At 45.7% G+C, this 108,571-nt stretch overlaps 5 protein-coding genes across 5 annotated transcripts in view; 1 reads left to right on the forward strand and 4 right to left on the reverse strand.

The window, feature by feature from the left end:
- Positions 1 to 6,200: 6,200 nt before the first annotated feature.
- Positions 6,201 to 49,742, reverse strand: LOC307242136 (high affinity choline transporter 1-like; the record flags this gene model as incomplete). The annotated part of the gene is made up of 10 exons (XM_080016471.1): positions 6,201 to 6,375; positions 17,133 to 17,179; positions 36,325 to 36,849; positions 37,691 to 37,930; positions 42,769 to 42,912; positions 44,136 to 44,284; positions 46,751 to 46,906; positions 47,034 to 47,085; positions 47,473 to 47,540; positions 49,562 to 49,742. The coding sequence occupies 10 exons, from the start codon at positions 49,740 to 49,742 to the stop codon at positions 6,201 to 6,203; spliced, it is 1,737 nt and encodes a 578-aa protein (XP_079872597.1).
- Positions 49,743 to 65,067: 15,325 nt separating this feature from the next.
- Positions 65,068 to 78,028, reverse strand: LOC307242137 (high-affinity choline transporter 1-like; the record flags this gene model as incomplete). Its single annotated transcript, XM_080016472.1, has 9 exons — positions 65,068 to 65,619; positions 66,331 to 66,548; positions 67,146 to 67,299; positions 71,046 to 71,189; positions 72,444 to 72,592; positions 75,003 to 75,158; positions 75,297 to 75,348; positions 75,736 to 75,803; positions 77,848 to 78,028. 9 exons carry the CDS (start codon positions 78,026 to 78,028, stop codon positions 65,068 to 65,070), a joined length of 1,674 nt encoding a protein of 557 aa, XP_079872598.1.
- Positions 78,029 to 92,750: 14,722 nt separating this feature from the next.
- Positions 92,751 to 97,705, reverse strand: LOC307242139 (high affinity choline transporter 1-like; the record flags this gene model as incomplete). The annotated part of the gene is made up of 4 exons (XM_080016473.1): positions 92,751 to 93,302; positions 93,999 to 94,216; positions 96,176 to 96,227; positions 97,565 to 97,705. The coding sequence occupies 4 exons, from the start codon at positions 97,703 to 97,705 to the stop codon at positions 92,751 to 92,753; spliced, it is 963 nt and encodes a 320-aa protein (XP_079872599.1).
- A 1,652-nt stretch (positions 97,706 to 99,357) lies between these two features.
- Positions 99,358 to 102,024, reverse strand: LOC307242140 (high-affinity choline transporter 1-like; the record flags this gene model as incomplete). The annotated part of the gene is made up of 4 exons (XM_080016474.1): positions 99,358 to 99,368; positions 99,547 to 99,568; positions 99,756 to 99,823; positions 101,844 to 102,024. The coding sequence occupies 4 exons, from the start codon at positions 102,022 to 102,024 to the stop codon at positions 99,358 to 99,360; spliced, it is 282 nt and encodes a 93-aa protein (XP_079872600.1).
- Positions 102,025 to 106,971: 4,947 nt separating this feature from the next.
- The window catches only part of lhcgr (luteinizing hormone/choriogonadotropin receptor), a gene marked incomplete at both ends in the record, with an annotated part of 12,367 nt that continues 10,767 nt past the window's right edge, over positions 106,972 to 108,571 (forward strand). The window contains one exon of the mRNA XM_080016475.1: positions 106,972 to 107,132. Coding sequence (XP_079872601.1) covers positions 106,972 to 107,132 — 161 coding nt within the window. The remainder of the gene's footprint in view (positions 107,133 to 108,571) is intronic.

Below are 108,571 nucleotides of genomic sequence, written 5' to 3' on the forward strand. Positions count from 1 at the left end.
GCATGCCAGCTCCCCTGAGGCTGCGGTTTGGAATTAGAACAAACCGCCCGGTACTAATTTCTGCTCTGTTCACGTTTCTAGGCACGTCGAAGACAGATGAATGTCTTGTGTGCGTGTGTGTCTTTGTGTGGATGCGTTCTGTCTGTTGTGTAATATATAATTCACACCTACATGCACACGTGTGCAGCTGTGTGTAATAACGCGGTTTGATTTGCCGCTTCTTTTTTTTTTTTTTTTTTTTTTTTTTTTTTTTTTTTTCAAAATGCTGATCATTTGATCTTCAGTCGTCTCGAGGCATTAACATGACAAAGTAGGGTCTGCGAGTTTGAAAGCCGTTCACACAGACCACCCCCACCCCCGCCCCCCGCCCCCAACCCCACCCCCTCTCAGGGAATGACCAGAGGTTGACCTGCTTACTGAGGCTTGGCCTGTAATTTATGATTAACACTTTGGTCTCTCTTATGCGATATAATCCAGCCTCATGGTCTGGTTTTAACACCCCGGGAGAACGCAGGGGTGGAGGGGGGGGGGATTATAAACTGTTAATTTTAAGAGGATGGATTAGCAGTGGAAAACGTATATGCCGCCCCCCCCCCGCCCCATCACCACCACCCCAACACGTCCTCCATTTCAAAATATTTTGTTTTAAATTATTGTTAAAGTAAGATGGTTTTTTTTATTGTATAAAATCCTAAAAATCTGCACATTCCAATCATTATTATTGACATTATAATAATAATAATAATAATATGCAACATTTGCAGTGGTTCAGCTGCCTCGAACAATTATAAACCTGCAGCCCAACTCTGCCCAGTTACGCCCCTGTCTCCACGTCACCCTGGTCCAAATCCCCCTGAAGGTGATGTTAGCGCTGTGCCCAGAACAACATTTGCTCTCCCCAAACAGCCGTGTAATCTGTTATGTGGCTGTGCACTGGTGATGGTTGTAGCAGTTAGGCGGGCCGGGCCGGGCCGGGCCGGGCCAGATCTCCTGTCCCCTTCTCCCACAAACCCAGCGACCAGAGCAGGAACATCTCTCCCAAATCTATCCCCAAGCTACTATTAAACCCTGTCACCTTCGCTTCGCCCCTTCAACAACAACTCTACACAACAACGCTAAAGCCATGCCATGCGGGCAATGGATTCATCCGAGTTGAGACACACCTTTTACTGCTGGGCAAGCCCTTAGGACAGAATTTTAATCGAATACGTTCCACAAAGGAGTTGGACTCCGTCCTGAAAGCGAGGGAGTGGGTGAAGAAATACCTTGTGTTCTGGCCCCCCGAACAGAGTCCTACCCCTCTACTGCTCCTCCTCCTGCTTCCCAATTTTCTCCGTCAGACACACACACACACACATACACACACACACACACACCCACACACACACACACACACACACACACACACACAGACACACTGAGCACAGAGATACCATTGACCAGGATTTGTGGGCACAGTTTGTGTGCTTTAATGGGCAAGAGGAGGTACCCGATCTCACCACCGGCTGGCCCACGGGCTGTGGACTCAAGAAGAAATTACTGTCAGAAGCCATCAGTGCTTTAATAGTCCCTGGCCCAGGCACGGCTTTCCCCTGGCCCTCTGAGGGGCACTGGTTTCTGGGTAAACACTGTGAGGATGGACTGCAACACCCCCGCGCCCCGGCTGCCAGCGCCACAGGACAAGGCCGGTCGTTACACTCTAGCCCTGCACATTAATTGCTTGAGGAGGTGTGACTTTATAAGGAGGGGGTGAAAAAGAAAAACATGTGGTGTTAAGTGTTTTATGAAACTGGGGGCGCTCTGACAAGGAGGCCTTTCACAGCGTCTAGCCCCCCTTACCTCCAATTACTTTGTTTGCTGAGGGTGACTTTATGCAAACATGACTGGACCCTTTAGCTAACCAAGTAGTATGTGATCAATGACTTTGCAAAACACAGAAAAACGAGGAAAAATATGTATATCTGGCTTTTATAAAGAGTATCAGTTGGTGGACAAAAAACACAAGCACGTGAAAAAATGTTTAAAGGAAAGGCACAGGATTTTTTTTACAAACATCCCTTTTTTATTCATAGTTTTATACGGCTTAGTTTAGTAGTTTAATTCCAGCAGCAATCCAACATTTTCTCCTTTCAATGGAAGTACTTGCAGTATGGTGGCCCTGAGAGCTCAACGCACTGCAACTTAAGAAAACACTTGCCAATAGATAAAACACAAATGCAAAAGCCACAACATAACTGCAACATAAGAAAACCCATGCAAATATACATAAATATATTTAAAAAACATCTTCAACAATATGATGACACATGCACAGCATTTAAAAAAACGCATTGCAAATCCAGCTGGTCGAAGGAACTGCACAGCAAAACACTCTGCAAATACGAAAAACACAACCGCATTCACGGAAAACACAACTAAATTAACAGAAAATGCAACCGCATTAACAGAAAACACAAACGCATTAACAGAAAACACAATCGAATTAACAGAAACGAATTAACAGAAAACAGAGCCGCATTAACAGAAAACACAAACGCATTAACAGAAAACACAACCGCATTAACAGCAAACACAACCACATCAACAGAAAACACAACCGCATTAACAGAAAACACAAAAGCATTAACAGAAAACAACCGAATTAACAGAAAACACAAACGCATTAACAGAAAACACGACCACATCAACAGAAAACACAGCCGCATTAACAGAAAACACAAACGCATTAACAGAAAACAACCGAATTAACAGAAACACAAACACATTAACAGAAAACACACACGTATTCATGCTGTGTTTTCTGTTAATGCGTTTTTTTCTCGTTAATGCAGTTGTGTCTTTCGTATTTACAGAGCATTTTACTATGCAGTTTGTTCGACACTTCTGGATTTGCATTAAGTTTTCTAAATGCTGAGCATGTGGTGTCATATTGGTGAAGATGTTTTCTTAATTTGCTTTTGCATTTGTGTTTGATCTATTTGCATGTGTTTCCTTAAGTTGCGGTGCATTGAGCTCTCAGGGCCACTGTACTGGAGGGACAAATCTGCACTTAATAAATCCTGAACCTTTCCTTAAACTTTGAAGTTATTGAATAAAGGCATTTACATTTTAGCAGACGCTTTTATCCAAAGCGACTTACAATTGTTCAAACTCCGACGGAAGCAGCCATCAGGAGCAATGAGGGGTTAATTGTCTTGCTCAAGGACACTACAGCCTACTAGCAGGAGGAGCTTGGGATCGAACCAGCGACCTTTAGATCACTAGACCACCAGCTCTACCTCCTGAGCCACCATCCCCTGCATCACGAAACACCGGAATCACGAATCACAATCATGAATGCAGATGCAATGCTGAGTTATGTTTGGTCGGTTGCCAATTCGCAGTATGAGTCAGCTACAAATGAGCTCTGACAATTAGTACCTTGATATGGTAGTTTTCAAAGAAACATGAGCCAACCAACAGAATTCCAACGAGGCCAAGTAGTTGCCTTCCAAAATGATGACAGAAACGCAAGTCAAATATGGACATACTGTACCAGCAAAGTGACTCAGTATTCGAAAGTCAAAGCATTTAACAGGAAAGTGGTTTGTGGTTTATTTAAATCAACCCATTGTGTGTCAATGGTGAGAAGAAGAAGAAGAATCTTTAATTACCACACAACACACCACACTACAACACATGCACACACACTCACACGCACATGCTTTGGATGGTGGCCGGTGAAATGAGGCCTCTGCATTTGACCCATCCTGGCTTGTCCTTCCTCCGGGGGTGGCAGCCAGGAGCAGTGGGCAGCATACGTGGACGCGCCCGGGGACCTGGTGACGAGTGTCCATCGCTGGTCAGACGATGATGTGTGCATGAACTCTGAATAATAACCTTAAATTCCGCAAGCCCCAGCTCTGTTGGACATTGCATTCCTTGGCTGTATGGTGAAAGAAGGCAGACTCTCCTGAAGCTGTAATGTGGGTCCTGGCTGCAGCCACCTGGCGGACCGTGCATCACAAGGCAGTTCCATATACGATGGTAGCCGACCAAGGTAATGGGGAGTTTACAACTCAGGGCTGTTAGGGCCCTAATTAATGGGCCCCAATTTTGAGCCTCAACCTCAAAACTCTCCACAGTCTCAACAGAAACGATATGTTGCGAGTTTCACAAAGCTGTGGTTTATGGCAGGGCTGCCATTAAAAAACGGTTTGTATCCAAGACCAAGACACCTGGACAGTTTCATGTTTGGAGAAAGCCAAAGAATGCCAAGGACTATGAGGCCATTTTGCACCCCATGGTGCAAACTCTGTTCCCTCACGATATTCCTATATTCCAGGATGATGATATTCCCCTACACACCACTAAATAAAGAGTGCTTACATCAATACCAGCACGCAGTCAACCTCCCACTATGGCCTTCGTAATAACCTGATCTGAACATCATTTGCAATCTTCACGGGAAGTTCTGAACCAAAGAATGAGAAGATTTACAACTCCTTCATGCTGCTGCACACTTGCCTGATATTAGACTGAATTGTCAACCCATTACACTCCACTAACCCATTTCCGTGGGGGAGGGGGATTCGATTCCCCGACCCACCAATCATTAGAGACCAACGTATCCGCCGGAATCTGACGTCATTTTAATCTCTGATGGGTAGCCAAAAAAACTGTTTTGCCGGTGTTTTAAGAGAAGAGCGGAAAAGAGTGAAAGAAAGTAAAGCAGAGTGCTTTTTGGAACAGCCTCGACAGCAGCGTCTATCTTGTCCGTCGCCGTTGTTGTTATTACCCCCCGCGGTGCTCATTGGACCAATCGCTTTGAAACTGCAGATTCATGTCACGATGCCAGACCAGAAGAATCAGTCGACTTGATGGAGCGGGCGGATTCAAAGCTCTGGACCCAGGCGAGCTGCACTCTTAACGCGCCAGCGAAAATAACAAACAGAAACAAAAGTCAGCACGGGCCGGGCCTCCAGACTGGAGACACTGGGCAGAGTGGTGCGGGCGCCCATGCTTGTCCAAGACTCAGCACTGGAACAGAGAACAGAACAGTTTATTTACAGGGCATGTGGACAATCAGTGACGGAGGGACGTGATTGGCTGAATAGTGGAGAAATAACCGAATAAACACATTCGCACCGCGGGGCCTGAGACCCGGCACCAAAATGCCGTTTTAGGTCACTGGCAGCGAAGCATTTTGTTCGATGCCGTCCAGTGTGGAGATTTTCTGCGTGTTCGTGTGGACAACGTAAAACGGAGCTTCTTGGAAACGCTGACGCCACGACCTCAACTCGCAATTTGAGCACGCGTCAGGAACCTACGAGCGACGGCTGACGACCAGCTTGCTTTTACAAGTAAACCTCCACCGACAACAGCCACGGGGCCAGCCCATCGCCGCTGTGTTGTGTGTTGTTGTGTGTGTTGTTCGCCGCGTCTCCATTAAAAGTTTTGTACTCTTTCCATCCAGACAGTATTGTGCCTGAATATTATGATTGCGCCGCTCAAGAAGAAGCTCAATACACATGGTCCCAATGTTCTTCTGTGGTGTTTGACATGGAGTTTTATGACATATCATCGCCATCTACTGGCAGGCCGTGCTTCTCATGTGAGTGTTTGTCCACACAAGAAAGCGAAAACAATGTCAGAGTTCTTCTGAAGCGCTATTGGTGTGGACAGCATGCGGCCATGACAACTGGGCATTGCACCCGACCGTCGCTAAATTTGGAAGAGAAAATGCTCAGGCCAATATATATACGATCCAGGAAAAATTGAAGGAGATGTCTTTTATATTCTTGAAGGGAAATTGTATAGGGATTCTTTTCCTTTTCATTTACGACCCTTGGTTGAATGTTTTTCCTGCCAATTTCAGGATCTGGTCTTGTTGAACTTGCAATAGACAGAAATGCACACACACACACAGCACATCCATTCATATTTAATATTATATTTTTTCATATTAGATGATGAAACTGGCTATGAAATTGGAATATGACTTCATGTTAAAGAGAGTTCAGAAAATGATTTCATCTTTTACTGGTGATCTTCTGTTATGTTCAGACAATGTGGTGAATGACGAACGCAGCACGAAACTCAAATCAAATCGACTGCGTGTTTTCAGGAACTCAAGACGACTGCGGCCCCGTCCATCCAGGCCTGCCCCTTCCCACCGGGTCACAGCAATATTTGCTTTCGTTGTTGAATATTTGTGGGGATTAAAGCCCGCGGGCCTGGGAGCGAAGGGGGTAGTCGGAGGCTGCACTGGGCAGGATGAGGGCCGACGTAGGGATGTTGTCGTTGCTGCGGTAGCGGGCAAGGGGGCTGTCGGTCAGTGCTGCTGGTCGGTCACAGCACAGCGGCAGCATGTCCAATTTGAGCTTCGGCACAATACTAAGAACGGAGAGAGACAGTGGAAGTGGCTACTGGGGGGTGGGCGGTGGGGAGGGTTGCCGTTGCGGCCCGAGTCTAAACCCAGGGGATTAATGGGGTGACTTCTTCTCTGGAATGTTCCGCTGACAGCCAAGACCCGCCCACCCACAGCTGCCTGCCACAGACAGACAGGTGCATGGTGGAGGCCGGGAGGTAAAGGGGGGGGGGCATCACAGAAGGTGAAAGGATGCAGAGGAAGAGGAGACAAGCCTCTGTAGGCGGCCACGGGCTGGTGAGTGCATCGGTAAACAAGTCGGCTCGAAGCCTCTCGCGAGCCTCTCAAAGCAAACATCTCCGTCGACCTCCGGAGGGTGTTTTTTGTCCATCGCGAGGGCCACGGCAAAACAAAACGGATGAATGGGAAGATGAATTGCAGGGGAATCAACTCCAAACAAATCAAATGGTGATGACAAGTGCACGTGTTTCATATTGAGGAGTAAATCTTTCACATCACGGCCTCGAGATAACAGAGTGAAGAAATCAGCTTCGGGTTTTTCGATACACATTATTTTCAATCTGCTGTCCAGCGAAATGAGATGAAACGGCGTTCGACCCCGATGTCGAGCCCCCGCCCCCCACATCTGGAACAATGCTTATGCATCTGAATCCAGGTCCAGTCATTTCAACAGTGCGGTGCACAAAAGTAGACATGGCAGCATTGAGTGACACACACACACACACACACACATGCACAGGCACACGCACACGCACACGGACACACACAACACACACACACACACACATGCACAGGCACACGCACACGCACACGCACACGCAGGCACACACACACACACACACACACACACACACATGCACAGGCACACGCACACGCACGCACACACACACACACACACACACACATTCACTGGGGTGAATTCATTTATCTTGCCATAATTTATGTTTGGGAATGTACAAAAGCCTGCCTATGCGTGCGGTGTAACCTTAAGTATTATTTTGCAGAAAAGGGAGACAAGGGATTAATTTTCCTCCGCCACTATCTGCCGTGTTACATTAAAGTTGGTATCGGTAAACACGCCGCGGCCTAAGCACCATCCTCGGGTTGTGTCTGGTAGCAACAAAGGACAATAAAGTGAACTTCTGAAGCAACCCCAGCGCCGCGGAGGAAGAATCCCTCACACGGTGTCCCTTTGAAGCCGGGGAGATTCCTCTGCTCAGAGCGAGGGAGATTGTGAGCCTCCAAAGATGTTTGATTGATAGAGGGCTCTGTGTAATCTGACTCTTTGTTTTGCTTCTCCCCTCTTGTGACCTGCCCTGTCATGTCTCCCCAGGTTTTTCGCGAACCAGGTTAGTCCTTATCAAAACATCAGGTGAACAACGGAGCGCGGGGGGTTCAGGGCCGGGGGGGTGGGTGAGGCAGGGGGGGGGTCTTTTCTCTGGGCTCTGGGACGTGATTCTCCAAAAGGCTGGAGGTGATGGTGCCAAGATCACACCAGATTCCAGGTGTGAGCGCCAGGGGAGTCAGGGCCTCGGTGCGAACCTCCTGATAGCTGACACGGGCTGCGGCCAATTCAATATTTGCTCGCTGTGTAATTAATGGCGGCAAATAAACTCTCTGTCAGACATACTTTGTGGGTTTTTGGTTTGTGTCCCGTGAAAGGACGAGTAAGACGGGGGAACGACTGGCGAGTGAAAAGACATTCTGGTGTTGCACAAGGCCTCGCAAAACTGCACAAGGCCTCGCAGCCTTTGCAATTACACAGGATGCGTCGTGAGCCGGCCTTGAGGAAGACGTTGTTGACAAAGCAGGTGTGTCTGCGCCCGCCCCACCATCCAGCCTGTTTTGGGAAGATCATAAAGGCATATGTGCGGACCACCGGGGAGGGCTTGGTACTTTCCCTGGAACTCTCTGTCTCTCTCTCTCTCTCTCGCGCATCCTCTCTCTCTCTTCACTTCAACTTTCTCCCTCGCCCTCCGTCTCGTTCTATCAGTGTGTGTCTGGTTCCAGTCCTCCGGTTACTGATGCCATGAGAACCAACGTGAGGCAACAACTTCAACGGAACTACTGGGACAGAAGTGGGCTTGCAACTGGTGCTCCGACGTTCAGAAGAACTATCTGTGAACATAGGAAAATGCATTTTGCTATTAAATCACAGCATGGATACTGAGATATACTGTTGGCACATATTTATATACCACTTCCCCACGTGGCCATTTAGAATCGTCACTCTTTCAGTGTTGTGACACATTGATTGCACAGTGACAATATTGCAGCTTACCCATGCACAGGAATTTACATGTAGGCTGTGGTGGAAAAAAAACAAGGAAGAGATTTTACTCTGTCATCGACAGCGATAACTTCATAACAACACATGCCGTGTGTTCTAGATCCAAAGAAAATGATGATTTATATTGAATAACAATGAGAGCGTGTAAGCACACAGAACGTGGTACCTGCGTCAAGCTACCCCCACACACACACTCACGCACACGCACACACACACACTCACGCACACGCACACACACACACACACACACACACACACACACACACACACACACACACCACTCTACACTGTTCCCTCCTCCCTCCACCTGGTTCTCATGGTTTTCTAATCTTTTTTTTTTTTTGCCTCAGTTTCTTTTCTTTTTCTCAGTTCTGAATAAGGTGATTTAATAAATTATTAGATCTGTCCAATCTACTAATCATGAAAGTCTTATGGTCACATTGTTCCAACCTTGCAGTCAGCCGCTGTAATCCGCGCTGAAAAGCCCCTGAAAGAGGCTCTTGTTGGCGCCCACCCTCCCCTCAGCCAGGCTGGAAAATGTTAGATGTTGGGTTATGTGAATGTCCACTGTCAGAGGGGCCACTTAAATGGCATTAGTTTTGAATGTCTGTATCACAGTCTTCAGAGCCGGCTGAGAGTCTCCATTCTGCAGAGCCCGGCACCGCTCCAGGTGTGGCAGACCTGAAAATGGGCCTGGGACTTGTTAGAATATCACTGTTTGGAAGGACGACTCTAAAGGGAACAAAGTCTCTGGCACAATTGCTGATTATTTGCCCAAAAACCTTGACTCGTTTTCAACCGTAACCGGGTAAGCGCTCTCGCGACCGCCGTTGGACTTGAGAGACGCAGCGGGGAGCGGCGGGGTGATGAAACCTTCCTTCGCGGGAGGACAGGCAATGCAGCAGACTGCAAAGCGTGTTATGACAAATTAGACAAGGCAATTGTGTCAATATCACGGCTTGATGATTACACACAAAGCACTTCTTTGAGAGCAGAGATGGGTTTTTTTTGTTTTGGTTTTTTTCCTCGTTCTCTGCCCCTCGACTGAGCATTCAGTCACATCCTTTGAGTGCAGTTACTGGGTAGCCGCTGACACCCCCGACCCATAACCAACCCATAACCCTGTAACCCCTCCAACACCACCGCCATCCCTATCAAAGGCTTAGTATGATATGCAGACAGACAGAGGGAAAATGTGATCTTGAAAAAAAAGAAAAGCAGAAGAGGAGTAGAATAGAAAGTGGGAATATTATGCCAGAAGCCGGTGGAGTGTGAGGGAACAGCGTTGAACAGCCAAGAGAGTGTCAGGAATTCCCACATCGTGAATGAAACAAAAAGGCTGTCTTTTCCGCCAAGAAAATCCTCCGCCAAAGAACAGAAATTCGGCCGAGTTCGCCTGCCATCTCGACAGCTTCTCACTGACATTCTTCTTACATTTCCGACAGGAAAAAAAAAAAAAAAAAGATGAGCAGCGAGGCAGAAAGCAAACAAACCTATGTACAAGCATTCGTCTCTATTTTCGTAGGCGATGCTGATTTTAAAAGGCCGTCCCCGAGGCGAGCGGAGGAGGGCAAGACGCGTCGGAATCACTGGGGGGCGGGGGGGGGGGGGGGGGGGGGGGCTGCTGTTGACGGAGGCGGCGTCCAAAATGTCAAAGTAGACGTGAAGCAGAGCGGTCGCAGGTGTGGCTCCAGGCGGCTGACGCCAAGCCCAGCGCACCACGTAGCGTCTGCATGCCGTAGGACCCCCGCTGGCGCCAACCCACCAGGACCATCACCTGCCGTGAAGAAAAGTAGGTTCTCTGTTACGAGGGGTCAGTGCTCCAGACATTTTGCATGTTAAGGAGTTAAGAACCGGTTCTGTGCTTTATTCTGTGACATGGAGGGTTGTGCCTAGGCTGGGGGGGCATTTAGGTCATTTTCTTATAAATATATCACTTTTTATCAGATATCACTTGTTCCATTTGCAGTTATATGTTATGGAAGGTGTCAGGTATGTCGTGGGCCTAGTTAAGACAGGTTTCACCGGTACAGCAGTTTGGAGCAAGTCGGACAATTTTGCCCCGTCCTCCAAGACTGGTGGACGACCGGCCTGTTCTGCCGACCGCTAATCTTTATTTTCTTGGAACAATGGCGGCAAGTGCAAAGCCTTGACATTTTTTCTTCTCATCCTTCACAGTGGTTTTATTTTCCCAACAGCCAAGCAAACACAGCCCCCCCCCAACCGTCCCAGACACCCACGCCCCCCCCAGCTCCATTCCCTCTGAGGATAAGCTGTGGTTGGGCCTGACATCCCAGGTAATTTACTAAGTCAACACAGAGTGAAGAGGGCCCGTGTGCTGCAGAGAAAGCGTCTCTGTGCTGGAGGCCTCCATCCCTGGGGAGGAGCAGCTCACCACAGAACAGCTCCAGGGCTGCCATTGGCCAGAGAGAGGGACGGGGGGTTGGGGGAAGAGGCGGGGGCGGGGTAATTATCCCTGACCTTACCTCTAGTGCAGGATTGCGGTTTAAATTAGCATTTCACCTTTCCCAAAGATTGCAAATTATATTTTACGTGTTCTTGTTGTGTGCCAACCGCATATATAAGCTTTTATTCTTAAGTGGCTAATGTGAACCGCTGCTAATGCCCAGAACGAGGAAGAGAAATAAAAAAGCGACAACAGCAGATACACTTACGTGCAATATCTTGTCGGTGTAATATCACCGTATGCACTACGCAGCGATGGTTTCCCAAAACTCAATATTTCAGTCTGAACGTCATTTAACACGCCGTAGCTACTCTGTTGGATGAGAGAAACTTAAACCAGCATGTGAAGCAGCATGTGAAGCTTCCTTTCTCAAAGGCTGTATTGACTGCATTACAATATGCACCTCTTACATCAACTCCAGTGAGTTAAATACCCTGTCAACAGTTTTGGCGCGTGGTTAATAGAAATTCTAATTATATATACCTGTGTTGTCGAGTAATGGGACGACATTGGTGTCTGGTGTTTCCTGGCAGCTTTTTCAGGAGAGGATTCCAGGCGATGGATCATTAGTAGACAGGACGTCGACGCTGTGGAAAGCTGGCTATTGCATTTTCTCTCGACTACATGAAGCAAGTATATCATCCTTCCAGGAAGTGTACTCAAGCTAGCGCATACACACACATACACACTCACACTCACACTCAATCACACTCACTCACTCACTCACTCACACACACACACACACACACACACACACACACACACACACACACACACACATTTAAAAGCAATATGCGATTTAAGAGCGCTTTGCCCTCTCAGCAGGCTGCTCCTTGTGAAGGGGTCGTGGTAATCATTCTGTTTGCTTTCCCATTAGCTCTCTCTTCAGATGTGAGGGCGACCAGGGTCCGTTCGCTCCCTGAGGAGAGATTTTCACTACTCTCCGCACATATTACAAAGAATTAACCTCACGCATAAACACGTGTTGGAATATGGGGATTTTAAAATAGGATAAAAAAAGAACATGGGTATTGGAGAATAATTCAGAAGTTGTAAGTCTTTGATGGAGAAGGTAAAGATTGACTGGTGATTATGATTATAAGTCAATCATTATGCCAAAATTAAAAGATCAATCCTCAGTATGGGCTGATAGTTTTGCACCTGGAAGAGGGAACATTTGTGCATCGCTTGTAGCAGAAATGCTTTATATGTTCTAACTAACATTTCAGTGCTCCCTCTGGTCACTACATGCATGACAGAACACATCTGAATTACATCCCGTCAGCCTTGATGTCCTGTCCATGGAACAGAATGGGGATAAGGCACACCCTTGCCAGAGCCCAAATTTGACTCCATGGCGAGGATACGAACACAGCTCTCACTCCAGTTGTGTAAGGACCAAATGACGCGCAACGGTGGCCCCGGTACCCAAGTACTCCCATGGTATCTGCACCGATACCCATTGGGGCTTCTTTCAAGTCCGTGAAGTACATTTAGACTGGTTTGGAAAATTTCCATGACCCCTCAAGGATCAATGAGAGTGTCAACAGTTGGTCCGACCACCGAACCCGTCTGCCAATCCCCTGGTACTGTTTCTGGCATCCACGTGACATTGAAAAGGTGTGACAGCCATGATAGCACCACAACAACCACAGCCTTTAGCATTTCTGGGCGGATCTCGTCCACCCCTGGCACGTTGCAAAGTGCACAGTATCCCCAGAACACTCTGGCACTTTCTCTTCCACAGAGACCTCGGGTTTAGGAGTTCCTCAAAGTATTCCTTCCACCTCCCGATAATATCCCCAGTCAAGGTCAGAACTTCCCCACCCTTACTAAAAACAGGCATCGCACTGGACGCTTTTGATTGGCCTGCAAAGCAAAAGGCGAGAGAATCATTCAATTCACATAAACAATTCAGTTTATTTATTTGAGTATTCCAGGAATATTGTTTTGGGTGATACTCTGAACTGCTATTGTAATCTCAGTTAATCAGGTCGCAGATACGTTTAACACGTTGAAAACATGTGGTCAGCAGACCTTCTTGTAAGTTTTCAATTTTTCATATACTTTGTGTGTTGCAATAGTCAAGAGGATACGCTGGCCCTGAGAGCTCAACACACTGCAACGGAGAGAACACCTGCAAACAGACAAAACACAAGCAAATTATGAAAAACACAACTGCATTAACAGAAAACACAACCGCATCAACAAAAAAGACAACCACATCAACAGAAAACAAAATCGCATTAACAGAAAACACAACCACATCAACAGAAAACACAACCGCATCAACAGAAAACACAACCGCATCAACAAAAAGAACAACCGCATTAACAGAAAACACAACAGCATCATCAGAAAACATAACTGCATTAACAGAAAAGACAACCGCATCAACTAAAAGAACAACCTCATTAACAGAAAACACAACCGCATTAACAGAAACACAACTGCATTAACAGAAAACACAACCGCATCAACAGAAAACACAACCGCATCAACAGAAAACACAACCGTATCAACAGAAAACACAACCGCATCAACAGAAAACACAACCGCAACCGCAAAACCACATTACGGAAGTGAACCACACTGGATGCATTGATTTATCTGCAATAAAATATATTAAATTGAATTATTTTGTTTCTGTCATTATATATAAGAATTTATACAAGCAACAACCTGGAGCCGCAACTATCACAGACCAGTCTTGCAACCCACAAGGTTTGAATCGTTCACAAACTTCACCACAGTATCACAGAGCCGGTAGGAGCTGTTTTCTCTTGAACATCGTACTCAAATGGCTGAAATAAAAACTGTGGATTGATAAAAAAAAGTTGTTTTTTTCTATTTATTCATTGCATGGAGGAAGCAGATGGAGGATGATTAGAGACACAAAATAATTTAGTTTAAAGTATTTTATTGCAAACAAATGAGTGCATCATTTCCGTAATTGTGTGGCTCACTTCCGAAATGTGGTTTTGCAGTTGTGTTTTCTGGTAATGCTGTTGTGTTTTATGTTAATTCTGTTGTGTTTTTTTGTTAATGCTTTTGCGTTTTCTGTCAATGCAGTTTTGTTTTTTGTAACTTGCTCGTGTTTTGTCTATTTGCTTGCGTTTCCTTAAGTTGCAGTGCGTTGAGCTCCCAGGGCCACCGTAAGAGGAGGATCAACAATTTTTATAAACATCAGAGAAATTTGAAAACACTCTTTGCAATTATTTTGTTGTATACATGATTTGTCCATCAATACATAATGTGTATGAATTAAATTTTGTTCAATAAAGGGGGGGGGAAAGTGGACGGCTGCCTTCCAGCACACGGCTCATTTCGACCCTGTGCCTTTTATATCACAGTATTTGTATTTCGTTTTTTTCCTGGTCAGGAAAGCCGAAGTTTCACATTGTATTGATAACTTGTGTTCCATTTATTGTTAATCAGCAAGTAATATTACGCTATTACGTGTTATTTATTGTTACTTACTTACAGGTGAATGCAATTCCAGGGTTGAATATTTCTTCTGAGCTCACTCCATGCCTTCTAAACTATCATCCTGCTGCTGGCTGTTCTGTCTGGAGTTAACAACCACAGCTCCTCTCAGGAGTTGCCAAGGACATTGGAATGAAGACAGTTCACTTCCACCGGCACGTCTCAACGTTTCAATATCTCCACTGTCAGAAACATCACCAGAAAATGGGAGATTTAGAACAGCTGAGGGGAAGCCAAGGTCTGGAAGACCAAGAAAGATTCCAGATAAACTGGCCCAAAACCTGGTGAGAAATGCTCAGAAGCAGTCACACATCGCTGCAAAACAGCTGCAGAAAACAGCAGCGGAGACAGGTCCAATTGTTCACTGGACAACACACTTTAGCCAACAAAGACAAGGCAAAGCCGTCAGAAGGAAACCTGACCAGAATCAATTGCTTGCATTATAAGATCATTCAGTGGTAAGTCGCACTTTAAAGTCAGAGGAGGGAATGAGCCGAATCAGTGGGCATGCAGCAGGCAATATCCACAAAAAACTGTATTCTACAGTAGAGTGCCCCTAAAACCTCCATTCATTAGATCCTGTTCAAGATCATAACGATCGCTTCATCAGATTAGCGCTCTCTATAAAAGCACACAGATTCTGAGTGTTAGTCTCAGGAAAAATATGGATTTCAATATGGCTCCTTTTAGCCTGGAAAGGAGCAGAGTAATTTACTTTGGTGTAAGTGCTGCGAGCGTCTGTAGTCATCAATCACTGAACAGCAGGGATAGTACAGTGGCAGGACTTGGCCATCGTGGCCACTTGGCCTTCCAAGCTGTCGCCTACTGAATTGTTTACATAATCTAATATTTGATGGCACAAGAAAGCATTCATGCCCCCTTTTGCGAGGTTTTTATTGGCTTTTAATATGAGATGTATTTATGTGTGCCTCTCCCAGTCCTCCAATCTTGATATTTGTGTTTGCATGTTGTTACTGCGTTCTCATTTTAATTTTAATTTAATTTCCATTTAACCCCCGAATGACTGTCTCCTAAAACCTCCCCAGTAGAACTGAGTGAGCCGCCGGATGGCACAAGCCCTTATTCCTCTATGGCAAGCCCCTATTCCACGTTTGTTACTGTAGGCATGGATATGCTGGCCCCTGCGCACCCAAACTGTGAAGGGGAAAAAAGTCTGTGTTTGCACGTGTAGGCGAGTCGGTGCGGTTGAGTGATGTCAGCCAGTGTTTCCAAACCTTTTTAACTCCATGGTTTAATAATCCAACGGCACACCACTATCCCTTTAACCTTTAAAGCACGTCAGAAACATGTATAATGGTGCTTATCATTATGGCCTGCTAATAACGATGCGAACCATTCCATCATAGCAAACGTGTGTTTAAGTGACTCAGAAGTCGGGAGACACTCTGGCAAGAGGGGGCAAGCGAGTGCACTGACAAACCGAAAATAATTACCAGATTATGGACTCATTTAAAGTACAAGGCAAAAAAAAAGTCAAGGTAGCTGCCACAATTCATATTACAGATATATTGACAGATTTACCATTTGTATTCCATCAAAATAATTTTGATGTGACACTTGTGAGAATTCCATTCAAAACTTAGAGCTGAACCGACTCTTCAGACTTCAGCCTTGATCTTGCAAAAGAAGAGAATCATTTCCATTCATCCTTTTTTTAAGTGAAATTTGACAGATTTTTTTTACTCACCCCTGGTGCACCACGGCACAGCGGTTGCAAAACACAGGTGTGAGGATGAGGCACCACAGGGCACAAGGTGTATGTCAGGGTGGTGATTTGCATTAGAACGAGTGATACATCACAAACCATGCCCCCAAATCTCAAGACAGATTTGTAGATTGTATTTTTTATTTATGTTTTTCCAATTTGTATTTATATTTATATTTTATTGTTTATATTTGTGAAGTACGACACAGAATTCTTTACATATTCTTCTGCCATTATATTCTAGCCACATACATTGCATACGGGGGGTTGGGGTTAGGGTTAGGTTGTTTGGGGAGGAGCCAGCCACCTCCGCCCAGCACACATTGCTGGGTGGAGGATGCGCTCGCTGCTATACTGGAGGTTCCCCTCCCCGCAGTTGTCGCCTCCGCACATTTTAGGGTTGGGGTTAGGGGTAGGTTCGGGCTAGGGAAGTGGGAGGAGGTGGGATCCCCATGTAGCAAGGCCCTCGCCGGTTGGGTTGTCTCGGGAGGAGCCTACCTATGGCTGGGTGGAGAATGCACTCGCTGCTGCTGTGCTGGGTTAGGCTTTAGGTTAGGTTCCTGGATTGGTTCCTGGATTAGAGATCTTATTTGATCACATCTTCTCTTTCACTATCCACAGTGTTATCTTCACCTTCATGAGAAGACACGTTGGTTGCGCTTTTCACCGCAGCAAGATGTTGCCACCGAGGGTTGAGCAGCCACGGTGGACGTGAGCACGCGAGACGCCGTTCTCTGCTCCGGCACGGTGACGGCATGGACTGTGGCTCATGTTGCGCAGCCTTTTATTTTACCGAAGTTTAGCGATGTGCCTGCTCTTCACCAGCGCCCTTCTCTTCTCCTGCAGAATGGGGGGGTGGGAGAGGCTCTTGCGCAATGACCCACAGCACAGAGTTTACATAGCTCAGATAGCCGGGGAGATACCGAGGCCACTCACTGCACGGCTCCCTGTCGGACAAAGAGCTGATAGAGAATAATCAGCAATAGTGGTTTCAACTGGTGGAGGCGACGGTGGTGGTGGTGGTGGGGTGGGGGGGGGTCCCTCCTTTGAATTGGACCTCACAAGATCTCTAGGATGCTGTCTCAATACGGGAAAAGATTCTATCAGAACAGGGCCTGCTCTTGGCCCTGTTTCTAAAATGAATGTTCCAGTTACAATGTCCTCTTTATGCCACAGCTTGTTAAAGTTTACGTATGAAAAACAGGCTCATAAATGTGGTGTTGTCCAGCGTTATGAGGCGCTCCTGCTCCTCCACGAGATGTTATTCCAATGTGCAGAGCAGGATGAATAAATGGAGACCAATTCATCCTGACATTGCAATCAATGCAGCAGCCATAACACAACATTGGCAGGAGGTGACTGAACACACAATTTAAATCGAATTGGGGTGGGGGTGTGGGGGGGTACTTGATAGAGAACAACACTGTAAAACTCAAACAAATTGGATGAAAAAGATGAAAAAGAGGATCTCAGTTATATTCTCGTCTCACCTTTCTTTTGTCTTCACATCAGGCAAAAGGGAACTGAATATACTGCAAAAGCGTGGGGTCAACAAAGAGGAGCATGGCTAACTTCTGTTGATTTGGTTAGTGGATGTTGAACCTCACGTGATCCTGGTTGACACACATTGAGACGTAGTTGGTAAGTGTCTCGTGCGAAGCTTTGAATTGAACAGACTGGGTGAAATAAATGACTCACTCAGTCAATTCCACAGAGTCCTGTTGCAGTTCACGACTTACGATGTATTTAATTAGGAAGGTGATTGATTCTGTTTGTGTGTGTCCTTTGCTAAGTGAGGATGACGCTTTACAAATTAACGGTCAGTGGGTAGTTAGCGGTACGCTGCTAGTTCCTATAGTGCGCAGGGATTTCCACACCGTCCAGAGAGGTGACAGGGTTCTGCGGTTGGCTCACCACACAGAGCCCTGCTCTGTCCCAACCTGCCGGGCCTTGGGCTCCCTGCGTCAGTCCGGGCCTTGCAGAGAAGGGCTACATTATAGAGCCTTCAGCTCGGCCCTTTCCCCTATAGTTCACAACCCTTTTTTTTTGACCTTGCGAAAATATCGACAGTTTTTTTTCAGGCTTTTTTTTAATCTCCCAAATGTAGAAAGAAGAAGAAGAAGAAAAGAAAGAAACAGTCTTTATTCGTCACGCAACACACCACACTACAACACATGCTTGCACACACACACACATGCACATGCTTTGATGGTGGCCGGTGAAATGGATTCTCTGCTTTTGAACCATCCTGGCTTGTCCTTCCTCCGGGGCCACAGCCAGGAGCAGTGGGCAGCGTACGTGGACGCGCCCGGGGACCAGGTGATAAGTGTCCATCGCTGGTCAGACCATGATGGTGCATGTTTTTGGTGGGGGTCCTTACTGACGTGAGGTGGAGGAAACCCCATGTGAGCACGGGGAGAACATGCAAACTCCACACAGAAAGGCTCCTATTTGGGAGATAACCCACCGGAGCACGGTGCCAACAGCGCCCCAGGCGGGAATCGAACCCAATAATCATACGTTGTAGCTCTTGGCGGGGGCCTCAGGGAAACACATTACCAAGTTATGTACAGTAAAACATCCCCTGCTATCAGGTACTCCATCATATTCAATTTAAATATGGTGAGGCATTCATCCAGATTTGGGACACCGATTCAACGCTACTGTGGTGTGTGGGTGGAGTGGTTTAAGCAGCCACACCTGTCTTGTATCTAGGTAATTGGGTCCAGGACCGGGGGTGGCTATACGCCTGTTGTTCGTTAGAGCAATCAACGAGCATGACGTATCTCCATCCTCTGCCGGCTTGTTCCATCTTGCCACTCTCTCCAATAAACTGGAGTGTTTTTGCAATCACTGCCGGTGTCTGTGTGTACAATGACCTGGTACGTTTCATCACCATTGCTTGTGTCTCTGTGTCTGAGGGCCCTGAAAAAGCCACCCGTGCGGCAGGCGGAACAGCCACAGTGACATTAAGAAATATTTCTGCCAATAAATTCTAATCAGAAGACCGTATCGTGAATGATTACTAACTACTGCGATTGCCCTGAGAATCATCGTGCGTATGTGGGCAAAATGGCTGGTGGAGTCGATCAACATCTAGTATGTTCAAGTGTGGTTCCGGATTCGCAAATGACCACTGTGCCGCTATGCAGGATCCAATGTTGCGTAACTACAATCTTGCCACACATAATCTCAAAGTTCATTGCCTAATCCCTGCCCTTTCCCTCGAAGGAGAGAAAGATAAACTATTTATCTTGGAGTAGAAATGTTTTTGATTTTTTCCTTTTTTGTTTTTGATTGAATGACACATAGACTTGTTTGATATTTTGAGTTAGATATTTTATATAAATTAAAAAAAAAAAAAAAAAATATATATATATATATATACTGTATATATATATATATACAGTATATATAGATACTGTGTATATATATACTGTATATATATATATATATACACTGTATGTATATATATATATATATATATATATATATATATATATATATATATATATTATTTTTATTTTTATTTTTTTTTTGGACCGTTTCTTGTTTCATTGGACCCCTCTTGAGGCCTGTGAATAATTTTCTGCATTAAGCTTCTTTGAATTGCTATAAAATTGAGATGCATCTTACAATTCCCTTCATGGTGCACAGGGCTCTAAAGTGGCTCTGGGAGTCTTTGTTTGTGAAATATCAAACAAACAATAATCTGGCACTTTTGATGAATGTAGCTTTTTATTACAAATGTTTATGGCAATACCCAACAACAGTCCTGTGTGGTCCCGTGCTGAATAAAACAAACTCTTACAGTCGTCATACTGCTTGCCTGCATATTGCAACGTCCTTAAATTGCCTCTGTTTGATGAGGAGAGGAATAAAAGACACAAAGGAATAAACTGGGTCTTTGTCATCTCGACGCTGCTGAGGCCAGGTGTCTCGGACCAGCACCTGGGGTGCCAGGGTCAGTGGAGGTCAAGCCTGAGGAAACACGCTTGCCTCACAGTGTGTGCCGGGAGGTGTCTTGAGTAGAGTCTCTGTGGCCAGCTGTGTTGGTGCTGTCAGCCTCATCCACCTCCGCTCCATCTCCTCCTGGTCTATGTGGAGCCCCTCAGTGAGGGATTAGCACATCCAGGGTGTGTGTGTGTGTGTGTGTGTGTGTGTGTGTGTGTGTGTGTGTGTGTGTGTGTGTGTGTGTGTGTGTGTGTGTGCAGGGGGGGTTCCCCTGTGTAAATGGTTCACGTGCAACAGTTCAGAGGTCATGGCAGAGGATAGCATGCAGTCTCCTTTTCCAGCGTAGACTGATGAACTTTGTCCTGGTGAATTATTTTGATTGACCCAACTTAAGGGTGAAAAAACATGGAGTCCAATTAGCTTGTCTTGTCAGAGCGACATAAGATTGCCTTGGTGAGAAGAGAGAGCTGCAGGCTGTTTTGGTTTGACTTGACGGGTGGTGGAGGTGCTGGTGGGGTGGAGGTGGGGTGTGGCAGTCAGTGTTTCAGCAGCAAGAGCCCTTGTCTCTTGGAAGCGGGGTGCTAGAGCGAGACCGTGCCCTGTTCCACTTGTAAACGTGGAAGAGGAGGGCGTTAAACGGCTCTGGCAGCTGTGTGAGTCCTTATTTGACAGATGACATTGCTGCACGGATGGATGGTTTCCAATGCCGCCCTTGGGGTGTTGGCGATTCGGTGACACGCCGCACAGGTGCAGTGTGCAGTGTGCTGTGCAGGTAGCCACCGGAGCTTGGATGTACTTGCACTCTACGCCAGAGTTTCTCAACCTTTTCGGGCCCATGACCCTCGGTTTGCTCCAAAATCCTCACAACCCTGTGACAAATTGTAGGCGTCACAGGTGTTAATTATACTTAATGGCCCTTGCGCCCATTCAAATATCTCACAATATTTAGCTCCCTCTTCGGTCTCACTTTCCGTTCCAAAAGTGCACAGGTTTACCAGTGGTCGCCATAGTGTCCATCTATTTGGGTTTTTGCGATGCGTGCGCAGTGTGTATATACACTGATAGTGGGGTGAAGGTGTTTACATGCCACGATAAATCAAATGGTTGTGCAGAAATCCAGGTCTGATGATCGCGTTGAGTTTGTGCCCATTTCAGGCTTAACTCAATTAAGATAATTAGGGTAAGGTGTTAACATGACAGTTGCAATATTCAGAATATTGCCATAACCCGATTATGACCGCTTATTCAAGTGCATGTGAATGCAATGAGTGGAATGCATCCCTTACAGTCAAACTTTGACAAGTCCAGTCCAGTCAAGTCAGCTTCAAAATCCTCCTCAAGACATGTCAGGTGATCAGTCATGGTTGATACTTTGATGAGGATATGAAATGGAGCATGGCCAGACTTTGAAAGTCACTAAGTTGCCGGATGCATATGTTTTTTTCCCTGTAAAATGCTTCAAGTTTCCAAAGGCACATCTTCTGATCTGATCACACACTAATTGCTATTCCCTCAGCTCAACAAATTGCTCCAACAGCCTTCCCGACGGCCACCGTGCATCTGTGTGAAGGAGGAAATCATCATTCTTGATGATGTCACTGCACAGTTTGGCGAATAAACTTGCAGTTATTGTCTGTGGTTTGATGTAGTTGACAATGTTGATTTCCATTACATAACAATACATTATACAATTAAGCATTTGTCCAAAGTGACTTACACTTCAATGCAATTGACTTCAATAAAACAACCAGGACAATGATCAGTTCATTTGAGTCCAGTTTTTCTGCCCTTTAGGAATGTATTTAAAGTATATTTTTAAAAAGGATTATGCGGTATTTTCGTTGCACTTCAACATTTAGGATTTACTGTAAAATCGAACTCCAGCTCTTTCTGCAGAACTTATCCATGCAGACGATGTCTCCCCAACCACTTGTCCAAATTCTGCGCAACTTTTCTTTTGTCAGCACAAAATAAATGAGTTCACACGCAACTCCAACAGCGATCCGTTCTTCACCAAAAAGCTCCATTCGTTTTGTTTTTTTTGGTTACTTTTGGCTACTTTTGGCAAAGCCACATGGAAAAATTACCAAGTCTCATCAAGTACACGTTCGTCTGGGACGCATCATGTAATAGGAACACCGCTGCGTTTGCAAGACAAAAAAAATGCAAGCATATAGATCGTGAGAGCTTGTGTTGTTATTGTTGTTGTTGTTGTGTGTTGTTCGGCGCCACACACTTCCACGCGCTTCCAGCCAATCCCTCCTGCCCTACCTGCTTTACTTGCTTATTGCTTGCTCCCTTCACCCCCCTGCACCCACCTGTCGGGCTCTACTTTTCTATCCAATACGGAGATTCAAGCTCCAATACTATCTCATTAAGCATGCCTATGTTATGCAGTAGAAACCAGACACCAACTCAAAGATGCTAAACAAATAAAGTTCATGTTAAAGTAAATCTAAATGTTGTCTGTCAGAATTCATGTTAAATTGGACATTTCCATTTATTGTGAAATGAGACATTCTCAGTAAGTTTTGCGCTCACCGAATAAAGAGTGACAATAATTCTTTCTTCTTCTTCTTCTCCTCTGGGCTGCTCCCGTTAGGGTTGGCCACGGATCATCTGCCTCCAACACCTTCCGTTCTGCGCATCTTCCTCCCTGACACCAACCGCCTGCATGTCCTCCCTCACCACGTCCATCAAGCTTCTCTTTGGCTTCATCTTTTCCTCTTGTCTGGCAGCTCCATCCTCAGCCTCCTTCTCCCAATGTAACTCTCATCTCTCCTCCGCACGTGTCCAAACCATCTCAGTCTGGCCTCTCTCACTTTTCCACCAAACTGTCCAACCTGAGATGTACCCTCTCATGTCCTCATTCTTAATCCTGTTCATCCTCGTTGCTCCCAATGAAAATCTCAACGTCCTAAACTCTGCTACCTCCAGTTCAGCCACCTGCCTTTTAGTCAGAGCCACCGCCTCTAAACCGTACAACATGGCCGCTCGCACTACCGTCCTGTACATCTTCTCCTTCACTCTTGCTGGAACCCTTCCGTCACAGAACACTCCGGACACTTTTCTCCACCCGCTCCACCCTGCCTGTACTCTCTTCTTCACCTCTCTCCCACATTCTCCGCTGCTTTGGATGGTTGACCCCAAGTCCTTGAACTCATCCGCCTTCTCCACCTCCACTCCTTGCATTCTCAGCTTTTCGCCGCCCTCCCTCCCATTCAGGCACATGTATTGTGTCTTACTCCTGCTGACTTTCATTCCTCTTCTCTCTAATGCTGCCTCCGCTTCTCCAGGCTCTCCTCAACCTGCTCCCTACTCTCGCTACAGATCACATTGTCATCCGTGAACATCATAGTCCACGGAGACTCCTGATTTCATCTGTTAACCTGTCCATCACCACTGCAAACAAGAAAGGGCTCAGAACTGATCCTTGATGCTATCCCACCTCCAGCTTGAATGCCTTCATCACACCTACTACACACCTTACTACTGTCTGACTGCCCTCATACATATCCTGTACCACTCTTACCTACTTCTCTGCCACCCCCGACTTCCTCATGCAATAACACACTTCCTCTCTTGCACTCTATCATACACTTTCTCTAAATCCACAAAGACGCAGTGAAACTCCCCCGGCTTCCCTGTACTTTCTCATCAGAGTTCTTAAAGCAAACATTGCATCTGTAGTACTCTTTCCTGGCATGAAACCATAAAGCTGCTGGCTGATCCCCACCTCTTAACCGAGCCTCCACTACCCTTTCCCAGAGCTTCATGCTGTGGCTGTTACTACAGCTCTGTACGTCTCCCTTATTCTTGAAGACGGGTACCAGTACACTTCTTCTCCACTCCTTCGGCATCCTCTCCCTTCCCAGGGTGTGGTTAAACAGTCTCGCTAGGAACGCCACCGCCATCTCACCTAAACATTTCCATGCTTCCCCAGGTTTGTCATCTGGGCCAGCTGCCTTTCCACTCCTCATCTTCTTTAATGGTGTTCTCACCTCATCCTTGCTAATTTGCTGCACTTCTTGATCCACTATCCCATCATCATCCACTCTTCTCTCCCTCTCATTTTCTTCATTCATCAACTCCTCAAACTACTCCTTCCACCTTCTCAACACACTCTCCTCACTAGTCAGCACATTCCCATCATTATCCTTCATCACCCTTAACCGGCTGTACATCCTTCCCAGCTTGGTCCCTCTGTCTTGCCAATCGGTACAAGTCATTTTCTCCTTCTTTACTGTCCAACCTCTCATGCAACTCCTCGTACGCCTTTTCCTTTGCCTTTGTCACTTCTCTCTTCTCCTTGCACCGAATCAGCTTGTACCTTTGTCTACTTTCTTCATCTCTCTGATTTTCCCATTTCTTCTTCGCCACCCTCTTCTGCTTTATGCTCTCCTGTACTTCCTCATTCCACCACCAAGAGTCCTTGTCTTCCTTCCTGTTCCCCCATGATACACCGAGTACCTTCTTGGCCGTCTCCCTCACCACTTCTGCAGTTGTTTCCCAGTCATCTGGTAACCCTTCATTCCCACCTATCGCCTGCTTTACCTCTTCCCTAAATTGCATGCAACACTCCTCCTTTTTCAACTTCCACCATTTAATCTTTGGCTCTTCTTTCACTCTCTTCCTCTTCTTGGCCTCCAGAGTCATCCTACAGACCACCATCCGATGCTGCCTAGCAACACACTCCCCTACCACCACTTTGCAGTCACTAATCTCTTTCAGATTGCACCTCCTGCGTAAGATGAAGTCAGCCTGTGTGCACCTTCCTCCACTCTTGAATGTCACCCTGTGTTCCTCCCTCTTCTTGAAATACGTTTGCACAACAGCCAATTCCATCCTTTTTTCAAAATCCACCACCATCTGTCCTTCCACATTCCTCTCCTTGACACTATACCTACCCATCACCTTCTTGTCACCTATGTCTCTGATCCCTTCGCCAACGTCCCCATTGAGATCTGCTCCAACGACCACTCTCTCTCCCTTGAGGACGCTCTCCACCACTACATCCAACTCACTTAAGAAGTTTTCTTTCTTTTCCATCTCACACCCAACTTGTGGAGCATATGCACTGACCACATTCATTATCACCCCATCAATGTCCAGCTTCATGCTCATCACTCTGTCCGACACTCTCGCCACCTCCAAAACACTCTTGACATAGTCTTCTTTCAAGACTATCCCTACCCCGTTTCTCCTGCCATCCACTCCAGGGTAGAACAGTTTGTACCCGGTGTCCGTTACTCCTGGCCTTTCTCCCCTTCCACCTGGTCTCTTGTACACATAGCACATCTACCTTCCTTCTCTCCATCATGTCAGCCAGCTCTCTCTCTTTACCCTTCATAGCGCCAACGTTCCAAAGTTCCTACTCTCAACTCTACTCTCCTTCCCTTCTTCTTCTCCCACTGTCTCCGAACACGCCTTCCCCCCTTTTCTTCTTCTTCGGCCGACAATAGCACAATTTCCACTGGCACCCTGCTGGCTAACGGCACCAGTGGAGGTCGTTGTTAGCCCGGGCCTCAACCAATCCGGTATGGAAATCAGATTTGTTATCATCATTTTTGGTTTGGCATGGTTTTTTACGCCGGATGCCCTTCCTGACGCAACCCTCTCTATTCATCCGGGCTTGGGACCGGCACTGATGATACACTGGCTTGTGCACCCCCAGTGGCTAGATTAACAATAATTCAAACTCAGACAATAAGACAATAATTCTTTCTAGCTACAGTTAATTAATTTTATTTTTCTGTGGCAAAAGAAGTGAATAACTATTTTTAAGTACAATCTATTTTTAAAAAGAGTTGATCGCCCCTTTGGCCAGTGGACTGGTATCGCATTAGCAAACAAGTCATGATTTGGCCTTTTTAAATTCAGGAGGGGAATTCACATTTGTCTGCGCCGTAGTGAACAGAGCAGAACGTTTCACTGTACCAACGTCTCCAAAGTGTGTCAGAGCAAGAGCTCGGTACATTGTCAGAGCCTTACATAGCTCCGAGGTCTGTCTGCTTTCTTTTATAGATGCAGGTCTGAACGGTAACCTTTCCAAGATAAATGATTTCTCTCAAAATGATGTTGAGCTCGGTTCCGTTTTCCTCCATCCAACGTTTGGATGGATAAATACAGCCGTAAGTTCTCTCAACATTCTGTCAAGCTCCTGTGTAAATATGAAGCAGGTCTCAACTCCACATACCGACTCCATAACCGTCATGCTTGAATTATTAATTTACATTATAATGTCAGAGATTGTGCTCGCTACATTGCACCTCTTGAGGAATCCCCCTGAGGTTACACTGGAAAGAATTTTGATATTTTGTGTGTCGCTCCGTGGCTTCGGAGATCGTCAAATCGTCTTTTTCTTTAATTCAAACTGATTTATTTATGATTTGTTGGGTTATGGCATGGTAGCAAGTCGTACACAAACTTGTTAAACAAATAGAATTTAGTTCAAAGTAAACAGAATTTGACGAGGAGATAATTTTGCGAGCGCCGCATGAAAGAGCTCTCTCATCTGCGGGGGCACTGAGCCACGGGAGTGCAGATCAAACCAGGACTCAGGCACACACTGGATACGGTGATTAAGAAAATACACGGCCAATTGGTCACCCATTAGAGACAAGCATCCAAATGTCCCACAAACACTGTTGGCGTGTTGTTTCTTGTCCAAGATCTGTTAAATGATGATTTTGCTATTTTCCAACCCCGGCCTTATCTAAAAAAATAAATGTTTGTTACACAACTGCTATAAATGAGGGGAGCCAACATATTAGTAACATATTGGATTGAAAAATGGTGACCCCCATACTTTAACATACCATACTCAATTTAACTCAGTTTGCAATCGATGAGTTCCAAACTAAATTTTGAAATTCATATATAGGTATAATATTTTATATATATACATGAAATTATATATATATATACATATATATACACACACATGAAATTTCTACCTGTTTAGATAATTACCAATTATATTAAGCAATAATCTGTAGGTAGTTATGTCAGTATTTGTGAATATCTATAATAATGAATAAACATTTATTTTTTTTGTATTTTTGTATACTATTTGACCATAACATTTTGATTTTATTTTAATTTTTCATTTTAACTTCACTTTTTTAATTCAATTTAATTGTATTATTTCTTTTATTCTCTATTTTTTTCAGACTCTTAAGCTTTTTTTTTTATATTTTTGTGAATGCAAACTGTCTGCAGTGTAACACACGTACCTGGCAGAATAAACTGATTTTGATTCTGATTCTGATAAAGCTGATAACAGAAGACAGGGGCATTTCCGCGGCGGTACAATACAGTGGGATAACAAAAAACAAAAAACAACCTTATTTCATAATCCCTCTATATAAGTCACTGTAGCTGTTAGGGCTTTGTGAAGTCGACAGTATTGTGGTGGTCAGAAGTTGATACGTGGCCCAGTGTGTTGAGGGGAGATGAGGGGCTGATTTGATCTCTGAAAGTATTCCATATAGTGTCTGTGATGGTAATGATGGAATACCTGGAAAAGGGAATTTCAGTCAATGGACCTGCATGGGAATCCCCTGACTTAACACAGGCTACAACACACAAAAACACAAAAAGCAAACACCCACCCACACGCACACACACACACACACACACACACACACACACACACACACACACACACACACACACACACACACACACACACACACACACACACACACACAGACACAAATTGCACAACACTCAAGCAATAACCTGCAATCAACAACATCCATAGCTGGAACGATCCTTCTTTCTCGTCAGTTTCGTGTGTATGATATCGGCTGTATGGCCGCCTGGGGGATGAGTTGATGTCACCCTCAGGAAGTGCTTTGAAGGCCATGTGGGCAGAGGGCCTTCCTGGCATCACAATGTGAGGCCTGCACCTGCAGTAGTGACATGACGCCATCCCACAATGCACGCCGGTCAGGCCGATGAATGGACGGTGCATATTTTTCATAATTTCAGCATCTTGATAATGGGGCTCAGCGTATCAAAGTGGCGTCCATTGTAGTGAGGGCGGCTTGACTGATGCCTTTGTTGAGCCACATCCTTAAGATGAAAGTTAACTCTTTCTTTACAACTCGGACCCATTGTCAAATCTGTATTGAAAGAATTGGAGCACACAACTGTTCATCAAAAACCAACCCAAACAATGTTAAAATGTTTTTTATATTAAAAAAAAAAAAAAAAAGAAAGAAAAAGAAAGAAAAAGAAAGTGCAGTCCCTGATGTGCAATGTGTCAAGACATGTGCAATACACTTAGTACTCTGGTTCCTATTTATTTTTTCTATATATTTTATATTGTTTATAGTGCTTACCTTGACATGCTCTCTATTTTCTGCTGTCCCCTTTTTGCTGCTGGAACAATGTACATTTCTCCGGTGTGGGACTAATAAAGGTTTATCTTATCTTATCTCAAAATACAGGATCAAACACTTGTGTGGTGCTGCCCTCTGGTGGTAAACAAATGGATTGCTTTGGGGAACTTTCTCTGAAATCAGACCAAGTTTAAAGTGGTAATCCGTAACATTCTTTGATGAAAAAGATCCAGTGATTTACACTTTTGTTAGCTGGGACTAATAACCAGCCACCCATTCAACGTATTTGCATTATGTATGTGCTCTGCTATATTCCGTCGCCCCGGTGGATCTGATGAACCGGCGTAGCAAGTAGCTGTCATTAAACTGATGATATGTATTCAAATTCACAAATAACAACAGCACCCTCTCAGGAATAAAATGATCCCCATCCTAAAATAAAACAAATGAAGGGATCGAAAAAGACGAAGCATCGTGAGGGCAGAGCTGGGTGAGATGTGTTGAGGTTGAGAATAAAACGTTGTCGTTTTTAACAGAATTATGGGACTTGTTGTGCAATCCACCCGACGCAGACGCTCTCATGGATTTCCGCTTCAATTTGTCCAACGACAGATATTCAAAATCACATGACCGAGCCATAGTAGACTGCAGCGTTTCCTTTATTGGACAACTTTTATTGTTATCGGTGTCTGTATTTTCTTTGAACTTTCTGCCTCTTCCATGGAGAGGCAGAAAGTTCGGTGAGAATACAAAAATTATTACCAAAATTAACTCTTCGGTGACTGACACTGAGGTAGTGCACAGCAGCAGTTTTTCTTTCTATCTAAAGACTGTGGAAGCACCGACCTTGAGGGTCACACCACCCCTCATGCTTGTGTAGTGCCAAATGAAGTATCGCGCCAATGTCATATAAAATATATTATTTACTTCTTACTTTGAGCCACCACAACGACAGGAATATGTCCAGAAGGAAGAGGACGGGAGCCCGTCGGCTCAAAAGGCACAAAGTTTATTCTCGACAAATAGAAAACTAAAACATTAGGAAGGGCGATCAATGGGTCCGTGCTACACAGTGGCAGTATTGAAAGTGTGCTAAATCAGGTAGCGGCGATGCCACTGGAGATAAATAGCAGCGATAAACAAGAATGAATTCGGCAGCCAATATATTCACAGTTCCAACACACTCAGCGGAGAACAAAACAAGGTTTAAATATAATCACTGCAAACGTTAAAAACCTCAAAGTGTATAAGATGTCACAATGTCTTTAATTATTTTAGAACGCACTCAGACCAAAGCCCTGCTGATTGTCGCCACGTCTAATGGACCATGACTCCCACTCAGGCCCTGCGCCGCGCGTCCACCAGTTAACGGCTGGAAGCCCTGGATCACAGCTGCTCACCTGAGCTCACAAACCAGCGCGAGGGAAGAAGGCGGCCTGGCGGCAGATTAATGCAACGGGCACTTGTCATGCGGCAAGTGCAGGTTCTTTTAAATGGGTTTGCCGAGCGGTTATTGTTCCGTTGACAGTTATTTCGTCTGCTTAGTTGAGAGAAGCGTGCCAATGAAGTGAGTGATTGAGTTGTAATGCCGTGTCAAAGAGGTGGTCAGCCGGGTTTCGTGATTTACAGAGGTGGAATGGAAGAAGAGGTGGAGGGACCTCTGACACGTGTGTGAGGGAGCCAGGGGCCAATGCTTTGGAACTTTGTCTTTTGTCTTTTACCCGCTCGGAGAGCTCCCCTCGCTTTGCACCACGGCAGGGGACGGACTTGGACCTTTCGACCTGCTTCTCTTCCCCAGGTCAACAAGCTTGCTGTTTTCTGGAGTCACAACATTCGGAGCATGTTTGATATATACACACACACCATATCTCCTCAAATAAAAACTGGTAAACAAGGCTCAATCTGAATCAGTGTGTGTGTGTGTAACAGGGGCCCGAGGACAAAGCAAGCCATCAGGAATTGTGGATAGATGTGCACTGGAGGCACACATCATCTTATGAGAAATTTGTTGAAAATTATTGATGCCTTCCTGATTACACTCAGCAAACATATTACTTTTTATGAAATGTAAAAGCACATTTTACCATTCCACCTAACTAAGTGACGCCTGGAGTGTATGTTCTAGTGACTCGTTTTGACTGGGGCAGCTGGGAGTTGATGTCTTTGGACCTAGGTAAGGCTTTGACTACATAGGGGGAGAAAGGTGGAGGCAATCGGTTCTAAATGGGAAGGAGAATAGCTACAGGTTGGTACATGTGCAGGGAGGAAAGTGACACCTATGAAGGGACCTAGAATCCACCAGTGAAGGAAAAGCTGCTTCCCCGTGGAGGAAGGAAAAGGGCATTGGGCCATTGAGAAGTAGGCCAATCAAATCAAAGTCACCAAAGTCCCCAGGATAGCATTACTAATCATTTGCTGAAAGGAGACAGGTTCTAGTACCGTGTTGCAGGATGGGAAGAGAAAGGGGAAGAGATGAGTGTATAGAAAACAACAGTTAGATCGCCGGGGGCGACCAAGATAAGGAATGGAATTGGATCAATAGTGATAGCAAATTGAAGGGAACATCTTCCTCTCTCTGGACTGTTTACACAGTACATGGGTGTGCAAGAGTACCTAGATGCAGATCAAATATGGCGGCCGTCCCCCCATAGATGTCCGCGGTCGTCAGGAAACATCACTTCAGCAGCAGAAGTTTGTGACAGTGACCCTTTGTCAGGACCCTGCCCAACTTTTGTGTCCGGCCTGTCTCTCTCTGTCTCCCTCTGTCCCTCTCTAGCTCCCTCTGTCTGTCTGTGTCTGGCTTCACATCCCTGCCACTGCACACCTTACCCCAGTCAGTAATCTCACCAACTGTCTTCACCTTCCTTGTCACTCAGAAGGTATTTAACCGGGTCCCCATTCACTCTGTCGGTGTCAGATCGTTGCGCGTGTTCTTGCATGTGTCTCTTGAACACTAGGTCCTGTCTAAAAGACTGATTCCTGGTCCTGACTCCCTCCCTCCCTCCCTCCCTGCCTGTTCCTGGGTCCTGACTCCCGGCCTGGTCCTGATTCCCTGTCTGTGCCTGGACCCTGATCCTTTAGGTTCACCTTTGGGTTCACCTGACTGTATCCGTTACCCCCTTGGCACTTTTATTGAATCCTCTGTGCAAAATCAAAATGAACCTAGCTATTTTGTGAAAATAAACCTCTTTTATGTTTGGGATCAAATTAACCCCAGCAATTCAAATCTACAAAAATGACTGTAATTCAAAGTGTAAACCAAGGTTACACTTGAGAACATTAGCAAGGAAGACATATCAGTTAGTCAATAATGGAAAAAACACCAATAAAAAGTATGTAAACGCTCACAACTGTATGTCTGGTATGTTGCCTGCCAACATCTCGGATAAATCCAGACTTAACAGGTCATCAGAGCAGAGAGGATCATCGGCTGTGATCAGTCCACCCTTCAGGACCTCAATACTTCCAGGTCAAGAAGAAGGGGCAAAAAGATGATCAGTAAAATGGATTGATGGGTTGATTCAGATGTGTTTACAACTCTTTATTCCTGACACATGCACATAGAGAGAGGACTCTTACTAAGAATCATCACACATCACTACAACCCACTGTCATCCATTTATTTAATAATTTTAACAAACAAATAACTTGCAGTGCAATAACGGTATTGCTTTATTTTAGGGCTAAACTTTCTCCCTCTGGCCATGCTGACCTTTGCTTGGTACCCGGTTTGTCCTTGGGGCTCCAGGATTTTGATGATAATCTGAAAAACATTTGATCCCAGCATTCCTTGTACTGTCCTCGATAGTTTATTTTTTCCAAAGGGCTCAAAGAATTGACCACACTAAGCTTATAATAAACTCCCATTTCTCAATAAAACCCTTGAAAAGACAGTTCACAAACAATTACACTATTACTTATGCACTAACACTCACTATGATAGTTTACAAAGCTCCCACTGACCTGGCACCAAATGATACTTCCAACATGCTGGTCAGCTTTGAGTCAGGTCTCCCAGGCCCTCTGGCCTTTTACACATTCCAAGAGTTAATACTGAAGCTGGCAAAGTAGCCTTCTGTTTTAATGCTCCCATGTTGGAACAGCTTCACAGTCCATCAGTGATATGGCCCCCATTTTTTTATTTTAACAGCACTAGGCTTAAAACCTTTCTAGTTTAAATAGCAATTCCCTAAGCCCCCACACTTCTAGCACCCCCTCATACCTTTGGCCTGCCGGTCCAGGGCTTCTCACGGAGAAAATTTAAGGAGCCTCGCCACAATGTTCTTTGTCTTTTATTCACCATTTAATCGTAGAGCTGAGTGAGGGATAGATTACACTCATGTATGAGTGTAATGACTGGTTTTCCACCAATTCCTGTAGCATGGTGGAAAACACTTACAATAAATGGGAACCATATTAGTGATCAGTGATATAGACAGTATTTATTTTGCAAATATTTCCAAGCTCAATTTACTCAGGGAGATATCACTGGCTGAATCAATTCAGCAACAGCCTAGACTGATATCTGTGGGCGGGTGTGATAAATCAATCACAATTTGCTTCCTCGCCCTGTTCAACCGCACAACAATAAAAAGGAGCAATTCACTTTGTTTGGCAAGAATTTTCCAGGTTCTCCATGATATTGACAGTAACCCGTGGGCGTGGGAGTAACACGTGTCTACAAATGTCCTCAGTTACAGAGTGGCTGTAATGACAGAGGTGAGGTGGGTATACAGTCACCACCTCAGCACTTGAGGCAAAGTTGAGTTCACAGAAAAGACTTTTGTTCAAAAATAACTCCTGAGGGATGTCTACAGAGTTCACTAAACTCAAATTTTTTCTGACCTTGAGACCCACCAGATGGAGACTTAGAAGACTTAGAAGCCTGGTCCACCTGCAAGAAAGGCTCCAGGTCACCCAAAGTGACCTACACCCCTTCGGCCACTCAGAGACCTCTCTGGCGAGACATGCTTTCACTCTTATTCATATTGTCTGAATATGTTGTACATATTAAAATCTAAATATGTTATACAGTGGTACCTCGACTTACGACTGTAATTGGTTCTATAAGAACGGTCGTATGTTAAAACAGTCGTATGTCGAAGCAAATTTTCCCATAAAAATTATGAAATCATGAAGGGTGAAAATAAACAAAATACACAGCACAAACTAATATTAATAAGCCACGAACTACGTGCACACACCATGTAGGTTACCCGCTGACTGGCTGCTGACTGACTGACCGCCGACGCATCAACTGCAAATTTCCACGGTCGGATCTTGGAGCAGTCGGTTGCAAGTCGATACAAATTTTCGTGACTATCGCTGCTGGAATCTTGGATTAGTCGTAAGTAGATGCAGTGCTAAGTTGACGTACCACTGTATCTTGTTTTCATGCAAATATATAGTTCATGATGTTGATTTGATACCACAACTCCTGCATTCCTGCCCTCTATATCTGCTTTAAATTGTGGCAACACAACACAAAAACATGTTTACTTATCTGTTGATTCTCCCTAAAAATAATCTTAAAATTATGCTATAATTCATGGCTGTATCTACTGTGCCTCTGGATTATTTGAGAGGAGAAATCTATGTACTCATGTCTTTCATATGTCATATAAACACCAAAGGTACAGCTAAAGAGAAGAAAGGAGGAATGAAACTTGTGTCATAGTATGGCTTAATAATAATTTTGGAACTGATCTGAAACACTTGACCAAGAGATATAATGTGGAAATGACGGTTGCTTTGTGAACGACACCATGTCCTTGTCAGTCAGCCCTAAGAGATTATAGAAAACACTTGGAAGATTTAAAACTCTCTCAATTGAGTCCAGTGCCCTAAGGGAAAGCCGTCTTTTTGAAGTTAATTCCTTGGTTTTATTGATCTTTCTTCTAATTTGTTAAATGTTGATTTTACACAACAGTATTTGTGTGTACCTCTGTGCATAAGTGTGTGAGTTTGTGTATCACATCAATTCATATGGGGACAGAAGCCAGCAGAGCAGCGATCCTATCCCTTGTGGCACAAATATTTCGACCACTGGGTGGCCCTACATGTTTGAGTCACTGTACAGATTTGGGTTTGGTGAATCGTTTATATCCTGGGTAAAACTGATATACATCAGCCCAATGCGTTCTATCTTAATTAATGGCGACAAGTCAACCATAAGAGTCCCCTGCCCGAAGGATAAGAAGTCACCCAAAAAAAAGTATGGGTCTTGGTAGTTTGTATATGCTGACAAGGTAATATTTTACTTACAACACTCCGAAAAATCTAGATTTAATCATCTCTTTCAGCAAGTAATCTGGATACACAATCAACTGGACAAAAAGTGACTTCATGCCTCTCTCCGACGTCTACATGCTGGGTTTCTTGGGAGGCATCTTGTTCAAAATCATTAAAGATCACCTTACCCATCTTGGTTTGACAATACACAAAGATCCGTAACCAATATTTCAACAAAATTTTGTGTCATTTATCTCAAACTTCAAACAGAGCAAAGCCCTACCTTGATTGGCCGTATTAATTGAATTAAAATGGTTTCTCTTCCCAGGTTTCTTTATCTTTGCCAAAATCTTCCCATTTTACTCACACTAGCCTTCTTCAAAGAATTGTCCACTATTGGTCTTATGGAACTATAAGAAGCGCAGGATTTCAAAAATCCACCTGCAGAAGCCCAAGTGTGAAGGAGGGCTTCCTTTACCTGTTTTCAGACACGACAATTGGGCCGCCAATGTTAAGGCTCTTATGTTCTGGCAACAGGGGGCTCAGGGTAACCTGGCCCCTTTGTGACTAAGTATGCAGGCCAACTCCGCTGCCACCTGCTTCGTGCCACCTATGCTAGTCTGTAAACTGGGACCTTATAAAGTCTTAGTTTTAATTTGAGAGAACAGGTCTTCTATTGAAGACCTGTACTTGGTTGGACGGTGTTGCATCATTCAGTCAGCAGAAAGGGAAATTTGAGCTGCCTCACTCACATTTTTTTTTTATTACCTACAAAATAGACACAATGTCCAACCCAAAATTCGTAACTTTGAAACCCTTCCACGAAAACATTTTTTTTGATCTCTTAAAGAACACTTCTGACTCCAGGCAGAACTCTCGCAAACCACTCTGTGCTTCCCTACAGCCAGGCAACAGTCTTTTATGCAGGGGATGACTGTCTCCAAAAGACAAATTTTGAGGGAATGGAAATTACCCTCTCCCCCTTCCTTCCAGAGATGGAAGGCTGACATGATTTTGGTCATAGAAATGGAAAAACTCAGGTTCTTGAGGACTGATGGCAGCTATATTGTTTATATGATTGACCAGAATTGAACGTGTCTGTCTGACTTTGTCCACTAATGCAGTTTTGGTAAATTACATTTTGGATTTGAGAAGCAATTTCAAGTGACTCTGCATTTGCAAAATTGTATTTCTCTGTCATTTAACATCTTCAAGGGAATTTGCACAAACATTTCAGAGGAAAGAAAATCAGGAAACCAACACCAAAACAATAGAATATCAGCCCTATGGACTGGAACCCCTGAAAATTGCTTCCATAAGGTGTATTGTGTTCTAAAACTTAACACCATTACCCGCATTTCATTACATTCAACTATATAGTCATAGACATCCTTCGGGCTCTTTACATTATATTATATCAATTACCTATAAACAGCGGCTTTCCATCATTGCCTCTGAAGCCTCTTGTTGGGGATCCTTTTCATCCAATTTCCCATTGTCTTCCATCGTGCCACCTGCTGCTGTTTGTAGTGAGTCTTGGACTTTGGCTTTGAACACGTCCCATCTCTCAGGGACGAGGCCCTTGTTGAAGAGCAGTGCAGCCATGAAGGAGAACAGAGAGATGGAGGCTATGGAAGATAGCGCGCACATAGTATTTACTGGAAAGTTTTGGATTTGAACACCATCCTCCAGTCTGTCTCCTGGGAGGTGGATGGTAGCCGGCACTCCTAGCAGCGGTTCTCCGCACAAGCCTTTCAACAACAAACTCACCACAAATCCCATAATAGCCCCGTATCCATTTGATTGTGTGAAGAAAAGAACGCAAACCAATTGAGGAAAAATTAAGATGTATGCCACAGTTACACTACAGAACCAGAACGCCAATGAACTATTTTGGAACATGGTCAGTGATGTACCAACGACACCAACCACGACCACCACAGCACGGATCACCCACTGCAGCTCCCTCTGGGATGCCTGAAATTAGAGGGAAACCAAGACATGATGAAGTAATAGACTCTTGTTTTGCTTTTGTTGAAGTCTCCTTGTTTCTTCCTCCTAATCCTCTGCTGTGGCGCCCCATGCTGTGACATCGGGTGTTACTACTACACAGCAGATCATACAAGACATTGAAAAACCTGGGCTACGACTTTACAGAAGAGCCCCCGTGGCCACTAATGGTACTGCACCTTCATTTTCTTACAGAGCTTGAATTCCTGACGCACTTGTGACATCACTTTGTGATTTCTTGTTGAAATACATTTCTGATCACTTGACAGTGAAACTCTGGAAAACGATTTGTGGATAGATAGATTTACTAGACAGACAGACAGATAGATCGATTTACTAGACAGACAGACAGATAGATAGACAGATAGATAGATAGACAGATAGATAGATGTCGATTACGCACATTTTGGTATTTTTTAGTATTTTTACAGCTTATTGTGCAGAATCACCGGGTGTCATGACATTTCACTGCATATATGTATGACCATATGTATATGTATGTGACAAATAATCTCTTGAACTAGACAGACAGACAGACAGACAGACAGACAGACAGACAGACAGACAGACAGACAGACAGACAGACAGATAGATAGATAGATAGATAGATAGATAGATAGATAGATAGATAGATAGATAGATAGATAGATAGGCGTAGTGTTAGTTGCATAGTGTTATTGCAGCTCACAAAATAAATAGGTTAGTAGAATAAAAAGGAGAAAAATGTACTGCATATTAAAAAGAAAAAGGTTTCAAATATTTTATAGTGCAGGTTAAAGTCTTGGAGAACAACTAAGTTTTTCCTCACCTGGTTCCTCAGGATGTTCTTGTACATGCTTAAGGTGAAGATGGAGGCTGCAGACAGTAAGGCTGAGTCAGCTGATGACATCACAGCAGCAGCCACAGCTCCGATGCCGATGATGGAGATGTAGGAGGGGGTGAAGTAGTTCAGGGTGAGGGGCAGGATCATAGCAGCCTGTCCACTTTCAAAAGGAGACAGAGAACCGTAGGAGGTCTGGCTCCAGTCTGAGGTACAGATAGAAGAAGTCTTGAGACGGATCAAATTGGCAAATAGCTGAGCAGTGTTTGCTCTATAGAAACTCCACCGTCACATAACATTTTACAGTGGGTCTAAGTAATTGGGCCCGGGATCAGGGTGGCTGTACGCCTGTTGTTCGTTAAAGCAATCAACGAGCAACATGTAAATCAACGAGCCCAATTTTACAAGAGTAATTTTGTTTCAGTGCCTTTATACTTTTACTCCGGTAAAAGGTCTGAATACCTCCACCATTATGTGAGTAGTAGTATTATAGAAGTGTCAGTTAAGTTTGTTGGGGAATCTCTCAAGGAATAGAAAGGAAGCAGAAGAGTCAAGGGGGTGGAGGATAAAGCACTAGTTTCGATCACAGATTCCATAAAGAACTTTCTATTTGAATAATAATTTGTATGTGGAAATGTAAAAAGCAACAAAACAAGAAAAAAATTCATAAACTAAATTTAAGAACTTAAATAATTAAAAATTTATAATATATTACAATTACTTATCAAGTCATTATCGTACAAAAAAAAACATTCTAAGCATTTACATCTAATTCTATAGCATTCTGTGGTGTCTAAAAGTTGATACCTGAAGATGCAGCCATGACTCCAATTATAGTTGGTGGAATTGCAAATATTATTGTATTGACTGCAGCAACGTAACAGTTGATCCTGGCTGTTTTTGAGGACGAGGCAGACAAGGTCCTTTGGTGCGCAATTTGGCAGCAGGAGCTTCCTAGAGCCTTCAAAAGAAGTAAGTTAGAAGTTTTCCACTCTTGACCACTCAATCCAAGTCTTTAAAATGTACAGTAGTGCCAACTCAGGTATAATAAAAATAACATTTTGGACTAAAGTGTTTTTTTTGTGTAAATGTACATTATGATTGGAGAGTGCATATCAGAATCGCTTTATTTTCACCAGGATTATTTATATATACGAGAAATTTACTCTGGTGAGATTTGGTGCACTTCTGTACAAACCATAAGCATTAAAAAAATAACAAGCTCATCAGCCTGGGAAGAAAGGGAGAATAAAAAGTAATAATAAAAGAAAATACGATAAAAATAAAAAATAAAATATTATAAATAGCCAAAAATATAAAACAGATATGTCAGATATAGAAATATGATACGATGCACAGGATAAATTATTGTTATTCTATATAGGTTAAAAGTGATCAACTGATTCTGTGCTTGAATAATTGCAGGTGTACACAGGATTATGTGGTAGACTTTAGCCTATGTTGTTCTCTCTCCTCTTATAATGCATCGCAGTCTAGTTATCAATGATTTCAAGTTGGCCTAATGCGATACATCACTGTGGCGGACCAAGTGTTAGGCCCACGGCCTCCCAGCACCACTAGAGGCCGCTCTTGCCTCATCTGCAGCTCCCCCCTTGAGCCAATTGCACACACCAGGGATCAATTACCTGCATCACTCCACACAATATTTAGTCTCCAGCTTCCCAGTCATTCTTTGCCAGACCATCAAGTAGCTTACCCGAGTTGTACAGCTACTGGCTCCATTTCTAGCTCCTAGTGCTTGTTTCAAGTCTCTGGTCTGTCTCTTTGTTTCGTCTTCCCCTTTGTTTCGTCTTCCCCTTTGTTTCGTCTTCCCCTTGTCCCAAGGGACAGGGGATCCAGAACCCATCCTTCCACCCCTGTGCCTTGCCACCACGCACACCTGGGAGATCGAGTCCCTTGTCACCCGAGCTCAGGAGCACCAGCCCGAGCCAGGTACCGGACCCCCTAACCGCCTGTTCGTCCCTGCCTCCGCACGCTCCCAGGTTCAGCAGTGGGCCCATGCCTCCCGCCTCAGCTGCCATCCCGGGATCACCCGCACCCTGGCCGTCGTCCGCCAGCGCTTCTGGTGGCCGACCCTGCTCCCTGACACCCGGTCCTTCGTCTCCGCCTGCCCCACCTGCGCCTGGTCAAAGACCTCCACCCGACTCCGCTCCGGCCTCCTCCGTCCATTACCCATCCCGACCCGTCCTTGGTCCCATATCGCCCTGAACTTCGTCACCAGTCTCCCACCATCCCAGGGCAACACAACCATCCTCACGGTGGTGGCCCGCTTTTCCCCGCTCAAGATTCAAGAGATTCAAGATTTTTATTTGTCACATACATATATATACTTTCATACATATATGCAGTGAAATGTAATGCAACGCACCCGGTGATAGCACACAAATTATCCCAGGAAAAAAAAATAAAAGTAGAAAATTCCTATCTAATAGACCGACTAACTGACTCCTAAAACGTAATACAGTAAGTTGAATACTTATAGAATAAGATAAAAATATATAGAATAAAATACAATAAAAATAAATTGAAAAAAAATGGAATATGCCTATGTATATATATGTATATATATATATATATATACACACACGCGCACACACACCTATTCCGCCTTTTCTAAGGCGGCCCACTGCCTCGCCCTGCCCAAACTACCATCGGCAAGGGAGACCGAACCTGCTGGTGGCCGAGGTGTTCCACTGCCATGGCATCCCGGCAGACGTGGTGTCGGACAGAGGTCCCCAGTTCACCTCTCAGGTCTGGCGCGCCTTCTGCTCGGCCCTGGGGGCACAGGTCAGTCTCTCCTCCGGTTTCCACCCCCAGACCAATGGCCAGACGGAGCATGCACACCAGGAGGTGGAGGCCATGCTCCGCTGTCTGACAACCACCAGCCCCACCTCCTGGAGCAACCAGCTGCCATGGGCCGAATATGCCCACAACACCCTGGTCAACGCCTCCTCTGGCCAGTTGCCCTTCCAATGCTCTCTGGACTACCAACCCCCCCTGTTCCCTGCCAAGGAGGTTGAGATCGCCGTACCCTCCATCCAGGCCCACATCCGGGGAGGAGGACCCCCTCTGCCCTACTCCAGGCCTTCGCCAGGTCCCAGCGGCAGGCGAACCGGCACCGTGCGCCCGCATCCACATACGTCCCCGGACAGATGGTATGACTCTCCACAAAGGACTTGCCCCTCAAGGTGGACTCCCGAAAACTCGCTTCCCAGTATGTTGGTCCCTTCCCCATTGTGTCAATCGTCAACCCAGTGCCGTACGCCTCCGTCTCCTTCCCTCCCTCCGTGTCCACCCAACCTTTCATGTGTCCCTGCTTAAGCCGCTGGTTTCCAGCCCTCTCTCCCTCCCCGCCAAGCTCGACCACCCCCCCGCACCATCGACGGTCACCCGGCCTACACATTGCGGCGCCTGCTGGATGGGCGGCGGGGGAGGGGCCTCCAGTATCTCATGGACTGGGAGGGGTACGGTCTGGAGGAACGCTCCTGGGTCCCCCGGAGACAGATCCTGGATGCCTCCCTCATCCGGGATTTCAATCGGACTCGCCCTTCCGGTTCCGGATGTCCGCCAAGGGGCGTCCGTAGAGGGGGGGGGTACTGTTAGGCCCGCGGCCTCCCAGCACCACTAGAGGCCGCTCTTGCCTCATCTGCAGCTCCTCCCTTGAGCCAATTGCACACACCTGGGATCAATTACCTGCATCACTTCACACAGTATTTAATCTCCAGCTTCCCAGTCATTCTTTGCCAGATCGTCAACTAGCTTACCCGAGTTGTACAGCTACTGGCTCCATTCCTAGCTCCTAGTGCTTGTTTCAAGTCTGTAGTCTGTCTCTTTGTTTCGTCTTCCCCTTACCTGCTTGTCTCCTCTCGTCGACCCAGTCTGTCCGTCCTTCTCCATCCAGCCCAGTTCCCCGTCACTCCACCCGGATCCTGGACCCCTCCTCCCGGTCATCATCATCCCTGCCTACCCCTGCTCCATCCCTACCTGACCTGGTCCCCCCGGCCAGCTCCACCGTGTGGGCCAATAAACATCCTTTGTCTGTCCCTGGTCGTGACAGTACGGTCTGGCCAAGAAAACATGGACCCAGCCGACAGAGGGGCTCCGCCGCGCACTCCGGGACCAAGGAGTGTTGCTTGGTCACCATGACCAGGCCCTCCGGGACATCGCGGAACACCTCTGGACCATCTCTGCGCACCCTGAACAACAAGTTGCGGGACGAGCCCACGGACCTGGACCAACTGGTGGAGACCGCCATCCGCCTGGACAACCGACTACGGGAGCGCCAGCGCGAGAGGGAGTGGGAGAGACTCCAGCCCGTGCCTCCAGCCTGGGCGGCCACGCCCCAGTTTCCAGTGCCCACTACTCTTGGGCGCCTCAGAAGTCCCCTGACTCTCTCCGATGTCTCCCCGTGTCGTGCGTTTGGGTCTCTCCTAGCCCTGGTCGTGACACCAAGGGGTATGGTTAAGCTACGCTGCAGACGGCAGCGTGGTTTCCTTGCCGCGGCTGCACATCTGCCTCCAATCAACCGAATCAGCACCCGCACAGCGCTGTCTGGTCCAATCTGGGGCAGGGAGTTTCCTTAATGTTTGTCTGTCTTGCAGAGGGGATCGGCACACGGGCTCATCAGCGACCCGGAGGCAGTGTGGAGTGTCATTCCTCCTGCGCCAGACTGATTATTCTTATTATTATTGTTGTTTATTATTTATCCTTTTGGCCAGTGAGCCCTTCTGTTCCCGCTTGCACTAAAAACTTGCGATGTCGGCAACCCACCGCAATAAAGACTCCATCTCCCTCCCTAAATCTGTACCTGGGCGAGAGACTCAGTCATTAAGTTGCTGCGCATCAAAACCTTTGCTTTGCCACCGCCTACCCAGACCTCATGGCACATTACTGACAGAGGCAGAGTAATGACAGTGAAGATATGACGAGACACTATGTTTTTTGTCTTGATATTAAATCCACATATACTGATATTGGGTATCACTTGCCATTCGGTGCTCGAGTATTCATACATCTAAAATACATTTTGACAGAAGCTTTCTCACCATTGCTAAGAAAGTATCCATCTTCATCCAGGCTGTGCTGGTGTCCAGGGTACTGAGCCAGGAGGTGTGGAAGGCGTTGGAGAGCGTCATATTGGTGATGTTAGAGGAAGCAGGGCTCATGATCACAAAGGGAACGCACAGCCACTGCATGGAGACAAACAATATGTAACTGCTTACCTGAAGTGTCTGTAATGAAACCTTTTATCATAATCTGAAGGATAAATAATTGTTCCCTAAAGCTGTGAATGCTAACTATATGTCCATAGAAACATTACATTTGCAGATTCTGAGTGTCTCTGTACTGGATACACTGACAGGAAATGCACAGATACTGATGCGGGGGTTCCATTGCACTGGTGGGGAAAGTGTATTCACAGACCAGAAGAATCTGTCCTACATGTGGTATAACAGCGAGCAAGCTGTGCTCCCAGGTAAATGCTGCACTTTGTGTGAGAAAGTCTTTGCTTATGTTTCTAAAGAATGAAACAATTTTAGAAGCACCTGAGTTGTCCTTGATGTAAAGAAAATTGTTTGGGAAATATGAGTGGTTTAGGATAATGTTACTCCCAAAGCTGTTGACGAATTGAAACATTGCCTTTGCATTTCTGTTTAAAGTCTGCCCACAGAACTTTGTTCTGACACTGAAATGCAAATACCTCACCATGCAACAACACAATTTTTTTCACAAGGTGATCAAACGTTGGGTAAACTGTATCTGATCAATTATCAACCGATATTTTGATTTCAAAATTAGCATTGTTGTTTGCAATTCAACAATTTTTCTCCGTATTATATAATTTTTCATTGCAACAGAAAGACAAATGTGACCCACAAATGGTGCTGTTCGACATGCCGAGACGCTGTTCAGCATCTCACTAAGTGCGTTTCATCATGTAATCTAATGGGAATTTTTAACTCGACGGTTTAACATTTATCCGCTATTTATAAATCAAATCGGTGAAAGTATGTTGAGATTAAAAAAACACAAATCTGGAAAAATCTAATTTTCCCCCTAGAAAGGTTTTTTCAACTTATTTGGCGGCTTGTGGCGATTTAAGAAATGCGTGAGAAATCTGGTTTTGCGGCGGTGGGTCACAAATAGGTTCTAGATTAGCGTTTTTATGAATGCCCAAATGTGAATGACACAAATATGGCAGCGATATGTCAGTGCTCACCAGCTTGGCCACTTTCAGTTTTCAGCTGTTAAATCACACTTTTAACGGATCTGCTGCATGGTCATTGACATATAGGTTGTGTATGTTTTTAGAATGTTTGTGATTTGTATCTATTAAGCTTTATTTAAATGAAACTTTAGGTCTGGTTAGGTTACCCAAATACGTCATTCCACCTCCTCTGATGAGACTCACCAGACTGGCAAACATGAGAATGAGCTGTATGATGTCTGTGTAGGACACAGAGTACAGCCCTCCTAGCAGGGTGTAGGTGATGGCCACTGTAGCAGAGATCCAGACGCTCACAGTGTAGGGTAAATCCAGAATGACACTCATGCTGGAGCCTGACACACACACACACACGATCATGATCCTAGTTCTTTTAAAGAAGTTAGTAAGTGCAGGTAAGACATTGTTTTTTGGGACCTATTCTGCAGCAGCATCTGGACTTTGGCTTATCAAACATCACTTGTATCCGCGGTGAAGTTTGCGTCCACTGCTGGCTCCCCCCACCCACAGCTGACATCCATTCAGGGCCATAATGTAAAAAGAGACGTTTGTGACATCAATGTTTAAATGCCTGGTTCTGTGGGTTCAACCTGTGCACATGGCTTTTCACATCACTGCTATGCGGATGATACTCAACTCTATCTGTCCTTCCCGCCCGACGACCCCACTGTCTCGACGCGGATCTCGGATTGTCTCGCTGACTTATCCACATGGATGAAGGATTATCATCTTCAACTAAATCTGGCGAAAACGGAACTACTGGTCTTCCCGGCCAAACAAGGTATTTATCACAACATTGATATTAAAATTGACTCTCTATCTCTTGTTCCTACCAAGGCTGCAAGGAATCTTGGTGTCATTATTGATGACCAACTGACATTCTTGGACCATGTTGCCGCCGTCTCCCGGTCCTGCCGCTTCGCACTACTCAACATCCAAAAAGTCAGGCCGTACCTGACCCAATATGCCACTCAACTGCTGGTACAAACCTTGGTGATGTCCCGTCTCGACTACTGCAACGCCCTCTTAACAGGCTTGCCGGCAAGTGCGGTGAAGCCACTACAGATGATACAGAATGCGGCGGCGCGACTGGTGTTCAACCAGCCAAAGAGGGCACATGTCACTCCGCTGCTCATCGAGCTCCACTGGTTACCTGTAGCCGCTTGGTTACCTGTAGCCGCCCGCATCAAGTTCAAGTCTCTTATGCTGGCCTACAGAGTGATTGCTGGGAATGCTCCCGCCTACTTAAATGCTCTTGTAAGAGGGGGATGGTAGCTCAGGAGGTAGAGCTGGTCGTCTAGTAATCTAAAGGTTGCTGGTTCGATCCCAGGCCCCTCCTGCTAGCATGCTGTAGTGTCCTTGAGCAAGACACTTAACCCCTCATTGCTCCTGATGGCTGCGTCCGTCGGTGTTTGAATAATTGTAAGTCGCTTTGGATAAAAGCATCTGATCAATGATGAAATGTAATGTAATGTAGCACATGTTTCCCCCTGGATGCTGCGCTCATCAAATGAGCGTCACCTGGCTCTGCCGGCCGTACAACCACGGCAATCCAATTCTGCCAAAAATGACCAGAGCAGGGACCTCCCTCTCTGTCTTTAAGAAGCACTTGAAGAACCAGCTCTTCAGTGAGTACCTACAATTACTTAGCACTACCTAGCAGTATTTATTGTTACACTAATGTCTCTGTCGCAATGTAGCTTGAATGTTATTCTCCCTTGTAAGTCGCTTTGGATAAAAGCGTCTGATAAATGACAAAATGTAATGTAATGTGCCAGTCTGGACGTTCTCCTCTGAACTGTCATTAAAAGCAGAGTTGCTACTGCTGAAGAAGAAGAATCTTTAATTAACATAAATCTCTCAATCCATCAACTGTGAACTACCGTTCACACAACATTTGTTTTTTTTCACCATTCCCATTAAACGCTAGAGATTGTTGAGGTCAAAATTCAGATGAGCAGTTTATTTAGACAGACATGAAGACATTTGACTTTTCAGACAAACGTCCTGGTCACAAACGTTCTGCCATGGAACGGGATCCCAGCCTCGCTGTCAGGGGAGACAGAGGTGAAACCACAGCAGCTTTTCAAAAATCTGCTAATTACCCCAATCTCCTGCAGTTGCGTCCCCTGCCGGTTGCCAGTGCTGGCTCTCCCTAGCTGCAGATGGTGCCAAAACCACTCCCCACCACCAAATCTTCACTCCAAGTCACTTGGATCACTTTTCTTCCTCATTCTGATGTTTGGTCTGAACAGAAACCGAACCTCCGAGTTGCTGCCACATGATTGAATGGTTATACATTTTCATTAACAAGCAGGTGCACTGTTGTACCTAATTAAGTGGCCACTGAGTGTATAACAAATAACTAAATTAAACCCCTTCTGGCAAGTGTTACAAGATTTATTTTAAAGGTGCATTGTGTAGAATTTGGTGGCATCAAGCGATGAGGTTGCAGATTGAAACAATCCCCCGACCCCCCTCACCTATCCCTTTCCAATGATGTAGGCGGAGTTACGGTGGCCTTCAGGTGCCGCAAAAACGTGAAAAGCACTCTCTAGAGCCAGTGTTTGGTTTGTATGTGCTGGTCTACTGTAGAAACATGGTCGCGCAACATGACGGCCTCCGTGGAAGGGGACCCACTCCCTCTGTAGATATAAACGTCTCATTCTAAGGTAACGAAAACATGATTCTTATTTTCATCATTATATACTAATTAAAACATACTCGTGAATATTATATTCGATTTCTGCCAAGTCCCTTCACAAATGTTACACACTGTACCTGGTCATTTTAGTGCTTACCTAACCCAATAAGTGTTGCTGGCAGCCACACGACGTCAGCTACAAGTGATGACACTGCCATTAGTCCTGTTATTACTTTTCCATATTTGATCTGGAAAGGGTCCAACATGGTCACATATCTTCTGTCTCTCATCGGCTTGGCAAAGAAAAGTCCACCTTAATGAAACATAGACCAAGCATTTTGTTTGTGAGACTTTCAAGCAAGACTAGCGATCTTATTCCAAATAATATTTGTGAGTGAAGATCGCTCGTCTTGCAAATCTTGGAGAGACACAAAAGTAACTGTGGCAGTTCCACCTGGCACACGCCACCCGACTGGCGTTTTCAGAACCCTCCTTCACAGAGACACAAGCAGATATGTTGAAAACACACCACTATATTGTAGCGAGTGGCAAGTATAACAAGCAAGGCGCAGTAGACACATGTCATGACAGAGGCTCTACACGTGTGTGGGGATGGCTGATTGACCTGTTGCTTGTTGACTGCTCTGACGAGCAACAGGTGTACAGCCACCTCTGATCCCGGGCCAAACTACCTAGACGCAAGACAGGTGTGGCTGCTTAAACCACACCATCCCCACACCTCAGTAACTCTTCAAAAGTTGACTTCATGTTTAAATAATTCGGAGGCATTTGAGTGTGTGTGTGTTATCGAGTTGAGTCCTTACACTTACAGATAATTAAACAGGAAATGTTTCCTGCCGAGATGATGACGACCTGTACCAGTCCCAGTGAGGGGGTGTAGACTGCCTCTGCTAGTCCATTAATGAAGCCCCCTCCGATCCACGTAGCTAGAAGACAGTAAAACAACACACACCAACACACATGCTTAAATTAGACTTAATGCCAAAAGCAGTAACAATGGACGGTGAGTCACAAATTCGACTGATAAAGGAAGCCATAGAAACAGCACAAGAACAACCGACAGCCGTTCCTGCTCCTCCTCCATGAGGCTTCTTCGCTTTCGTAGCAGAGGTCTTGCAATGTAGGTCATTGCGATTGGAATGTTTGTCAGTGCTTGCACAAACTACCATGAAACTAGTTTGACAATATAAGTAAGGTAGTTGATGGTGTGGTGAATGACAGTATAAGAATAAGACAGTATAATAACACGTACAGAAACGTGCTTAAATTAAAATTAAAGCCACAAGCAGTAACATTTGACACTGAGGGGTGAATTCACAAAGCAATGGTGCGGCTTTTGCGACCACTAAACCGGCACAAATAACAGAAAAAGCGAGCGTCTAATCGACAAAGCCCACGCATACGGTGAAATGCACCGCTTACTGCACTGCAACGCGAATTGTGTCTAGGTGCACTGGTGCAATTTGCACGCATTTAAATAACAAACAAACATTTGGTGTGACATTGGCCTCCTTCTATGAAAATCAGCCTCATTGCAGATAGTGTCCACACGCAGTTGGCGTGAAATTATTCGCATCTGCAGAGAGCTGGTGGTAATTGCACGACCAAAAGATTATTATTTTTTTTTTTTAAAAGGCAGCGCTGCAGGATCTTCTGCAGAGAGCGGGTGCAGCTAAAATGCATTTATGAGGGGTGCCACGCCCAGACTTTCCAGCAATCTGTAAATCATATTTTGACATTATTATTGTAATTTTTATTCCTGTCATCTATAGGTAGAAGAATGAGCAGCAGTCCTTTGTTTTCCAAAAGCAACTTTTTAAAACTTTGAATAATCTTTTGTACAAACGTTGATTAATAAGGGTTCTATAATTCCTATTAAATTCAAAATAGGTATATGGAACATGTAAAAGTTATCGGTAATGGCGATGAAGTCAACATTGGCATTGAACCACAGATCATCATTTCTATAATATAGAAATGTTATTAAATATTTTAAAAATATTCAATATTTTGACATTGTCATCATTTCTATATTGTAACACAGGTACTCCTCACTTAACGACCTACCTGTTTAACGGCCATTCTAACTTATGACCAGCTCTCTGACCAGTCTGGATTGTATGCATACTCTTTAAACGTTTTATAGTTTACCAGAATCTGATATTGGCCACATTTAAAAATGTATGTGAACAGCCAAACAAGAAAATTGGATCCGAGTGATAAATCTGAATTGAGCACTAAGGCCTACAGTGTGAACGTAGCCTGAGTGAAGCTGACCTGACCTCTAAACTGTATGGAGATAAACATGGCAGTTTTTTCCAGAATGTAAAGCAAGATCACTCTCTATTGGATTTTTTTACAGTTACCACATAATATAAAGTCCCTGTGAAAAAGTCTGGAAATCCTCCTGTATTATTTATTGTTACTTTTCAAAAAATATGAAAACTAGCTCAGACCTAGGTGATTTACTTAGAAGTTGCAGCGTCAGGTGACTGTTACTTCAGGGTTGAACTATTAATTTCTTCTAAATTATCCGACTGTGGTGGCTGTTCTGCCTGGACTTAACAACCATGGCTCCTCCGAAGAGTTGTCCAAGGACATCAGAATCAAGACAATTCACTTCCACCAACAAGCAGAAGGACACAAAAAAACTAAACTTTAGGATGAACCCATTTCAAGCGTCATTAAACACGGACGATAAATGGAACAGCTGAAGTCGAAACCCAAAGAAGGATCCGGATCAACTGGCCCGTACATCACTACTTCACACGACTACACACCATCACTACTTCTACTTGTCAAGTCAATTCTTCAGCAGCAGTGGAAGTAGAACCTGGAGCTTCAGCAGTGTAAATGAGTTCCGCCATATGGAATTCAGAAGGACGAACAGAACCTTGAGAAAGTAAGAATAGAGCAACATAAAGGTGTGGTTGATCGGAAAGCTGACCTGTCATGGTGAAGATTCCCACCAGCTGGCTGATCCTACGGTTGCCCAGCAGGGTCATCTCTATTTGGTCTGCCGACCTCTTCATCTCTTTTTTGGATTTCAATGAAGCCCAGATGCCGGTTCCCAGGACCAGCAGGTAGAAGAAGACCATCGCTATGACCCCTGGGACGTTCAGAGCCATGATGGACCAGATGATGGATGACTGACTGACTCCAGCTAAAGTCACAGTGTCTGAAGAGGTAAGAAAATGCAAATGCTTTCTCAGTCGCCTTTAGTTATTTTGTAGGAAGGAGGTAGATCTAAGATTGCAATGTCGTTTTTCACGAGTCATATTTCATACTGGAGGTTTATCAGCATACTGTTTATAGAAGGGCAGCTCCTCAACTATGTAAAATGAATGTAATTGTATGAGATGCATTAATCCTTTGAGAGAAATTGCTTTCAGATGACTAGCAGTGCCAGTTTATCAAGTTTTGTGTCATCATCTTCGGCGATCACCCGAGGCTGAATATGATTGTTCTCCTGGTGATTTGTGGACTTCAGCCTTTGTGTAATCTGCGTGTTACAGCAGCTTTTCTCTCACCATACTATAGAAGGTAAAAATTCTAGTTTTTACGACTATCATTGCATGTTACACAGTGTTGCTATTGTAGTGGAACACAGCAGGGTCACCTCTGCTTTACCTATAACCTCCTTTGTCCCCCTCTGATCAAGGCAGACCCCCCATGGAGGGCCGGTCTCATGACAGGCCTGGAAGGGAAAAACCCAGTTTTTCCTTTGTGTTCAGTCTGAATCAATGACGACTGTAATCACGATATGACCTCATTTGGCAAAGTTACTCATAATAGATTTAATGCACAAATTAAATGCATTAACTTGTATGCGTCCAGGTTGACGTTTGGTGGCCGACCGGGAAACCGTGACTGTCAAAGATTACAATATCCCATAATGTGTAATAAAACCAGGTCAGAGATAATGATTGTCAGGCTTTTTGTGAGTGTTGAAATCATGTTATAGTTAATTAGGAATCTTAATAGTTAATTAGTCAAGAATGTTGTGTTACTGAGATAATGGTTGTGGAAGCTGACTAATGACTGACCACATGTTTCGTTTTATTTGTTTGTCTATAAACATTGTCACAAGAGTTTGTTGTCGAATCATTAACTGGGGATGCACAGGTTTTTTTTGGAACAGTACGGAGTAAGGACTTGAACAATCCCTTAACTCAGTTGTGTTTAAAGATGTTGTTTCATACATGTAGGACACAAACAATAATAAATAGACAGGTACAGGAGCCTGCGTGCACCGTTGTCTTGAGGAGAAACAAAATAAAGCTTTAATTCTGAGTTAAGTTGACATTTTTCATATTCCATACAAGTGAGAAACTAGGGAAATAAAATAAATCTCTATGAGATGATATCATATATTGCTATATTATAATCACAAGATTTGCACATTGAACAGCAGGTACCTGCAGGGGGGTGTGTCAGATCAGCTGCCCCAGGGAGCCCAAAAAGGAGGTTAACCAGGGGTTATTGTTGTATGTGCAGAAGGTTTGAGTCGGCAAACACGTTCTCACAAAAGCTGGTGCACAAGGTCATAGTGTCAGTGTGTTTGTGCGGCCTGTAACTCCAGCTTTGCGTCGTCGTCCCTTTCTTCACAGTCTTAGCAGATCTGAGTTCCTACCTGCAAGTCTGGAGAAGATGAACCAGACAGTGATCAGAGAGTCCCAAAGCTGCTCGGGGGACAGAGCGATAGGCGCCCTTTAATACTGTAGAGCAGTGGTCCAGTGTATTATGGTCTCTGGTTGGACATTTAATGTGCCGTCTGTTTTTTGGCAGCTCGTGGCTGAGAAAGCAAATTCCGATGCCAAGTCCCCCCCCCCCCACTTACTTCCGTGTCCCGGTCCGCTCAGAGGGGTGTGAAGCCCGGTAGATGGAGAGCCGTTTCGGTGAAGCACAGGGCAGCAGATCTGCTCAAGTCCGGGTTTGCTCTGTTGAGGAGCAGTAGTTTGTCCGTCAGAGAGAGCGGACATGCACCAGCTGGACTGACGGGAGCGCAGTATGAAATCCCCGCTGTCTCAGCTTAGCGAGGGCTGCCGCGCGCTTCCCCCGGCATCTCCTAAGGTGAGCTCCATACAGAGCTGCTGCTCCACCGACTAAAAGCGCTGTAAAACTCTCAGAATCAATGACAAACTGCATAAGAGTTTGACCAGGGGGCAGTCGGTGGTTTGAAGGTTCTTGTCGGCCGAGTGTGGTCAAAAAGGGGAGCTGGAAACTAAACCAAGATCCAGAGAGCCCAGTACCGAGGCTGCCGTCTTGGATTAAAATCGCCAAAGACAGCGTTCAGCGTTCTTTTATTTTGCCCAAAAAAGAAAAAGAAGGGGGGAGGGGGGGTCAGGGATCAATGAAGCAATGAGGTTCTTCCCTGACTGGAGTATTTGATTCAGGGGGTTCACTCCTTGGACCGGGCCTGGGGTGGGGGATGCACAGGCCCGGTCCAAGGAGGCAGAGTCAGCTCAGGACACCTTCTCTTCATCCCAAACTCTGGCCTACAGCTCATTTTGTGAAGTAAAACATCCTTAATACAAACTAATCCAGTAATCGCCAAACAGGGAGTCTCCGTCAATACTTCAGGCAGAGGCTACTTACCCTACCCACGTTTCCACCAGTACGCCCAGAGATCCCTCCCTTCCTCTGGGCTTGGGTGAGACTGTCAGGCTTAAGCAGGTAAATGAATGAATGAACTGCCGGGTGTTTGCTGTTCCAAGGAACGAAGCAGCTGGGAATGAAACTATTGATTAGCAATGACTTTCCACAACTGCACTCTACCTGAAGAACCTGCCCTCCTTGTGCACGCCCCTCCAGCCTGTCCTCCTCGTGCACGGTGTGGGACTAATAAAGGTTTATCTTATCTTATCTTAAAAGACAGGATCAAACGCTTGTGTGGTGCTGCCCTCTGGTGGTAAACAAATGGATTGCTTTGGGGAACTTTCTCTGAAATCAGACCAAGTTTAAAGTGGTAATCCGTAACATTCTTTGATGAAAAAGATCCAGTGATTTACACTTTTGTTAGCTGGGACTAATAACCAGCCACCCATTCAACGTATTTGCATTATGTATGTGCTCTGCTATATTCCGTTTCTATCGTTGGTGGCGGGGTTCACTTTTTTCCGGCAACAATGGAATGACGGGGCAGAAGAAGTGGACGGTCGCCCCGGTGGATCTGATGAACCGGCGTAGCAAGTAGCTGTCATTAAACTGATGATATGTATTCAAATTCACAAATAACAACAGCACCCTCTCAGGAATAAAATGATCCCCATCCCAAAATAAAACAAATGAAGGGATCAGAAGAAGACGAAGCATCGTGAGGGCAGAGCTGGGTGAGATGGGTTGAGGTTGAGAATAAAACGTTGTCGTTTTTAACAGAATTATGGGACTTGTTGTGCAATCCACCCGACGCAGACGCTCTCATGGATTTCCGCTTCAATTTGTCCAACGACAGATATTCAAAATCACATGACCGAGCCATAGTAGACTGCAGCGTTTCCTTTATTGGACAACTTTTATTGTTATCGGTGTCTGTATTTTCTTTGAACTTTCTGCCTCTTCCATGGAGAGGCAGAAAGTTCGGTGAGAATACCAAAATTATTACCAAATTAACTCTTCGGTGACTGACACTGAGGTAGTGCACAGCAGCAGTTTTTCTTTCACACACCTGGGATCAATTACCTGCACAGTATTTAGCCCCAGCTTCCTAACCATTCCTTGCCAGACCGTCAACTAGCTTTCCCCGAGTTGTAGCGCTATTGGCTCCCTTCCAAGTACCTATTCCTAGTTCCTAGTTTATGTCTTGTTGTCTCTCCTTACCCGCTTGTCTCCTCTCGTCGACCAAGTCTGTCTCTCCAAGTCCAGCCAGCCCGGTTTACCTGCCTGTCTCCGCTCGTCGACCAAGGCTCTCCGTCCATCTCCATCCAGCCTGGTTCCCCGTCTCTCCACCCGGATCCTGGACTCCATCTCCTGGTCATCTTCATCCCTGCCCTGCCCTGCCCTGCTCCATCCCCACCCGACCGGGTCCCCCGGCCAGCTCCACCGTCCCGGCTAATATACATCCCTTGCCTGCCTCCTGTGTCGTGCGTTTGGGTCCCTCCCAGCTCTGGTCGTGACAACTGCAAACGTTAAAAACCTCAAAGTGTATAAGATGTCACAATGTCTTTGATTATTTTAGAACGCACTCAGACCAAAGCCCTGCTGATTGTCGCCACGTCTAATGGACCATGACTCCCACTCAGGCCCTGCGCCGCGCGTCTGCCAGTTAACGGCTGGAAGCCCTGGATCACAGCTGCTTACCTGAGCTCACAAACCAGCGCGAGGGAAGAAGGCGGCCTGGTGGCAGATTAATGCAACGGGCACTTGTCATGCGGCAAGTGCAGGTTCTTTTAAATGGGTTTGCCGAGCGGTTATTGTTCCGTTGACAGTTATTTCATCTGCTTAGTTGAGAGAAGCGTGCCAATGAAGTGAGTGATTGAGTTGTAATGCCGTGTCAAAGAGGTGGTCAGCCGGGTTTCGTGATTTACAGAGGTGGAATGGAAGAAGAGGTGGAGGGACCTCTGACACGTGTGTGAGGGAGCCAGGGGCCGAGGCCGTTGGGGCGGCGGCTTGCAGACCTCCGCTGAGGGTGGAGGTAGACTTAAAAAGAAGTGGACGCTTTGGAACTTTGTCTTTTACCCGCTCGGAGAGCTCCCCTCGCTTTGCACCACGGCAGGGGACGGACTTGGACCTTTCAACCTGCTTCTCTTCCCCAGGTCAACAAGCTTGCTGTTTTCTGGAGTCACAACATTCGGAGAATGTTTGATATATATACACACACACACCACATCTCCTCAAATAAAAACTGGTAAACAAGGCTCAATCTGAATCTGTGTGTGTGTGTAACAGGGGCCCGAGGACAAAGCAAGCCACCAGGAATTGTGGATGGATGTGAGTGCATTGGAGGCACACATTCTTATTCAAGATTCAAGATTTTTATTTGTCACATACATATACATACTTCCATACATATATGCAGTGAAATGTAATGCAACGCACCCGGTGATAGCACACAATAAGTCCTAGGAAAAAGTACAAAAATAAAATAAAATAAAAAGTAGAAAATTCCTTTCTAATAGACCCGACTAACTGACTCCTAAAACGTAATACAGTAAGTGGAATACTTATAGAATAAGATAAAAAATATATAGAATAAAATACAATAAAAAATAAATTGAAATAAAATGGAATAGGTTGAAGGAATATGACTATGTATATACAGATATGTGCATTTAAAGTGGCATGTGAATTAAAGTGGCATGTGAAGGTGAATAGTGTGAGGTAGTGTTTGGGATAATACAGCACAGTATACAACAGTACGGCGCAGCAATACGGCATCACGAACAACCCTGAACAGTGATACAGTATGCGGTACAGTATGCTACATACAGTACAGTAGGTAGTGGAGCCTAGTGCATGGCTCAGTTAGGACCCCTGGTGAGGTCAGCGTTGACAGTTCTGATGGCTTGAGGGAAGAAACTCCGTCTCAGTCTCTCTGTTCTCGCTGTGTGACTGTGGAGGCGCTTGCCTGACCGCAGCAGCTGAAACAGTCCGTTGTTGGGGTGATGAGGATCCTTCATGATCCTACGGGCTCTGCTACTACACCTCCTGGTGTATAACTCCTGCAAGGGGGGGAGGGTAGTTCCAGTGGTACGTTCAGCTGAACGCACCACCCTCTACAGGGCCCGCCTGTCCTGGGCAGTACAGTTCCCAAACCAGGCAGTGATGTTGCCTGTCAGGATGCTCTCCACTGCTCCAGAGTAGAAGGACTTGAGGATCCTCACCGAGACCCGGAATTTCCTCAGCTGCCTGAGGTGGTAGAGACGCTGCCTCGCCTTTCTCACCAGAGTGTCTTATGAGAAAGTTGTTAAATTATTGATGCCTTCCTGATTACACTAAGCAAACATATTACTTTTTATGAAATGTAAAAGCACATTTTACCATTCTGCCTAACTGACACCTGGAGTGTATGTTCTAGTGACTCGTTTTGACTGGGGCAGCTGGGAGTTGATGTCTTTGGACCTGGGTAAGGCTTTGACTACATAGGGGGAGAAAGGTGGAGGCAATCGGTTCTAAATGGGAAGGAGAATAGCTACAGGTTGGTACATCTGCAGGGAGGAAAGTGACACCTATGAAGGGACCTAGAATCCACCAGTGAAGGAAAAGCTGCTTCCCCGTGGAGGAAGGAAAAGGGCATTGGGCCATTGAGAAGTAGGCCAATCAAATCAAAGTCACCAAAGTCCCCAGGATAGCATTACTAATCATTTGCTGAAAGGAGACAGGTTCTAGTACCGTGTTGCAGGATGGGAAGAGAAAGGGGAAGAGATGAGTGTATAGAAAACAACAGTTAGATCGCTGGGGGCGACCAAGATAAGGAATGGAATTGGCTCAATAGTGATAGCAAATTGAAGGGAACATCTTCCTCTCTCTGGACTGTTTACACAGTACATGGGTGTGCAAGAGTACCTAGATGCAGATCAAATATGGCGGCCGTCCCCCCATAGATGTCTGCGGTCGTCAGGAAACATCACTTCAGCAGCAGAAGTTTGTGACAGTGACCCTTTGTCAGGACCCTGCCCTACTTTTGTGTCCTGCCTGTCTCTCTCGGTCTCCCTCTGTCCCTCTCTAGCTCCCTCTGTCTGTCTGTGTCTGGCTTCACATCCCTGCCACTGCACACCTTACCCCAGTCAGTAATCTCACCAACTGTCTTCACCTTCCTTGTCACTCAGAAGGTATTTAACCGGGTCCCCATTCACTCTGTCGGTGTCAGATCGTTGCGCGTGTTCTTGCATGTGTCTCTTGAACGCTCGGTCCTGTCTAAAAGACTGATTCCTGGTCCTGACTCCCTCCCTCCCTCCCTCCCTGCCTGTTCCTGGGTCCTGACTCCCGGCCTGGTCCTGATTCCCTGTCTGTGCCTGGACCCTGATCCTTTAGGTTCACCTTTGGGTTCACCTGACTGTATCCGTTACCCCCTTGGCACTTTTATTGAATCCTCTGTGCAAAATCAAAATGAACCTAGCTATTTTGTGAAAATAATTTTTGTTTGGGATCAAATTAACCCCAGCAATTCAAATCTACAAAAATGACTGTAATTCAAAGTGTAAACCAAGGTTACACTTGAGAACATTAGCAAGGAAGACATATCAGTTAGTCAATAATGGAAAAAACACCAATAAAAAGTATGTAAACGCTCACAACTGTATGTCTGGTATGTTGCCTGCCAACATCTCGGATAAATCCAGACTTAACAGGTCATCAGAGCAGAGAGGATCATCGGCTGTGACCAGCCCACCCTTCAGGACCTCAATACTTCCAGGTCAAGAAGAAGGGACAAAAAGATGATCAGTAAAATGGATTGATGGGTTGATTCAGATGTGTTTACAAGTCTTTATTCCTGACACATGCACATAGAGAGAGGACTCTTACTAAGAATCATCACACATCACTACAACCCACTGTCATCCATTTATTTAATAATTTTAACAAACAAATAACTTGCAGTGCAACAACGGTATTGCTTTATTTTAGGGCTAAACTTTCTCCCTCTGGCCATGCTGACCTCTGCTTGGTACCGGGTTTGTCCTTGGGGCTCCAGGATTTTGATGATAATCTGAAAAACATTTGATCCCAGCATTCCTTGTACTGTCCTCGATAGTTTATTTTTTTCCAAAGGGCTCAAAGAATTGACCACACTAAGCTTATAATAAACTCCCATTTCTCAATAAAACCCTTGAAAAGGCAGTTCACAAACAATTACACTATTACTTATGCACTAACACTCACTATGATAGTTTACAAAGCTCCCACTGACCTGGCACCAAATGATACTTCCAACAGTATCATTCATTCCAACAGGAGTCGAGCTCTAGTGCTGAGGTTGCTGTGTAGTGTATCACTGCTCGTATTGTAGTATTGCAACTTGGACTACTGGATTGACTCTGTACATTTCACTGCTATTTGCTGATCTGCCAACAAGCTTGTGTTCCAGACACACCCCCTATTCAGGTAAGTCCTCTCTTATGTGGGCGTGCTCTTAGCCAGGTGCAACCCTAATCACACGAGCAGCTGTATTCTATCACCTATTTATGGTCCTGCCCTTGAAGCGTTAGCTTCAAGCGTTGGCCCATTTGTAGTCGCTCTCGTGTGAAGACGCACGTCTACCTCTGCACGTCAACCGAAGCAAGGACACCGAACAAGGCAAACCTGCCTTCTTTCTCTCACTCCATACAAAATGTGCTACTACCACATCACTACAACTTCAAGGTCACCCAGAAAGCCTCGTTATACCATACGCCGATGCAATCCGGGTAACCTCAGGTCCCTGCAGCAAACATCTTCTGCAAAGACCTCCTTCTCTGTTGGCTTGTGGAATTGTCGATCTGCAGTTAATAAGGCAGACTTCATTTCTGGTCATGCCAACCAACTCTCCTTAGAGCTCCTTGCTCTCACTGAGACATGGATTAAACCGGAAGATAGCGCAACCCCGGCTGCACTCTCCACTAACTACTCATTCTCCCACCCATCCAGACCATCTGGCCGTGGTGGTGGGACTGGCCTGCTAATTTCCAACACATGGAAATTTAATCCACTGCTGCCTTTAAACAACTTTGCCTCCTTTGAATATCACGCCGTCTTGGTGACTGCTCCGGTGAAAGCCTATGTGGTCGTCATCTACCGTCCACCAGGACAACTAGGTGACTTCCTACATGAGCTTGACACCCTGCTGTCATCAATCCCTGAGCACGAGTGTCCCATGCTCGTCCTCGGAGACATGAACATCCACTTGGACAGTGCGAGCTCGGCTGACTTCCTGTCTTTGGTTCGCTCGTTCGACCTAAGACAGATCCCGACTCCACCGACTCACAAGGCTAGCAAAGAGCTTGATCTCATTCCTGCTCGGAGCTGTACCACCAACAACCTATGGGTCACTCCTCTTCATCTCTCTGACCACTTCTTCATCCACTTCAATGTCCAGCTACCAAAACAACCCCCCACCTCCCCACCCATGGTTACTATCCGCAGCAATCTCCGCAACTTGTCCCCCACCCACTTCTCCTCTGTGCTCTACTCTTCTCTTCCACCCCACGGCACTTTCTCCTCTCTGCAGGTTAATGATGCCACTGACTCCCTCTGCTCCACCTTGAGCTCATGTCTGGATAGCCTGTGTCCACTATCCACCAGACCTGCTCGTTCAACCCAGTCGCACCCTTGGCTGACTGACACCCTCCGGACAACGCGCACTGACCTCAGAGCAGCCGAGAGGAAATGGCACGAATCCAAAACAACTGAGGATCTTGCTAGCTACCAGACACTGCTGTCCTCCTTCTCTTCCTTCTCTTCTCTATGGGGATGGTAGCTCAGGCGGTAGAGCTGGTGGTCTAGTGATCTAAAGGTTGCTGGTTCGATCCCAGGCTCCTCCTGCTAGCATGCTGTATGTGTCCTTGAGCAAGACACTTAACCCCTAATTGCTCCTGATGGCTGCGTCCGTCGGTGTTTGAATAATTGTAAGTCGCTTTGGATAAAAGCGTCTGCTAAATGACTAAATGTAAATGTCTTCCAGCATCACTGCTGCCAAGAAGGCCTTCTTCAACGATAGGATCAACGGTGCCACAGACACACGTAAGTTATTCACCACCTTCAAGTCTCTGCTTTACCCTCCACCACCTCCCCCAGCTACTAACCTCACTGCTGACTGCCTTGCCTCCTTTTTTACTAACAAAGTGGCAGCCATCAGCAGCCAATTCACTAAACAACTTACTCACAACCTGTCTTCTCCAGCCCTAGGCTCATCGTTCCCTGGTTTCACCCCCCTCGCTGAAAGTGAGGTATCTAAACTACTAACATGTAGCCGTCCTACTACCTGTCCGCTAGATCCGATCCCATCCAACCTCCTTCAAGCCATATCACCGACTATCACCCCGGCAATCACACATGTGAATAATTCTTCCCTAACTTCCGGCACTTTCCCTTCCGCTTTCAAAGCGGCTCGGGTCGCACCACTGCTCAAAAAACCCTCACTCGATCCCAATCAAGTAGGAAACTATCGGCCGGTCTCTCTCCTCCCATTCCTTTCCAAAACCTTAGAGAGGGCGGTCTCTAGACAGGTTACAGAGTACCTGTCAAGAAACAACCTTCTTGATACACTTCAATCTGGCTTCAAAAGTGGTCACTCCACTGAAACAGCCCTGTTGTCTGTGACAGAGGCCTTAAAAACTGCTAGAGCTGCTGCCAAATCCTCGGTCCTCATTCTGCTTGACTTATCAGCTGCTTTTGACACTGTCAATCATTGCATACTCCTGTCCATACTCTCAAGCATGGGCATAACGGGCAGTGCACTTTCCTGGTTCGAATCTTACCTTACTGGGCGCTCGTTCAGTGTGACATGGCGAGGCCAGCTGTCTGTGCCTCACAACCTCACCACAGGGGTGCCCCAAGGCTCGGTGCTAGGACCCCTCCTCTTTGCCATATACACCACCTCACTGGGCCCGATCATCCGCTCACATGGCTTTTCATATCACTGCTATGCGGATGATACTCAACTCTATCTGTCCTTCCCGCCCGACGACCCTACTGTCTCGACGCGGATCTCGGATTGTCTCGCTGACATATCCACATGGATGAAGGATTATCATCTTCAACTAAATCTGGCGAAAACGGAACTGCTGGTCTTCCCGGCCAAACAAGGTATTTATCACAACATTGATATTAAAATCGACTCTCTATCTCTTGTTCCTACCAAGGCTGCAAGGAATCTTGGTGTCATTATTGATGACCAACTGACATTCTCGGACCAAGTTGCCGCCGTCTCCCGGTCCTGCCGCTTCGCACTACTCAACATCCGAAAAGTCAGGCCGTACCTGACCCAATATGCCACTCAACTGCTGGTACAAACCTTGGTGATGTCCCGTCTCGACTACTGCAATGCCCTCTTAACAGGCTTGCCGGCCTGTGCGGTGAAGCCACTTCAGAAGATACAGAATGCGGCGGCGCGACTGGTGTTCAACCAGCCAAAGAGGGCACATGTCACTCCGCTGCTCATCGAGCTCCACTGGTTACCTGTAGCCGCCCGCATCAAGTTCAAGTCTCTTATGCTGGCCTACAGAGTGATTGTTGGGAATGCTCCCGCCTACTTAAATGCTCTTGTAAGAGCACATGTTGCCCCCCGGATGCTGCGCTCGTCAAATGAGCGTCGCCTGGCTCTGCCGGCCATACAGCCATGGCAATCCAGGCTATTCTCATTTGTAGTTCCACGTTGGTGGAACGAGCTGCCAAAAATGACCAGAGCGGGGACCTCCCTCTCTGTCTTTAAGAAGCACCTCAAGACCCAGCTCTTCAGTGAGTACCTCCTGTCCTAATCTACAATTACTTAGCACCACCTTGCAGTATTTATTGTTATACCAATGTTGTTGTTACACTAATCTCTGTCGCAATGTAGCTGAATGTTATTCTCCCTTGTAAGTCGCTTTGGATAAAAGCGTCTGCTAAATGACTAAATGTAAATGTAAATGTAACATGCTGGTCAGCTTTGAGTCAGGTCTCCCAGGCCCTCTGGCCTTTTACACAGTCCAAGAGTTAATACTGAAGCTGGCAAAGTAGCCTTCTGTTTTTATGATCCCATGCTGGAACAGCTTCACAGTCCATCAGTGATGTGGCCCCCAATTTTTTATTTTAACAGCACTAGGCTTAAAACCTTTCTAGTTTAAATAGCAATTCCCTAAGCCCCCACACTCCTAGCACCCCCTCATACCTTTGGCCTGCCGGTCCAGGGCTTCTCACGGAGAAAATTTAAGGAGCCTCGCCACAATGTTCTTTGTCTTTTATTCACCATTTAATCATAGAGCTGAGTGAGGGATAAATTACACTCATGTATGAGTGTAATGACTGGTTTTCCACCAATTCCTGTAGCATGGTGGAAAACACTTACAATAAATGGGAACCATATTAGTGATCAGTGATATAGACAGTATTTATTTTGCAAATATCTCCAAGCTCAATTTACTCAGGGAGATATGACTGGCTGAATCAATTCAGCAACAGCCTAGACTGATATCTGTGGGAGGGTGTGATAAATCAATCACAATTTGCTTCCTCGCCCTGTTCAACCGCACAACAATAAAAAGGAGCAATTCACTTTGCTTGGCAAGAATTTTCCAGGTTCTCCATGATATTGACAGTAACCCGTGGGCGTGGGAGTAACACGTGTCTACAAATGTCCTCAGTTACAGAGTGGCTGTAATGACAGAGGTGAGGTGGGTATACAGTCACCACCTCAGCACTTGAGGCAAAGTTGAGTTCACAGAAAAGACTTTTGTTAAAAAATAACTCCTGAGGGATGTCTACAGAGTTCACTAAACTCAAATTTGGCTCGCAAAGTCTGATATTCTTTTCAAAGCATTTGACTCCTCCTTGTCTTCATAATGACTTTGAGATCTTGGCTTCTCATTATGTGTTTTTCACTTGTATTTTTCTGACCTTGAGACCCACCAGATGGAGACTTAGAAGACTTAGAAGCCTGGTCCACCTGCAAGAAAGGCTCCAGGTCACCCAAAGTGACCTACACCCCTTCGGCCACTCAGAGACCTCTCTGGCGAGACATGCTTTCACTCTTATTCATATTGTCTGAATATGTTGTTCATATTAAAATCTAAATATGTTATACAGTGGTACCTCGACTTACGACTGTAATTGGTTCTATAAGAACGGTCGTATGTTAAAACAGTCGTATGTCGAAGCAAATTTTCCCATTGAAATTATGAAATCATGAAGGGTGAAAATAAACAAAATACACAGCACAAACTAATATCAATAAGCCACAAACTACGTGCACACACCATGTAGGTTACCCGCTGACTGACTGCTGACTGACCGCCGACACATCAACTGCAAATTTCCACGGTCGTATCTTGGAGCAGTCGGTTGCAAGTCGATACAAATTTTCGCGACTATCGCTGCTGGAATCTTGGATTAGTCGTAAGTAGATGCAGTGCTAAGTTGAGGTACCACTGTATCTTGTTTTCATGCAAATATATAGTTCATGATGTTGATTTGATACCACAACTCCTGCATTCCTGCCCTCTATATCTGCTTTAAATTGTGGCAACACAACACAAAAACATGTTTACTTATCTGTTGATTCTCCCTAAAAATAATCTTAAAATTATGCTATAATTCATGGCTGTATCTACTGTGCCTCTCGATTATTTGGAAGGAGAAATCTATGTACTCATGTCTTTCATATGTCATATAAACACCAAAGGTACAGCTAAAGAGAAGAAAGGAGGAATGAAACTTGTGTCATAGTATGGCTTAATAATAATTTTGGAACTGATCTGAAACACTTGACCAAGAGATATAATGTGGAAATGACGGTTGCTTTGTGAACGACACCATGTCCTTGTCAGTCAGCCCTAAGAGATTATAGAAAACACTTGGAAGATTTAAAACTCTCTCAATTGAGTCCAGTGCCCTAAGGGAAAGCCGTCTTTTTGAAGTTAATTCCTTGGTTTTATTGATCTTTCTTCTAATTTGTTAAATGTTGATTTTACACAACAGTATTTGTGTGTACCTCTGTGCATAAGTGTGTGAGTTTGTGTATCACATCAATTCATATGGGGACAGAAGCCAGCAGAGCAGCGATCCTATCCCTTGTGGCACAAATATTTCGACCACTGGGTGGCCCTACAATTTTGAGTCACTGTACAGATTTGGGTTTGGTGAATCGTTTATATCCTGGGTAAAACTGATATACATCAGCCCAATGCGTTCTATCTTAATTAATGGCGACAAGTCAACCATAAGAGTCCCCTGCCCGAAGGATAAGAAGTCACCCAAAAAAAAGTATGGGTCTTGGTAGTTTGTATATGCTGACAAGGTAATATTTTACTTACAACACTCCGAAAAATCTAGATGTAATCATCTCTTTCAGCAAGTAATCTGGATACACAATCAACTGGACAAAAAGTTACTTCATGCCTCTCTCCGACGTCTACATGCTGGGTTTCTTGGGAGGCATCTTGTTCAAAATCATTAAAGATCACCTTACCCATCTTGGTTTGACAATACACAAAGATCCGTAACTAATATTTCAACAAAATTTTGTGTCATTTATCTCAAACTTCAAACAGAGCAGAGCCCTACCTTGATTGGCCGTATTAATTGAATTAAAATGGTTTCTCTTCCCAGGGTTCTTTATCTTTACCAAAATCTTCCCATTTTACTCACACTAGCCTTCTTCAAAGAATTGTCCACTATTGGTCTTATGGAACAATTAGAAGCGCAGGATTTCAAAAATCCACCTGCAGAAGCCCAAGTGTGAAGGAGGGCTTCCTTTACCTGTTTTCAGACACGACTATTGGGCCGCCAATGTTAAGGCTCTTATGTTCTGGCAACAGGGGGCTCAGGGTAACCTGGCCCCTTTGTGACTAAGTATGGAGGCCAACTCCGCTGCCACCTGCTTCGTGCCACCTATGCTAGTCTGTAAACTGGGACCTTATAAAGTCTTAGTTTTAATTTGAGAATCTGTGTCAGAATTCTAAATCAGGTTGGAAGTGTTCTGAGTCCACCAGAGACCTCTGTGCAAACACCAATTTGTTTCAACCACTCTCTCTCACACCCTCGTGGTCAGACAAAACCAACCAAGTCTGGAGGGGGAAGGGTCTCATTTCTATTGAAGACCTGTACTTGGATGGACGGTGTTGCATCATTCAGTCAGCAGAAAGGGAAATTTGAGCTGCCTCACTCACATTTTTTTTTTATTACCTACAAAATAGACACAATGTCCAACCCAAAATTCGTAACTTTGAAACCCTTCCACGAAAACAATTTTTTTGATCTCTTAAAGAACACTTCTGACTCCAGGCAGAACTCTCGCAAACCACTCTGTGCTTCCCTACAGCCAGGCAACAGTCTTTTATGCAGGGGATGACTGTCTCCAAAAGACAAATTTTGAGGGAATGGAAATTACCCTCTCCCCCTTTCTTCCAGAGATGGAAGGCTGACATGATTTTGGTCATAGAAATGGAAAAACTCAGGTTCTTGAGGACTGATGGCAGCTATATTGTTTATATGATTGACCAGAATTGAACGTGTCTGTCTGACTTTGTCCACTAATGTAGTTTTGGTAAATTACATTTTGGATTTGAGAAGCAATTTCAAGTGACTCTGCATTTGCAAAATTGTATTTCTCTGTCATTTAACATCGTCAAGGGAATTTGCACAAACATTTCAGAGGAAAGAAAATCAGGAAACCAACACCAAAACAATAGAATATCAGCCCTATGGACTGGAACCCCTGAAAATTGCTTCCATAAGGTGTATTGTGTTCTAAAACTTAACACCATTACTCGCATTTCATTACATTCAACTATATAGTCATAGACATCCTTCGGGCTCTTTACATTATATTATATCAATTACCTATAAACAGCGGCTTTCCATCATTGCCTCTGAAGCCTCTTGTTGGGGATCCTTTTCATCCAATTTCCCATTGTCTTCCATCGTGCCACCTGCTGCTGTTTGTAGTGAGTCTTGGACTTTGGCTTTGAACACGTCCCATCTCTCAGGGACGAGGCCCTTGTTGAAGAGCAGTGCAGCCATGAAGGAGAACAGAGAGATGGAGGCTATGGAAGATAGCGCGCACATAGTATTTACTGGAAAGTTTTGGATTTGAACACCATCCTCCAGTCTGTCTCCTGGGAGGTGGATGGTAGCCGGCACTCCTAGCAGCGGTTCTCCGCACAAGCCTTTCAACAACAAACTCACCACAAATCCCATAATAGCCCCGTATCCATTTGATTGCGTGAAGAAAAGAACACAAACCAATTGAGGAAAAATTAAGATGTATGCCACAGTTACACTACAGAACCAGAACGCCAAAGAACTATTTTGGAAGATGGTCAGTGATGTACCAACGACACCAACCACGACCACCACAGCACGGATCACCCACTGCAGCTCCCTCTGGGATGCCTGAAATGAGAGGGAAACCAAGACATGATGAAGTAATAGACGCTTGTTTTGCTTTGCTTTGCTTTGTGCCCCATGCTGTGACATCGGGTGTTACTACTACACAGCAGATCCTACAAGACATTGAAAAACCTGGGCTACGACTTTACAGAGGAGCCCCCGTGTCCACTAATGGTACTGCACCTTCATTTTCTTACAGAGCTTGAATTCCTGACGCACTTGTGACTTGTCACTTTGTGATTTCTTGTTGAAATACATTTCTGATCACTTGACAGAAAGACCTTCCAGTGAAACTCTGGAAACTGATTTGTGGATAGATAGATTTACTAGACAGACAGACAGATAGATAGATTTACTAGACAGACAGACAGATAGATAGATAGACAGATAGATAGATGTTGATTACGCACGTTTTGGTATTTTTTAGTATTTTTACAGCTTATTGTGCGGAATCACCGGGTGTCATGACATTTCACTGCATATATGTATGACCATATGTATATGTATGTGACAAATAATCTCTTGAACTTGATAGATAGATAGATAGATAGATAGATAGATAGATAGATAGGCGTAGTGTTAGTTGCATAGTGTTATAGCAGCTCACATAACAAATAGGATAGTAGAATAAAAAGGAGAAAAATGTACTGCATATTGAAAAGAAAAGGTTTCAAATATTATTTTCTACAGTAGACCTGCTAAGTTTTTCCTCACCTGGTTCCTCAGAATGTTCTTGTACATGCTTAAGGTGAAGATGGAGGCTGCAGACAGTAAGGCTGAGTCAGCTGATGACATCACAGCAGCAGCCACAGCTCCGATGCCGATGATGGAGATGTAGGAGGGGGTGAAGTAGTTCAGGGTGAGGGGCAGGATCATAGCAGCCTGTCCACTTTCAAAAGGAGACAGAGAACCGTAGGAGGTCTGGCTCCAGTCTGAGGTACAGATAGAAGAAGTCTTGAGACGGATCAAATTGGCAAATAGCTGAGCAGTGTTTGCTCTATAGAAACTCCACCGTCACATAACATTATACAGTGGGTCTAAGTAATTGGGCCCGGGATCAGGGTGGCTGTACGCCTGTTGTTCGTTAAAGCAATCAACGAGCAACATGTAAATCAACGAGCCCAATTTTACAAGAGTAATTTTGTTTCAGTGCCTTTATACTTTTACTCCGGTAAAAGGTCTGAATACCTCCACCATTATGTGAGTAGTAGTATTATAGAAGTGTCAGTTAAGTTTGTTGGGGAATCTCTCAAGGAATAGAAAGGAAGCAGAAGAGTCAAGGGGGTGGAGGATAAAGCACTAGTTTCGATCACAGATTCCATAAAGAACCATTTGAATAATAATTTGTGTGTGGAAATGTAAAAAGCAACAAAACAAGAAAAAAATTCATAAACTCAATTTAAGAACTTAAATAATTAAAAATTAATAATATATTACAATTACTTATCAAGCCATTATCGTACAAAAAAAAACATTTTAAGCATTTACATCTAATTCTATAGCATTCTGTGGTGTCTAAAAGTTGATACCTGAAGATGCAGCCATGACTCCAATTATAGTTGGTGGAATTGCAAATATTATTGTATTGACTGCAGCAACGTAACAGTTGATCCTGGCTGTTTTTGAGGACGAGGCAGACAAGGTCCTTTGGTGCGCAATTTGGTAGCAGGAGCTTCCCAGAGCCTTCAAAAGAAGTAAGTTAGAAGTTTTCCACTCTTGACCACTCAATCCAAGTCTTTAAAATGTACAGTAGTGCCAACTCAGGTATAATAAAAATAACATTTTGGACTAAAGTGTTTTTTTTGTGTAAATGTACATTATGATTGGAGAGTGCATATCAGAATCTTTTTATTTTCACCAGGATTATTTACATATACGAGAATTTTACTCTGGTGAGATTTGGTGCACTTCTGTACAAACCATAAGCATTAAAAAAATAACAAGCTCATCAGTCTGGGAAGAAAGGGAGAATAAAAAGTAATAATAAAAGAAAATACGATAAAAATAAAAAATAAAATATTACAAATAGCCAAAAATATAAAACAGATATGTCAGATATAGAAATATGATACGACGCACAGGATAAATTATTGTTAAGCTATATAGGTTAAAAGTGATCAACTGATTCTGTGCTTGAATAATTGCAGGTGTACACAGGATTATGTGGTAGACTTTAGCCTATGTTGTTCTCTCTCCTTTTATAATGCATCGCAGTCTAGTTATCAATGATTTCAAGTTGGCCTAATGCGATACATCACTGTGGCGGACCAAGTGTTAGGCCCACGGCCTCCCAGCACCACTAGAGGCCGCTCTTGCCTCATCTGCAGCTCCCCCCTTGAGCCAATTGCACACACCAGGGATCAATTACCTGCATCACTCCACACAATATTTAGTCTCCAGCTTCCCAGTCATTCTTTGCCAGACCATCAAGTAGCTTACCCGAGTTGTACAGCTACTGGCTCCATTTCTAGCTCCTAGTGCTTGTTTCAAGTCTCTGGTCTGTCTCTTTGTTTCGTCTTCCCCTTTGTTTCGTCTCCCCCTTGTCCCAAGGGACAGGGGATCCAGAACCCATCCTTCCACCCCTGTGCCTTGCCACCACGCACACCTGGGAGATCGAGTCCCTTGTCACCCGAGCTCAGGAGCACCAGCCCGAGCCAGGTACCGGACCCCCTAACCGCCTGTTCGTCCCTGCCTCCGCACGCTCCCAGGTTCAGCAGTGGGCCCATGCCTCCCGCCTCAGCTGCCATCCCGGGATCACCCGCACCCTGGCCGTCGTCCGCCAGCGCTTCTGGTGGCCGACCCTGCTCCCTGACACCCGGTCCTTCGTCTCTGCCTGCCCCACCTGCGCCCAGTCCAAGACCTCCACCCGACCCCGCCTCCTCCGCCCATTACCCATTCCGACTCGTCTTTGGTCCCACATCGCCCTGGACTTCGTCACCGGTCTCCCACCTTCCCGGGGCTACACTACCATCCTCACGGTGGTGGACCGCTTTTCTAAGGCGGCCCACTGCCTCGCCCTGCCCAAACTACCATCGGCAAGGGAGACCGAACCTGCTCCTGCCATGGCATCCCGGCAGACGTGGTGTCGGACAGAGGTCCCCAGTTCACCTCTCAGGTCTGGCGCGCCTTCTGCTCGGCCCTGGGGGCACAGGTCAGTCTCTCCTCCGGTTTCCACCCCCGACCAATGGCCAGACGGAGCGTGCATACCAGGAGGTGGAGGCCATGCTCCGCTGCCTGACAACCACCAGCCCCACCTCCTGGAGCGACCAGCTGCCATGGGCCGAATATGCCCACAACACCCTGGTCAACGCCTCCTCTGGCCAGTTGCCCTTCCAATGCTCTCTGGACTACCAACCCCCCCTGTTCCCTGCCCAGGAGGTTGAGATCGCCGTACCCTCCATCCAGGCCCACATCCGTGAAGGAGGGCCCCCTCTGCCCTACTCCAGGGTCGCCAGGTCCCAGCGGCAGGCGAACCGGCACCGTGCGCCCGCATCCACATACGTCCCCGGACAGATGGTATGACTCTCCACAAAAGACTTGCCCCTCAAGGTGGACTCCCGAAAACTCGCTTCCCAGTATGTTGGTCCCTTCCCCATTGTGTCAATCATCAACCCAGTGCCGTACGCCTCCGTCTCCTTCCCTCCCTCCGTGTCCACCCAACCTTTCATGTGTCCCTGCTTAAGCCGCTGGTTTCCAGCCCTCTCTCCCTCCCCGCCAAGGCTCGACCACCCCCCCGCACCATCGACGGTCACCCGGCCTACACATTGCGGCGCCTGCTGGATGGGCGGCGGGGGAGGGGCCTCCAGTATCTCATGGACTGGGAGGGGTACGGTCTGGAGGAACGCTCCTGGGTCCCCCGGAGACAGATCCTGGATGCCTCCCTCATCCGGGATTTCAATCGGACTCGCCCTTCCGGTTCCAGATGTCCGCCAAGGGGCGTCCGTAGAGGGGGGGGGTACTGTTAGGTCCGCGGCCTCCCAGCACCACTAGAGGCCGCTCTTGCCTCATCTGCAGCTCCTCCCTTGAGCCAATTGCACACACCTGGGATCAATTACCTGCATCACTTCACACAGTATTTAGTCTCCAGCTTCCGTGTCATTCTTTGCCAAACCGTTAACTAGCTTACCCGAGTTGTACAGCTACTGGCTCCATTCCTAGCTCCTAGTGCTTGTTTCAAGTCTGTAGTCTGTCTCTTTGTTTCGTCTTCCCCTTACCTGCTTGTCTCCTCTCGTCGACCCAGTCTGTCCGTCCTTCTCCATCCAGCCCAGTTCCCCGTCACTCCACCCGGATCCTGGACCCCTCCTCCCGGTCATCATCATCCCTGCCTACCCCTGCTCCATCCCTACCTGACCTGGTCCCCCCGGCCAGCTCCACCGTGTGGGCCAATAAACATCCTTTGTCTGCCTCCCGTCTCCCTGTGTCATGCGTTTGGGTCTCTCCTAGCCCTGGTCGTGACAGTACGGTCTGGCCAAGAAAACATGGACCCAGCCGACAGAGGGGCTCCGCCGCGCACTCCGGGACCAAGGAGTGTTGCTTGGTCAACATGACCAGGCCCTCCGGGACATCGCGGAACACCTCTGGACCATCTCTGCGCACCCTGAACAACAAGTTGCGGGACGAGCCCACGGACCTGGACCAACTGGTGGAGACCGCCATCCGCCTGGACAACCGACTACGGGAGCGCCAGCGCGAGAGGGAGTGGGAGAGACTCCAGCCTGGGCGGCCACGCCCCAGTCTCCAGCGCCCACTACTCTTGGGCGCCTCAGAAGTCCCCCGACTCTCTCCGATGTCTCCCCGTGTCGTGCGTTTGGGTCTCTCCTAGCCCTGGTCGTGACACCAAGGGGCATGGTTAGCTACGCTGCAGACGGCAGCGTGGTTTTCTTGCCGCGGCTGCACATCTGCCTCCAATCAACCGAATCAGCACCCGCACAGCGCTGTCTGGTCCAATCTGGGGCAGGGAGTTTCCTTAATGTTTGTCTGTCTTGCAGAGGGGATCGGCACACGGGCTCATCAGCGACCCGGAGGCAGTGTGGAGTGTCATTCCTCCTGCGCCAGACTGATTATTCTTATTATTATTGTTTATTATTTATCCTTTTGGCCAGTGAGCCCTTCTGTTCCCGCTTGCACTAAAAACTTGCGATGTCGGCAACCCACCGCAATAAAGACTCCATCTCCCTCCCTAAATCTGTACCTGGGCGAGAGACTCAGTCATTAAGTTGCTGCGCATCAAAACCTTTGCTTTGCCACCGCCTACCTAGACCTCATGGCACATTACTGACAGAGGCAGAGTAATGACAGTGAAGATATGACGAGACACTATGTTTTTTGTCTTGATATTAAATCCACATATACTGATATTGGGTATCACTTGCCATTCGGTGCTCGAGTATTCATACATCTAAAATACATTTTGACAGAAGCTTTCTCACCATTGCTAAGAAAGTATCCATCTTCATCCAGGCTGTGCTGGTGTCCAGGGTACTGAGCCAGGAGGTGTGGAAGGCGTTGGAGAGCGTCATATTGGTGATGTTAGAGGAAGCAGGGCTCATGATCACAAAGGGAACGCACAGCCACTGCATGGAGACAAACAATATGTAACTGCTTACCTGAAGTGTCTGTAATGAAACCTTTTATCATAATCTGAAGGATAAATAATTGTTCCCTAAAGCTGTGAATGCTAACTATATGTCCATAGAAACATTACATTTGCAGATTCTGAGTGTCTCTGTACTGGATACACTGACAGGAAATGCACAGATACTGATGCGGGGGTTCCATTGCACTGGTGGGGAAAGTGTATTCACAGACCAGAAGAATCTGTCCTACATGTGGTATAACAGCGAGCAAGCTGTGCTCCCAGGTAAATGCTGCACTTTGTGTGAGAAAGTCTTTGCTTATGTTTCTAAAGAATGAAACAATTTTAGAAGCACCTGAGTTGTCCTTGATGTAAAGAAAATTGTTTGGGAAATATGAGTGGTTTAGGATAATGTTACTCCCAAAGCTGTTGACGAATTGAAACATTGCCTTTGCATTTCTGTTTAAAGTCTGCCCACAGAACTTTGTTCTGACACTGAAATGCAAATACCTCACCATGCAACAACACAATTTTTTTCACAAGGTGATCAAACGTTGGGTAAACTGTATATGATCAATTATCAACCGATATTTTGATTTCAAAATTAGCATTGTTGTTTGCAATTCAACAATTTTTCTCCGTATTATATAATTTTTCATTGCAACAGAAAGACAAATGTGACCCACAAATGGTGCTGTTCGACATGCCGAGACGCTGTTCAGCATCTCACTAAGTGCGTTTCATCATGTAATCTAATGGGAATTTTTAACTCGACGGTTTAACATTTATCTGCTATTTATAAATCAAAATGGTGGTGAAAATACGCTGAGATAAAAAAAAAACACAAATCTGGAAAAATCTAATTTTCCCCCTAGAAAGGTTTTTTCAACTTATTTGGCGAATTGTGGCGATTTAAGAAATGCGTGAGAAATCTGGTTTTGCTGCGGTGGGTCACAAATATGGTTCTAGATTAGCGTTTTTATGAATGCCCAAGTGTGAATGACGCAAATATGGCAGCGAAATGTCAGTGCTCACCAGCTTGGCCACTTTCAGTTTTCAGCTGTTAAATCACACTTTTAACAGATCTGCTGCATCATTTGCAAGTTTCACAAATGCACGAGTCATTGACATATAGGTTGTGTATGTTTTTAGAATGTTTGTGATTTGTATCTATTAAGCTTTATTTAAATGAAACTTTAGGTCTGGTTAGGTTACCCAAATACGTCATTCCACCTCCTCTGATGAGACTCACCAGACTGGCAAACATGAGAATGAGCTGTATGATGTCTGTGTAGGCCACAGAGTACAGCCCTCCTAGCAGGGTGTAGGTGATGGCCACTGTAGCAGAGATCCAGACGCTCACAGTGTAGGGTAAATCCAGAATGACACTCATGCTGGAGCCTGACACACACACACACACAAACACACACACACACACACACACACAAACACACACACACACACACACACACACACACACACACACACACACACACACACACACACACACACACACACACACACACACACACACACACACACACACACACACACACACACACACGATCATGATCCTAGTTCTTTTAAAGAAGTTAGTAAGTGCAGGTAAGACATTGTTTTTTGGGACCTATTCTGCAGCAGCATCTGGACTTTGGCTTATCAAACATCACTTGTATCCGCGGTGAAGTTTGCGTCCACTGCTGGCTCCCCCCACCCACAGCTGACATCCATTCAGGGCCATAATGTAAAAAGAGACGTTTGTGACATCAATGTTTAAATGCCTGGTTCTGTGGGTTCAACCTGTGCACATGGCTTGTCCTTCCCGCCCGACGACCCCACTGTCTCGACGCGGATCTCGGATTGTCTCGCTGACTTATCCACATGGATGAAGGATTATCATCTTCAACTAAATCTGGCGAGAACGGAACTGCTGGTCTTCCCGGCCAAACAAGGTATTTATCACAACATTGATATTAAAATCGACTCTCTATCTCTTGTCCTACCACGGCTGCAAGGAATCTTGGTGTCATTATTGATGACCAACTGACATTCTTGGACCATGTTGCCGCCGTCTCCCGGTCCTGCCGCTTCGCACTACTCAACATCGAAAAAGTCAGGCCGTACCTGACCCAATATGCCACTCAACTGCTGGTACAAACCTTGGTGATGTCCCGTCTCGACTACTGCAACGCCCTCTTAACAGGCTTGCCGGCCTGTGCGGTGAAGCCACTACAGATGATACAGAATGCGGCGGCGCGACTGGTGTTCAACCAGCCAAAGAGGGCACATGTCACTCCGCTGCTCATCGAGCTCTACTGGTTACCTGTTGCCGCTTGGTTACCTGTAGCCGCTCGCATCAAGTTCAAGTCTCTGATGCTGGCCTACAGAGTGATTGCTGGGAATGCTCCCACCTACTTAAATGCTCTTGTAAGAGCACATGTTTCCCCCCGGATGCTGCGCTCGTCAAATGAGCGTCGCCTGGCTCTGCCGGCCGTACAACCACGGCAATCCAGGTTATTCTCATTTGTAGTTCCACATTAGTGGAACGAGCTGCCAAAAATGACCAGAGCAGGGACCTCCCTCTCTGTCTTTAAGAAGCACTTGAAGACCCAGCTCTTCAGTGAGTACCTCCTGTCCTAACCTACAATTACTTTGCACTACCTAGCAGTATTTATTGTTACACTAATGTCTCTGTCGCAATGTAGCTTGAATGTTATTCTCCCTTGTAAGTCGCTTTGGATAAAAGCGTCTGCTAAATGACTAAATGTAATGTAATGTAATGTGCCAGTCTGGACGTTCTCCTCTGAACTGTCATTAAAAGCAGGGTTGCTACTGCTGAAGAAGAAGAATCTTTAATTAACATAAATCTCTCAATCCATCAACTGTGAACTACCGTTCACACAACATTTATTTTTTTTCCACCATTCCCATTAAACGCTAGAGATTGTTGAGGTCAAAATTCAGATGAGCAGTTTATTTAGACAGACATGAAGACATTTGACTTTTCAGACAAACGTCCTGGTCACAAACGTTCTGCCATGGAACGGGATCCCAGCCTCACTGTCAGGGGAGACAGAGGTGAAACCACAGCAGCTTTTCAAAAATCTGCTTATTACCCCAATCTCCTGCAGTTGCGTCCCCTGCCGGTTGCCAGTGCTGGCTCTCCCTAGCTGCAGATGGTGCCAAAACCACTCCCCACCACCAAATCTTCATTCCAAGTCTCTTGGACCACTTTTCTTCCTCATTCTGATGTTTGGTCTGAACAGAAACCGAACCTCCGAGTTGCTGCCACATGATTGAATGGTTATACATTTTCATTAACAAGCAGGTGCACTGTTGTACCTAATTAAGTGGCCACTGAGTGTATAACAAATAACTAAATTAAACCCCTTCTGGCAAGTGTTACAAGATTTATTTTAAAGGTGCATTGTGTAGAATTTGGTGGCATCAAGCGATGAGGTTGCAGATTGAAACAACCCCCCGACCCCCCTCACCTATCCCTTTCCAATGATGTAGGCGAGTTACGGTGGCCTTCAGGTGCCGCGAAAACGTGAAAAGCACTCTCTAGAGCCAGTGTTTGGTTTGTATGTGCTGGTCTACTGTAGAAACATGGTCGCGCAACATGACGGCCTCCGTGGAAGGGGACCCACTCCCTCTGTAGATATAAACGTCTCATTCTAAGGTAACGAAAACATGATTCTTATTTTCATCATTATATACTAATTAAAACATACTCGTGAATATTATATTCGATTTCTGCCAAGTCCCTTCACAAATGTTACACACTGTACCTGGTCATTTTAGTGCTTACCTAACCCAATAAGTGTTGCTGGCAGCCACACGACGTCAGCTACAAGTGATGACACTGCCATTAGTCCTGTTATTACTTTTCCATATTTGATCTGGAAAGGGTCCAACATGGTCACATATCTTCTGTCTCTCATCGGCTTGGCAAAGAAAAGTCCACCTTAATGAAACATAGACCAAGCATTTTGTTTGTGAGACTTTCAATTAACATTGAAGCAAGACTAGCGATCTTATTCCAAATAATATTTGTGAGTGAAGATCGCTCGTCTTGCAAATCTTGGAGAGACACAAAAGTAACTGTGGCAGTTCCACCTGGCACACGCCACCCGACTGGCGTTTTCAGGACCCTCCTTCACAGAGACACAAGCAGATATGTTGAAAACACACCACTATATTGTAGCGAGTGGCAAGTATAACAAGCAAGGCGCAGTAGACACATGTCATGACAGAGGCTCTACACGTGTGTGGGGATGGGTGATTGACCTGTTGCTTGTTGATTATTCTGATGAGCAACAGGCGTACAGCCACCTCTGATCCCGGGCCAAACTACCTAGACGCAAGACAGGTGTGGCTGCTTAAACCACACCATCCCCACACCACAGTAACTCTTCAAAAGTTGACTTCATGTTTAAATAATTCTGAGGCATTTGAGTGTGTGTGTGTTATCGAGTTGAGTCCTTACACTTACAGATAATTAAACAGGAAATGTTTCCTGCCGAGATGATGACGACCTGTACCAGTCCCAGTGAGGGGGTGTAGACTGCCTCTGCTAGTCCATTAATGAAGCCCCCTCCGATCCACGTAGCTAGAAGACAGTAAAACAACACACACCAACACACATGCTTAAATTAGACTTAATGCCAAAAGCAGTAACAATGGACGGTGAGTCACAAATTCGACTGATAAAGGAAGCCATAGAAACAGCACAAGAACAACCGACAGCCGTTCCTGCTCCTCCTCCATGAGGCTTCTTCGCTTTCGTAGCAGAGGTCTTGCAATGTAGGTCATTGCGATTGGAATGTTTGTTGTACGTTTGCAGTTGTGGTTTCTTGCACAAACTACCATGAAACTAGTTTGACAATATAAGTAAGGTAGTTGATGGTGTGGTGAATGACGGTATAAGAATAAGACAGTATAATAACACGTACAGAAACGTGCTTAAATTAAAATTAAAGCCACAAGCAGTAACATTTGACACTGAGGGGTGAATTCACAAAGCAATGGTGCGGCTTTTGCGACCACTAAACCGGCACAAATAACAGAAAAAGCGAGCGTCTAATCGACAAAGCCCACGCATACGGTGAAATGCACCGCTTACTGCACTGCAACGCGAATTGTGTCTAGGTGCACTGGTGCAATTTGCACGTATTTAAATAACAAACAAACATTTGGTGTGACATTGGCCTCCTTCTATGAAAATCAGCCTCATTGCAGATAGTGTCCACACGCAGTTGGCGTGAAATTATTCGCATCTGCAGAGAGCTGGTGGTAATTGCACGACCAAAAGATTTTTATTTTATTTTTTTTCAAAGGCAGCGCTGCAGGATCTTCTGCAGAGAGCGGGTGCAGCTAAAATGCATTTATGAGGGGTGCCACGCCCAGACTTTCCAGCAATCTGTAAATCATATTTTGACATTATTATTGTAATTTTTATTCCTGTCATCTATAGGTAGAAGAATGAGCAGCAGTCCTTTGTTTTCCAAAAGCAACTTGTTAAAACTTTGAATAATCTTTTGTACAAACGTTGATTAATAAGGGTTCTATAATTCCTATTAAATTCAAAATAGGTATATGGAACATGTAAAAGTTATCGGTAATGGCGATAAAGAAGTCAAAATTGGCATTGAACCACAGATCATCATTTCTATAATATGGAAATTTTATTAAATATTTTAAAAATATTCAATATTTTGACATTGTCATCATTTCTATATTGTAACACAGGTACTCCTCACTTAACGACCTACCTGTTTAACGACCATTCTAACTTATGACCAGCTCTCTGACCAGTCTGGATTGTATGCATACTCTTTAAACGTTTTATAGTTTACCAGAATCTGATATTGGCCACATTTAAAAATGTATGTGAACAGCCAAACAAGAAAATTGGATCCGAGTGATAAATCCGAATTGAGCACTAAGGCCTGCAGTGTGAACGTAGCCTGAGTGAAGCTGACCTGACCTCTAAACTGTATGGAGATAAACATGGCAGTTTTTTCCAGAATGTAAAGCAAGATCACTCTCTATTGGATTATTTTACAGTTACCACATAATATAAAGTCCCTGTGAAAAAGTCTGGAAATCCTCCTGTATTATTTATTGTTACTTTTCAAAAAATATGAAAACTAACGCTCAGACCTAGGTGATTTACTTAGAAGTTGCAGCGTCAGGTGACTGTTACTTCAGGGTTGAACTATTCATTTCTTCTAAATTATCCGACTGTGGTGGCTGTTCTGCCTGGACTTAACAACCATGGCTCCTCCGAAGAGTTGTCCAAGGACATCAGAATCAAGACAATTCACTTCCACCAACAAGCAGAAGGACACAAAAAAACTCAACTATAGGATGAACACATTTCAAGCGTCATTAAACACGGACGATAAATGGAACAGCTGAAGTCGAAACCCAAAGAAGGATCCGGATCAACTGGCCCGTACATCACTACTTCACACGACTACACACCATCACTACTTCTACTTGTCAAGTCAATTCTTCAGCAGCAGTGGAAGTAGAACCTGGAGCTTCAGCAGTGTAAATGAGTTCCGCCATATGGAATTCAGAAGGACGAACAGAACCTTGAGAAAGTAAGAATAGAGCAACATAAAGGTGTGGTTGATCGGAAAGCTGACCTGTCATGGTGAAGATTCCCACCAGCTGGCTGATCCTACGGTTGCCCAGCAGGGTCATCTCTATTTGGTCTGCCGACCTCTTCATCTCTTTTTTGGATTTCAATGAAGCCCAGATGCCGGTTCCCAGGACCAGCAGGTAGAAGAAGACCATCGCTATGACCCCTGGGACGTTCAGAGCCATGATGGACCAGATGATGGATGACTGACTGACTCCAGCTAAAGTCACAGTGTCTGAAGAGGTAAGAAAATGCAAATGCTTTCTCAGTCGCCTTTAGTTATTTTGTAGGAAGGAGGTAGATCTAAGATTGCAATGTCGTTTTTCATGAGTCATATTGTATACTGGAGGTTTATCAGCATAATGTTTATAGAAGGGCAGCTCCTCAACTATGTAAAATGAATGTAATTGTATGAGATGCATTAATCCCTTGAGGGAAATTGTTTTCAGATGACTAGCAGTGCCAGTTTATCAAGTTGTGTCATCATCTTCGGCGATCACCGAGGCTGAATGTGATTGTTCTCCTGGTGATTTGTGGACTTCAGCCTTTGTGTAATCTGCGTGTTACAGCAGCTTTTCTCTCACCATACTATAGAAGGTAAAAATTCTAGTTTTTACGACTATCATTGCATGTTACACAGTGTTGCTATTGTAGTGGAACACAGCAGGGTCACCTCTGCTTTACCTATAACCTCTTTTGTCCCCCTCTGATCAAGGCAGACCCCCCATGGAGGGCCGGTCTCATGACAGGCCTGGAAGGGAGAAACCCACCTGGATAATTTGCATCTGCAGTTTTTCCTTTGTGTTCAGTCCGAATCAATGACGACTGTAATCACGATATGACCTAATTTGGCAAAGTTACTCATAATAGATTTAATGCACAAATTAAATGCATTAACTTGTATGCGTCCAGGTTGACGTTTGGTGGCCGACCGGGAAACCGTGACTGTCAAAGATTACAATATCCCATAATGTGTAATAAAACCAGGTCAGAGATAATGATTGTCAGGCTTTTTGTGAGTGTTGAAATCATGTTATAGTTAATTAGGAATCTTAATAGTTAATTAGTCAAGAATGTTGTGTTACTGAGATAATGGTTGTGGAAGCTGACTAATGACTGACCACATGTTTCGTTTTATTTGTTTGTCTATAAACATTGTCACAAGAGTTTGTTGTCGAATCATTAACTGGGGATGCACAGGTTTTTTTTGGAACAGTACGGAGTAAGGACTTGAACATTCCCTTAACTCAGTTGTGTTTAAAGATGTTGTTTCATACATGTAGGACACAAACAATAATAAATAGACAGGTACAGGAGCCTGCGTGCACCGTTGTCTTGAGGAGAAACAAAATAAAGCTTTAATTCTGAGTTAAGTTGACATTTTTCATATTCCATACAAGTGAGAAACTAGGGAAATAAAATAAATCTCTATGAGATGATATCATATATTGCTATATTATAATCACAAGATTTGCACATTGAACAGCAGGTACCTGCAGGGGGGTGTGTCAGATCAGCTGCCCCAGGGAGCCCAAAAAGGAGGTTAACCAGGGGTTATTGTTGTATGTGCAGAAGGTTTGAGTCGGCAAACACGTTCTCACAAAAGCTGGTGCACAAGGTCATAGTGTCAGTGTGTTTGTGCGGCCTGTAACTCCAGCTTTGCGTCGTCGTCCCTTTCTTCACAGTCTTAGCAGATCTGAGTTCCTACCTGCAAGTCTGGAGAAGATGAACCAGACAGTGATCAGAGAGTCCCAAAGCTGCTCGGGGGACAGAGCGATAGGCGCCCTTTAATACTGTAGAGCAGTGGTCCAGTGTATTATGGTCTCTGGTTGGACATTTAATGTGCCGTCTGTTTTTTGGCAGCTCGTGGCTGAGAAAGCAAATTCCGATGCCAAGTCCCCCCCCCCCCCCACTTACTTCCGTGTCCCGGTCCGCTCAGAGGGGTGTGAAGCCCGGTAGATGGAGAGCGGTTTCGGTGAAGCACAGGGCAGCAGATCTGCTCAAGTCCGGGTTTGCTCTGTTGAGGAGCAGTAGTTTGTCCGTCAGAGAGAGCGGACATGCACCAGCTGGACTGACGGGAGCGCAGTATGAAATCCCCGCTGTCTCAGCTTAGCGAGGGCTGCCGCGCGCTTCCCCCGGCATCTCCTAAGGTGAGCTCCATACAGAGCTGCTGCTCCACCGACTAAAAGCGCTGTAAAACTCTCAGAATCAATGACAAACTGCAGAAGAGTTTGACCAGTGGGCAGTCGGTGGTTTGAAGGTTCTTGTCGGCCGAGTGTGGTCAAAAAGGGGAGCTGGAAACTAAACCAAGATCCAGAGAGCCCAGTACCGAGGCTGCCGTCTTGGATTAAAATCGCCAAAGACAGCGTTCAGTTTAAAAATGGTTGGTTTCTTTTATTTTGCCCAAAAAAGAAAAAGAAGGGGGGAGGGGGGGTCAGGGATCAATGAAGCAATGAGGTTCTTCCCTGACAGGAGTATTTGATTCAGGGGGTTCACTCCTTGGACCGGGCCTGGGGTGGGGGATGCACAGGCCCGGTCCAAGGAGGCAGAGTCAGCTCAGGACACCTTCTCTTCATCCCAAACTCTGGCCTACAGCTCATTTTGTGAAGTAAAACATCCTTAATACAAACTAATCCAGTAATCGCCAAACAGGGAGTCTCCGTCAATACTTCAGGCAGAGGCTACTTACCCTACCCACGTTTCCACCAGTACGCCCAGAGATCCCTCCCTTCCTCTGGGCTTGGGTGAGACTGTCAGGCTTAAGCAGGTAAATGAATGAATGAACTGCCGGGTGTTTGCTGTTCCAAGGAACGAAGCAGCTGGGAATGATACTAGTGATAAGCAATGACTTTCCACAACTGCACTCTACCTGAAGAACCTGCCCTCCTCGTGCACGCCCCTCCAGCCTGCCCTCCTCATGCACGGTGTGGGACTAATAAAGGTTTATCTTATCTTATCTTAAAAGACAGGATCAAACGCTTGTGTGGTGCTGCCCTCTGGTGGTAAACAAATGGATTGCTTTGGGGAACTTTCTCTGAAATCAGACCAAGTTTAAAGTGGTAATCCGTAACATTCTTTGATGAAAAAGATCCAGTGATTTACACTTTTGTTAGCTGGGACTAATAACCAGCCACCCATTCAACGTATTTGCATTATGTATGTGCTCTGCTATATTCCGTCGCCCCGGTGGATCTGATGAACCGGCGTAGCAAGTAGCTGTCATTAAACTGATGATATGTATTCAAATTCACAAATAACAACAGCACCCTCTCAGGAATAAAATGATCCCCATCCTAAAATAAAACAAATGAAGGGATCGAAAAAGACGAAGCATCGTGAGGGCAGAGCTGGGTGAGATGTGTTGAGGTTGAGAATAAAACGTTGTCGTTTTTAACAGAATTATGGGACTTGTTGTGCAATCCACCCGACGCAGACGCTCTCATGGATTTCCGCTTCAATTTGTCCAACGACAGATATTCAAAATCACATGACCGAGCCATAGTAGACTGCAGCGTTTCCTTTATTGGACAACTTTTATTGTTATCGGTGTCTGTATTTTCTTTGAACTTTCTGCCTCTTCCATGGAGAGGCAGAAAGTTCGGTGAGAATACCAAAATTATTACCAAATTAACTCTTCGGTGACTGACACTGAGGTGGTGCACAGCAGCAGTTTTTCTTTCTATCTAAAGACTGTGGAAGCACCGACCTTGAGGGTCACACCACCCCTCATGCTTGTGTAGTGCCAAATGAAGTATCGCGCCAATGTCATATAAAATATATTATTTATTTCTTACTTTGAGCCACCACAACGACAGGAATATGTCCAGAAGGAAGAGGACGGGAGCCCGTCGGCTCAAAAGGCACAAAGTTTATTCTCGAAAAATAGAAAACTAAAACATTAGGAAGGGCGATCAATGGGTCCATGCTACGCAGTGGCAGTATTGAAAGTGTGATAAATCAGGTAGCGGCGATGCCACTGGAGATAAATAGCAGCGATAAACAAGAATGAATTCGGCAGCCAATATATTCACAGTTCCAACACACTCAGCGGAGAACAAAACAAGATTTGAATATAATCACTGCTGTTAGGCCCACGGCCTCCCAGCGCCACTAGAGGCCGCCCTTGCCCCATCTGCAGCTCCCTACTCAAGCCCAATTGCACACACCTGGGATCAATTACCTGCACAGTATTTAGCCCCAGCTTCCTAACCATTCCTTGCCAGACCGTCAACTAGCTTTCCCCGAGTTGTAGCGCTATTGGCTCCCTTCCAAGTTCCTATTCCTAGTTTATGTCTTGTTGTCTCTCCTATCCGCTTGTCTCCTCTCGTTGACCAAGTCTGTCTCTCCAAGTCCAGCCAGCCCGGTTTACCTGCCTGTCTCCGCTCGTCGACCAAGGCTCTCCGTCCATCTCCATCCAGCCTGGTTCCCCGTCTCTCCACCCGGATCCTGGACTCCATCTCCTGGTCATCATCATCCCTGCCCTGCCCTGCTCCATCCCCACCCGACCGGGTCCCCCCGGCCGGCTCCACCGTCCCGGCTAATAAACATCCCTTGCCTGCCTCCCGTCTCCTTGTGTCGTGCGTTTCGGTCCCTCCTAGTTCTGGTCGTGACAGTACGGTCTGGCCAGGAAAACATTGACCCAGCCGACACAGAAGGGCTACGCCGCGCACTCCGGGACCAAGCAGTGTTGCTTGGGCATCATGACCAGGCCGTCTGGGACATCGCGGAACACCTCCGGACCATCTCGGCGGCCGTCAGCAGCCTGCAGGGTCCTCCGGCCCCCGTGCCCCCCCCCTAGTCCTCCGACCCGCCCTCCTTCCCCAACCAGGGCTCCCAGCGCCTCTCTCGTCCCCCCTGAGCCCCACGTTCCGGCTCCAGCGCCTTACGACGGCGATTTCGGCACCTGCCGCGCCTTCCTTGTGCAGTGCGCGGTGGTTTTCCAACAGTGGCCGTCGTCCAAGCCTCCGATAGTGCCCGCATCGCGTTCCTCATCTCCTGCCTGAGAGGGGCGGCTCTCGGCTGGGGTTCCGCGGTTTGGAGTCAGGGGGGGCCCGTGAGTCTCTCCTTCGATCTGTTCACCCGCGAAATGAGGAGAGTCTTCGACCACCCAGTTTGCGGCAAGGAGGCCGCCAGAAGACTCCTCTCCCTCCGCCAGGGTTCCCGTAGCGTCGCCTCCCTCGTCGTCGAGTTCCGGACTCTAGCCGAGGAAAGTGGCTGGAATGACGGAGCCCTGCAGGACGTGTTTCAGCACGCCCTGAACGAGGAGTTGCGGGAAGAGTTGGCGCGGCGGGACGAGCCCACGGACCTGGGCCAGCTAGTAGAGACCGCAATCCGCCTGGACAACCGGCTACGGGAGCACCAGCGCGAGAGGGAGGGGTCGAGCCTCCAGTCCGTGCCTCCCGCCAGCACCAGCGCGAGAGGGAGGGGGCGAGCCTCCAGTCCGTGCCTCCCGCCTGGGCGGCCACGCCACGGTCTCCAGCGCCCGCTACTCTTGGGCACCTCAGAAGTCCTCCGACTCTCTCCGATGCCGAGCCAATGCAACTTGGTCGCTATACAGACCGGCGCCTGTCTGTATAGCGACCAAGTTGCCACAGTATTTAGCCCCAGCTTCCTAACCATTCCTTGCCAGACCGTCAACTAGCTTTCCCCGAGTTGTAGCGCTATTGGCTCCCTTCCAAGTTCCTATTCCTAGTTTATGTCACCATCCCCCTGTGGGGGATGGTGGCTCAGGCGGTAGAGCTGGTGGTCTAGTCATCTAAAGGTTGCTGGTTCGATCCCAGGCTCCTCCTGCTAGCATGCTGTAGTGTCCTTGAGCAAGACAATTAACCCCTAATTGCTCCTGATGGCTGCGTCCGTCGGTGTTTGAACAATTGTAAGTCGCTTTGGATAAAAGCGTCTGCTAAATGATTAAATGTAATGTAATGTAATGTATTGCGGCCGGCTGGGCCACCTGCCCGCGAGAGGGCGACTCCTCGGTAGGGTTACGTTCCTGTCGCTCCAGCGCCAACCCTCTCTCCCGTCCGCTGCTCCCAGTTACCCTCTTGTGGGGAGATATAACACGCTCTTCCTCCGCTCTCATAGATTACTGGGCGGATGCGAGTTTTCTCAACCAGGGACTAGCACTCCAGCTAGGGCTGACACCCGTCCCTCTACCCGCACCGCTCGAGGTAAAGGGGCTGAACAGGTCACATCTGACCCGGATTACCCACCAGACAGCTCCCCTCAAGCTGCTACTCTCCGGCAACCACCGTGAGTCTTGAAGGTTCTCCTCATTGATTCCCCACTGAACCCCGTGGTTCTGGGGTACCCCTGGCTCCAGACCCACAACCCTCAGATGGACTGGCGCTCGGGCAGCGTGAGCTCCTGGAGCACACACTGTCATGCCCACTGCCTCTGCTCGGCCTCAACCCCGCCGCCGGGGGTTCCCAAGAGCCCTGACCTGCCCTTGGTTCCATCGCAATATCTTGACCTGGCCCCGGTCTTCAGCAAGCAGGGGGCGCTATCCTTACCACCTCATCGCCGCTACCACTGCGTAATCAACCTCCTGCCAGGCGCCCCCCTCCCCTGCAGTCGCCTGTATAACGTCTCCCGGCCCGAACAGGAGGCCATGGAGACTTACATCCGCGACTCTCTCGCTGCCAGGATTATTCGCCCCTCGTCTTCTCCGCTAGGCGCAGGGTTCTTCTTCGTTGCGAAGAAGGACAAGACCCTCCGTCCTTGCATTGATTTCAGGGGACTGAACGACATCAGGATCAAAGACAAGTACCCCTTGCCCCTGATGGATTCAGTCTTCGTCCCCATCCAGGGTGCCACCTACTTTTCCAAGCTCGAGCTCCGCAACGCTTACCACCTGGTCCGCATCCGCGAAGGGGACGAGTGGAAGACCGCATTCAACACCCCGCTCGGACACCTTGAGTATCTTGTTATGCCCTTTGGTCTGTCAAATGCCCCAGCGGTCTTCCAGGCCCTAATTAACGATGTCCTCCGGGACATGCTCAACTCATTTGTCTTTGCTTACCTCGATGACATCTTGATTTTCTCCAAATCCCTCTCAGACCACGTAAAGCATGTACGCCTGGTGCTGCAGCGCCTCCTGGAAAACCGTCTGTTTAAGGCCGAGAAGTGTGTCTTCCATGTTCCATCCATTTCTTTCCTAGGGTTCATCATTGGCCGAGGGAGGCTGGAGATGGACCCCAAGAAGGTGGCCGCCGTGGTGGAGTGGCCAACCCCAGCCAATAGGAAGCAGCTCCAACGGTTCCTCGGGTTTGCAAACTTCTACCGGCGCTTCATCCGTAACTTCAGTTGCATCGCTGCTCCCCTCTCAGCCCTTACCTCCACCGCAGTGGCCTCCCAGTGGACCCACGCGGCCGAGGCCGCGTCCCTCGACCTCAGGACCCGCTTTTCTTCGGCCCCAGTCCTGGCCCAGCCCGATGCCAACCTCCAGTTCGTGGTAGAGGTGGATGCTTCAGACACGGGGGTAGGAGCAGTACTTTCTCAGCGCTCCCCAACCGATGGTAAGCTCCACCAATGTGCCTTTCTGTCCCGCAGGCTCACACCACCCGAGCGCAACTATGACGTGGGTAACCGGGAACTACTGGCTGTCAAACTAGCCCTGGAGGAATGGCGCCACTGGCTTGAGGGAGCAATCCACCCCTTCGTCGTCTGGACCGATCATAAGAACTTGGCCTATATCTGGACGGCGAAGCGGCTCAACTCCCGGCAGGCCAAGTGGGCGTTGTTTTTTGGCCGGTTTAACTTCTCCCTATCCTACCGCCCAGGAACCAAGAACACCAAACCTCACGCCCTGTCCCGTGTCTTCACGCCAGAGGAGAAGACAGGGGAGCCTGAACCCATCCTTCCACCCCTGTGCCTTGCCGCCACACACACCTGGGAGATCGAGTCCCTCGTCACCCAAGCGCAGGAGCACCAGCCCGACCCAGGTACCGGACCCCCTAACCGCCTGTTCGTCCCTGACTCCGCACGCTCCCAGGTTATGCAGTGGGCCCATGCCTCCCGCCTCAGCTGCCATCCCGGGATCACCCGCACCCTGGCCGTCGGCTGCCAGAAGTGCTGGTGGACGACCCTGCTCCCTGACACCCAGTCCTCGTTTCGGCGTCAGGGCACATTGCCCTGGACTTCGTCACCGGTCTCCCACTATCCCGGGGCAACACTACCATCCTCATGGTGGTGGACCGCTTTTCTAAGGCGGCCCACTTCCTCGCCCTGCCCAAGCTTCCATTGGCGAGGGAGACCGCAGACCTGCTGGTGGCGGAGGTGTTCCGCCGCAATGGCATCTCGGCAGACGTGGTGTCGGACAGAGGTCCCCAGTTCACCTCCAAGGTCTGGCGCGCCTTCTGCTCGGCCCTGGGGGCACAGGTCAGTCTGTCCTCTGATTTCCACCCCCAGACCAACGGCCAGACGGAGCGGGCGAACAAGGAGGTGGAGGCCATGCTCCGCTGCCTGACAACCACCAGCCCCACCTCCTGGAGCGACCAGCAGCCATGGGCCGAGTACGCCCACAACACCCTGGTCAACACCTCCTCCGGCCTGTTGCCCTTCCAATGCTCTCTGGGCTACCAACCCCCGCTGTTCCCTGCCCAGGAGGCGGAGATCGCCGTACCCTCCGTCCAGGCCCACATTGGTGGCTGCCGGAGGACGTGGAGGAGGGCCGGCTCTGCCCTACTCCAGGCCTCTGCCAGGTCCCAGCGGCAGGCGAACCAGCAGCGTGTGTCCGCACCTACATACGACCCCGGACAGATGGTATGGCTCTCCACAAAGGACTTGCCCCTCAAGGTGGACTCCGGAAAACTCGCTCCCCGGTATGTTGGGTTGAGTCAATCATCAACCCCTGTGCCGTACGCCTCTGTCTCCTTCCCTCCCTCCGTGTCCACCCTACCTTCCATGTATCCCTGCTCAAGCCAGTGGTTTCCAGCCCTCTCTCCCTCCCCACCGAGGCCCCACCACCCCCCCTTCACCATCGACGGCCACCTGACCTACACAGTGCGGCGCCTGCTGGACGTGTGGCACCGGGGGAGGGGCTTCCAGTACCTCGTGGACTGGGAGGGATACGGCCTGGAGGAACGCTCCTGGGTCCCTCGGAGACAGATCCTGGATGCCTCCCTCATCCGGGATTTCAACCAAACTCGCTAATGCAACGGGCACTTGTCATGCGGCGAGTGCAGGTTCTTTTAAATGGGTTTGCTGAGCGGTTATTGTTCCGTTGAGTTATTTCATCTGCTTAGCTGAGAGAAGCGTGTCAATGAAGTGAGTGATTGAGTTGTAATGCCGTGTCAAAGAGGTGGTCAGTCGGGTTTCGTGATTTACAGAGGTGGAATGGAAGAAGAGGTGGAGGGACCTCTGACACGTGTGTGAGGGAGCCAGGGGCCAACGCTTTGGAACTTTGTCTTTTGTCTTTTACCCGCTCGGAGAGCTCCCCTCGCTTTGCACCACGGCAGGGGACGGACTTGGACCTTTCGACCTGCTCCTCTTCCCCAGGTCAACAAGCTTGCTGTTTTCTGGAGTCACAACATTCGGAGCATGTTTGATATATATATATACACACACACACCACATCTCCTCAAATAAAAACTGGTAAACAAGGCTCAATCTGAATCTGTGTGTGTAACAGGGGCCCGAGGACAAAGCAAGCCATCAGGAATTGTGGATAGATGTGTGAGTGTGCACTGGAGGCACACATTCTTATGAGAAAGTTGTTGAAAATTATTGATGCCTTCCTGATTACACTCAGCAAACATATTACTTTTTATGAAATGTAAAAGCACATTTTACCATTCCGCCTAACTAAGTGACGCCTGGAGTGTATGTTCTAGTGACTCGTTTTGACTGGGGCAGCTGGGAGTTGATGTCTTTGGACCTGGGTAAGGCTTTGACTACATAGGGGGAGTAAGGTGGAGGCAATCGGTTCTAAATGGGAAGGAGAATAGCTACAGGTTGGCACATGTGCAGGGAGGAAAGTGACACCTATGAAGGGACCTAGAATCCACCAGTGAAGGAAAAGCTGCTTCCCCGTGGAGGAAGGAAAAGGGCATTGGGCCATTGAGAAGTAGGCCAATCAAATCAAAGTCACCAAAGTCCCCAGGATAGCATTACTAATCATTTGCTGAAAGGAGACAGGTTCTAGTACCGTGTTGCAGGATGGGAAGAGAAAGGGGAAGAGATGAGTGTATAGAAAACAGTTAGATCGCCAGGGGCGACCAAGATAAGGAATGGAAATGGATCAATAGTGATAGCAAATTGAAGGGAACATCTTCCTCTCTCAGTACTGTTTACACAGTACATGGGTGTGCAAGAGTACCTAGATGCAGATCAAATATGGCGGACGTCCCCCCATAGATGTCCGCGGTCGTCAGGAAACATCACTTCAGCAGCAGAAGTTTGTGACAGTGACCCTTTGTCAGGACCCTGCCCTACTTTTGTGTCCTGCCTGTCTCTCTCTGTCTCCCTCTGTCCCTCTCTAGCTCCCTCTGTCTGTCTGTGTCTGGCTTCACATTCCTGCCACTGCACACCTTACCCCAGTCAGTAATCTCACCAACTGTCTTCACCTTCCTTGTCGCTCAGAAGGTATTTAAGTTATTTTTATTTAAGGTATTTAAGTTCTTGCATGTCTCTTGAACACTAGGTCCTGTCTAAAAGACTGATTCCTGGTCCTGACTCCCTCCCTCCCTCCCTCCCTGCCTGTTCCTGGGTCCTGACTCCCGGCCTGGTCCTGATTCCCTGTCTGTGCCTGGACCCTGATCCTTTAGGTTCACCTTTGGGTTCACCTGACTGTATCCATTACCCCCTTGGCACTTTTATTGAATCCTCTGTGCAAAATCAAAATGAACCTAGCTATTTTGTGAAAATAAACCTCTTTTATGTTTGGGATCAAATTAACCCCAGCAATTCAAATCTACAAAAATGACTGTAATTCAAAGTGTAAACCAAGGTTACACTTGAGAACATTAGCAAGGAAGACATATCAGTTAGTCAATAATGGAAAAAACACCAATAAAAAGTATGTAAACACTCACAACTGTATGTCTGGTATGTTGCCTGCCAACATCTCGGATAAATCCAGACTTAACAGGTCATCAGAGCAGAGAGGATCATCGGCTGTGATCAGTCCACCCTTCAGAACCTCAATACTTCCAGGTCAAGAAGAAGGGGCAAAAAGATGATCAGTAAAATGGATTGATGGGTTGATTCAGATGTGTTTACAACTCTTTATTCCTGACACATGCACATAGAGAGAGGACTCTTACTAAGAATCATCACACATCACTACAACCCACTGTTATCCATTTATTTAATAATTTTAACAAACAAATAACTTGTAGTGCAATAACGGTATTGCTTTATTTTAGGGCTAAACTTTCTCCCTCTGGCCATGCTGACCTTTGCTTGGTACCCGGTTTGTCCTTGGGGCTCCAGGATTTTGATGATAATCTGAAAAACATTTGATCCCAGCATTCCTTGTACTGTCCTCGATAGTTTATTTTTTCCAAAGGAAAAAAGAATTGACCACACTAAGCTTATAATAAACTCCCATTTCTCAATAAAACCCTTGAAAAGGCAGTTCACAAACAATTACACTATTACTTATGCACTAACACTCACTATGATAGTTTACAAAGCTCCCACTGACCTGGCACCAAATGATACTTCCAACATGCTGGTCAGCTTTGAGTCAGGTCTCCCAGGCCCTCTGGCCTTTTACACATTCCAAGAGTTAATACTGAAGCTGGCAAAGTAGCCTTCTGTTTTAATGCTCCCATGTTGGAACAGCTTCACAGTCCATCAGTGATATGGCCCCCAATTTTTTACTTTAACAGCACTAGGCTTAAAACCTTTCTAGTTTAAATAGCAATTCCCCAAGCCCCACACTCCTAGCACCCCCTCATACCTTTGGCCTGCCGGTCCAGGGCTTCTCACGGAGAAAATTTAAGGAGCCTCGCTACAATGTTCTTTGTTTTTTATTCACCATTTAATCGTAGAGCTGAGTGAGGGATAAATTACACTCATGTATGAGTGTAATGACTGGTTTTCCACCAATTCCTGTAGCATGGTGGAAAACACTTACAATAAATGGGAACCATATTAGTGATCAGTGATATAGACAGTATTTATTTTGCAAATATCTCCAAGCTCAATTTACTCAGGGAGATATCACTGGCTGAATCAATTCAGCAACAGCCTAGACTGATATCTGTGGGCAGGTGTGATAAATCAATCACAATTTGCTTACTCGCCCTGTTCAAATAAGCAAAATACACAGCACAAACACAGTAAATATGAAAAAAATATCAATAAGCCACAAACTACGTGCACACACCATGTAGGTCACCCGCTGACTGACTGCTAACTGGCCTCCGACGTGCCAACTGCAAATTTCCACGGTCGAAACTTGGAGCAGTCGGTTGCGAGTCGATACAAATTTTCGCGACTATCGCTGCTGGAATCTTGGATTAGTCGTAAGTAGATGCAGTGCTAAATTGAGTTACCACTGTATCTTGTTTTCATGCAAATATATAGTTCATGTTGTTGATTTGATACCACAACTCCTGCATTCCTGCCCTCTATATCTGCTTTAAATTGTGGCAACACAACACAAAAACATGTTTACTTATCTGTTGATTCTCCCTAAAAATAATCTTAAAATTATGCTATAATTCATGGCTGTATCTACTGTGCCTCTGGATTATTTGAGAGGAGAAATCTATGTACTCATGTCTTTCATATGTCATATAAACACCAAAAGGTACAGCTAAAGAGACGAAAGGAGGAATAAAACTTGTCATAGTATGACTTAATAATAATTTTGGAACTGATCTGAAACACTTGACCAAGAGATATAATGTGGAAATGACGGTTGCTTCATCTTTGTGAACGACACCATGTCCTTGTCAGTCAGCCCTAAGAGATTATAGAAAACACTTGGAAGATTTAAAACTCTCTCAATTGAGTCCAGTGCCCTAAGGGAAAGCCGTCTTTTTGAAGTTAATTCCTTGGTTTTATTGATCTTTCTTCTAATTTGTTAAATGTTGATTTTACACAACAGTATTTGTGTGTACCTCTGTGCATAAGTGTGTGAGTTTGTGTATCACATCAATTCATATGGGGACAGAAGCCAGCAGAGCAGCGATCCTATCACTTGTGGCACAAATATTTCGACCACTGGGTGGCCCTACAATTTTGAGTCACTGTACAGATTTGGGTTTGGTGAATCGTTTATATCCTGGGTAAAACTGATATACATCAGCCCAATGCGTTCTATCTTAATTAATGGCGACAAGTCAACCATAAGAGTCCCTTGCCCGAAGGATAAGAAGTCACCCAAAAAAAAGTATGGGTCTTGGTAGTTTGTATATGCTGACAAGGTAATATTTTACTTACAACACTCCGAAAAATCTAGATGTAATCATCTCTTTCAGCAAGTAATCTGGATACACAATCAACTGGACAAAAAGTGACTTCATGCCTCTCTCCGACGTCTACATGCTGGGTTTCTTGGGAGGCATCTTGTTCAAAATCATTAAAGATCACCTTACCCATCCCACAAAGTTTTGTAACTAGTATTTAAACAAAATTTTGTGGAATCGATCTCGAACCTCAAACAGAGCAGAGCCCTACCTTGATTGGCCGTATTAATTGAATTAAAATGGTTTCTCTTCCCAGGTTTCTTTATCTTTGCCAAAATCTTCCCATTTTACTCACACTAGCCTTCTTCAAAGAATTGTCCACTATTGGTCTTATGGAACTATAAGAAGCGCAGGATTTCAAAAATCCACCTGCAGAAGCCCAAGTGTGAAGGAGGGCTTCCTTTACCTGTTTTCAGACACGACTATTGGGCCGCCAATGTTAAGGCTCTTATGTTCTGGCAACAGGGGGCTCAGGGTAACCTGGCCCCTTTGTGACTAAGTATGGAGGCCAACTCCGCTGCCACCTGCTTCGTGCCACCTATGCTAGTCTGTAAACTGGGACCTTATAAAGTCTTAGTTTTAATTTGAGAATCTGTGTCAGAATTCTAAATCAGGTTGGAAGTGTTCTGAGTCCACCAGAGACCTCTGTGCAAACACCAATTTGTTTCAACCACTCTCTCTCACACCCTCGTGGTCAGACAAAACCAACCAAGTCTGGAGGGGGAAGGGTCTCATTTCTATTGAAGACCTGTACTTGGATGGACGGTGTTGCATCATTCAGTCAGCAGAAAGGGAAATTTGAGCTGCCTCACTCACATTTTTTTTTTATTACCTACAAAATAGACACAATGTCCAACCCAAAATTTGTAACTTTGAAACCCTTCCACGAAAACAATTTTTTTGATCTCTTAAAGAACACTTCTGACTCCAGGCAGAACTCTCGCAAACCACTCTGTGCTTCCCTACAGCCAGGCAACAGTCTTTTATGCAGGGGATGACTGTCTCCAAAAGACAAATTTTGAGGGAATGGAAATTACCCTCTCCCCCTTCCTTCCAGAGATGGAAGGCTGACATGATTTCGGTCATAGAAATGGAAAAACTCAGGTTTTTGAGGACTGATGGCAGCTATATTGTTTATATGATTGACCAGAATTGAACGTGTCTGTCTGACTTTGTCCACTAATGCAGTTTTGGTAAATTACATTTTGGATTTGAGAAGCAATTTCAAGTGACTCTGCATTTGCAAAATTGTATTTCTCTGTCATTTAACATCTTCAAGGGAATTTGCACAAACATTTCAGAGGAAAGAAAATCAGGAAACCAACACCAAAACAATAGAATATCAGCCCTATGGACTGGAACCCCTGAAAATTGCTTCCATAAGGTGTATTGTGTTCTAAAACTTAACACCATTACTCGCATTTCATTACATTCAACTATATAGTCATAGACATCCTTCGGGCTCTTTACATTATATTATATCAATTACCTATAAACAGCGGCTTTCCATCATTGCCTCTGAAGCCTCTTGTTGGGGATCCTTTTCATCCAATTTCCCATTGTCTTCCATCGTGCCACCTGCTGCTGTTTGTAGTGAGTCTTGGACTTTGGCTTTGAACACGTCCCATCTCTCAGGGACGAGGCCCTTGTTGAAGAGCAGTGCAGCCATGAAGGAGAACAGAGAGATGGAGGCTATGGAAGATAGCGCGCACATAGTATTTACTGGAAAGTTTTGGATTTGAACACCATCCTCCAGTCTGTCTCCTGGGAGGTGGATGGTAGCCGGCACTCCTAGCAGCGGTTCTCCGCACAAGCCTTTCAACAACAAACTCACCACAAATCCCATAATAGCCCCGTATCCATTTGATTGCGTGAAGAAAAGAACACAAACCAATTGAGGAAAAATTAAGATGTACCCCACAGTTACACTACAGAACCAGAACGCCAAACAACTATTTTGGAACATGGTCAGTGATGTACCAACGACACCAACCACGACCACCACAGCACGGATCACCCACTGCAGCTCCCTCTGGGATGCCTGAAATGAGAGGGAAACCAAGACATGATGAAGTAATAGACTCTTGTTTTGCTTTTGTTGAAGTCTCCTTGTTTCTTCCTCCTAATCCTCTGCTGTGGCGCCCCATGCTGTGACATCGGGTGTTACTACTACACAGCAGATCATACAAGACATTGAAAAACCTGGGCTACGACTTTACAGAAGAGCCCCCGTGGCCACTAATGGTACTGCACCTTCATTTTCTTACAGAGCTTGAATTCCTGACGCACTTGTGACATCACTTTGTGATTTCTTGTTGAAATACATTTCTGATCACTTGACAGAAAGACCTTCCAGTGAAACTCTGGAAACTGATTTGTGGATAGATAGATTTACTAGACAGACAGACAGATAGATAGATAGACAGATAGATGTTGATTACGCACGTTTTGGTATTTTTTAGTATTTTTACAGCTTATTGTGCGGAATCACCGGGTGTCATGACATTTCACTGCATATATGTATGACCATGTGTATATGTATGTGACAAATAATCTCTTGAACTTGATAGATCGATCGATCGATCGATCGATAGGCGTAGTGTTAGTTGCATAGTGTTATAGCAGCTCACATAACAAATAGGATAGTAGAATAAAAAGGAGAAAAATGTACTGCATATTGAAAAGAAAAGGTTTCAAATATTATTTTCTACAGTAGACCTGCTAAATTTTTCCTCACCTGGTTCCTCAGGATGTTCTTGTACATGCTTAAGGTGAAGATGGAGGCTGCAGACAGTAAGGCTGAGTCAGCTGATGACATCACAGCAGCAGCCACAGCTCCGATGCCGATGATGGAGATGTAGGAGGGGGTGAAGTAGTTCAGGGTGAGGGGCAGGATCATAGCAGCCTGTCCACTTTCAAAAGGAGACAGAGAACCGTAGGAGGTCTGGCTCCAGTCTGAGGTACAGATAGAAGAAGTCTTGAGACGGATCAAATTGGCAAATAGCTGAGCAGTGTTTGCTCTATAGAAACTCCACCGTCACATAACATTTTACAGTGGGTCTAAGTAATTGGGCCCGGGATCAGGGTGGCTGTACGCCTGTTGTTCGTTAAAGCAATCAACGAGCAACATGTAAATCAACGAGCCCAATTTTACAAGAGTAATTTTGTTTCAGTGCCTTTATACTTTTACTCCGGTAAAAGGTCTGAATACCTCCACAATTATGTGAGTAGTAGTGTTATAGAAGTGTCAGTTAAGTTTGTTGGGGAATCTCTCAAGGAATAGAAAGGAAGCAGAAGAGTCAAGGGGGTGGAGGATAAAGCACTAGTTTCGATCACAGATTCCATAAAGAACCATTTGAATAATAATTTGTGTGTGGAAATGTAAAAAGCAACAAAACAAGAAAAAAAGTTCACAAACTCAATTTAAGTAACTTAAATCAATCAATCATCAACTTAAATAGTTAAAAATTAATAATATATTACAATTACTTATCAAGTCATTATCGTACAAAAAAAAAAAACCATTTTAAGCATTTACATCTAATTCTATAGCATTCTGTGGTGTCTAAAAGTTGATACCTGAAGATGCAGCCATGACTCCAATTATAGTTGGTGGAATTGCAAATATTATTGTATTGACTGCAGCAACGTAACAGTTGATCCTGGCTGTTTTTGAGGACGAGGCAGACAAGGTCCTTTGGTGCACAATTTGGTAGCAGGAGCTTCCTAGAGCCTTCAAAAGAAGTAAGTTAGAAGTTTTCCACTCTTGACCACTCAATCCAAGTCTTTAAAATGTACAGTAGTGCCAACTCAGGTATAATAAAAATAACATTTTGGACTAAAGTGTTTTTTTTTGTGTAAATGTACATTATGATTGGAGAGTGCATATCAGAATCGCTTTATTTTCACCAGGATTATTTATATATACGAGAAATTTACTCTGGTGAGATTTGGTGCACTTCTGTACAAACCATAAGCATTAAAAAAATAACAAGCTCATCAGTCTGGGAAGAAAGGGAGAATAAAAAGTAATAATAAAAGAAAATACGATAAAAATTAAAAATTAATTAATTCAAATAGCCAAAAATATAAAACAGATATGTCAGATATAGAAATGTGATACGATGCACAGGATAAATTATTGTTATGCTATATAGGTTAAAAGTGATCAACTGATTGTGTGCTTGAATAATTGCAGGCGTACATAGGATAATGTGGTAGACTTTAGCCTATGTTGTTCTCTCTCCTCTTATAATGCATCGCAGTCTAGTTATCAATGATTTCAAGTTGGCCTAATGCGATACATCACTGTGGCGGACCAAGGGGCATGGTTAGCTACGCTGCAGACGGCAGCGTGGTTTCTTTGCCGCGGCTGCACATCTGCCTCCAATCAACCGAATCAGCACCCGCACAGCGCTGTCCGGTCCAATCTGGGGCAGGGAGTTTCCTTAATGTTTGTCTGTCTTGCAGAGGGGATCGGCACACGGGCTCATCAGCGACCCGGAGGCAGTGTGGAGTGTCATTCCTCCTGCGCCAGACTGATTATTCTTATTATTATTATTGTTTATCATTTATCCTTTTGGCCAGTGAGCCCTTCTGTTCCCGCTTGCACTAAAAACTTGCGATGTCGGCAACCCACCGCAATAAAGACTCCATCTCCCTCCCTAAATCTGTACCTGGGCGAGAGACTCAGTCATTAAGTTGCTGCGCATCAAAACCTTTGCTTTGCCACCGCCTACCCAGACCTCATGGCACATTACTGACAGAGGCAGAGTAATGACAGTGAAGATATGACGAGACACTATGTTTTTTGTCTTGATATTAAATCCACATATACTGATATTGGGTATCACTTGCCATTCTTTGCTCAAGTATTCATACATCTAAAATACATTTTGACAGAAGCTTTCTCACCATTGCTAAGAAAGTATCCATCTTCATCCAGGCTGTGCTGGTGTCCAGGGTACTGAGCCAGGAGGTGTGGGAGGCGTTGGAGAGCGTCATATTGGTGATGTTAGAGGAAGCAGGGCTCATGATCACAAAGGGAACGCACAGCCACTGCATGGAGACAAACAATATGTAACTGCTTACCTGAAGTGTCTGTAATGAAACCTTTTATCATAATCTGAAGGATAAATAATTGTTCCCTAAAGCTGTGAATGCTAACTATATGTCCATAGAAACATTACATTTGCAGATTCTGAGTGTCTCTGTACTGGATACACTGACAGGAAATGCACAGATACTGATGCGGGGGTTCCATTGCACTGGTGGGGAAAGTGTATTCACAGACCAGAAGAATCTGTCCTACATGTGGTATAACAGCGAGCAAGCTGTGCTCCCAGGTAAATGCTGCACTTTGTGTGAGAAAGTCTTTGCTTATGTTTCTAAAGAATGAAACAATTTTAGAAGCACCTGAGTTGTCCTTGATGTAAAGAAAATTGTTTGGGAAATATGAGTGGTTTAGGATAATGTTACTCCCAAAGCTGTTGACGAATTGAAACATTGCCTTTGCATTTCTGTTTAAAGTCTGCCCACAGAACTTTGTTCTGACACTGAAATGCAAATACCTCACCATGCAACAACACAATTTTTTTCACAAGGTGATCAAACGTTGGGTAAACTGTATATGATCAATTATCAACCGATATTTTGATTTCAAAATTAGCATTGTTTGTATTCAACAATTCTTCTCCGTATTATACAATTTTTCATTGCAACGGAAAGACAAATGTGACCCACAAATGGTGCTGTTCGACATGCCGAGACGCTGTTCAGCATCTCACTAAGTGCGTTTCATCATGTAATCTAATGGGAATTTTTAACTCGACGGTTTAACATTTATCCGCTATTTATAAATCAAATCGGTGAAAGTATGTTGAGATTAAAAAAACACAAATCTGGAAAAATCTAATTTTCCCCCTAGAAAGGTTTTTTCAACTTATTTGGCGGCTTGTGGCGATTTAAGAAATGCGTGAGAAATCTGGTTTTGCGGCGGTGGGTCACAAATATGGTTCTAGATTAGCGTTTTTATGAATGCCCAAATGTGAATGACACAAATATGGCAGCGATATGTCAGTGCTCACCAGCTTGGCCACTTTCAGTTTTCAGCTGTTAAATCACACTTTTAACAGATCTGCTGCATCATTTGCAAGTTTCACAAATGCACGAGTCATTGACATATAGGTTGTGTATGTTTTTAGAATGTTTGTGATTTGTATCTATTAAGCTTTATTTAAATGAAACTTTAGGTCTGGTTAGGTTACCCAAATACGTCATTCCACCTCCTCTGATGAGACTCACCAGACTGGCAAACATGAGAATGAGCTGTATGATGTCTGTGTAGGCCACAGAGTACAGCCCTCCTAGCAGGGTGTAGGTGATGGCCACTGTAGCAGAGATCCAGACGCTCACAGTGTAGGGTAAATCCAGAATGACACTCATGCTGGAGCCTGACACACACACACACACACACACACACACACACACACACACACACACACACACACACACACACACACACACACACACACACACACACACACACACACACACACACACACACACACACACACACACACACACACACACACACACACGATCATGATCCTAGTTCTTTTAAAGAAGTTAGTAAGTGCAGGTAAGACATTGTTTTTTGGGACCTATTCTGCAGCAGCATCTGGACTTTGGCTTATCAAACATCACTTGTATCCGCGGTCAAGTTTGCATCCACTGCTGGCTCCCCCCACCCACAGCTGACGTCCATTCAGGGCCATGAGGTAAAGAGAGACGTTTGTGACATCAATGTTTAAATGCCTGGTTCTGTGAGTTCCTGTCGCCTTCCTGTTCAACCTGTACCAGTCTGGACCTTCTCCTCTGAACTGTCATTAAAAGCAGGGTTGCTACTGCTGAAGAAGAAGAATCTTTAATTAACATCAATCTTTCAATTCATCAACTGTGAACTACTGTTCACACAACATTTGTTTTTTTTCCACCATTCGTTCTGCCATGGAACGGGATCCCAGCCTCGCTGTCAGGGGAGACAGAGGTGAAACCACAGCAGCTTTTCAAAAATCTGCTAATTACCCCAATCTCCTGCAGTTGCGTCCCCTGCCGGTTGCCAGTGCTGGCTCTCCCTAGCTGCAGATGGTGACAAAATCACTCCCCACCACCAAATCTTCATTCCAAGTCACTTTCTTCCTCATTCTGATGTTTGGTCTGAACAGAAACCGAACCTCCGAGTTGCTGCCACATGATTGAATGGTTATACATTTTCATTAACAAGCAGGTGCACTGTTGTACCTAATTAAGTGGCCACTGAGTGTATAACAAATAACTAAATTAAACCCCTTCTGGCAAGTGTTACAAGATTTATTTTAAAGGTGCATTGTGTAGAATTTGGTGGCATCAAGCGATGAGGTTGCAGATTGAAACAATCCCCCGACCCCCCTCACCTATCCCTTTCCAATGATGTAAGCGAAGTTACGGTGGCCTTCAGGTGCCGCGAAAACGTGAAAAGCACTCTCTAGAGCCAGTGTTTGGTTTGTATGTGCTGGTCTACTGTAGAAACATGGTCGCGCAACATGACGGCCTCCGTGGAAGGGGACCCACTCCCTCTGTAGATATAAACGTCTCATTCTAAGGCAACGAAAACATGATTCTTATTTTCATCATTATATACTAATTAAAACATACTCGTGAATATTATATTCGATTTCTGCCAAGTCCCTTCACAAATGTTACACACTGTACCTGGTCATTTTAGTGCTTACCTAACCCAATAAGTGTTGCTGGCAGCCACACGACGTCAGCTACAAGTGATGACACTGCCATTAGTCCTGTTATTACTTTTCCATATTTGATCTGGAAAGGGTCCAACATGGTCACATATCTTCTGTCTCTCATCGGCTTGGCAAAGAAAAGTCCACCTTAATGAAACATAGACCAAGCATTTTGTTTGTGAGACTTTCAAGCAAGACTAGCGATCTTATTCCAAATAATATTTGTGAGTGAAGATCGCTCGTCTTGCAAATCTTGGAGAGACACAAAAGTAACTGTGGCAGTTCCACCTGGCACACGCCACCCGACTGGCGTTTTCAGAACCCTCCTTCACAGAGACACAAGCAGATATGTTGAAAACACACCACTATATTGTAGCGAGTGGCAAGTATAACAAGCAAGGCGCAGTAGACACATGTCATGACAGAGGCTCTACACGTGTGTGGGGATGGCTGATTGACCTGTTGCTTGTTGATTTCTCTGATGAGCAACAGGCGTACAGCCACCTCTGATCCAGGGCCCAACTACCTAGACGCAAGACAGGTGTGGCTGCTTAAACCACACCATCCCCACACCTCAGTAACTCTTCAAAAGTTGACTTCATGTTTAAATAATTCGGAGGCATTTGAGTGTGTGTGTGTTATCGAGTTGAGTCCTTAAACTTACAGATAATTAAACAGGAAAAGTGTCCTGCCAAGATGATGGCGACCTGTACCAGTCCCAGTGAGGGGGTGTAGACTGCCTCTGCTAGTCCATTAATGAAGCCCCCTCCGATCCACGTAGCTAGAAGACAGTAAAACAACACACAAACACACATGCTTAAATTAGACTTAATGCCAAAAGCAGTAACAATGGACGGTGAGTCACAAATTCGACTGATAAAGGAAGCCATAGAAACAGCACAAGAACAACCGACAGCCGTTCCTGCTCCTCCTCCATGAGGCTTCTTCGCTTTCGTAGCAGAGGTCTTGCAATGTAGGTCATTGCGATTGGAATGTTTGTCAGTGCTTGCACAAACTACCATGAAACTAGTTTGACAATATAAGTAAGGTAGTTGATGGTGTGGTGAATGACAGTATAAAAATAAGACAGTATAATAACACGTACAGAAACGTGCTTAAATTAAAATTAAAGCCACAAGCAGTAACATTTGACACTGAGGGGTGAATTCACAAAGCAATGGTGCGGCTTTTGCGACCACTAAACCGGCACAAATAACAGAAAAAGCGAGCGTCTAATCGACAAAGCCCACGCATACGGTGAAATGCACCGCTTACTGCACTGCAACGCGAATTGTGTCTAGGTGCACTGGTGCAATTTGCACGTATTTAAATAACAAACAAACATTTGGTGTGACATTGGCCTCCTTCTATGAAAATCAGCCTCATTGCAGATAGTGTCCACACGCAGTTGGCGTGAAATTATTCGCATCTGCAGAGAGCTGGTGGTAATTGCACGACCAAAAGATTTTTATTTTATTTTTTTTCAAAGGCAGCGCTGCAGGATCTTCTGCAGAGAGCGGGTGCAGCTAAAATGCATTTATGAGGGGTGCCACGCCCAGACTTTCCAGCAATCTGTAAATCATATTTTGACATTATTATTGTAATTTTTATTCCTGTCATCTATAGGTAGAAGAATGAGCAGCAGTCCTTTGTTTTCCAAAAGCAACTTGTTAAAACTTTGAATAATCTTTTGTACAAACGTTGATTAATAAGGGTTCTATAATTCCTATTAAATTCAAAATAGGTATATGGAACATGTAAAAGTTATCGGTAATGGCGATGAAGTCAACATTGGCATTGAACCACAGATCATCATTTCTATAATATAGAAATGTTATTAAATATTTTAAAAATATTCAATATTTTGACATTGTCATCATTTCTATATTGTAACACAGGTACTCCTCACTTAACGACCTACCTGTTTAACGACCATTCTAACTTATGACGAGCTCTCTGACCAGTCTGGATTGTATGCATACTCTTTAAACGTTTTATAGTTTACCAGAATCTGATATTGGCCACATTTAAAAATGTATGTGAACAGCCAAACAAGAAAATTGGATCCGAGTGATAAATCTGAATTGAGCACTAAGGCCTACAGTGTGAACGTAGCCTGAGTGAAGCTGACCTGACCTCTAAACTGTATGGAGATAAACATGGCAGTTTTTTTCAGAATGTAAAGCAAGATCACTCTCTATTGGAATTTTTTACAGTTACCACATAATATAAAGTCCCTGTGAAAAAGTCTGGAAATCCTCCTGTATTATTTATTGTTACTTTTCAAAAAATATGAAAACTAGCTCAGACCTAGGTGATTTACTTAGAAGTTGCAGCGTCAGGTGACTGTAACTTCAGGGTTGAACTATTCATTTCTTCTAAATTATCCGACTGTGGTGGCTGTTCTGCCTGGACTTAACAACCATGGCTCCTCCGAAGAGTTGTCCAAGGACATCAGAATCAAGACAATTCACTTCCACCAACAAGCAGAAAGACACAAAAAAACTCAACTATAGGATGAACACATTTCAAGCGTCATTAAACACGGACGATAAATGGAACAGCTGAAGTCGAAACCCAAAGAAGGATCCGGATCAACTGGCCCGTACATCACTACTTCACACGACTACACACCATCACTACTTCTACTTGTCAAGTCAATTCTTCAGCAGCAGTGGAAGTAGAACCTGGAGCTTCAGCAGTGTAAATGAGTTCCGCCATATGGAATTCAGAAGGACGAACAGAACCTTGAGAAAGTAAGAATAGAGCAACATAAAGGTGTGGTTGATCGGAAAGCTGACCTGTCATGGTGAAGATTCCCACCAGCTGGCTGATCCTACGGTTGCCCAGCAGGGTCATCTCTATTTGGTCGGCCGACCTCTTCATCTCTTTTTTGGATTTCAATGAAGCCCAGATGCCGGTTCCCAGGACCAGCAGGTAGAAGAAGACCATCGCTATGACCCCTGGGACGTTCAGAGCCATGATGGACCAGATGATGGATGACTGACTGACTCCAGCTAAAGTCACAGTGTCTGAAGAGGTAAGAAAATGCAAATGCTTTCTCAGTCGCCTTTAGTTATTTTGTAGGAAGGAGGTAGATCTAAGATTGCAATGTCGTTTTTCATGAGTCATATTGTATACTGGAGGTTTATCAGCATACTGTTTATAGAAGGGCAGCTCCTCAACTATGTAAAATGAATGTAATTGTATTAGATGCATTAATCCTTTGAGAGAAATTGCTTTCAGATGACTAGCAGTGCCAGTTTATCAAGTTTTGTGTCATGATCTTCGGCGATCACCCGAGGCTGAATATGATTGTTCTCCTGGTGATTTGTGGACTTCAGCCTTTGTGTAATCTGCGTGTTACAGCAGCTTTTCTCTCACCATACTATAGAAGGTAAAAATTCTAGTTTTTACGACTATCATTGCATGTTACACAGTGTTGCTATTGTAGTGGAACACAGCAGGGTCACCTCTGCTTTACCTATAACCTCTTTTGTCCCCCTCTGATCAAGGCAGACCCCCCATGGAGGGCCGGTCTCATGACAGGCCTGGAAGGGAGAAACCCACCTGGATAATTTGCATCTGCAGTTTTTCCTTTGTGTTCAGTCCGAATCAATGACGACTGTAATCACGATATGACCTAATTTGGCAAAGTTACTCATAATAGATTTAATGCACAAATTAAATGCATTAACTTGTATGCGTCCAGGTTGACGTTTGGTGGCCGACCGGGAAACCGTGACTGTCAAAGATTACAATATCCCATAATGTGTAACAAAACCAGGTCAGAGATAATGATTGTCAGGCTTTTTGTGAGTGTTGAAATCATGTTATAGTTAATTAGGAATCTTAATAGTTAATTAGTCAAGAATGTTGTGTTACTGAGATAATGGTTGTGGAAGCTGACTAATGACTGACCACGTGTTTCGTTTTATTTGTTTGTCTATAAACATTGTCACAAGAGTTTGTTGTCGAATCATTAACTGGGGATGCACAGGATTTTTTTGGAACAGTACGGAGTAAGGACTTGAACATTCCCTTAACTCAGTTGTGTTTAAAGATGTTGTTTCATACATGTAGGACACAAACAAAAATAAATAGACAGGTACAGGAGCCTGCGTGCACCGTTGTCTTGAGGGATACATTACATTACATTTAGTCATTGATCAGACGCTTTTATCCAAAGCGACTTACAATTGTTCAAACACCGACGGACGCAGCCATCAGGAGCAATTAGGGGTTAATTGTCTTGCTCAAGGACACTACAGCATGCTAGCAGGAGGAGCCTGGGATCCAACCAGCAACCTTTAGATCACTAGACCACCAGCTCTACCTCCTGAGCTACCATCCCCTATTTTGGGGATACAAAATAAAGCTTTAATTCTGAGTTAAGTTGACATTTTTCATATTCCATACAAGTGAGAAACTAGGGAAATAAAATAAATCTCTATGAGATGATATCATATATTGCTATATTATAATCACAAGATTTGCACATTGGACAGCAGGTACCTGCAGGGGGGTGTGTCAGATCAGCTGCCCCAGGGAGCCCAAAAAGGAGGTTAACCAGGGGTTATTGTTGTATGTGCAGAAGGTTTGAGTCGGCAAACACGTTCTCACAAAAGCTGGTGCACAAGGTCATAGTGTCAGTGTGTTTGTGCGGCCTGTAACTCCAGCTTTGCGTCGTCGTCCCTTTCTTCACAGTCTTAGCAGATCTGAGTTCCTACCTGCAAGTCTGGAGAAGATGAACCAGACAGTGATCAGAGAGTCCCAAAGCTGCTCGGGGGACAGAGCGATAGGCGCCCTTTAATACTGTAGAGCAGTGGTCCAGTGTATTATGGTCTCTGGTTGGACATTTAATGTGCCGTCTGTTTTTTGGCAGCTCGTGGCTGAGAAAGCAAATTCCGATGCCAAGTCCCCCCCCCCCCCCCACTTACTTCCGTGTCCCGGTCCGCTCAGAGGGGTGTGAAGCCCGGTAGATGGAGAGCGGTTTCGGTGAAGCACAGGGCAGCAGATCTGCTCAAGTCCGGGTTTGCTCTGTTGAGGAGCAGTAGTTTGTCCGTCATAGAGAGCGGACATGCACCAGCTGGACTGACGGGAGCGCAGTATGAAATCCCCGCTGTCTCAGCTTAGCGTGGGCTGCCGCGCGCTTCCCCCGGCATCTCCTAAGGTGAGCTCCATACAGAGCTGCTGCTCCACCGACTAAAAGCGCTGTAAAACTCTCAGAATCAATGACAAACTGCATAAGAGTTTGACCAGGGGGCAGTCGGTGGTTTGAAGGTTCTTGTCGGCCGAGTGTGGTCAAAAAGGGGAGCTGGAAACTAAACCAAGATCCAGAGAGCCCAGTACCGAGGCTGCCGTCTTGGATTAAAATCGCCAAAGACAGCGTTCAGTTTAAAAATGGTTGGTTTCTTTTATTTTGCCCAAAAAAGAAAAAGAAGGGGGGAGGGGGGGGTCAGGGATCAATGAAGCAATGAGGTTCTTCCCTGACTGGAGTATTTGATTCAGGGGGTTCACTCCTTGGACCGGGCCTGGGGTGGGGGATGCACAGGCCCGGTCCAAGGAGGCAGAGTCAGCTCAGGACACCTTCTCTTCATCCCAAACTCTGGCCTACAGCTCATTTTGTGAAGTAAAACATCCTTAATACAAACTAATCCAGTAATCGCCAAACAGGGAGTCTCCGTCAATACTTCAGGCAGAGGCTACTTACCCTACCCACGTTTCCACCAGTACGCCCAGAGATCCCTCCCTTCCTCTGGGCTTGGGTGAGACTGTCAGGCTTAAGCAGGTAAATGAATGAATGAACTGCCGGGTGTTTGCTGTTCCAAGGAACGATGCAGCTGGGAATGATACTAGTGATAAGCAATGACTTTCCACAACTGCACTCTACCTGAAGAACCTGCCCTCCTCGTGCACGCCCTGTTAGGAGGTGTGCTGAGTGAACCCAGGTGCAGAGAACAAGGCAGAGGCGAGGTGGCAAAAATAGAGGTTTACTCAAAACAAGTACAAAAACTGGGCAAAAACAAATAAGAAGTCTCGGGAGCTTGGAACAAGCGCGTTGTCATGAGGTTAGACAAACTCAAGACTGAGCGCCCGACGACACAAACGACAGGGTCTAAATAGGGACGACCAAACGAGACTCAGGTGAAACATATCACCTAATGAGGCAGGGTAAACAGGAACAGAAATAGGTGAAGCAGAGCAACCTTGAAAAGGCAGCACTGGCGGCATCTAGTGGCTGATGCTGGTAGGACCCGGGCAAACCCTGACACGCCCCTCCGGCCTGCCCTCCTCGTGCACGCCCCTCTAACCTACTGTCCTCATGCACGTCCCTCTAACCTGTCCTCCTCGTGCACGCCCCTCTAACCTGTCCTCCTCGTGCACGCCCCTCTAACCTGTCCTCCTCGTGCACGCCCCTCCAGCCTGCCCTCCTCGTGCACGCCCCTCTAACCTGTCCTCCTTGTGCATGCCCCTCCAGCCTGCCCTCCTCGTGCACGCCCCTCTAACCTGTCCTCCTCGTGCATGCCACTCCAACATGCTCTCCTCGTGCACGACCCTCCGGCCTGCCCTCCTCGTGCACGCCCCTCTAACCTACTGTCCTCATGCACGCCCCTCTAACCTGTCCTCCTCGTGCATGCCCCTCCAACATGCTCTCCTCGTGCACGCCCCTCCAGCCTGCCCTCCTCGTGCACGCCCCTCCAACATGCTCTCCTCGTGCACGCCCCTCTAACCTGCCCTCCTTGTGCACGCCCCTCCAGCCTGCCCTCCTTGTGCATGCCCCTCCAGCCTGCCCTCCTCGTGCACGCCCCTCCAGCCTGCCCTCCTCGTGCACGCCCCTCCAGCCTGCCCTCCTCGTGCACGCCCCTCCAGCCTGCCCTCCTTGTGCATGCCCCTCCAACATGCTCTCCTCGTGCACGCCCCTCCAGCCTGCCCTCCTCGTGCACGCCCCTCCAACATGCTCTCCTCGTGCACGCCCCTCTAACCTGCCCTCCTTGTGCATGCCCCTCCAGCCTGCCCTCCTCGTGCACGCCCCTCCAGCCTGCCCTCCTCGTGCACGCCCCTCCAGCCTGCCCTCCTCGTGCACGCCCCTCCAGCCGGCTCTTCTTATGCATAAAATAAATTTAATGTATACATTTTTTCAAGTTTAAATTTTTTTTATCGAAATATTTCTTCGCAAAGTCTCAACTTCACTAATGATGGTGAGATTTCTTGTGAGTTTTGTCGTTTCTGTTTTTCAGTTTAATGCTGAACGACACACACACACACACACACACACACACGCACACACACACACACACACACACACACACACACACACACACACACACACACACACACACACACACACGGTGCAGTATCTATCATTGTCTCCTTGTGTCTGGAGGCAGGTTTTCATCTAATTTTTAGATGGAGCTGCCAAAGAGGGAGGCCAAAAGGAGGTTTATGGATGTGGTGAGGGAGGACATGCAGCTCGGTGGTACAATAACGAGAAACAAAAGACAGGAAACAGAAACAGAAGAAGAAGGAGATGAAGGAGAGGAAGGAGGAGAAGAATCTCTTATCTTCATTGAAACAACCCGGGTCCTGTATGTTTTGGCTGCTGCCTTCAGGATCATTCTGACATCAGAGACACACTGTCCCTGGTGCAAGGTCATGTCAGGGAATACAACTAGAGCGGAGCCCAAACTGCGGTTCCTGACACCTGAACCTGACAACTTGTCACAAAGAGCGGTCCGTGTGAGGAGCGCGGGAGGATGTCGACACGTCCTCACTCTACACAGTCATTTAACTGAACATGAAGTAAAAGAGGGGGAGGAGGAGGAAGAGGAAATTCATCCTCATTCTGCTGGAGGAGCCAAACCCGAACAGAGAAGCAGTACCTCAATCTGGTCCTGGTTCTGATCCTTGTTTTGACCTGGCAGCCTCATGCAGGTCCTACGGATCCTGGTCCTGGTCCTGGTCTTGGACCTGGACCTGCTCCCCTCCTGCTGGACCTTTACCTGCCCCACGATCTGCCGCTGCTCCGCACGGAACCTCCTCTGCAGCAGAGACACCGAGAAGAGCGGAGCACGCACCGTGCGCTGCCTGTGAGTGGATTCCATTATTTTAAATAGTTGTAGTAGTAGTAGTGGTAGTAGTAGTAGTAGTAGTAGTGTTATTATTATTATTATTATTAGTAGTAGTAGTAGTAGTAGTAGTAGTAGTAGTAGCAGAAGTAGTAGTGTTATTATTATTTTTATATTATTATTATTTGTAGTAGTAGTAGTAATAGTAGTAGTAGTAGTAGTAGTGGTATTAGAATTTTATTATTATTATTATAAGTAGTAGTAGTAGTAGTAGTAGTAGTATAATTGTATTATTATTATTATCATTATTATAAGGTTTAGTAGTAGTAGAAGTGTTATTATTATTATTATTAGTAGTAGTAGCAGTAGTAGTGGTTGTAGTAGTATTAGTAGTAGCAGTAGTAGTAGTATTATAATTGCATTATTTTTATTAGTAGTAGTAGTAGTAGTAGTAGTATTATAATTGTTTTATTATTAATATTATTATTATTAGTAGTAGTATTATTAGTAGTAGTATTATTAGTCGTAGTATTAGAATTGTTTTATTATTATTATTATTATTATTATTAGTAGTAGTAGTAGTAGTGGTAGTAGTCATAGAAGTAGTGGTATTGTTTTATTATTAGAACTGTAGTAGTAGTATTAGTAGTAGTAGTAGTAGTAGTTGTTGTAGTAGTAGCATTATCAAGTTGAGTTGATTCTTCTAATTTCAGCCTTGTTTCTGTTTGTGGTTTTTAAATGATGAATGATAATAGTTGTAAAAAGTAGGAACTTTATATCATTTGTAATTCAATAAACAGTGTGTGTGTGTGTGTGTGTGTCTTTTTCTTTTTCTGTGTGTGTGTGTGTGTGTGTGTCTTTTTCTTTTTCTGTGTGTGTGTGTGTGTGTGTGTCTTTTTCTTTTTCTGTGTGTGTGTGTGTGTCTTTTTCTTTTTCTGTGTGTGTGTGTGTGTCTGTCTTTTTCTGTGTGTGTGTGTGTGTGTGTCTGTCTTTTTCTGTGTGTGTGTGTGTGTGTGTGTCTTTTTCTGTGTGTGTGTGTGTGTGTGTCTGTCTTTTTCTGTATGTGTGTGTGTGTGTGTCTTTTTCTTTTTCTGTGTGTGTGTGTGTGTGTGTGTGTCTTTTTCTTTTTCTGTGTGTGTGTGTGTGTGTGTGTGTGTGTGTGTGTCTGTCTTTTTCTGTGTGTGTGTGTGTGTCTTTTTCTTTTTCTGTGTGTGTGTGTGTGTGTGTGTGTGTGTGTCTTTTTCTTTTTCTGTGTGTGTGTGTGTGTGTGTGTGTGTGTCTTTTTCTGTATGTGTGTGTGTGTGTGTCTGTCTTTTTCTGTATGTGTGTGTGTGTCTTTTTCTTTTTCTGTGTGTGTGTGTGTGTGTGTCTTTTTCTTTTTCTGTGTGTGTGTGTGTGTGTGTCTGTCTTTTTCTGTGTGTGTGTGTGTGTGTGTCTGTCTTTTTCTGTGTGTGTGTGTG

Source organism: Zeus faber (assembly GCF_960531495.2).
Source record: "Zeus faber genome assembly, chromosome: 16".
Lineage (NCBI taxonomy): Eukaryota > Metazoa > Chordata > Actinopteri > Zeiformes > Zeidae > Zeus > Zeus faber.